This window comes from Enhydra lutris, unplaced genomic scaffold, assembly GCF_002288905.1.
Source record: "Enhydra lutris kenyoni isolate GAN:26980312 unplaced genomic scaffold, ASM228890v2 scaffoldscaffold119, whole genome shotgun sequence".
Lineage (NCBI taxonomy): Eukaryota > Metazoa > Chordata > Mammalia > Carnivora > Mustelidae > Enhydra > Enhydra lutris.
In genome coordinates this window covers 536,727-679,829 of record NW_019154203.1, presented here as the reverse complement: position 1 = coordinate 679,829, position 143,103 = coordinate 536,727, and the positions used below count along the sequence as shown (strand labels likewise).

General features: G+C 47.1%; 2 protein-coding genes and 1 pseudogene across 6 annotated transcripts in view; 2 read left to right on the top strand and 1 right to left on the bottom strand.

The window, feature by feature from the left end:
* The window catches only part of LOC111139815 (structural maintenance of chromosomes 1A), a 39,039-nt gene extending 30,185 nt beyond the window's left edge, over positions 1-8,854 (top strand). Inside the window, exons 21-25 of the mRNA XM_022492234.1 lie at positions 410-564; positions 685-836; positions 1,965-2,034; positions 2,320-2,430; positions 2,866-8,854. Coding sequence (XP_022347942.1) covers positions 410-564; positions 685-836; positions 1,965-2,034; positions 2,320-2,430; positions 2,866-2,949 — 572 coding nt within the window. The 3' untranslated portion in view covers positions 2,950-8,854. The remainder of the gene's footprint in view (positions 1-409; positions 565-684; positions 837-1,964; positions 2,035-2,319; positions 2,431-2,865) is intronic.
* Positions 8,855-57,249: 48,395 nt separating this feature from the next.
* On the bottom strand, positions 57,250-58,241 carry LOC111139807 (annotated as a pseudogene).
* A 1,695-nt stretch (positions 58,242-59,936) lies between these two features.
* On the top strand, positions 59,937-136,737 carry LOC111139804 (IQ motif and Sec7 domain 2). 5 transcript variants are annotated; one of them, XM_022492205.1, is made up of 16 exons: positions 59,937-60,704; positions 84,320-84,349; positions 96,722-96,817; positions 116,726-116,987; positions 117,925-118,326; positions 120,857-121,752; positions 123,156-123,317; positions 123,793-123,915; positions 124,916-125,082; positions 127,642-127,781; positions 128,720-128,845; positions 130,763-130,862; positions 131,351-131,512; positions 133,085-133,258; positions 133,750-133,799; positions 134,399-136,737. In XM_022492205.1, the coding sequence occupies exons 1-16, from the start codon at positions 59,998-60,000 to the stop codon at positions 135,380-135,382; spliced, it is 4,581 nt and encodes a 1,526-aa protein (XP_022347913.1). In that variant the 5' UTR covers positions 59,937-59,997; the 3' UTR covers positions 135,383-136,737. The 5 variants fall into 5 exon arrangements, with proteins under 5 accessions (XP_022347913.1, XP_022347914.1, XP_022347915.1 ...); XM_022492206.1 differs by lacking the exon at positions 96,722-96,817; XM_022492208.1 differs by lacking the exons at positions 59,937-60,704; positions 84,320-84,349 and adding an exon at positions 94,893-94,918.
* Positions 136,738-143,103: the final 6,366 nt, after the last annotated feature.

Sequence of the window (143,103 nt, the reverse complement as noted above, 5' to 3'; positions counted from 1 at the left end):
GTTACACATCACAGCAGCTCCCATTTTTATCTGCTTTCTGGAAACTCCCAAGAGCCCTAAACCGTAGGGGTTAGTTACCACACCTGTCTTATAGAGCAGAAAACTGCTGAAGTTCAGAGAGGGTCATGGCCTATCCAAGGTCACACAGCTGGTTGCTGGTTGAGCCCAGGGTAGAATTCATGTTTGTGTGGCTCCAGGCCCATGTTTCTTCCTTTGTGCTGTGTGGCTGGCCTGATGGTTACAAGTGGTTGTGGGGCCATTTTCCTGGGGTCCTTCCCAAACATTCCTCTCCCTTTGGGATGTCCCTGCTCTGTGAATTGTCATTTACAGGTCATTCTTGCCAGGGCGTGGTCCTCAGCCTTGGCAGAGCCTGGGCACTGAGGAGTCACCTGTCTTTCCCTTGTGGCAGAGTTTGAGGCAGCCCGAAAGCGAGCCAAGAAAGCCAAGCAGGCATTCGAACAGATCAAGAAGGAGCGCTTTGACCGCTTCAATGCTTGTTTTGAATCTGTGGCCACCAACATCGATGAGATCTACAAGGCCCTGTCCCGCAACAGCAGTGCCCAGGTAGGCTGGAGTCCCTTACCCAGCTAGCCCCCACCATCACGTTGCCCTGCCCTTTAGGCCTCCTGTCCCTGTCCTCATCTAGACCAGACCCAGATTCCAACCCATCTACCTTCTCCCTAGGCATTCCTGGGCCCTGAGAACCCCGAGGAGCCCTACCTGGATGGCATCAACTATAACTGTGTGGCTCCTGGCAAACGCTTCCGGCCTATGGACAACTTGTCAGGGGGGGAGAAAACAGTCGCGGCTCTGGCTTTGCTCTTTGCCATCCACAGGTAAGGCTGCTCTTCCCAGGGCAGTTGACGGAGAGACTGAACTGAGGCCACCAGAGGCTCTGGGGCCTAAGGACATGCAGAGATCTGCAGAGGTGAACATGTTCTGGTGGAATCTGGATTGCGTCCCTGTTTCCCTACCTACTACAGCACATCTGGCCTTGGTTTCCTGGACCTGTCTTTCCCATCCACCCTCATCTACTCAGCATGCCCTCACTGGCCCCCGCATGTATTCAGTCCCACCACCAGGCTTTTGCTTACATGGTTGCTGGCTAATTAGCCCTTTCTATGCAAATCTAGCTTGATCATCACCACGCCTTCACATCTCATTTTCCTCCTCCTGTTCCTCTAGGAAGCCTGCTTTGACCAACTGTGGCATACCCTGACCTCCCCCTCCTGAATGCCAGTAATACTTGAATCTGACCCCCACAACTTAATACTTGATTGTATAGCATCATTCAGTGAGCATTTCTTGAGGGCTGCTCTGTGCCAGACTCTTGGGGGATTAGGGACACAGATGTGTCAGACATGGTCTCTGTCCTTGAGGAGCTCATGGTCTAATGAAAGCCAGATGTGTAAACAGTGAGCTAAGTGTTGTAACCGGGTGAGTGTGTATGTTGTGGATGCACAGAGGAGGGACACCAGCCCAGTGTGGGGGAGGGTGTGGGTGGCCAAGAAAGGCTTTCGAGGGCAGGTAACACTTGAGCAGGAAATGCAAAGGATGAGTAGAAGTTAGCCGAAGACACCCGGAGGTGTTCTAGGCAGCTGGGTGCCTCATGTGCCGAGAGGCAGGAAGCCACAACAGCGTGGTGCAGGTGGGTGGGGTAGACCTCCAGGTAGCTTGGACAGAGTGGTCAGAGCCTAGGACAGCTCTATCTCCTCAGCCGGTCTGGAAGCTCTGGAGAGAACCATGTCTTCTCCTGGTTCTGTAGAATCCTGGAGCACAAGGTTGGTTGCACAAGAGGGTTCAGTTGGTAAACTGGCCTTCTGGGGCTCAGGCAACATTAAGACCTGGGTTTTTTAGTCTTTTAAGAAGTGGAGGGTGATGCTGGCCTGTGAGATGGGCCCTGGGGCTATCCTGCCTCACCCCTGCCCCCATCAGTGTCAGCTCACCTACTGGTTCCCTCCCAGCTACAAGCCAGCCCCCTTCTTCGTCCTGGATGAGATCGATGCTGCCCTGGATAACACCAACATTGGCAAGGTGGGTGCAAGGAAAGTGGGGCCCGGGAGGGAGGCCCCTAGGTTGGCGCTGGGTTTCAGGGAGCAACTCCTGAGTGTGCTCTAGCCGTTCCTGCTGCCTGCTCTCTGTGCCCGGGAGGCTGGGCGCAGGGCCATCCATCCACGCCGTGCTATTCAGTGGCCTCTCAGGCTCTCTTCCCCCTACCCTCCTCCCCTTACCCCACCCTCTGCCTCTGGTTCTGACTGGAAAACACAAGGGAGTGTTAGGGTTTCAGCCCTGCTAAGTGCCTGGCGGCCCCTCCCACAGGTGGCAAATTACATCAAGGAGCAGTCGACTTGCAACTTCCAGGCCATCGTCATCTCTCTCAAGGAGGAGTTCTACACCAAGGCTGAGAGCCTCATTGGAGTCTACCCCGAGGTAGGGCGGGCCTGGCTCAGGAGCCAGCCCCACTCCCTGCCTGACTCCCCAGGGCAGGAAGGGAAGGCTGCAGTGGAGGGCCATGGGGGTGGGGGAGCATAGGGACTCAGGACCTGAACAGCCATCTGGGCTTGTTGGAGCCCTGCCCTAGAGGCTTAGCCGGCCCAGCTGGGCAGGGCTATTGCGTCTGGGGACAGGTGGAAAGGCCAGGCAGAAGAGCCAGACAGCAAAGAAAAGGAGGAGAATGCAGAGGTAGGCAGGGAGAAAAGGCACATGGGACCGAGCACATCCTCACACCCAGAGAGAACCATTGCCTGGGCTTTGGGCAGGTATGTAGGGAGGAGGGTTTGAGGCCCCCGGTCCTGGGGCGCCAGACCCCCCCCCCTTAATTCTCTCCTTACAATTTCATTTTTCTTTTTCTCCCTCCTCCTTCAGCAAGGGGACTGTGTGATCAGCAAAGTCCTGACCTTCGACCTCACCAAGTACCCAGATGCCAACCCCAACCCCAATGAGCAGTAGCAGTAGTTCTGCCTTCCTGCCCTGTCTGGATCCCTAAGCTGCCCCTTTCCCAATCTCTGGATATTTGGCTCCCAACCTTCCCCTACCTCCCGTCCCTGTTTGGTATAGTCATGGGATTTAGGCATTGCTGTCAAGCACGAAGAGGAACAGAGGTGATATTAGGTCTGGAGCAAAAATTCCTGAGCTTCAGGGAGCATCCTGGCCTTTGGAAGGAGGTGCTGAGCTGAACTGAGCTGAACAGGGCCATCTGTCCATCCCCTATCTTCCCCTCTCCCAGACCTCCCCCCTCCTCCCTCCTCCCATCACCCATAATCATGGGTTGGGCCCCTTGCATCTTGCTTGTGTGTGGGTATGTATGTGTGTATATATGTGTCCGCATGTGTGCATATGGGCGTGCTTGCAAAATAATAAAAGATATTGGAGATCCATTTTAGAAGGAGCCTAGGCTGAATTTGATTCCAAGAGAGCTTAGTATGACAGCACCCCAGAGCTGGGCAAAGGTATTCAGGACCTCATAGGAATCAGTCACATGAAATTGCTCTCATTCACTCATTTGTGTTTTTGTTCATTTGTGTATTCATCAGACATATATTGAACACCTTCTGTTTGTCAGGCTCTAATTCTAGAAATACGAGCTAAATCAGATATGGTCTCTACCCTCCTACCAAGGAGATGCAGTGGGTTCATGGTTTCTTGTGGTCAGCTGAATCATATTTATAGGTACTTTGAGTTTGAGAAGAGGATGATCACCTCCAGGCTTCCTGGAGAAGGTCACATTTGAGCTGAACCTTGACAAATTGGTAGGATTTGGTTGGGCACTAGGAGTGGAACCTGGGCTCTGGGGACAGACATTTGTGGGTTCTAGTCCTTTTTTTTAAATCACTAGTTTGATGTTGGGCAAGTCATTTGACCTTTCTGTGCCTCAGTTTCCTCATCTGTAAAATGGGGCTAACAATATTACCTACCTCATAGGATTTAATGATGTCAAGCTCCTCACTGGGGGCCTTATCCCTGCTTGGAGCCCACTAGGTGCCAACCCCTCAGAATATAAGCCTTCTCATACCTGGACCCCTGAGGGCTCTGATCCCAGTTGTTGGGGACGGAAAGAACCTCCAGATCTGGGAGATGCTAAATGCCTTGGTTACTGAGAAAGTTCCAGGGCACTGATGGGGTTTACCCGGTAAGTGAAGGGCTTAAGGAAGCCTATAGCTTCAATCATGTATGGTAACCAGGTGCCTGGGCCCCAACCCGGGTCATGAGGAAGTCGGGGAGAGGTAGCCTGGGCCACATCCCGGCCGAATGTGTGTGAAGTTCCTTCTGGGAACTAACCTGTGTCAGCTGCAGGGACCGTGCAGAGGCAGCAGAGCCTGCTGCCATGAGGTCAGCCTATGCTCGTTCTCATACACTGTCAGACCATCACCTTGTCCTGATTGTATACCACATTCTTGTTTCTTCAAAGTTAAATTTGTTCTGATTACTCAAGTGACTCATGAATCCATTCTCTAAGACGTCAGATTTATAAGTAGAGCTAGCCTTGTTTGACTACCATTGCCCGTCCCCTTCTAAACTGCTGTTATGTTTGTTGTACATCCATCTAGACAGTTTTAAGACTTTGACATATATGAGCTCATTGAAAATATTGTGTATTTAATACAAATGGTATATTGAGTCGTTCTGCAATTTGCTTTCCTTGTTTAACAGTTTTTGAGATCTATGCATGTTTTTGCTAAATGTAGATTCAATTCATCCTTTGTAATTGCCGTATGGAGTGCCATCATATGACTCTATCACATCGTACTCATTTCTTTTGTGATAGCTACTTAAGACTGTTTTCTCTTTTTGCTATTACAAAATACAACACAGGAACATTTATGTGTGTGTGTGTGTGTGTGTGTGTGTGTGTGTGTGTGTGTATGAGTTTATCTAGGGTTGCTTCCTAGAAGTTGAATTGCAGAGTCATAGACTATATTTTTGTTTTAAATAGAGGCTTCCAAATTGCCCTCCTGTACTATTTACTCAATCTTTTTCTTGAAGTTGTCTTAGGTGTAACATTGTTATCTACTTCAGTTTCATCCTAAGTAGTGATATCCATGAAACCATGGGTTTGATATGCTAATTATGTATTTTTCTAATACATATTGAAAGGCATAACTCAAAATAAATTTGTCTTTGTTCAACCAAAGAAGTTACATACCACCAGTGGTACATACGCTGTAGTTTGGGAAATGCTGGCATATCTGAAAGCACAATTTGGGAGTCGCCCTGGTTCAAATCCTAGCTGTAGAAACTTGAGCTCATTACTTTACCTCCCTGGATCTCAGTTTCCTCACATAGAAAAGGACTTAATCTGTGCCCTATTTTGCAGCAACGTAGGGAAGATGAAGTGTGCTGGAAGGAGTTTGGCTGATACCTAGATCATCCCAGGCCTTTCAGGGTAGCAATTGCTATTTGCCCCACTTTACAGATGAGGAAACTGAGGCCCAGGAAGTTTAAGTGACCCAGCTACCAGGTAACAGTAAGAATTTGAACCCAGGCCCCCCCCCCCCAATTCAGTCTTGTGCTTTCTCCACTAAAAGGGTGGTTTTCAACCTTGGCTGTGCACCAGAATCACTTGTGAAGGTTTTTCTTTTTTCTTTTTTAAAAATCAAAGCAATATATACACCAGTTAGGAAGTAAAATAGTACAGAAGGGCTTACAATGCAAAGCAGCTGTTCCCTGCTGCACCCCCACATCCAAAGGATGTGGAGCTCCTTGCTCTGTTCCCACCCCTGGAAATCTAATTCAGTAGGTGTGGATAATAATCTGGATACCTAATTCTTACCTCACACGGTGGAAAGGATTAGATGAGATGCCTTGGACTAAAGCCCTGGCCCACAGGGACATAAGTGCTGCAGAGCACTTAGGTCCTAAGGATCAGAGAGGTGAAAGGCTTTGTCCTAGAATCCAGTGGGTCATTGGTAGAATCTAGACTTCAACTAGGAGGGATCTCTGCTTGCCCAGTGCTTTCCCGCTGTGCCATCTGCTTTCTATCATCACAAAGGAGCATGTGCTCAGTGAAGGCTGCTCAGGTGAGAGCTTATGGCACAGTGTTTCCAGGAGTAAGCTGGATCCAAATAGAATCCCTAGGACTTGTTGGAGGATGCTAGGTTGACTCCCTTATACCCTGGACCCAGTAGCCTTGGTCTAGGGAGTTGAAGAGTGCTCCATGACCATGTTTACCTTTAACTGGGCACTTCACTCTGGGAATCACTGTGTTGCCCACCAGGGACATAAACATGAGTCAAATCTTTACCCCGCCTTTGAGGAGCTCACTAGTTAGGGGAGACGATTCCTAGAACAGCTGTTAACCATGCAGTCTGATAGCCCTCTGATAGGAGTGTGGAAAAGGAAGGGCCTGTAGCTTATACAGAGGTTCAGGGAAGGCATCCTCTAGTCTAGGAGGTGACACCTGACCTGAGTCTTGAGAGCCTGGTAGGAATTACCTAGTTGAAGTGGAAGGAATTTTCAGGGAGTGGGGACAGTATGCACAAAAACATGAAGACAAGAAACAGCAAAAACAGTTCAGAAGTACTGAAACAAGGTTTAACAGAGTTCAGATTTCTCTCATGAGACAGTGTGGTTCCCAAACTGGCTATGCACCAGAACCACGTGGAGCATTCTGGGCCCCATCCTCAAAAAGTTTGATTTCTGTAACTGGGGTGAGGCCTCAGGATCTTGAGTGCTTAGAAAAATGAGCACATGACTGTAGGGTATAGCCAGCTTTGGGAACTATAGCCAGAAGGCAGTGTGGGAGCCATGGAATGGCTTTAAGCAGGGGAGATGCTGGGTCTGATGCGAATTTAATAAACCTCTTTCTGGTCAGCCACTGGAAATGGATTAGGTTAAATGTGCATACTATATGCTCCCACGCCTGTAGTTTCCCCGTTGGCTCAATTTCTCACTGTGTGTTTGCTTGTTTTGTCTCTGAGTAAACAGAAAGCACCACAGGGATGGGTCTGGGGTTATCTTGCTACTGGCGTATCCCCAGCAAAAAGCACAGTGCCTGACCCAAAACAGGCACCCAATAAATAGTTTTTGAGTGAATGAATATGTGAATGAATGCATTTGTGTTGGAGAATGGAGACAGGGAGATCAGCTAGGAAGCTGTTGAAAAGCCCAGGAGGCCTACTCAAGGGCAAGGGCAGTGGGAATGGATTGGAGGCAATAAAAGTGTGAGCCAGACTTGATGACTGAGGATCACTGGATGTGGAGGGTGACTGAGAGGATAGAATGAGTGCCCATCAGTAGCCCAGATTCCTACCCTATTCCAGTCATTCTCTTTCCTCATCCATCTAAGTCAGAATATCCTTCCAGCCTCAGCCACTGGAATTTTTCCCTCAAGTTAGTTAAAAGTTTCTGTGTGTTGTGTGGTCCCCTCCCTCCCCCTCTCCCCCAAGCCATTGATTCATTCATCCAGTTCAATAAATCTTGGCTAAGCACCTCCTGTATGCAGTGAGGCTCTTCCAAGCCAGGACTCTGACTCCCTCTTTCCTACCTCAAGAGATGTTTTTGAGGGCTTCCCCAGGTAAGACTCCCATTCCTTAGACAGTAACCTAAAGTGAGATGCCCAGATGTCAGACCTGTAAGGAAACTTACAGACTTTGTCCAACCCCCTCCTGAGGCCCTGGGAGGGGAAGGAACTTGCTCAAGGTCCCATTACTAGAAAGTTTCAGAGCCAGAAGTGGAACCTAAGTTCCCTTTCCACATCACCACTAGAGCCTTGATCTCTCCCTTCACAGATAGGACAGGCAGAGGTGGCCAGGGAGAAGGTGGGACTTAGGTTGGCCTTGAAGGTTGGAGTACTGGACAGGCCAAACAAGAAGCTTGCCAATTACACTGCCCCCTTCTGGAAACCGTCAGCTAACCTGCCATGCCCACAGTCCCTTCTAAGGGGTTTCTTAAGCATGAGTTGCCATGCTCTGTACCATGTGACCTCACAGTCCTGGCCACAAATGGTTTGGGATAGTATCTGACTCAAAGACAGCCAATCTCTAGGCCATAGCCTATTAGGTGGACGGGTGTAAGAACTCCACCTCATAGGGATGGCCTGTATCAAATGGCCTCCAGGGAGGCTAAATGTGAGGCATTCAGAAGTGAACTATTAATTAGCATTTAGCAAGACAGATGGATGAGGGGTGCCAGAAGCTGAACAGCAAAAGCAAGGAGAAAGCTGCAGGGACCATGAAACATTTATATCATGAGAACATGGGGCCACAAGGTAGCAGAAGCCATGAAGCAGCAAGACAACATTGGGCCAAAAGGACACAGAAGCCATGAAGCAATAGGAGCCACAATGTAGCAGGAGCCATGAGGAACAGAAACCATGAGACAAAACCCTGAATGTGAGATCCATGAAGCAGCAGAAGGCTTGAATGACAAGATCCAGGAGGCAGCAGAAGCAATGAGACTCTCAGAGCCACAAGGTAGCAAGGCAACAGGAATCAAAGAGGCTGCAGGAATGACCAGGCAAACAGAAGCTACAACACAAGAGAAGCCCTGGATGAACTAGAACTGAAGCCCTGGAAGCCAGGAAGCTGGAGCCAGGAGGCCAAGAAGCAATGAGGCCCCCGAAGGCCAAGCACTAGCAAGGAGGGTAGCAGGAAAAAAAAAGAAAGAAAGGTAGTCTAAGTAGCAGTAGGAGGAGTATAAATACAGCCAGAAAGAAGTTGAGTCACCATTTTGGGAAGCACCAGAGAAGGGAGCAACAGATGCCTGCAGCTGAGGGGGTGACAAGATAAGCCAGGCTCTAGAGCTGCTTTGGATCGTGAACCATTTTCGAGTTTCTGTTCCTCCATGAGGCTGCCTGTGTAGCTGTTTTTGTCTTCCTTATTTCCCTATGAATGCTTCAATAAATCTCCATCACTAACCTGAGTGTGTCTGTTCTTGTAATCTAAAAGAAGTTAACACTGGTGTGCACTGTAGATGGGTGGAAAGCAGGGCAGAAGGTCTTCCACGTGGGTTTGAAACCAGACACAGGTGGGAAGTCATTCTTTCTTTCACATCCTCACTGGCACAGGCACTTCTCATTCATTTATGTACTGGCTTCTTTTTCTCATTCGTTCAGCCACTCGTTCATCTGTTTACCTATTAGTGGAGAACTCATTCATTTTCACATATTCTGCACTCAGGCATTGATGTAAGTACTCACTCATTTGTTGGCTCCTTTGTTCTTTCTCAGATCCACTTTGTCATCACTTTTGCACCCATTTGGTCATCAAGCACACATTGAGTTCCTGCATTATGTCAGGCCTTGTGCTAGGTTCTGGGGATGAGATAAACTCTCCAGAGTCTAGGAATTCACAGTTTAATTGGGGGCGCAGGTGAGTGTACCAAAGGTGAGAGATTATAGAGCAGAAGTCTAGATGAGGCAGGGTGAGAATATAGGACCATTCCTCTGTGGGATGGGGTAGGATGGAGGGAGTACTCAGGCAAGCCTTTATAGAGAAGAGGGTGCTTGAACTGAATCTTGAAGGAAGAGTTGGTATTTACCATGTAGAAAGGGTAGCTATAGAATATTCCAAGCAGAAGAGCTGCCTAAGTAAAGTTCTCTGAAGAGTGTGGAAGTGCATGGATTTTGGGGGGGAATTGATATTGGAAAAAGTGGTAAAAACCAGGCAGTCGAGCTTAGCTTTGATCCTGTGGGCTATGGGAAGCTGTAGAAGGGTTTGACGGAGTCAGATTGGTATTTTAGGAAGATCACTCTGGTAGCCAGTGTGAAAGATGGTTGCAAGCATGAGATACTGACCCAAGTAATATACTTGGGAGAGAGAACATCTAAGTGTCATAATTAGGGGCACAAATGAAGACTTGGGAGTCCCTGAAGAGCGAGGAAAAAGTTCTACCAGGGGACCAAGGAAGACTTTGGAGGTAGAATTTGAGCTGAGCCTTGAAAAATAAGTAGAGAGAATCCCAACTGGTAGACATGAGGAGTAAGCGCTCTCCAGGCCTGGGAGATGAAAACAAGCCAGGAGGTGGGTGTAAATGGGATGACTGCAGGCTAACAAAGCTTGCAGTTTGACTGCAGAAGAGCTGCACAGAAGGGAGAGGCAGGAAGGGAGACTGCCAGTTTGCTAAAGTTTTTTTCTATTCTGCTGCCATTAGGTCTGCAGGAACAAGGGAATTTGGAGGAAGTAGTGGGCAGGAGTGTCCTTTTTCTGTGTTTTTAAAAATTAAATACGTGTTCATTTTAAAATAGAGGTAATGCAGGCATGTTATTTAGAAGACATCAATAAACTTAAATCAGTTACAAAAAGATATGAAAAGTGAGTTCCACAGCCCCACTCCCACTCTACCACCTTTCGTTATTAGCAACCACTTTTAGTTATTTCTTCTGATTGTGACCTCCATTTCTAAGTATTGTGTTATGTGAGCATTTGTCTTTTATCAGTTTCAGACATTAATCCATTGGTGTCCTGCTATGACAAATGATTTAGATTACACTAAGTTCAATTCTTGTCTTACCCGCTTCTCATATAATTTAGTTTCTGTACTACTTTTCTGAATTTAAATAACACCTTTATTTCATTTTCCATGACTTAGAGACAATAATTCTTAACAACCAGAACTTTGTTAGATGAGAATGTCTTTTCTTTTTTACACCTTCCACTGTCAACCTCCCTAACTTCTGTCATCTGGTCTTTTATATTGTCAAAATTGATAACGTTGAATTCTGTCATCATGATTAAGATTTTTGGTATGCATGTTGTCTGTAGCTTGATAGTTTGATTTGGAAAGTTGAAAAGTGGTAAGTGATTATATTAATATAACTGTAAATATTGTTCACTGAAGAAGCCATTTAATGTACTTTTTATAATTTTTCCTTGAAGTTTTTCATTTTTCCCTCAAGTTTCTAATTCTCTTTTTATCTTTCACTGTTTTTACTTTATCATATATTCTAATTTTTTTCTTCTCAAAAATCTCTATTACATTAAATATTCCATCAAGCCTACTTTTTCCCCCCACTCCAGGACATCTTCCTGGAGCCCTCTTATACTCTTCCTCTAATCTGAACTAGTTGCTCTCTAGGCCTGATGCATGGGCTGTCATTTTGGAACCTTCCTTCTCTGCTTTGCTTGTTCATATCCACTATTTGTTAGTTCTCAGGGTTTGTTTGTTTTTCTCATTATTTTGATGGAACACATCCTCAAGTAACTTTCTCAGAAAAGTTTGTAGGAGTTAGACTTCCTCTCTTAGCATGTCTGAAAAGATCTTTATTCCATCCTTATATTCGGCTATAAAGCTTGAGGTTCAACATCATTTTCCCACAGAACTTTGAAGGCATTGCTCAACTTTCTTCTAGCATCAAATATTGATGATAAACAGTCTGATAACAGTCTGAGTCTCATGGCTTTATAGGTAACTTTTCCTGCACCTTTTTTTTTTTTTTTCTCCTTCCAGGATCTCAATGACACAAATGTTAGATTTTTTGTTATAGTTTCATGGGTCCCTAAGGTTCTGTTGACTATTTTTTTTCAGTCTTTTTGTTTTTCAGTTTGGGTGATTTCTGTCATTCTCCAAGTTCACGGTCTCCAAGTTCACTGATTCTTTACTCTGTTTTCTCCATTTTGCTGTTAGCCCAATCCTTTGAGGTTTTTGTTTTGGTTATTGTAGTTTGCACTTTAAAATTTCCATTTGATTCTTCTTTTTATCTTTTTTCTTTACTGATAGTTTCTATTTTTTAATTTGCTTTAAGCATGTTCCTAATTGTACATTGAGGCATTTTTATGATGCCTCCCTTGTCAGATAATTTTTAACACCTCATATCAGTGTTGGAGTCTATTGAGTGTCTTCTCATTTCAGGTTGAGATTTTCTTGGTTCTTGGTATGATGAGTAATTTTCTGTTGAAACCTGGGCATTTTGTTTCAGCTTGCCTCCTCAGACACTGTTCCAGCAGTGAAAGAGGGGACACTGCCTCATTACTGCCAGGCGGGCATGGAAGTCTAGCTTCTGTTGACAACCGAGAAGGAGGGTTTCCTCATTCTTGGGTGGGGAAATGGGAGTTGCAGCTCCCTACTCAAACTTCTCTGAGAACCACCCCAGTAGGAAGGGAGAGGGGTGATTTTTTACAGCCAGTGAGGGTAGAAGTCTAAGCTCCACACTTGGCATTTCCTGGTGGGACCACAGCGTTTTCTGTTGTGTTGTGCTGGAGTGGAGTTATCTCATTGCCACTTTCTCTAGCACCAGGTCTGGGGTGTGTTGAGTCAAAAAGCAAACCAAGGGAATTCACCACCATGTCACTTCTCTGCTGCCAGGGTCTCTAGCATGTTTGTCCTCTCTTCACTTCTCAGAACCTTCTTAGGTTTATATACAATGCCCCAGGATTTTAGCTGTAGTTGGGGAGAGAAACAGGGAAAAGTACTTCTCTGCCCACCTACCCACCACCACTTTAGTTATTTTTTAAAAATTATATTCTTGGTGTTCTGAGATTTTATAATTATGTGTTTAGGTTTGGGGATTTGTCATTTGTAGTGTTGGGTCACTGGTTAGGTCCCTTCATTTTGAAGTTCTTTAACTCTGGGGAATTCTCTTTTTTATTGAATACATTCCTCCCTTCCAGTTTCTTTGTTCTCTCTGGGAACTCCTTCTGAATTGATCTTTTGTAGTTATCTGTTCTCTCCCTCAATCTCGTTTTCCCTCTCTCCCTCCCTTCCCTCTCTTCGTTTTGGGAATAGATTGAACTTTTATCTTTCAACTATTCTATCACATTTCTTTTCTTTTTGACAATCTCATTTTAAAATTTCCAAATATCCATTCATGTTCCTTTTCCTTTCTTACAGCATCCAGTTCTTGTTTAGTGGATGCAGTAGTATCTTGACTCTCTGGGTACAATAGAGGTATTTTTATATATTTTTTTTTCTTTTTTAAAAAAATGTGTTTCCTTTGTGGTTCATTTTACCCTGTTTGCTTATTTTGGTCTCTCTTAATTTGTGGCCGTTTCTCAAATGCCTGGTAATCCATGGTTGTATACTCATACTTAGGAATTTAGCAACAAATACCCGATTGGAAGCTCTGTGTATGGGGGACAGTGCTAGGTGACTGGTGGCTTCCCTTTAGGATGATTGGAGGAGAACTGACTGCTATGCTGCAGAGTCCCCAAATGCCAGAATGCAAAGATCTTTTCTCTGAGGTTCAGTTTTGTTAGTTAAGAACCCTCTGGGTTTTGTCTAATGGGTAGACACCTGGCTGCTGTGAATTGTACACAAGGGGTGGGTTAATGATTTGATATACACCCTTCCAATTAATCTCCCTGTTTTCAGCCAATATCTCACTCCCACTTTATATCATACCTGGCATTGTTAAGACCCAAGACATTCCAGGCTTCTGCAGAGAAAGATCAACTCCTTCCTCGGTGGCATCATCTCCATGCATACTCCAGGCTATGGCTTCCTCCACCATGCTCCATCAGTTACCATTCCTCCATTACTTTCTATCTTCCAGAAATGTGTTGAAATCTCTCTTTTGCTGATGGACCTGCTTTCATTCTCTTCATCATTGTGTTTTTATACCTTTTTTTTAAATTCCTTTACTATCATTTTAACAAGGTCTCAGGTGGGAGTGGAGATAAACACATGGTAAGTCTGCCATCTTGACCTGGGAATCTGCTGGTCGATAACGGTTTGTTTTTAATTTTTCTGGTAATTATCTTAATATCTCTAAATAATATGCAGATTTTTCTATTTGTCAACTTATTTATCACTTTTAGACATTATTTGTTGACTTCCTGCTATTTAAATCACCCAACTACCCTCCTCCCATGCACCCAGTATAGCTCTATTATTAATTATATAGCCTCTATTCCTTACCTTGGTACCTTTAAATAATGGACTTATACTCCTTTCAGCCTCTCAACTTCTGTCATTTATACTTTTATGTTAATAAGATTAATAGCATTTACATTCTGGTCTATAACCATAATTAAGTCATCCATACTTAGATGACAGATCACTCTAAAAGTTTAAAGTCAATAAAGTGTTGATGTTATTATAATTATGTAAATGTTGTTTCCTGCCGCTCCAATTAGTGTACTAGGATTACATTTCTTTTCTTATGCATTTTTTTCCGGTAGTTTCTAATTGCCTTTCTTTTTTCCTTGCATTGTCTGACTTTATCTCCTTAAGTTGTTCCAAATTCTCAAGGAAAGTATAAAATCATTTGAATCCCCTTTTTTCCCAGATACCTTCCTCCTGGAGCCCTCCGTCTTCCTGCTCCAATTTGGACTGATTGCTCTGTAGGCCTGCAGCACAACTGTCATCCTGGGACGTCCCTTCATTACTCTTCTGGGCTGGACCCAATCTTTCCTGGACCCCATATCTTCCTCTTTCTTAGTTTACTCCTTTGTAGTGGACTTTGTGGTTATTTTCCAACATCCATTCCTCTCCTCCCCCACTGTGTGACAACTATACAATTTGAGTGGGGTCGACCCCACTGCCAGCTCTAGGTATAGTCCTTTATTGGTATAAACCAATCTGAGTATCACGCCCCCTTGCCACAGTGATGATTGGTTCAGGGATGATCCAGTCACATTGAAATTTAGGACTTTTGTTCAGTTTTTGAGGGAAGAGGTGGCCTATCTTCCCTTGGATATGAACAAAGAAGCATGTAGCAAAGAAGCATGCAGAAGGCCTACCTGAGGATGGAGCTGACAAATGAAGAAGGCAAAAGAATCACGGAGAAATGGAACCATATTCCTGATCATACCATGCCTGAAGTCTGCCCTGCCTACGAACTTCTCAGTTAAGTGAGCTAATAAATTACATTTGTTACTTAAGCCGGCTTGAGTTGAGTTTTATATTGTTTGCACCTGAAAGCGTTCTTACACTTTTTGCTGTCTCCTTTTGGAGAGGAAATGAGTGTGTTTTTGGTTATATGAGGCACTAAGTTAGGTGGAAGCATTTTTGTAGAGTAACTTTGGGAAGAAGGGTGTATGTGGATGTTCGGCAAACAAAAGAGTGAACTCTAGTGGCTGCCTGGCATCTAAATCCTCATCCTATTTCGGAGAGCCCCACTCCCATGAGTCTTGGTGAGAGGCAGGGTTCCACTTCCTACTGTGGAAACCGAAGGAGGTCAGAAACTTCCTTTCTCTGCCCACCGGGCACAAGGGTTGAATATACTCTGTTCATGGCCTTGAATCTAGAGTCAGCAGTACAAGGGAGACAGGAATATACGAAATTAACATATGGGTGATAGATTAGGAGGATATATTTGCAATGTGCAAAAGTGGCAAAAGATTAATAACTAGAAAAGAAGATAGTAAACCTAATAGGAAAATGGGCAAATGATACGAAGAGTAACTAACAGAAGGAGAATCTTGAATTTACACAAGGGGAAAATTGAATATATGAAGACATTTTCAACTCTGCTAATAATTAGAAAAATGAAAATTAAAATAACAAATCACTACAAGAATACCAACATGCAGAAAGATATTATCAATTACTGGTGAAGATGTGAAGAAAAGGAAAATCGTGGGTGGGAGCATGAACTGATAAAGGTATTCCAGAGATTAATTTGGCAGTACTTCCTGAGGTTCAGTCTGTGTAGATCCTACAACATTGCAACCGCACTCCTGAATATATATTCCAGAGAAATATATTCCTGGGGAATTTTCACACAGTTCCTTAAGGCAATATATTTGAGGTTTGTTCTAGCGTCGTTTGTGTTTAGTGAGGAATTGGAAGCAATCTAGGTGTCCATCACCAAGGGACCAGATAAGTGAACTGTGGTATATTTATAGGATGGAAAATATAAATAAAAAGAAAGGAGCTAAATTTACTGTAGCCACACAGATAGGTCTCCAAAGCCCAGTGTTGAGTGAAAAGGTAAAAACAGCATGAGATTGACAGCATAACACCATTTAGGTAATTGTCAAACAACATTGTCTATTTTAATGGGTGTGCACATATCTAAATATGTGGAAGATGGATTGGAAGTGTATATACGTGAAATACACTCAAGTCGCTCACTCTGGTGGGCAGTAGAATGGGAGCAGAGATGGGAACTGAAAGCGGAAAATAATAATTCAATGAAATAAAGCAAAAGAGGGGCCTTGAATGGACTGAGGAAAATAATATGCCATGGATTGAAGAGCATGAGTAAGACAATGCTGAAGTTGACCACAAATAAATGGGACGAGACAGGAGGATAGCTAGAGTTCATCTGTAGTGGTGTGTGGTGGTAGGATGACCTCCGGGGGTTGTAGCAGTGGGGGTGGCAGCATTCTAACCTGGCTGTTCACACAGTGTGCCTTAGCTATGGCTTCCATGTCTCCATGCTTCTGTGAACTACATGATAACCTTGTAATAAGTCCCTTTTCTGCTTAAGTTAACTAGAGTCAGTTTCTGTTACTGGCCTCCAAGAATCCTGACAGATGTCATGCATTTCGTTGGAGAACATCTTCAAGTAACTTCCTAAGAAAGGTAAAATTTGGGGTCTTTGCATGTCTGAAAATGTAGCATTACTTTATCTTCATATGTGGGTGACAGTTTGGCTTTAGAATTCTATGTTCAAAATATTTTGTCTTCTGCATTTTGGAGGTACTGCATTTAGCATGTAGTGCTGCTGATTAGAAGTTGTGTGCTAATATTCTCATTCCTTTCTTGGTGACCTGTTTTCCTCACCTCTGGAAGCTTACTGTTTTTTCCCATCATGTGTTTTGAAATATCATAGTGATGAACACAGGAGTGTGTTTTTCCCCCATCTGTTTTGCTGGGCACCTGGTCGTTGGGCTTTTCCAATCTGAAGACTCACGTTCCTCTCCTCTGAGAAATCACACTGTTTGCTTTCTTTCTTAATTTTCTTTCCTTTATTTTCTCTGTTCTGTCATTCTGGGCCTCTTAGTAGTTGAGTGTTGAATCTCCTGAATGATGGTCTTTGTCTTTTTATTTTCTCTCATAGTTTCCATGTCTTTGTTTTTGTTTTTTTGTTTTTTTATTCTGCAACCTGGGACATTTTCTTGAAGTTATCTTCTATTGTACTTTTTTTCTTTTGGAAGTCATTTTAAATTTCTAAGCTCTCTTTCTTATTCTCCAAAGGTGCCTTTTTCATAGCATCCTTTTCTTTAATGGATGCAGTATCTTCTGTGTATGTGTGCTTAATAGAGCTTAACTGGAGTCTTGGAGATTACATGATCATTACCAAGCCAGGAAGGACAATTGTAAATGGATATCAAATATTAACCTCTCCAAGAGAATGGCACCCATGCCCCTCTGAATGGGGCTGCCTACTGGCTCTCTCTCTTCTTAGCCCCCAGCACTGATACCATGTGTGGGCAAGATGATCATCCAACAACTGTATGGTTTTGGCCATGGGCTCAGATCTCCAGCTCTCACCTTGTCACCAGAAAAAGGAAGTCATTGTTCTGTTCCCTACTCCCAGGCCTACATGAGGCAATCACAGTAGTCAGCAGCACATCTCAAAGAGTGGATTGTTTTTAACATTAAAGAATATGTATGGCGGAAGAGACAATCCTGTCTAGTTCCTTTTTTACAGTCTTTCCTTCAACAGGAGCCAAAAGCACTCCAAGCCGGCATCTCTCTTGATGTGGTCCCTACTGAGTTATCTTCTGTGAGCAAAGGCCTGGGCAAAAATATGCACACACACCTCTCAGGAACAAATAATTTTCAGGGACAGTCCAGTCCAAACCCATGTTTGGGATAAAAAACGAACTCAGTGGAAGCATAATGCTGTTAAAGGACACCCAAACCACGTCACTGCTCAGAACATTTAACGTTTGAATCAGAGTGGATAACGTGCTGAAAGCTTACTCTGTACCTGGCACTTGAATTACCTTCATTTCATGAAGAAGGAAAGTGAGGTTCCCAGGTGTCGCTCACCCGGGATCACAGAACTAATAAATGGCAGACTAGAAATTGCACCAGGACTGTCTAACCACAGTCACCCCATGTAAGTGCTACATGGTGCTGTACTGGTTTCCACCAGTCATGTTACGGTTAATGGTGATAGCACAATTCTTTCTAAGATCAGGGCACGGATACCTGAGATACCTTAGTCTAAGTAACAAACTCATTCTGGTAAGTTTGCTTCCAGGGCGAATTGATGTCCTTTCCTCTGGAGACAGAAAACTGCTACGAGCTTTTGTTTTTTTCTGTTTTCTTTCTTTCTTTTTTTAAATATGTTTCTTTCAGAGAAACCCTAACACTTTATTTCTAAATTTTATTTTTTCATCAAAGTAATGCTTGCATATGTTTAAAAAAATACGGTAGTGCTGAAGAGCTTACAAGAAAACCCAGCAATACCCTGTCCCCTCCCACTGCAAGCCCCTGCTTCCTAGAGGCAACTACATAAAATGATCTTACCAATCTTTGACTGTTTCTTCTGGCATTTACCACTCCCAGCCCCCTTCCCCTTTGTCATCTCCTTGTCAGGGTGAAGAGCCAGATACTTTCTTAAGCTTCCTTGCAGCTAGAGATGGTTGTGTCCCAGTTATGGCCATGAGAGGTTTGCTGGGAAGGGGGGGGGGCACTTGTGAAAAGGCTTTTGCTTTCTGAGACACGCAGAGCTGACACTGTCCCTTTCCTCCTCTCTCTCTTGATTAGAGTCGTGCTGCCTAGAGCTGTGACAGCAATCTTGTGACAGTGAGGGGATGAATATGAGGGTGAAGATGCAACATATGAAGGAGGAAAAAGTTAGAACCTGGTTCCCTGATGGCATCATTGAGCAGCTGAACCCATGCCACACTGATGTTAATAATAAATTAACTTACTGAAAAATAAATAAATGAATGAATAAATAAAGCCATATGTGTTCAAGGCACTGTTGTTTTGGTTTTGTGTTGCTTATAGCTGGAAGGATTTTTACTGAAGGACCACCATGTTTCTATATAATATATCTATACTATTTCTTTTTTTTATTGAAGTATAGTTGACATGCAATATTATATGACTACTGTTTCTTAACTTAGCAATCTGAGACATTATCTCAACATCTCCTTATAGTAGAAGAGGATTTTATGTCCCTCCACTCACATACCCCTGTATCCCCACCCCCTTCACTCTTCCAATATGTTTATATCCCAGTTTCTAGTAAATCAGTAGTTGCCACAGAGCCAAGAAATGTACTTTAATGACCTGGCTTTATTTTGCCTTTTTTTGTGTTCCTGAGCTTAATAATTGCTTGTTATTTTTTTTTTCACTTGAGATGGGCACACCCTTAGTTTTTCGCCTTTGCTTGATCAGTTTGTTCATAACGCTATTAGCATATTTTTCAGATGTTCCAACCTGCCAGCCTATTGAATTAAGAAGAAACCAATAGAAAGTTGGTTGGTTGGGAGACTGTATAAGACATAGAGGTTGGTCAAGGCCACTACTAGGCTTTCCTTTAAGGTGATTGGGTAAGGACCTGCATATTCTGCTGGAGGGCCCCTAAGTCCAGAAAGTGGAGGCTTTGCTCTGGAACTGTTTGATTTCTTTAAGAAACCCTCTGTATTTTGTTTAAGTGCAGATGCTTGGCTCTTCTGATTTTTGCGAACAAACACGGGAAAGGGCAGAGGGAGAGTGGGGGAGTCAACTGTTCCAACACATACGTTCAATTCTCCCCCTGTCAGGGGCTCTACATTTCCTGCCTACCATCAGGATAGCTCTCCTGTGCCAGAGTCTCACCAGGGTTTTGCAGGGTAGACCAGGGCTCTCCGCAGGTCCCCCTTTTACATGTGGACTGTGCCTCTACCCTTCCTGGCCCTGCTTTCTCAGTTACCACTGCTCCATCCCCTTTCTGCTTGCCAGAAAATTGAAATCTCACCCCCATCAATGGAACCTTCTCCAGGTTTTTTTTTTTTTTTTTTTTGAAGATGTGGGTTTGTACACGATTCCTTTACTCTTATTTTATAGGGCCTCAAGAATTAGAGGAGACAGATGTGTTCCACCTTCTTTTTTTTTTTTTTTTTTTAAAAGATTTTATTTATTTATTTGACAGGCAGAGATCACAAGCAGGCAGAGAAGCAGTCAGAGAGAGAGAGGGAGGAAGCAGGCTCCCTGCTGAGCAGAGAGCCCGATGTGGGGCTCGATCCCAGGACCCTGAGATCATGACCTGAGCTGAAGGCAGAGGCTTTAACCCACTGAGCCACCCAGGCGCCCCAATGTTCCACCTTCTTGAATGGAAGTTAGGATCTGAATTTTTAGCTGCCCCAGATTATCTGGATATACCCCAAGTGTGTAAACCAACATTTGTGAACCACTGGCAGTGGAAAAAGCCTGGGTTTGGGAATCTGATGTATTTGAGTTTGAATTCTCACTCTCTGACCTCCTTACTCAAGTCACATTCATGGGCCTCAATTTGCTCCTCTACAAAAATGGGAATAATAATGCCTATCTGATAGAATTCTGGGAAGATTTCTTAGCTACCATGTGTAAAGCATCCAATACAGGCCTTGGCAGACTGTAGGTGTTCAAAATAGGAGTGATGTCTCTTTAAAGTGGGAAATGTGATTGGAAAGATTTGAATTAGGTTTTAGGAGAGCCTCAGACACCAGGACTTATTTTTGTGACGCTGAGGAGCCCTAGCAGGCTTGTGATCAGGGAAGTCACTTGAACCCAAAAAATATGTCAGATTGTTCTCTCAGCCTGGTGTGGGGAGGGAGCTAGAAGACCTTGGACCAGCAGCTCTTGGGTTAAAATCTTCGTCTGCATCTGAGTTATTTGTAACCCGTTGTCATGGCAACAAGTTTGGCAAGAGAGCCAGTGCTGCGAGCTCCTGACAGTAAGGAGGGGAGGGCAGTGGAAGAAGTCGGAAGATTTGGAAGGAGGGTCGTCTGTGACCAGCACCTCACTTTCCTCTGATCTGTCTGAGGCATTCTGCTGAAGATGAGGGTGAGCGTCCTCCAGGGAGAATCACTGGACATTGGAGGGTCTCCTGCTCAATCTCCTGATATTCCAGATGTGAAAAAAGACCCAGAGAGTTCCTTCCAGCAGCTGGCTCAATGCCACACAGTAAGTCAGGGATGGAAACAGGATTCAACCTTTTTAAAAAAAGGACTCAGGGTCATGGAACTAAAGCATAACACACCTGGAGAGGACCTTTGGAAACATTTCATCCACCCTTCCACCAACACACACATGCTTTCACTGTCATTCATATGGGAAACCTGGGACCCAGAGTGGGTTAGAAATGACTCAGGGTCGCACAGCAACTTGGGCGCTGACTTGATATCAGAATCCAGAGGCCTCAGGCCTCCCAGGCCTGGATACTTCCTGAGGAAGTGGCTCTCTCGGGTTCATGATTCAGAGAGGCTCTTCAGTGCTGACTGTCAAGATACAGCCTCCCAGGGTAAGATTCATTTGACTGCCTTGGCCTTTGACCCTCTCAAAGCCAACATGCATGTGTTCAGATCACACTTACCCTTCCTGCACACCTTCTTCTTCTGCAGGTATGCAGTGTGGCCACGGCCAATGGCAATGCTGTTGCACAAATGGCAACCCAGCCTCACCTCTCCCTGGACGAAACCCAGCTGCCACACACCTCCCGCTCCAAATCTCCCACAGGGCTAGGCACTTCCTGAACATTCTTTTATGTGATTCATTCCTCACAATTATCATTCTCTGTCTCCTGAGTTAGCAGGTGGACATCTAGCCATATTTCTTTTCTTCTCTTTTCTTTCTCTCTCTTTCTCTTTCTCTTTCTCTTTATCTCTCTCTTTCTCTTTCTCTTTCTCTTTCTTTCACTCTCTCTTTCTCTCTTTCTTTCCTCCATGCCCAAAGTGGGGCTTGAACTCACGACCCTGAGATTAAGCATCCCATGCTCTACTGACTGAGCCAGATAGGCAGCCCCAGCAGATGGAAATTGAAAGAACCAGAGGAAGATAAAACGACTGGCCCAAGGTCACATGGTGAGTCTTAGCCCAAATCCCTCCTTGTCCAAAAAGGTGTTTCTGCCTTTCTATCCCATACTAATTTCTCAGCCCTCAGACTTCCTCTTGCTATTATCTTTGCCTTAATCATCCCCTTGGCACTTGCACAATTCATTTCCCCTGTGTCCTCTGCCTATGTGCATCCCAAACCCCCTTCTCTCATCACAGCCAATTCCTCACCAAGTCTAGCTGATTCTCCTTTCTGTCTCTCAAACCCACCTTTTCTCATCTTCAGCCACTGCCTTGCTTCAGCCTCAACATCCCTCATATGAGTGACCCCAAGTCTATTCCCTGGCTTCCTGCTTCCAGACTGGCCATCTTCAACCTACTATTTTGCACACCAGCAGTGAGAGAGCAGTGACGCAGAAACCAACACATTGCTTTCTTCCTTTACATCCTCCAGTCCAAGCAGCATTAAATTTCTAGCTCCTTGTTTGGCACTTAAGGCCGTCCAGAGTTCTGACCCCCACCAAACCTCTCCAATCTCCTCTTCTGCCACACTTAGCCTCACATGCTCTGCTCTGACCACTGAACTAATGACAAGTGGTTACTACAAGGTACCGGGCTTTCTCTTGTCTAGGTGTCTTTCCATGGAAGGCCTTTATACTGAATTCCCAAACCGGATGAACTCCCAAATGTCACTTCTTCCAAGAACCCTACCTTGATTCCCAAGTGGGATTGGATCCCGTCCTCTGGGCTCTCACAGTCCCCAGAACCTTCCCCTCTCCACCCCGTCTGCCCCCATGTGTTCTCCTAGCAGTTCAGAAGTTCCCTGAAGGCAGGAATTCTGTCTCCAGCAAAGCCCAGCACCTGGCCCCCTAGGGAGTGTCAGTGACTAGTCATTGCATGCATTCAGGTGAATGAATGGTCGGATGAGGAATGGAAATTGGGTTCAGCCCTGTGGTTGCACACTCTTGCCTCAAAGGGCCTGCGAGATGTCACTAGTTCCTGGCAGGTTCCTCTGGGTTCCAGGGCATGGTTTCTCTGGGAGAGGGCTTGGAGTGGGTCAGATGTTTCAGAGTGAGGCCAACCCAGCCAAGTCCTGAGCCTGAAGGTGAGGCATGTTGGAAGAGAAGAGGTGCGATCTGAGATAGAAAGTGAGGGTGGCCATTGAGGTAGGTGTTTTATTTTCCCTCTTCCTTGCAGGTAAGGAAACTGAGACACACGGAGTCTCAGGTGACTGGCCAAAGCCACACAGGTAAATATGGTCATGCTGGGACTCCAGCTTTGCTCAGCTCCAAGTCACTTTTCACCTTGTCCCCATTCTCCCATGATTCACTTTGGAAAACAGGTTTGTACTAGTTAACGGTGGAGTTGTGCCTCCAACCTGGGTCTTAGAGAAACAATTGGCAAGGCAGAAAAGAAGGAAGAAGTCATATCCTAAACACCTACTGTGACCTTAAGCTATGGGGACATCAAGAGGAGTGAGGGGATAGGGTGAAAAATGGAGCTCGAACATTTCTTGAACTTGTTATCTGCTCGGGTCTCTCTGTACATCATAACCTCTTAACACTTGAAGTAGCTCCTTTATGTGGAAATTATTAAGATCATGATTCACCTCTGGAAAACTGAGGATCCTGGAGAGGAAGTGACTTACATAAGTTTAGCCGCCTAATGAGCAGCAAGGGCAGGACTTGCATGGGTATGTCAGGCTCCACAATGAAAGGGGACGAGCAAGGCTCCAACACAAATTAGATCATGGTTTTGCAAGGGACTGGGACAAGAGTGGCCAGGTTGAGAGCAGCCTGAAGACAGGAGGGACTGGTGGGGACGGTACTTTGAAAAGGAAGGGTAGAGTTTGGCTCTGGAAGGTCCAGAGCTAGAATTCAAAGCCCGGACTGGGCACTTTCTGTTAAAAAGTAATAACAAATATATAGTATATGAATGTCACACATAAATATTATATTCTCTCTATATTATATATTATGTAATTAATGTAATAATATATAATTATATAGAGAGAATATCTATATATTATGTATAAATACACATATTCTGTTTATAGAGCGAGAACACTATAATATATATCTATATATTATTTATGTATATACTAAAACATGTTTCTATTTCATATATATTAAAGAGAAAGTTTTCTGATGCTAGAAGTAAAGTTCACTAAATACACTGGGGGGGGGAATGGGAGTGAGTGTGGGGCGTAGGACTTCTAGAGAATAAATAAATAAAGTGAACAAAGAAAGGAATCAAGGGGAGACAGGAAGGAGCCAATGATGATAATGAGCCTGGTCTGAGGCCATGAGGAACCTCAGCCACTACCAAGAAGTCCCCAAACAGCAAAGTAATTGCCCCTCCTTCCAAAAGTAATACATGTTCATTGATGAAAATTTTGAGGAGAAAAAAAACACCCTACTGCCCAAACACAATCAATATTAGCATCTCAGTGTATTTGGGCTTTATTCTTGTCCTTAAAAACCTATTTGAGATCATGCTCTAGGTTCAGATATATACTGCCCTTTTCACATAAACATTTTCCCATTAAAATTGTTCCTAAACATTATTTAAATAGAGCAAAATATCCTATTGAGTGGAGATACTCATGGAATTCCTTTCTGCATGGGTTTGGCATTCCTTTTGTTACTTTGCTTTCTTTCTTTTGAATTGTACAAGGCTGGGTTTTAGGTTTGATTTCCTCTGTGTCTTATTTTGGGAGGTAGCAGAAAGATCATTGTTTGAGAGAAGTTGGGAAAAGCAGGGTAGGCTTGTTGGAAGCAGTAGTATTTGAGGAAAACTTTGGAGTATGTTAGACATGCACAGGATAAAACTTTGAAATGATACAAGAAGATATTTGGTGAAAAATATGTCTCTTTCTCACAGCTCACCTTCGTTCTCCCGTCTTCTACTGGGGATAAACTGGTAGCACTTTTTTGAATGTCCTTTGTGTGTGGATATTCTAAGCCTATACAAGTGTGTGTATAGCTGTATTTTTATTTTTCTAACAGCTATATTGAAATCTAATTCACCCACTTAGAGTGTGTAATTCAATGACTTATAGTGTATTCACAGAGTTATGCAATCATCACTGCAGTAAATTTTAGAACATTTTTATTAACCCCCAAAGAAATCCTGTGCTCCTTTGCTATCACTCCAAAGCCCCCATCTCCCCATTCTGTCTCTATAGATCTGCCTATTCTGAATGTTTCATATAAATGGAATCATGATATGCAGCCTTCTACAAATGACTTCTTTCACTTCTTAGCATGTTTTAAGGTTGTAGTGTGTATCAATACTTCATTGTGTTTTTATATATAAACTTTATTTTAAAAATTGTTTATTTAAAAAAAAATTTTTTTAAATAACCTCTATCCCCGACGTGGGGCTCGAACTCAAAACCCTGAGATCAAGAGTAGCATGCTATACTGACTGAGCCAGCCAGGGGCCCCTAAACTTTATTTTATTTATTTATTTTTTTGAGCAGCTTTAGGTTTAAATGAAAATTGGGTGGTAAGTACAGAGTTTTTCCATATACCCCCTGACCAAACCCAGTTCCCCTATTATTAACACTGTGCATTAGTATGGTGCCTTTATTACAATTGATAATCCAATAATGATAAAGAATTATTTTTCTTCTTTTCAGCTTTATTGAGATATGATTGACTTCTACATTAACTAAAGTCCATAGTTTACATTGGGTTTCACTCTGTGTTGTATGTTCTATGGGTTTTGACAAGTGTATAATGGCATGTATCCGCCATAACAATATCATATAGAACAGTTTCACTACGCTAAAAATCCTCTGTGCTCTGCTTATTCAGCCTTCCCTCCCTTGACCCCTGGTAACCACTAATCTTTTTACTATTTCCATAGTTTTGCCTTTTCCAGAATGTCATATAGTTGGAATCATACAATGTATATAGTCTTTTCCCATTAGCTTCCTTCACTTAAGTAAGATGCATTTAAGGTTCTTCTGTGTCTTTTCATGGCTTGACAGCTCACTTCTTTTTATCACCAAGTAGTATTTCATTATCTGGATGTACCACAGTTTATTCACTCATATACCAAAGGACATTTTGGTTGCTTAAAAGTTTTGGCAAATGTGAATAAAGCTGCTATAAACATTCATGTGCAGGTTTATGCGCGGACATAAGTTTTCAACTCATTTGGGTAAATACCAAGAAGCATGATTTTTGGACTGTATTGTAAGAGTATACAAGTAAGAGACTGCCAAACTGTTTTCCAAAATGGCTGTACCATTTTGCTTTCCCACCAGCAATGAATGAGAATTCCTGCTGCTCCACCTCTTTGTTAGCATTTGGTGTTGTCGGTGTTTTGGATTTTAGCCCTTCTCATAAGCATGTGATGGTATCTCAATGTTGTTTTAAGCTGCATTTTTCTAATGACGTAGACTTGGAACATCTTTTCATAGGTTTATTTGCCATCTGCATCTCTTCTTTGGTGAGGTATCTTCTGGAGTCTTTTGCCCTTTTTTAAATTGGACTGCTTGTTTTCTTATTTTGGGGTTTTAAGAGTTCTTTATATATTCTGGATACCAATCTTTTATCAGATATGTGTTTTGCAAATACTTTTAACCATTCTGTGGCTTTTCTTTTTGTCTTCTTAATAGTGTCTTCTGCCAATAACAAAGTCCAATCTATTGATTTGTTGATTATTTTTTCTTTTCTTTTTTTTTTTAAAGATTTTATTTATTTGACAGACAGAGATCACAGGTAGGCAGAGAGTCAGGCAGAGAGAGGAGGAAGCAGGCTCCCTGCTGAGCAGAGAACCCAATGCGGGACTCGATCCCAGAACCCTGGGATCATGACCTGAGCCGAAGGCACAGGCTTTAACCCACTGAGCCACCCAGGCACCCCAATTGTTGATTATTTTTTCTCTCATGGATTGTGTTTTGGTGTTATATTTAGTCATTGCCAAACTCAGGGTCACCTAGATTTTCCCCAAGTTGTCTTCTGGGAATTTTGTAGTTTTGTGTTTTACACTTAGGTCTGTGCTCCATTTTGAGCTAGTTTTGGTGAATAGTGTAAGATCTGTGTCTAGATTAATGTATTTTATATGTCAATGTCCAGTTATTTCAGCACTATTTGTTGAAAAGACTATCTTTTCTCCATTGAATTGTCTTTGTTCCTTTGTGAAAAGATCAGTTGACTATTTGTGTGGGTAAATTTCTGGGCTCTCTGTTCTGTTCCATTGATCTATTTGTCCATTCTTTTGCCAATAGTACACCACCTTGATTACCATAACTAGGAGTAAGTCTTGCAATTAGGTAGTGTCAGTCTTGAGACTTTATTTTTCTCCTCCAATATCATGTTTGCTATTCTGCGCACTTTTGCATTTACAGAGAAACTTTACAATCAGTTTGTTGACAGTCACAAAATAACTTGGCGGGATTTTTCTTTTAAATTGAGATTGCATTGAATCTAGAGATCAGGTTGGTCTTTGAGTGCTTTTAACCAGAATCCAAGTTAATGCTGGTTTCCAATCACAGGGCACTCTCATATTTGGGTATTACTTTCCAATGGGTTGCTTCTGGTGGCTCCCTCCCCCTTTTGTTTATCTTCCGATATCAGTGCTATGTTCCCACTCCGCTTTACCTGTCCACTCGTGTCTTCTGCCCCCATAGAGATCCAGAAGTGTATAATCCTATATCTCAGGCTGATTTCATGTGTGTTCAGAGTGATCTGGTAGATAATCAGCTCACTTTAGGAGACCAGCTGAAACAGCGTCTCCTACTTCTCCGCCATCTTGCCCCCTTCCTTCTAGAGATCAAGTTGGGAAGAACTGACATCTTGACGATATTGAGTTTTCCATCCATGTATATGCTCCATTTATCTTCTCTGATTTATCAGTTTTATAGTTTATATAGATCCTATACATATTTTGATAGATTTATATGTACATATTTCATTTTTTTGGTGCTAATACAAGTAGTATTGTGGTTTGGGGGGCATCCATTTATTTATTTTAAAGATTTTTATGTATTTAAAAAATTTGTTCATTTTTTTTTATTATGTTGTGTTAGTCACCATACAGTATTGTGTTTTTTATTTAAAATCCCAATTGCTCATTGCTGTATATAGGCAAGCAATTGACTTTTATATGTTAACCTTGTATCCTACAACCTTGTGATAATTGTTTATTAGTTCCAGCAGGTTTTTGGTGGATTATTTGGGATTTTCTATGTAAACAATTATGCCATCTGTGAACAAAGACAGTTTTATTTCTTCCTTCCCAATCTGTATACCTTTAATTTCCTTCTCTTGTGTTATTTCATTAATAAGAATAAGAAAAGAGTGATAAGACCAGACATCCTTGCCCTGTTCCCGATCTTAGTGGGAAAGCATTTCTTCTTACCATTAGGTATGAGGCTAGCTCTAGTTTTTTTGTAGATGTTCTTTAACTGTGTTTTTTTAATTGGGAATTTTTCTCTTATATTTTTATTTAGGCAATTTAAGATTAACAGAAAAGTTCCTAAAATAGCACAAAGAACTGCTGTATACTTTTCACCCAGATTCCTCAAATGTTAACGTTTTACCACATTTGTTTATCCTACTCTATTTCTCTGTCTCATACATCTATTTCTATATTTCATATATATAATTTCCATATTTTGTATATATATATATTTCTTTTTTCTCTTGAACTAATTAAGAGTCAGTTGCAGACATGATGTCATTTTACCCATAAATAATTCAATGTGTATTTCTTTTTTTAGGATTTTATTTATTTATTTGAAAGAGAGAGAGTGAGAGAGCATGAGCAGGGGGAGGGGCAGAGGGAGAGGGAGAAGCAGATTCCCACTGAGCAGGGAGACCAACGCGGGGCTCAGTCTGGGACCCTGGGATCATGACTTGAGCCGAAGGCAGATGCTTAACTGACTGAGCCACCCAGTTGCCCCTCAATGCGTATTTCTTAAAACAAAGAATTATCTTACACGATCACAAAGTAATTATCAGTCAGGAAATTCACAGTGATACAATACTATTATAAATATAATTTACAGAACTTACTTAGAACTGACCAGTATCCTCAAAAATGTCCTTTATAGCAAAAGAAAACTCTTAATCATGTGCATTCAGTCATCATACCTCTTTAGTCCCCTTTGATAGGCAAGAGTTCTTTGGTCTTTTTTTGTGTCTTCTGACACTGACATTTTTAAGATTTTTTTTCTTTCAAGATTTTATTGATTTATTCAACAGAGAAAGAGAGAGATCACAAGTAGGCAGAGAAGCAGGCAGAGAGAGAGGGGGAAGCAGGCTCCCTGCTGTGCAGAGAGCCCGATGTGGGGCTCCATCCCAAGACCCTGAGATCACGACCTGAGCAGAAGGTAGAGGCTTAACCCACTGAGCCACCAGGTGCCCCAAGATTTTTTTATTTTTTAAAAGATTTTTAAATTATTTATTTGACAGAGAGAGAGAGAGAGAGATCACAAGTACGCAGAGAGGTAGGCAGAAAGGCGGGGGGTGGGGGAAGCAGGCTCCCTGCTGAGCAGACAGCCTGATGTGGGCTTGATCCCAGGACCCTTGGATCATGACCTGAGCCAAAGACAGAGGCTTTAACCCACTGAGCCACCCAGGCGCCCCCATTTTTAAAAAGATTTTATTTACTTATCAGACAGAAAGAAAGCACAAGCAGGGGAAGCAGCAGGCAGAGGGAGAGGGAGAAGCAGGCAACCTGTGGAACAAGGAACAGGATGTGGGGCTCCATCCCAGGACCCTGGAATCATGACCTGAGCCTAAGGCAGATGCTTAACAGTCTGAGCCACCCAGACACCCCACTGACATTTTTGAAGAGTGCAGGCTATTTTTAGACTGTATCTTAATTTGGGTTTGTCTGATATATTTCCTTATGATGAAATTCATGCTATGCATTTTGGTAGGAATATCACAGAAGTAATGCTGTGCATCATATCAGAAGGCACATAATGACTATTTGTGTTTCTCCACTATAAAGTTATTATTTTCCCCTTTGTAATTAATGAGTATTTTGTGGAGAGCTATACTGAGATTATGTAAATATCCTGTTTTCCTCAAACTTTCACCCACAGGTTTTAATATTCACTGATGATTCTTAAGGTTGTTGAATGGTGATTTTCTTTTTCTTTCTTTTTTAAAAAATATTTTGTTTATTTATTTGATGGAGAGAGAAAGAGAATACAAGCAGGGGGAATGGGAGAGGGAGAAGCAGACTCCCTGCTAAGCTGGGAGCCCAATGCGGGACCTGAGCTGAAGGCCGAGGCTTAACCAGGTGCCCCTGAATGGTGATTTTCAAATGCCTTCATTCTTTTGACATGGATTAGTTGACTTTCCCCTATATGGGAGAGCTTTCCCTTCTTCTACATGTATTTGTTTATATCTCCATGAACTCATTGTTGTCTATTGTATTCAATGGGTTATAACATATTAATATCATACTAGTATCATTCTTTATTATGATATTCAAAATGCCCCAGATTTGGCCAGCAGGAGGCCCTCCAAGCTGGCTTCTGTGTCCTTTGGGCAGGTCTCCATCTTTGAGAACTTCTTTGTTTTCTGACACTACAAGATGCCGAAGGGCCATCTTGTGCTTTCCCTTCCCCAGCCCTGGAATCAGCAATTTTTCAAGAGTCCTAGTTCTTTTTAGTTGAGAATGGCATTTAGGAACCAAATTTGGGCACTAGGTATTATAGCTACACTTTTGGAATTTTGGTTTTCTATTTTGGGGGAAAAGAAAGCAGAAAGTTGTCACCACTGACAACCAAATGCTCTTTGTTGGAAGTGTTGGGAGGTGGACACTGACTGCCTATAGAAGTTGTTGGGTATTGGTGTTTTTTTTTTTAAGATTTTATTTATTTATTTGACACACAGAAAGAAATCACAAGTAGACAGAGAGGCAGGCGGGGGCGGGGTGGGAAGCAGGCTCCCCACCGAGCAGAGAGCCCGACATGGGGCCCAATCCCAGGACCCTGAAATCATGACCTGAACCGAAGGCAGAGGCTTAACCCACTGAACCACCCAGGCGCCCTGGTATTGGTGTTTTTTGAAAGAATGTTGTACCTTGGGTTGTAGTACCACAGAGATTCATGGGAAGAAGCAAAACCAAAGATGAGTAGCAATGAGACTGGCCTGGAAGAGTTGAAAGAATAACAGCCAATAACTTCTATTTGGTGAGATCTTGCTGTGTACCAGAAAGTGGGTTAGGAACTTTACAAACATTATCTCTGCTCCCCCGCAGTAATTCTGGAAGATGTGGTGAAGTTGACTGACTGGCTAGTAATAACTGAGCCATGCATGATAAGAACACAGAGAGGGAGGAAGAAGGGGGGAGATGCTATTAAAGAGAAAAAAAACAGCATATCTCTGTGCTTTGGAGAAGGCAGTCTGCTGTAATAGGCTAAGAATTTGAAGACTGAGACTCTAATCTCAGCTCTGCCACTCCTTGTAAGAGCTGAGGTGGCCCTGTAGCCTCTTTGAACCTTAGTTTCATTGTTTGGCCACCTCACAGGATTGTTATGAGAATCAAATGAAATGATGGCTCCAAAGCAGATTTGTAAACCCTGAAGCATTACACACATGGAAATGGTTGTTATTTACCTGGACTAATGAGCCTGGAGTCTCTTCTTCCACCAGAGACCACAATTCTCTTGGAAATGCAGTTGATCTAAGTTATAGGAGAACCTTGAAGACCCATATTCCTTCTTATCCCCGTGCTCCAGGGGACTTCTAGGACATTCCCTTGGCAAATTGTGACTCTTGGTATTCACATCCTTGTGCAATCCCTTCCTTGAGTGTGGGCTGACATAGGGACTTACTTCTAACTGATAGAATGTGGCCAAGGTGATGGAATGTCACTTAGGGATTTGGCCACATAGGACTGTGACTACCATCTTGCTATTGGACTCTCTTTCTTATTGGTTTTGATGAAGCAAGTTGCTGTGTTGGGGGGGTCCATGTGCCAAGGAAGTGAAGGCCAACATCCAGCCAGGAACTGAGTCTCTCAGTCTAGCAGTCCTTGAGGAACTGAAAATCTGCCAACAATCAGGTGATCTTAGAGGAGCATTCTTCCACTGTCAGGCTTTCAGATGAGACCCCGCCCATGGCAGACATCTTAACTGTAGCCTTGTGAAAGACCCCAAAACAGAGAACTCAGCAGAGAACCTGGGCCCAACTAAGTCCACAGAAACTATGAGATGAATAAATGTTTTTTTAAGCCACCAAGTTTATAGTTCTGTTACTTAGTAATAGATAACTAATTATAGTAACCATCATTTATATAAGCTGCTCTAATCATCTATTCTCTCCCATATTTCAAAGAACTCTGTGTTTTCTTTCTCTTTAGCCAAACTTGAAATGCCTCTCTTCTTCCAAAACCTTTCTACTGTACCCTCTGGGAACTTGTAGGTTAAGAATTATGTGAATAAACAGAGAGACATATTTAGTTCCTGCATGGGCATACTCAGTATTATAAAGATGTGAATTTCCTTCAAGTTAACTTATAAATCTAATGCAACCAAAATCATTTTTCATTCACATTACAGTCCTAAATTATATACAGTTCTAAATTATATAGTAAACATCCAGAAATAACCAGGGAAATTCTGAAAAAGAAGAGTAATGACTACCAATCAGTGTTACCACTTATTGAAACACATTGTAAGGCTACAGCAATTAAAACACACTGGTACTGATTCAAAACCAACAATTCAATCAATGGGACACAATAGAAAGCTCAGGAAAAAGTCATTTGGTCTACGGAGAATTTAGTATATTAAAAGATAATATTTTAATTCATTGGTGAAAAGATAGATTATGCAATAGATGGTTTTGGGATAACTGGCTTGTGATTTGACAAAAATGAAGTAGATTTCTATTTCATTGCTTACACCAAAATAAGTTTCAGATGTATTAAAAATATAAATGTTCAGCCCTCCTCCCTGGCAATACATTATTCATAATCACACAAAAAGACTAAAAACAACCCAAATGCCCATTAACAGGTAAATGGATAAACAAAATTGTGGTATAGCCATACAATGGAATATTAGCCAACACTAAAAATTAATGAACTAAAACGCACCTTGACTTGGAGAGATTATCCTGGATTATATGGGGGGATCAATGTAATCACAAGGGAGGGAGGAGAGCCAGGGTCAGAGAAGATGCGACATAAGATACAGAGATCACAAAGAGAGATTTGAAGGTGCCTCAGTGCTGGCTTTGAAGATGAAGAAGGGGCCATGAGCCAAGGAATCCAAGAATAAAAGTGTAAAAGCTGGAAAAAAAACAAGGAAATAATTCTTTCTTAGTCTCCAGAAAAACAAACAAACAAACCACAGTTTTTGATTTTAGTCCCAAAAGGATCATTTCAGACTTCTGGTCTCCTGAACTGCAAGATAATAAATTTGCACTGTTTTAAGCCAATAAGTTTGTGGTAATTTGTTACAGCAGCAATAGGAAGTCTGATGTATATAGTTAAAAAAAATCAAAACTATATAAATAGGTGTACACTGATATGCAGTGTTCGCACCCTGTCCTGTCTACTTGTTTACCCTTGAAAACTTTAGATAACTAGTTTTATTAATTTCTTGTTCATTCATCCAATGTTCCTTTATGCCAGTATGAGCAAATGTGAATATTTATCCCTATTTCATCCTTTCTTACACAAAAGGTATACTTACACAAAAGTATACTATATATATACTTTTATGTCTTTCACTTTTTTCCCCCAAGTAACAACATAAGGCTAGGTAAATATAACTGTATACTAATGTACTCTTCAATTTAGTGAGTGACACTGTACATAAAGTCAAACAACACCCTTGGGAAAACATTTGCATGTACTCCACAGTAAAAATAAAAAGCTGATTGTCCACTGATAGGGAATTACTCAAGTAAATTATATTGCATTCATACAATGGAATACTATGCAATCATTCAAATACATGTAAAGTCAAGGAAGAAATTAGAATTGGGTGATGGTCAAAAATAACTTTAGCCTTACATTAATACTTTAAAATTTTTTAAAGGATCATTTACTCCTATATTACTGCATAATTAAAAATTCCATGAGAGACTATGGACTCTGAAAAACAATCTGAGGGGTCTGAAGGGGCGGGGATGGGAGGTTGGGGGAACCAGGTGGTGGGTATTGGAGAGGGCACGTATTGCATGGAGCACTGGGTGTGTTGCAAAAACAATGAATACTGTTACGCTGAAAATAAATTTAAAAAAAATTTAAAAAATTATTAAAACTAAAAATGGGGGGAACTAACAAGAAAGTATAGGTCTATATAAGTTAGAAAAATGTCAAATATATAGTGTTAATCAAAGAAGGCACTTGCAAAATATAACTATAGTATTATCTTATTTTTGATAGAACATTACTATTAGAATGGAAAAATATATAAAGACCATATAACAAACTTAAGTTATCTCAGGGGTGTGAGATTATGAGGGACTTTAGGCTTTCTACATTAAATGTTTATGTAATGTTCAAATTCTAAAACATGTATCACTTTCATAACCAGAAAAAAGATCTATCTCTATATATTTAAATGTTCTAAACACCTATATCCTTTATAAGTCATGGTTCTTGATCATAAATAATATATTGCATCACTGGTGACTTTGGTTGACTATAGCAGAAAATGAAATTACTGGCCTGTGTGTCCAAGTCATTAACTGTTTCTTGGATAATCATGTGCCTCCCCACATTTCCCAGCCATCTCAGAGTTAGATGAGGCCATGTGAAGAGTTCTGGCCAATAGTGCATTGAAGAACTGATGCTCAATCCTTCTGTTCTCTGTTCTGCTATGGCAACCACGGAGGCCTCAAGTTCTAGATGAGACAGCCACAAGATGTCAGGTGTATCCCTGAGTTCTCATTTGAAAAGGAGCTATCTTGAAAAGCCACTGAACTTGCTATAGATTTTGCATGAGCAAAAAATAAACTTGTATGTGTTGTTATTGAGATTTGGGATTCATTTATTATCAAAACATAAACCATCCCATCCTGACAGAAAATGGTGTCACATATTTCATGGGGTCCATAAAAGGCCTGGAGAACCAGATGAGGTCAGGAACCAAATGTGGTATGACATGACACGGCAAAGATTTTATTGTAGGAATGGTCTGATAGCATGATGCTTTTGTCTCCATTGCCAACTAATACTTGCCACTACAGCTGGACCCTGTTGTCCCTTGATACCGTTGCTGTACTATTAGATTTTTGACTTTGCAGTAGCTGGTTGAAAAATCATTAAATGACTGCACACCTTTGCATCACTCCTTCAACATTCAAGGTTCCAGGCAGGATCATGTGATTTGCCATCCTGAGGTCACAGGCCCATGCACTAGCCATGAGGGGATGGGGAGAAGAAATACGTGCGCCCCTCCCTGGTTTCAGTAGTGCATGGTAGCACCCTGCTTCCAAACCTATCATGTGATTCCTCCCAAATAGTATGAGTGTTTGAATGCTGAGCACCCAAAATACTTATGTTCACTCCAATCTTCATATCCTTCACTAACACATATTTCACCTCCTGACTTAAATGAATCTTGCCTCTCTCCCCTGAAAAGTGGAAATCTGCCCAATCTGCTATAATAGCCAATAATATCCTAAGTCATATGCCTTATTGTCCTTCTATCACAGCCCCAAATCCAGATAAATACAACTCTCCACCCTCTCTATATTAATCCTATGCTCATATAATTGCTTAAATGGAAGCCAATAAAAAGTCATGGTCCCCAACCTCTTCTGCACCCTGGGAATCCTGTTTCCCTGCTCTTGTCTCCAAGGCTCCATAGCAGCTTTGCCAAATCTCCATTTCCTTAGCCCTCCTAAAATTTCCTCTTCCCCCTCACTTCACTTCCTACTGAACTTAAAATAGAATATCCCAGGCAGCAATGCTCTCAACTTTTTGCCACAAACTACCTGCAAACTCATGAGCATCCACATCTGACCAGTCCTTGCTCTTTCCTTTCTGTCATAGGGAAGAGATGCCCTTTTTCAGGCTGACTAATCCTTCTGCTGATGTTCTATGCCCCATGCCCCACTATTTCCTCAGGAACCTTGATCTATCAATTTTTTCTCTCCCTCCTGTATCTTCAGTCCCTCCCTCTCCACTGAGTCAGCCGTTAAACAGGTTCAAGTTTCCTGCATCTTAAAGAAAGGTTGTCTTATTTACAATAACATAAAAAGTAATAATGTTCTTAGGAATAAATTTAACCAAGGATATACAAGAGTTGTACACTAAAAACTAAAAAAATTACAGAATGAAATTAAATAGGAACTAAATAAATGGAATGATCCCAAATTCGTGGATTGTAAGATTTAACCTTGTTAAGATGGAGATACCATCCAAGCCATCTACCAAAAAATGCAATCCCTATCAACATTCTAATGAGCCTAATATAGCATATAATGCGAACTATGCTTAAAAAATAATCCTAATGATCTTTTTTGCAGTAAAGGAAAAGTTAAACCTATCATTGATACGGAATTGCAAGGGACCCCACATAGACAATTTTGAAAAAAGAAAAGAAAGTTGGAAGTCTCACACTTCCCAGCTTCAAAACTTACTACAAAGCCACAGTAATCAAACAATGTGGTACTGGCATAATGATAGACATATAGATCTGTGGAATAAAACTTGGTGTCCAAAATAAGCTGAAACATCTATGGTCAATTGATTTTCAATAAAGATACCAAGATCATTTAATGGGGGAAAGAATAGCTTTTTCAGTGATGGTGCTGGGATGAGTAGATAGCCACATGCAAAAAGAATGAAGTTGAACACTTTTCTTTACATGATATACAAAAATAAACTCAAATGGATCAGAGACTTAAATATAAGAGTTAAGATAATACAGTAAAGCTTTTAGAAGAAAACTAGGGATAAATCTTCATGACCTTGGATTTGGCAATGGATTCTTATATATGACACCAAAAGCACAGGCAATGAAAGAAAACAATACATTGGACTCCATCAAAATTAAAAGGAAAAGCTTTTTTTTTGTCTTTTAAAATTTTTTTATTTTTTATTTATTAACATATAATGTATTATTAGCCCCAGGGGTACAGGTCTGTGAATCGTCAGGTTTACACACTTCACAACACTCACCATAGCACATACCCTCCCCAATGTTCATAACCCCACCACCCTCTCCCTACCCCCCTACCCCCTGGCAACCCTCAGTTTGTTTTGTGAGATTGAGAGTCCCTTATGGTTTGTCTCCCTCCTGATCCCATCTTGTTTCATTTATTCTTTTCCTACCCCCCAACCCCCCAATGTTGAATCTCCACTTCTTCATAACAGGGAGATCATATGATAGTTGTCTTTCTCCAATTGACTTATTTCACTAAGCATAATAACCTCTAGTTCCATCCAGGTCGTCGCAAATGGCAAGATTTCATTTCTTTTGATGGCTGCATAGTATTCCATTGTATATATATACCACATCTTCTTTATCCATTCATCTGTTGATGGACATTTAGGTTCATTCCATAGTTTCCATAATGCCCCTTCAGATCACTACATTTGTATCTTTAGGGTAAACACCCAGTAGTGCAATTGCTGGCTCATAGGGTAGCTCTATTTTCAACTTTTTGAGGAACCTCCGTGCTGTTTTCCAGAGTGGTTGCACCAGCTTGCCTTCCCACCAACATTGTAGGAGGGTTCCCTTAAAGGAAAAACTTTTTGTGTATAAAAGGACACCATCAAGATAATGAAAAGATAGCCTATAGAATAAAGAAAAAACATTTGTCAGTCATACCTCTGATAAGGGACTTGTTATCTAGAATATACCAAGAATTCCTATAACTCAGTAACAAAAAGGAAATCAACGAAATTGAAAATGGGCAAAGTGGGGTACATAGGTGGCACAGTTGGTTAAGCAACCAACTCTTGGTTTTGGTTCAGGTTGTGATCTTAGGGTCCTGAGATTGAACCCTTCATGAGGCTCTGTGTTCAGTGTGGAGTCTGCTTGAGATTCTCTCTCCCTCTGCCCCTCCTGCTCATGCTCTCTCTCTCTCTCAAATAAATAAATAAATCTTAAAAGAAAAGAAAATAGACAAAGAAGTTGAATAGAAATTTCTCCAAAGAAAATATATAAATAGCCATGAAGCACATGAAAAAAATGCTCAATATTATTCACCATCAGGGAAATGCAAACAAGTGAGATAATACTTCACATCCACTAGAATGGCTGTAACTTAAAAAAAGGAAAATAAGTATTGGCAAGGATATGAAAAAGTTGGAACCTTTGTATATTGCTCATGGGAATGTAATGTGGTATAACCACTGTGGAAATAAGTTTGGGATTTTCCCAAAAGATAAGTATAGATTTGCCATATGACCCAGTAATTCCACTCTTAGGTATATACTCAGAAGAACTGAAAATGAGTATTCAAACAAATGCTTGTACATGAATGTTTATAATAACACTATTCACAATAGGCAAAAGGTATAAACAAGCCAAGTGTTCATTACCTGATGAATGGATAAGCAAAATGGTGGTGTGTCCATATTATGGAATATTATTTAGCCATTAAAAGAAGCAAAGTACTGATACATGCTACAACATGGATGAATCTTGAAGAAATGATGCTAAGTGAAAGAAGCCACACATAATAGACCACATATTGTATAATCCCACTTACATGAAATGTCCAGAAAAGGTAAATTCATACAGGCAGAAAGCACATTGTTTGTTTCCCGGGGCTGGGAAGAGAGGAAGAATGGGAAATGACTGGTTAATGGGTACAGGATTTCATTTGGGGGTGTTGAAATGTTTTGTAAAGGTAAAAGTGATGGTTGCACAACACTATATATTTACTAAATGCCACAGATTGTATACTTTAAAATAGCTACTTTTATGTTTTGTGAACTTTACCTCAAAAAAGTCACTGCCTCCATTTCTTCAAATGTTAAACATAAATTTACCATGTGACCCAGCAGTTCCACTGTTAGGTATCTACCTAAGAGAAATGAAAATGTGTCTGCGTAGAAAATTGTACTTGAATGTTCATAGCAGCATTATTTATAATAGCTAAAAGGTAGAAACAGTTCAAAATGTTCACCAAGTGGTAAATGTGTAAACAAAATGTGATATATCCATATATGTTTGTCAATAAAAAGCAACAGAGTGTTGATACATGCCATACCATCTAAGAACCTCAAAAGCATTTTGCTCAATGAAAGAAGCCAGACACACACACACACACACACACACACACACACACCCCACATATTATAAGCCCAATTATAGGAAATTTCCAAAAATTACAAGTCTCTAGAAACAGAAACTAGATTATTGGTTGCCCAGGGCAAGGGCTGAGAATGGGGAGTGACTACAAATGGGCATGAGGGATCTTTCTGGGGAGGTGGAAATGTTCTAAAAGTGGATTGTTATGATACCTGTACAATACTGTAAATATGCTACAACTAATTAAACTGTATATGTAAAGCAGGGAAATTTTATGCTATTTAATTATATCTCAATAAAACTGTTTTTTTTTTCAAAAGAACAATAACACAGAACATGCAATCCATCAACAGCAGAATACACATTCTTCTCAAGTGCACATGGAATATTTTCCTGGATGCATCATGTGTTAGGTCACAAAAAAAGTCTTAATAAATTTCAGAAGACTGAAATTATATCAAGCATCTATTCCAAACACAAAGATATGAAACTAAAAATCAATTATAAGAAGGAAACTGGAAAATTCACAGTTATGTGGAGATTAAACAACATGCTACTGAATATCCAACAGGTCAAAGAAGAAATCAAAAGAGAAAAAATATTTTTGAGATAATGAAAATGGAAATACAACATACCAAAATTTATGGGATACAGCAAAATCAGTTTTAACAAGCAAGTTCATAGCAATAAACACCTACATTAAGAAAAAAGAAAGATCTCTGGGATGCCTGGGTGGCTCAGTCAGCTAAGCCACTGCCTTCGGCTCAGGCCATGATCCCAGGATCCTGGGATCGAGTCCCACATCAGGCTCCTTGCTCCACAGGGAACCTGCTTCTCTCTGCTTCTGCCTGCCACTCTGCTTGCTTGTGCATGCTCTCTCCCTCCCCCTCTTTCTCTCTCTGACAAATAAATAAATAAATAAAATCTTTAAAAAAAAAAGGAAAAAAGAAAGATCTCAAATAAACAACCTAACTTTACACCTAAAGGAACCAGAAAAAGAAAAACAAGCCAAGCCCAAAGTTAGTAGAAGGAAGGAAATAACAAAGATCAGAGTGAAATAAATGAAATAGAGATGAAAAAGACAATAGAAAAGATTTTTTTAAAAGCTTTGAAAATGTAGACAAATCTTTAGCTAGACTTAACAGAGAGAATGAGAGGGAGAGAGAGAACTCAAATAAATGAAATTAGAAATGAAGGAGTCATTACAACTGAAACCAAACAAATACAAAGGATCATAACAGACTGTGAATAATTTTATGCCAACAAATTGGACAACCTACAAAGAATGGATAAATTCCTAGAAACATACAACCTATCAAGACTGAATCATGAAGAGATAGAAAATCTGAACACACCAATTACCAGTAATGAGATTAACTTAGCAATCACGAACCTCCAATAGGGGCGCCTGGGTGGCTCAGTGGGTTAAGGTCTCTGCCTTCAGCTCAGGTCATGATCCCGGGGTCCTGGGATCAAGCCCCGCATCGGGCTCTCTGCTCAGCGGGAGCCTGCTTCCTCCTCTCTCACTTTGCCTGCCTCTCTGCCCACTTGTGATCTGTCTGTCAAATAAATAAATAAAATCTTAAAAAAAAAAAAAAGAACCTCCAGTAAAGAAAAGCCCAGGATCAGATGGCTTCCCAGGTGAATTCTATCAAACATTTATAGAAAAATAAATACCAATTCTTCTCAAATTTTCTAAAAAGTAGAAGAGAAGGAAACACTTTCAATCTCATTTTATGAGGCCGGCATTACCCCAATAACAAAACCAGATAAAAAGACTACAGGAAAAAAATTACAGGCCAATGTCTTATCCTGAATTCGAAAATACATTAAAAGAATCATGCCCATGATCGAGTGGAATATATTCCGGGGATGCAAGGATGGTTCAACATCCACTGAACAAACAATGTGATACACCACATTAACAAAATGAAGTATAAAAATCATACGATTTTCCTAATGGATGCAGAAAAAAACATTGGACAAAATTAAACAAACTGGGTATAGAGGGAAGATACTTCAACATAATAAAGGCCATATATGACAAGCTTACAGCCAATACCCCACTCAGTGGTGAGAACCTGAAAATATTTCCTCTAAGATCAGGAATAAGACAAGGATGCCTACTCTTGCCGCTCTTGTTCAACATAGTACTGCAAGTCCTAGCCAGGGAAATTAGGCAAGAAAGAGAAATAAAAGACAGCCATATCAGAAAGGAAAAAGTAAAACTGTTTCTATTTGTAGATGATATAATATTATATATATAAAACCCTAAGGACTCACAATAAAACTGTTGGAAAGAATCAATGAATTCAGCATATTTGCAGAGTACAAAATCAATCTTAAAAAATAAGTTGCAAAAATATATAAGATGTTTTTCTTTATGCTGACAGTGAACTATTAGAAAGAGAAATTAAGAAAACAATCCTGGGGGTGCCTGGGTGGCTCAGCGGTTAAGCATCTGCCTTGGACCCACGTCATGATCCTGGGGTGCTGGGATTGAGCCCTGTATCGGGCTCCCTTCTCGGTGGGAAGCCTGCTTCTCCTTCTTCCACTCCCCCTGTTTGTGTTCCCTCTCCTGCTGTCTCTCTCTGTCAAATAAGTGGGTAAAATCTTAAAAAGAAAAGAAAAAACAATCCCATTTACAATGGCATTGAAAGGAGTAAGATACTTAGGAATAAATTTAACCAAGGTGGTGAAAGATCTGTACACTGAAAACTATAATACATTGATGAAAGAAGACACAGATAATTGGAAAGATATTCTATGCTTATGGATTGAAAGAATTACTGTTATTAAACTGTTTGTACTACCCAAAACAATCCACAGATTCAGTGAAATCCTTATCAAAATTCCAATGGCATTTTTTCATAGAAATAGAACAAACAATCCTAAAATTTGTTGGAACCATGAAAGATCCTGAAAAGCCAAAGCAATCTTGAGAAAGAACAAAGCTGGAAGCATCATATTTCCTGATTTTGATCTATATTACAAAACTATAGTCATCTAAGCCGTATGCTCTCAAATCCTAAAAGTTCTCATCACGAGGAAAAAAAAAACTGTAACTATATGAGGGATAGATGTTAGCTAAACTTATGTTAACTAAACTTAATCATTTTGCAATATATGTATGTCAAGCCACTATTCTATACATCTTAAACTTATGCAGTGTTGCATATCAATTATATCTCAATAAAACTGGAAAAAAACCAGTATGACATTGGCATGAAAAGAGACACATTGATCAGTGGAAAGAATAGAAAGCCCAGAAGTAAACCCATGCATATACAGTCAATTAACTTACAACAAAGGAGCCAGGCATACACTTGGGGAAAGGATAATCTCCTCAATAAATGGTATTGGGAAAACTGGACAGACACATGCGAAATAATGAACTGGACCTCCATCTTACAACATACCCCCAAATCAGCTCAAAATAGATTAAAACCATGGATATAAGACCTGAAATTGTAGTAGAAAACATACAGGGTAAGCTCCTTGACAGTAGTCTTAGCAATGATTTTTCGGATTTGACACCAAAAACAAAGGCAGCAAAAGCAAAAATGAATAAGTGTAACTACATCAAACTAATATCTTCTGCACAGCAAAGGGAAGTCTTTATTCTGCATACCTTTTTGAAATGGAAAGGCAACCTATGGAATGGGTGAAGATATTTGCAAATCATATATCTGATAAGGGTTAATATTCATAATATATAAAGAACTCATACAATTCAATAGCAAAAAACCCCAACAAGATTAAAAATGGGCAGAGGAACTGAATAGACATTTTTCCAAAGAAGATACACAAATGACCGACAGGTAAATGAAAGGTGCTCAACATCACTAATCATCAGGGAAATGCACCTCAAAATCACAATATCACTTCACGCTTGTTAGAATGGCTATTATTAAAAAGACAAAAGATAAGTTTTGGCAAAGACATGGAGAAAAGGGAACTCTTGTGCACTGTTGGTGGGAATGCAAATTGGTGCAGCCACCATGGAAAACAGCATGCAGGTTCCTCAAAAAATAAAAACTTGAACTACCATATGATCCAGCAATCCCACTTCTGGTTATATATCCAGAGGAAATAAAAACAGAGCCTCAAAGAGATATCTGCAGTCACATGTTCATTACAGCATTATTCACAATAGCTAAGATATGGAAAGAACCTAACAGTATATGTGATATATGTGATATGCATCCATTATATATTATTATATTATATTATATTATATTATATTATATTATATTATATATTCAGATATATACTCAGGCTATTATTCAGCTGCACCAAAGAAGGAAATCCTGCCATTTGCAACAACATGAATGGGCCTTGAGGGCATTATGCTAAATGAAATAAGTCAGACAGAGAAAAATAAATATTACATTGTACCATGCAATGTGTGGAATCTAAAAGGAAAAAAAAAATCAAACCTAGAGAAACAGACAGGGGAAAAGTGGTTGCCAAGGGCAGGGGAGTGGAGAAGATGGGGAGAGGTTGGTAAAAGGGTAAGAACTTCCAGCTATAAGAAGAATAAGTCTGGGGCGCCTGGGTGGCTCAGTGGGTTAAGCCGCTGCCTTCGGCTCAGGTCATGATCTCAGGGTCCTGGGATCGAGCCCCGCATCGGGCTCTCTGCTCAGCAGGGAGCCTGCTTCCTCCTCTCTGTCTGCCTGCCTCTCTGCCTGCTTGTGAACTCTCTCTGTCAAATAAATAAATAAATAAATCTTTAAAAAAAAAAAGAATAAGTTTGAGGATCTAATGTATAACATGGTGATTAGAGTTGACAACACTGTACTGTATAATTGGAATTAGTTAAGAAAGTAGAACTTAAGTGTTCTCACCAAAAGTAATAAATAAATTAAATTAAATAAACAACAACAACACAGTTTCTCTAGCTCCTGCCGTACTTCTCTGCATGGGCAAACAGCTTGAAAATGTTTGTACTCGTGTACATATTTCCTCACCTCCTGTTCACTTTTTTTCCTCTTTTAATCTTTTATTCCTCCAATCTCCCCTTAACCCATTGCATTTTGCCTTCCACTCCTTCCTCTTAACCCATTGTAATTTGCCATCCACCACCATCACTCCCTGTTCTCTGCAAGACAACCAGTGACCTTGTTGGTAAATCTAGTGGATGGTTTTCAGACTTTGTTTCATGTATTATTTGTAATGTTGACCTGTTCCCTTCATTTGGAAGATAATTTGCCCTTGGTTTCTGTGACACCCTATTCTTGGTTCTATTCTTTACTCTTTGGCCACTACTTCTTATTCCCTTTTGTGGGCCCCTTTACATCTTCCTTTCCTCAAATGTTGGTGTCTCATAGGGTTATGTCCAAGACCCTTTTCTCTCCTCAGTCTGTACAACCATGGTGGGTGATCTCATTCATTCCTATGGCCCTAATAACCATCTACATGCTGATGGCTCCCAATTCTCCAGCTCCTGACTACATTTCTTTCCTGAACTCCAGATCCATAAATCAAACTGCCTCCTGAATATCTCTCCTTGGATATCCCCCAGACACCAAAATCGAATTCAGTATTTTCCCTCTGAAACCTGTCCTTATTTGGGTGTTCTCTGTCTCAGTGATTCGTTCCACTATCCTCCCAGTCATGTCAGCCATAAATCCAGGCTTCTTCTTTGACTCACTATGTTAACTATCACATGCAATCCACTCACTAATAGTGCTGATTTTCACCTCCTAAATATTCTCTTTTATTTATAGAGTTTATTTATTTATTTGACAGACAGAGATCACAAGTAGGCAGAGAAGCAGGCAGAGAGAGAGAGGGAAGCAGGCTCCCTGCCCAGCAGAGAGCCCAATGCGGGGCTCCATCCCAGGACCCTGGGACCATGACCTGAGCCGAAGGCAGAGGCTTTAACCCACTGAGCCACCCAGGCATCCCCTGAATATTCTCTTATTCAAAGATTCTACACGGAGGTTCATAGGCCCTGGAAGGTTTTAGAAAATACATGAACATGCTGAGTTGTAAGCAAAATTTGGTACTTTTATGTATATTAACATTTTCCTGGGAGAGTGTGCAGACCATAGCTTTCATCACACTCTCATACAGGTCTGTGACTTGACAGAAAGTGAAGCATTGGAGCCCCTGGATGGCTCAGTTGGTTGAGCGTCTCCCTTGTGCTCAGATCATGATCCCAGGGTCCTGGAATGTAGCCCCGCATCAGGCTCCCTGCTCAGCAAGGAGTCTGCTTCTTCCTCTCCCTCTGTCCCTGCTCATGTGCTCTCTCTCTTTCTCTCTCTCTTTCTCTTTCCCTCAATAAATAAATAAAATCTTTATTTAAAAAAAAAAGAAAGTTAAGTATATTGCTCTAACTCCATCCACTTCTCTTCATCCACCCCTCCACTCTGACTAGATGCAGTCACTACAGAGGGTTATTTCTCTATATAATAGTCTCTTTGTTCTCTAAGGGCTGCAAATAAGGAGGGACTCTTGCTGAGGAAATGGGCTGAGGCTAGTAGGGCTGGAGGCATCTATTCCTAGAGGCTCCCATGTGCTACTGTGGCCTGCTCCTCTCCCCACTTTCTGCCAACAGATCATTTATTCTTTCCCTTTTTCTTCCCTCCCCATCTCTCTTTCTTCATCTTTTCCCAAAACTCTATTCCCTATTCTCTTTCCCTTCTCCAGCTCCTCCCTCATGCCTCATTAACACATAATTATAGGGTAATCAGATCTTTGATACACATAGCTTGAAGCCTCTTAAAACCAAGACTAGAGGCAGCTTCACCCTATTCATTGGTTCCCACTTGCAGAGAACCCCCAGCAACCCCTCCAAAGAAGAGGAAAGGAGACTGAGCTTGAGGTATGATGTCTGTAAGTAGTGAGACACCAGCCCCAAGTATAGCTGTAGTAGCTTAGGAGAAATATGTGGGCAGGCCAAGGAATCATAGACCTTATAATTTTTTATTAAAACTTAAAGTTTGGGGGCACCTGGGTGGCTCAGTGGGTTGGGACTCTGTCTTTGGCTCAGGTCATGATCCCAGGGTCCTGGGATCGAGTCCCGCATTGGGCTCTCTGCTCGGCGGGGAGCCTGCTTCCTCCTCTCTCTCTCTCTCTCTCTCTGCTTGTCTCTCTGCCTACTTGTGATCTCTCTCTCTGTCAGATAAATAAATAAAATCTTAAAAAAAATTAAACTCAAAGTTTGGAAGATAATTTTAAAAGGATCTAACCTGATCTTCCTCTCATCTCATACAGATGGTCCTTCTTGATTCCCTACTTTTCTTCATCCTGTACCTCCATCAACAAGTTTTTGGGCTCCATTTTTATATATATTTCATTTTTTCCATTGACCTAAGTGTCTATTCTTTCTTTTAATACCACTGCCTTATGTACTGTAGTTTTATTGTATTGCAGCTATCTTGAAATCAGTAGTGTGAATCGTCCAACTTTGTTCTTCAGTATCATTTTGGTTATGATAGGTCTTTGGCTTTTCCATATAAACTTGAGAATCACTTTGTTTATATCTACAAAATAGTTTGGTTGCATTTTAGCTGAAATTATTCTATAGATCAAGTTGGGAAGACCTGACATATTTGACAACATTGAGTCTTCCTATCCATGAACATGGAATATCTCTCCATTTATTTAGATCTTCTTTGTTGTTGTTGTTGTTGTTGTTTTATTTGTGTTTTGTAGCTTTTCACATTCAGATCCTGTACATATTTTGGTATTTTGTTACATTTATACCTAAGTACTTCATTGTTTTGCAGCTGCTATAAGTAGTACCATTTTCTTAAAAATTCCTATTCTAGGGCACCTGGGTGGCTCAGTCATTAAGCGTCTGCCTTCAGCTCAGGTCATGATCCCAGGGTCCTGGGATTGAGGCCCACATCGGGCTCCCTGCTCAGCGGGAGGCCTGCTTCTCCCTCTCGCACTCCCCCTGCTTGTGTTCCCTCTCTCTCTGTGTCTCTGTCAAATAAATAAAATCTTTTAAAAATAAATAAATAAATAAATAAATAAATAAAAATTCCTATTCTAATTTTTCATTGCTGGAATATAAGAAAGCAATTGATTTTTGCGTATTGAAGTTGTGTCTGCAACCTTGCTATATATGTTCTCATTACTTCAGAAGGTTGTGTGTGTGTGTGTGTGTAGATTGGGGTTTTCTACAATGCTACAAATTTTGATAATCTGTATTTTCATTTTCATTTAATTCAAAATATTTTAGAATTTCTCTTGAGACTTCTTTGACACATGCATTGTTTTTTTCTCTTTTTTTCCATTTTATTTTATTTCTTTTCTTTTCAGTGTTCCAGCATTCATTGTTTATGCACCACACCCAGTGCTCCATGTAATACGTGCCCTCCATAATACCCACCACTGGGGTCACCCAACCCCCCACTCCCCTCCCCTCCAAAACCCTCAGTTTGTTTTTCAAAGTCCACAGTCTCATGCATTATTTAGAAATGTGTTGTCTGATTTCTAAACATTTGGGGATTTTCCAGCTATTTTCTATTACAGATTTCTAATTTAGTTCCATTGTGGTCTGAGAGCATACTTCGTGTGATTTCTATTCTTTTCAATTTGTTAATATATGTTTTATGGCCCAGAATATGGTCTATCTTGTTGAGTGTTCACTGCAGACTTGAGAAGAATGTGCACTCTGCTGTTGGATGGAGTAATCTATAAATGTCAATGAGATCAAGTTGATTGATAATGATGTTCAGGTAAAAATATATCCCAAATCTGTCCACTTAACTTTCTCTACCATCACTATCCTAGCGTAAGCTATTATGGGACCTGTACCTCCTAATTTGTTTCATAACTAGCCTACTAACTTGTCGGTTTCCAATTTTGCCCTCCTTATAATCCATTCTCCTCACATCACACAGAATGATTATAGATCATATCACTCCCAGCTCAAAGTCTCCATTGGCTTTTCATTGTACCTACAATAAAATCTAAACACTTTCCCATGGTTGGCATGGCCATGCACAGTCTTTTTAAATTTATTTCTAAATTTAGGTATAATTAACATATAGTGTTATATTAGTTTCAGGTGTACAATATAGTGATCCAACAATTCTATACAAGACTCATGTATAGGGCTCATCATGATAAGTGTACTCTTAATCTCTACCATTTCACTGTGTTCCTACCCACCTCCCCTCTGGCAACCTCCGGTTTATTCTCTATATTTTAGAGTCTATTTTTTTGTTTGTGTCTTTTTTCCTTTGTTTGTTTCTTAAATTCTGCATATGAGTGAAATCACATGGTTTATTTATCTTTCTCTGACTGACTTGTTTCACTTAGCATTTTACCCTCTAGCTCTATCCATCTTGTTACAAATGGCAAGATTTCATTCTTTTTTAGGACTGAGTAATATGCCTTACACAGTCTTGCTCCAGAACTTCTTTCCTGCTTCATTTAATATCAGTCTCCCCTCTTGCTCTCCCTAGTCAGACTTCTTCCTGAAACCCTTTGAATATACCAAACTCATTCTTATCTTAGGGCCTTTGACCTTGTGTTTCACCTTGTCTTGGATGCCATGGCTCTGGATCTTCATGAAATGACTACTTCCTTGTCATTCAGTCTTGCCTTAGCTGTCACGTCCCTGGAGAGACCGTCCTTGCCTACTCTATTTAAACTTGTTCCCCACCCCTACCCAGTCACACTGCCTTTGTACATTTTTTTTCCATTTGTTTTCAAAGAACTTTTAACTTTTGGAAATGATCTTCTTGTATGTGTTGGTTGTTTGTGTCTATTATCTTTTCTCTAAAATGTGAGCACCAAGAGAGCTGGGACCCTCTTAACCACTGAGTTGTCTATACCTAGAACAGAGCCTGGGACCAAAATATATATTGAATGGCTGCACTTCCACTTGGACATCTCCAGTGACTTGGAGCTGACTCCATTGGTCTATGAGGCAGCCAATGCCTCTGTGGGTAGTTTTGTAATTTAGAGATTTCATTTTTCTCTTGAGCTAAATACTGCATCCTTGGCCATAAAAACAGATCAGAAAAGAAAAAAACATGACCATTACAAAAGATGCTGAGGAAGGCTTTGATAAAATTTGACACCTGTTAGTGACCAAAAACAAAACAAAACAAAACAAAAAAACAAACAAGCAAAAAACCTTGCATACTAGGAGTAAGAGGGAACTTCCTTAACCCAATGAAAGCAACCTCCGAAATCCTACAGCAAACATATATAATGGTGAAACATTCAAATTTTTCCTTTTAAAATGAATAACAAAACAGGGATGCCCATTATGGCCCCTTTTGTTCACTATTGAACTGGAGATCCCACACAGTAAGACAAGGACATAACATAACAGGAGTAAGGTTTTGGAAGGAAGAAACAAAACTGTCATCTAAATCTACTTTTTCAAATCTTTCACCCACTCGTCCTCCTTCTGTTTCCTGGAGGCCCACAGACCAAAGCTGTCCCCTCTTCTGCATGACAGCCCAGGTCTTCTTCCCTCTCTGGGCCTCAGTAACCTCAGCTGGAAAATGAAGGGTTGGACAAAGTAATCCAAAAAGCTTTTTGTGGTTTCATCTTGCCATGATTTATGAGTCTGTATCCTCTCTACTACTAAACACCTCTATTTTCTTTAAGTTTCTAATAGTGATGACTTCCAGAGCCTTCCTTTCTTACTGACATGCTGAATCTTGTTTTTGTTTTTTTTTTAAAGGTATGATGCCCAGAACCGGGCAGAAGGTGAAAAAAGGATAAAGCATGAAAAAGCATGAAAAGATTGGAGTAGAGGGATTTAGCCTGAAAATAGAGCCTAAAAATGAAATGGTAGAGAGAGGTAGCAGAGGGAATGGTCAAGGGAAGGCATTTAAGGAAGAAATTGCCTGGTGGGAGAGAACTCCTTGACTTCTCTCCCTGGGATGGAAGAATGGTCCCCCTCATGGTTTAGGGGACAGTGATGGGAACTGAGTTGTAGTTGGTCACAAGCATTTGGTGGCTCTGTCAGTCTTTCCTTCCAGCTTTCCTATCAGTAGGCTGTAGGACCCTCCTTTCCATAGCTGAGATTGGGGGAGAATATTGACTAAAGCCAGCTCAGGGTGGCAAGGGAGGCTTCACTGAGCCAGGTCCCTGCCCAGGAGGCAGGAGCAGCCATCACAGTGGGAGGGAGCAGCAAGCCAACAGCTGAGTGAGACAAGGCCTGGGTTATTTTTTTTCCAGTTTGTTGGCATGTGGGTGGATTTTTCTCCTTTTTTCTTCTCTCCTGCTCTCTGCCGTTTCCACAGAGATGTGGGAGTTTGCAAATTTGTCTCAGTGGAGGGGAGAGGCAAGAGCTGATTTGGGGGGTCCTTGACAGGGACCAGGGGAACACCAAAGGACACTGCAATTCTGGTAGCAAGAAACTAGGACCTATTCCCTGATGGTATCACTGGGGCAAAGAAGGCTCTCACTCTCTCTCCTTTCCTCTTAAGGTCACAGATATGCCTTCTCACCTCTGCTCATCTCTTGGCTCTCAAATCCATCCCACCTGGTAATTGCAAAAAATCTCTCTCTTCTTCTTTCCTTGCTCTGCAGTGCCAAATGCCTTTTCCTCAGGGCCCTGAACAAACTATGGGAACACCTGACACTCATGCCCAGAGGCTGCTCTCCTCCCCAGTACCTGTGGGGGTTTGGGGGTGGGAGGCCAAGGAGCCTTACTTTTTTTTCCCAGTTATTTATTTAAAGCATTAAAAAACCCCAGTACCTATAGCACATGCTAAGTGTTAGATGAGTATTTCAGGGGAAAGCTTTCTGAAAGGATTGAGAGGTGGGTAGTTTAGGAAAGGCTTCCTTGAGGGCGTGGGACCTACACACATTAACAAAGCACACAAGGGCATGCCAGGCAGGGACAGAGAGCATGGCACTGTGGGTCTGGATACCTACATGCTGATCCCAGTTCTGCTATAAATTTGTAATGTGATGTTGAACAAGGAATTTGCTTCTCTTGGGCTTTCTTTTCTCATTTGGGAATCAGGCTGGGTAGCTAAAGCTCTACAGGTCTCTGGAGCCTGAATCCTCATTCGTGGCCCTGGGGGCTATGAGCCATCGAATGACATCATGTGTATGCATCGTGCACTAAACATCATCAAGGGGTAGGATGACCAAATTTCACTATTTGCCTGGGACCCAGAGGTTCCCCAGAAAGTGGAACTTGAGTGCTGAAATGATCCCGGGCAAACCGGAGTGGATGGTCACCCTAATAAGGGCCACATCCATTACTTGATATTATAGTGATCATGATCATTATTACCACTAGAGGGCAACACTCTCTTATGCCTGGGAGAAGGTCTTACCAGACCCCCTCCCCCCGCCACCGCCCGGCCACCACCACCAAAGATGCAGAACTGCCCCCTCATTCCAGGACCAGTTAATCCTCTGGGTCTTTCTCCTGTAGAGGACATCACTGAGGAACAGAGAGATCTGTGGATTTCAAATACCAGCAGCGTCCTTTTGGTCTTGCCAGCCCAATGTCTGGTTCTGCCCTTCGTGCCTGGTACTCAGGTGCCCAGTCTGTGCCACTGTGGCAGAACTACTGTGAGTCTCCAGGTACTCACAGCTTTGGTTTGTGTAAACACAGCAGACACTTTCTTTTCTTTCTTCCTTCCTTTCTTTCCTCCTTCCTTCCTTCCTTCCTTTCTTCTTTTAGGTAATCTACACCCAACGTGGGGCTTGAACTCATGACCCCAAGATCAAGAGTCCCATGCTCTAATGACTGACACAGCCGGGTGCCCCCAACTGGCACTTTCTCAAGGCTATGCTGTCAGTTCCCTGCTTTGATTGTCTGGCAGTGTAATTATTCTACAAGGCCAGATCCATTGATACAAGAGCTGGCTTTCTCCCTCCTACGGAATTGATTTCTGTATTACCATATATCCCTTATCACAGTGAACTGTAGTTATGATTTATCTATCTATATACCCCATTAGGTTGTTGATTCATGCATTCAACAAACATAGATTGCTTATTGCTTACCTACCATGTTCCAGGCCTTTTGCCAGACTCGTGGTACAGTGGGGAGCGTAACAGACGGAGTATCTGCCCTTGTAGAGCTAATAGTCTAGTGAAGGAGGCAGGAGGAAAGCAAACAAAGAACCGCACAAATCAATATGTAATTACATACTTGCTAAGCTCAAGGAAGGAGAAAGACTCACTGAGAGCGTTTATCAGAGGGATCTGCCTCATCTGGGAGTGAGAGACGGTGCCGCTGAAGAATTGACATTTGAACTGAGATCTGAAGGATGAATAGGCAGTAAGTAGGCAAAGGCAGCGAAAAGAGCTTTCTACGCCAAAAGAACAGCAGGTGTGCAGGGCCCAAGAAAGGAAGAGCCCAGCTCCCAGGAGGAGCCGGTTGCTCCTTGAGGGCACAGCCTGCCTCTTGTTCCTCTCTTGCTATAGCTCCAGGCCTGGCACACAGATATGCCAAATCAGTGTCTGTTGAATTGAAGTGGATGAAATTTTGTCATGGAAAGTATTGTGGGCTGCGGGTGGGGGTGCCAAAAGACCCAGCTTCTACTTCCAGCTCTTCTGGGCGATTCAGTTCCATTTTCCATCTGTCTACTGGGCATTCACCATGTCCAAGGACCTGCAGCCCCGTCTAGGTGGGGGACTGAAGGGCAAACAAAATTGTCTCTGCCCCTTAGTACCACATGGTCAGTGAAGGGGCTGACAGGTAGACAGGGAGCCCCCTTCCACTCTCTGGGCCTCTTTCTCTCCAGTTCTAAAGTGTGGGGTTGGGATAATAGGATCTCTAAGGCTCCTTCCAGCTCTAAAGGTCTTGATGTGCTCTTTCTTGAATAACAGCAGCAGGAGCAATGGAGCTGATTTTTTTGTTTCTCCTGCCCTGTAGGAGTCAGATGGAATAAGACTGGGGAAATTGCGGCCAGGAATTCTGTTTGTGGACCATTTTTCCATGTACAAGGATCTTGGAAGCAATTAGGGTTTGCTGCTTCTGACTAGAATGTTCTAGCATTTGATGAACTTTTGTATTTTTCCTGTCTCTTTCCCCACCTGTCCCCCCGCCCCAGTCTTCTTTTCTACACATAGAGCTGTATTTTGCATCTATTAGGGCTGGAAAGGGCCTTTTAAATAATCTCATCCAACCCTTCCATCCAGTGCTTACATTCCCTATGCAATAAGCCCTCCAAATGAGGCCATCCAGCCACTATATGAAGACATCCCATGATAGTGAACTCACCGTCATTGCTAAGCTTTGCCTCTGAGAAGTTTCTGCCCTCTGGGAATTTGTCTTCCTGTACTTTTTATCCATTGCTTCTGATTGTGCCCGTCAGAGCTAAGCACAATAATTCCACTGCATTGCCCCTCTGACAGCCTATTGGATATTTGAAGCCAGTAATCATGTCTTCACAAGCCTGCTCTCTTCTAGGCCAAATATCATCTGTTCCTGCAAATGTTCTTCACTAGTTCAAATCCCCTTAGCATCTGTAAATATAGTTTAGTTTATGTAAGATTTATATCCCGCCTACCTTAAAGAGGATATTAGGAGGCTCATCAGTTATAACATGAAAGAAAGACAATTAGGGATAAAAATGTGGAAGAAAACAGACCAGAGACCATGTAAAGGAAGCACGAATAGATGTTGCCAGGTACCCAAAATGAACTGGATTATAATTGGACTCTGAATTTGGCTCAAAATTTTATGGCAGCTAGGACAAATTTGGAAACACATTGGGTTATGTGGTTTTATGTTCTGACAGGATCAAGCTTACAAATCCTCTTCGGAGAGAAAATTTTTCCTGAAACAAAACTCCCGACTAGCCTATTAAGATTGCTTTCTGTGAGACTGTTCCAAGACTGACAGGCACTTTGGATATATCTTGTCCCTTCCCCCACTAGGGGAAAGAGGACTGGAAAGTTGATTAATTAATTAGCTAAATGCTGTCTCAGTTTTAAGCACTGCTATCTCTTTAGGGATCCCCACAGAGATGAGAGACTTCCTTTTCCCTTCCTTCTTCGTTCTCCTATGTTCCTCACAGATAGGCACTTCCTTAGCATTCTGCTCTTTATAGTCTGCAATCTTAAGACTCTTTGGAACACTGGACCTCAGGAAATAGCCCAAGTAAGGAACTGTAGCCTACTGATCACACAGCAAGTATGTGCAAATCATTTCTCTGGGTCCTCAGCGTCCTCATCTGAAAAGTGAGCTAATCTTTAACGTCACTTCTGCTCTGACATTCTGGACCTGTAAACTCTTTGATGGAAAGAACAATGACTTTTAAAAATTTTTTGATTTTCCCATCTCGTGTCTGGCAGCTAACCAGTATAAGAGAAGATCTGTTTATGGACAGAGCTGTGAGAACCCAACAGGAAAAACCAATTTGAACAGGTGCCACCTTTGCATCTGAGGAAAATATTTCCTGGCTCTCGTTATTGTGATGAGTTCTTGTTGACTGGATACTGGTAATGGTGAGATGTGCTTTTCAGGGCTCTTTCCTGCTCTGGCTCCATATTCCTTGGCAAAGCCGGCCCTAGGATAAGGAGAATTAGAGCAATCATGCCAGAGGCTGAGGCTTCTGGGAAATGACCCTGGGAGCCAGCAGGCAGGAAAAAACAAAAAGGTAGTACCACAGTTTCAACCAAATAACAATGAACCAAGACAAAACTCACCTTGTGGTGTGTAATGTTTGGTACATATGATATCCATGTGGAGCCCCCGTCGCCGCCTACCATGTTACTCTCTTGCTCAAAAATGTTCCTGACTTTTCATTGCCTGTAAGAGAAAGTCCAGATGCTCCAGCTTGGCAATGGAGTCTTCTCTAAGCTAAATCAAGCCATGTCTTCCCACTACCTCCTATCCGTTACAACACACACACACACACACACACACACACACACACACACACACCTGCTCACGCACTTATATCTTGTGCTCTCTTCAACCAAACTGTGTGTGGCTCCTCAAACACACACTGTTTTACTGACCGTTCCTTTCCTCCCACCACACGTGGCTCCATGCAACAGGTATTTTTCTCAGCTCTTCCACTTCCACCTGTTAAAATTTTAAGCTCAGCTCAAATACCTTCACAGCCATAAAGACATCCCAGCACCCCAGTCCTGCTGTGCCTCCGCTCTGGTCCTTTACACCTTGTATTGTTAGTCCTGTCTGTGACTTATGGTTGGAGCTCTCTGACTAGACCGGGAGCTCCCTGAGGGCACAGGCTATGTCTGATTCACCCAGGGCTCTCTATCATCCTTCCCTGTTTGGTCTTTCTCCAGAGCACCAGTGTTAGTCTCCTAGGGCTGCTATAACAAAGTACCCCAAACTGGGTTACCTCAAACAATGGAAATTTATTTATTCTCTCAGGGCTCTGAGGGCTGGAAGTCTGAAATCAAGGTGGTGGTGGGACCATGCTTCTCTCTGAAGTCTCTAGGGAAGAATCTTTCCTTGTCTCTTCCTACCTTCTGGTGGTTACTGGCAATGCTTAGCATTCCTTGGCTTGTAGATTGCAATCTCTGCCTCTGTCTTCACATGTCATTCCCTTTTGTGCATGCACGCGTGCGTGCATGTGTGTGTGTGTGTGTCTATGTCCAAGTTCCTGTCTTCTTATAAGGACACCAGTCATTGGATTAGGACCCACACTAATGGAGTATGGCCTCACCTTAACTTGATGACATCTGCAAAGACATCTAGTATACCATCCAACATGCTCTGTATTTTCTATTTGTTTATTGTCTCTCTGTTCTACTAGAATGTTAGCTTCATGAGGTTAGAGGTTGTTGTCTATTTTATTCATTATTCTATCCTCAGCATCTAGAACAGTGTTTGACACATAGTAGAGACTCAACAAGTATTTTGTGAATGAATCTCCCTACCCATTCACCCCATGCCCCACAGGGAATCTGAATGAAAGAAGCAAGGATAAGGATGAGAATGCAGGTATTGCCTAGAACATAATAAATACTCTGTAAGTGTTCACTGGATGAATAGAAGTGTTTGATGGATGTGTTAACTTAACACAAAGATGGTGCATCTTTTTTGTATAAAGTACTGAGAAAAGGTATGAAGAAGCGAGAAGGAAAACTCTGAGCATCCTGGCTATGCCTCCTTGTGACCCTGGGCAAGTCATTCAACCTCTGGGTTTCACTCTCCTTACCTGTAACATGGGGGTAATAACACTACCTACCTCATAGGATTGTCATAAGGATTAAGTGATGTAATGTAAAATGCTTAGCACAGTGCCTGGCACATGGTAAGCTCCATAGAAGTGTTAGTTATTACTACTGTAATTGCTGTTATGTGCTACACTCTGTGCAAGGTATTTGTTTTTTTCTTAAACTAGCCTTATCGAAATAAAATTCACATATCATAAAATTCTCCCTTTAAAAATGTACAGTTCAGTGGTTTTTAATTAACAGAGTTGTGCAACCATCACCACAATTGAATTTTATTTTTTTTATTTATGGTATTTTTAGAGAGGGAGAGAGAAAGAGGTAGGGACAGAGGGAAAGGGATAGAGAGAGTCTTAAAACAAACTACCCGCCCAACAAGGAGCCCACCTCGGATCTCCATCTCACAACCCTGAAAACACAAACTGAAGTCAAGAGTCGGTGGCTTACCCAAGGGAGCCACCCAGGAGTCCCACCAATCTAATTTTAGAACATTCATTCTCTCTCAAAAAACCTCATACCTGTTAGTAGTCACTCCCCTTTCCCCAACACATGCCCCAGCTCCTGGCAAGCACTACTCTGCTTTTTGTCTCTATGAATTTGCCTATTCTGGAATTTTATATAAGTAAAATCACGATATGTGACCCTTTTTTCTTCTTAATAGAGAGAGAGAGAGAACGAGAGAGTGAGCGCATGCTGGGAGCAAGAGGCAGAAGAAGAGGGAGAGTGAGAAACTTAAGCAGGCTCCATACCCAGCATGGAGTTCAAGAGGGGGCTGCATCTCACGACCCTGAGATCATGACCTGAGCCAAAATAAAAAGTGAGCCGCTAAAGCAACTAAGCCGCCTAGGCATCCCACAATATGTGGCCTTTCGTGTCTCATTTAGCATAACGTAACATAATGTTTTTAAGGTTTATCCATGTTTTAGCATGGATCATTATTTCAGTCCTTTTTACGGCTGAAAAGTACTCCATTGTGTGGATATGGCACATTTTGTTTGCCCATTCATCAACAGATGAACATTTGATTGTTTCTGCTTTTTGGTTATTGCAAATAATGCTGCTATGAACATTCACGTACACGTTTCTTGGTGGACATATGTTTTCATTTCTCTTGGCTATGTACCTAGGAGTGGAATTCCCGGGTCATATGGTAACTCTATGGTTAACATTCTGAGAAAATTTCAAACTGCTCTCCCAAGTGACCACACCATTTTGCATCCCAAAGGACCACCCAACGGTTGTTCCTACCCATTCAGTGGCTGAAGCAGTGGGAGTTGCAGACCAGTCTTCTGTAGTGGGCTGAGCGCTCCAGTCTTCAGCAGGGAACTTCTAGGAAAGGCACCGAAGGCACGTACACACCTTCAGACCAGTTTGGGACCTTGGGTTGAGTAACAGTAAACTCAGGAACTGGAGCAGTACATTCACCTTGAAATTCCTCCTTGGACACAACCTTTTCAACAGTGGCCTGCTCTTCCTCTTCAATCTCTTCAGGATCTCTGTAGAAGTAGAGATCAGGCATGACCTCCCATGAGTGCTCATGGGAGATGATGCCATGCATGCACAGAAAGAACTTCCTGGTCCAGACCCACCGAGGGTTCTGCCTTGTTGTTGCACGGGATGGCAATGCCCACATGGCACAGAGGAGTGTCTGTGTAATACAGAGCATTGGTAGGCAGATTAACATAAGACACTTAGGTGACAGGCTGGTGATCAGCCCTGGGACCAGACATCACCAGAAGTCATGGCTCCGGGGAGGCTGCCTGGAGCTGGCTAGTGAAGTTTCGGGGAGTGAAGTGGCCAGCGGTAGGAGTGGATCCAGGAACAACAGCAAACTTGAACAGAGCTCACTGGCCACTATTACTGGAGTATATGACACTGGCAGCAACCAAGTTTTCAATGGTAACAACGGTACAAGCCACCAGCAGAAGCTTCTCCCAGATTTTCTTCAGATTTAAGCTGTAGATGCCTTCATTTTTCTCTTTAGAGATGTACAGTTCTGCTTGGAAGTCAAGCTTGGTGCCACCTAAGAGGGTTCTTGCTGCAAAGACTTTAAGGACAGCCTCCTCCTTCATGTGGAGGACACTAAAGGCTCTGGAAATTGTGAAAGTTATGACAGGAACCCAAAACAACACCATATGGGTAGCACATAAGTCTCATTGTGTGTGTGTGTGTGTGTGTGTGTGTGTGTGTGTGTGTCTCATTGTGGTTTTTGATCTACATTTACCTGGTGGCTAATGATGGTGAGTGTCTTTTCATGAGCTTATTGGCCCTTTGTATCTTCCTCAGAGCGATGTCTCTTCTAATTCTTCGCCCATTCAAAAACATTGGGTTGTCTTCTTGTTGTTGGGCTCTAAGAGTTCTTTGTGTATTCTGAATACAAAACACTTATCAGATATACCATCGGCAAATATTTTCTCCTATTCTGTGGATTGTGCTTTCTGTGCCAAATGTTTTTACCTGCTTTTTTCTAATACCACTCCTACCAGACAGGCGTTATTGATTGAAGAAATGGAAGTTCAGACAGAAGATAGAATTTAAATCCATTTTGTCTCACTATTTCTGGCTTTAAGGAGCTTGACCTGGCAGAGGACATAAAATAAGAACACAAACGAATGCATTTTAAAGCAGAGATCCACTTGTCCCATAGTACCACAAGAGAAGTGTAAAGAAGTGAAATGGGAGGTTGAGAGAAGAGAGAAAGCGAGCACTTCTGGCCAGGGAAATCAAGGTTGGCTTCAATAAGGTGGCATTTAAGTCTTGAAAGATGGGTACAGTTCCACTGGATGAAGACGATGGACACAATGGAGAGCATTTCCAAAGGAGGGCAGAAAGTGAGAGTTGAAGGAATGAATGGAGCTTTGATCCTAAGCTGCGATGGGGAGTCCCAGAACTTGTTGGGATGGGATCCTGGGACCTCCTTGGTTGGAGGACCCAGGGACTGGGTAACCTTCGTGATCCTGGGGTTGAAGGGGTGGGGGATCTGGATGTTGCATTGGATGGAGAGTTTAGGAACTGGCTGCAGTGGGGGGTGAATGGCTGTGATGACTGTGGGGAAAGGGAGGTGATGTTCTGGGGGCTGCCTGGGAAGTGGGAGCTGTGGCCTCCCTGGGCTGGAGGGACATGGGGCTGGCTGAGATGGAAGAATGGTCCAGGGACTGGCTAGGATGAGAGATCCCGGGACTACCCGGGATGTGGGCGGGAGGGAGGTCGCCTGAGATAGGACGTCCCGGGGTTGGATGGGATGTGGAATCTGACACTTGGGATTGGCAGGCCCAGGGAATGCGGAGTCCTCAGGAGGCCCGGATCCGGAGGCTGCCTGCAATGGGGGTTCCAGGGATGTCTTAGATGAGGATCTTGGGCTGAGACGACCCCAGGGACATTGGAACGGACCGAGATGGAGGCCTCCGTTGGGCTGCATTGGGTGAAGCCCCTGGGAGCGGTGGCACAGAGAGATTCCCCGCAGCCTATGCTGCGGCCGGCACGAGTGTCTCAGGGCGGGTCTGCCTTCGGGATCGGGTGGCGGCGGCAGGGGGGGCGCGCGGGGGCGGGCCGGGCGCGCGGGGGGGGGGCAGGGGCGGGGGGCGGGCCGGCGGCCGGGGCGGTCCCGCGCGGCCGCGCTGCGCAGTGACTCCGCAGCGGGCGGAGCGCCGTGGGCCGCGTCCTCCTGAGCCGTGGCGGTGGCGGCGGCAGCGGTAGCCTCAGCTCCTGCTCCCGGTGCCGCCGGCCCCAGAGCTGTCTCCCGGGCCCCCCCGGGCCCCCGGGCCCTCGAGCCCGGTGCGCGCCCTCGCGTCCCGCCGGCCCCCTCCCCCGGCTGGGCCCGGGGGAGGGTGGCGCCGCGAGCGAGCGGGGACCGGGCTCTCTTGCCCCTTCCCCTGCCCCTGGGCCGCCAGAATGGAGGCGGGGTCGGGGCCCCCGGGCGGTCCGGGATCCGAGAGCCCCAACCGGGCGGTGGAGTACCTGCTGGAGCTGAACAACATCATCGAGAGCCAGCAGCAGCTGCTGGAGACCCAGCGGCGGCGCATTGAAGAGCTGGAGGGCCAGCTGGACCAGCTCACCCAGGAGAACCGCGACCTGAGGGAGGAGAGCCAGCTGCACCGCGGGGAGCTGCACCGGGACCCCCACGGCGCGCGGGATAGCCCCGGCCGCGAGAGCCAGTACCAGAACCTGCGCGAGACCCAGTTTCACCACCGAGAGCTGCGGGAGAGCCAGTTCCACCAGGCGGCTCGGGACGTGGGCTACCCGAACCGGGACGGCGCCTACCAGAACCGGGAGGCGGTGTATCGGGACAAGGAGCGGGACGCCGCCTACCCGCTCCAGGACACTACTGGCTACCCAGCCCGCGAGCGCGACGTGGCCCAGTGCCACCTGCACCACGAGAACCCAGCCCTGGGTCGCGAGCGTGGCGGGCGGGAGACCGGGCCAGCTCACCCGGGCCGCGAGAAGGAAGCCGGCTATTCGGCGGCGGTGGGCGTGGGGCCCCGGCCACCGCGGGAGCGGGGCCAGATGAGCCGTGGCGCATCCAGGAGCTCCAGCCCCGGGGCCGGCGGCGGCCACAGCACCAGTACCAGCACCAGCCCGGCCACAACCCTCCAGAGAAAGTAAGGAACGTGTGTTCGTACCACCATCCACCCCTCCGTTCACCCCAGCTCTTCCCCTCTAGTTCCCTCTCCAACTTGTATGGCTGATAAAGTAAGAAGTCTGTGCCTGATTCCATGTCCTCCTCTCCCGTCCCAGCCTGTCAGGAGGAGCTGGGTCCTCCTCAAGCAGCCGCCTCCCATTCTCTAGCCACCCCAGCCTGGGTTGGCCAGATGAGTGCAGGTGTCTCTTCTTTCTCAAAACCACGAAGTGAGGGCCTACAGCAGTCATCACCCCTCCACTTCTTCACCGCCTAGCTGTACCCTTCCCAGAGGATGGCTATTTATTTATTTATTTATTTATTTATTTATTTTGGAGGTGCTGCTTGGGATTTTTATTATCTGATGGTGTCACCTCAGAGCCCCGAGGGAAAGAAAGCCCCCATTCTCCCCCCGCCCCCCCAACCAACCTTTGGGTCTCCTCTGCAGGTGCTGAGTGCAGGCCTGATCTTGTCTCTGACGGTCTCAGACCCATCCTTTCCCAGATAGGCAGGTGGGGACCGGAATGGCTGCTGGAGGCTGAGACGCCCCTCTGAGGGGAACTGCAGCACATTCTGGCGGGGGGAGCAGAGATGGGGGAGCAAAGATGGAGGCCAGGCCCTTGGCTAGTTCCTCAAAGACCACCCCTCTCCACCCTGGAGAAAAACACCACCCAATGAAAGAGCTACCAGGAAGGGAAGTCTACGGATCTTCCCTCTTGTTGGATCAGTGCCAGTTTCTCTTCTGGGGCCTGTGTCAGCCTATTTGGGACATGTTGGCAGTATCTCTTGGGTTGGTGGGACATAGGCTGGGTCCACTTCTTCCTTGCAGACAGTACCATGAGCTGGTCGAGATAAATGTCAGGCTAAGAGAGTCAAGGGCATGCAGGCTCACAGGGCTTCCCTGAAGGCTCCCTGCTTTCCCTTCTGCTGTATTGGAAAGAACACTGAACCGGGAGTTAGGAGACCTGGGTCCCCCTTCCAGCTGTGCTGCAGATTGGCTTCGTGACCTTGACTGAGTCCCTTCCTCTCTCGGGCCATCAGTTCCCCCCCATATCTTGTCTGCCTCGAATGCTCTTTAAGGTCCCCCAGCTTAGATTTGATGGTTCTGTGACTAATACAGCCACACTACAGAGCAAGTCTGAAGTCCTCTAGCGAATGGACAGCCTTCCCCCTCCTCTCACTGCTCAGCTGGTCCTACCATGTGCCACAACCAGTGGAGTGTCTCTTGGAGGCTGGGCTGGGGGTGGGGAAGCCTTCTGCCTCAGGAAATCTGCCGGGAGACAGCTCTCTGCAACTCCCCCGTGGTGAGGCAGCAGGCTGGGGTGCTGGGTTGAGATGGCTGGGCCCCAGGAGCAGCAGCTGCAGCTCGAGGGCTCAGCTGGGCTCCGCTGCAGTGCACCCTCAGCTGAGTTTTGGTGTGCGCTGCCCCAGAGTAGTCCGGGGGCGAGGGAGATGGGTTCTCCTGTCCAGGCATGACTGCTGGGAGCCCATTCCCCGTAGACTGACTGCTTGTGTGGGTCCCACGCTGGAGGAAGGAAGGGGTCAGACCCACTGAACGAGGCTGTTTCAGGAGAGGCCCCTGGTGGGAGTGGGAGTAAGAGACTGGACGGATGGTGGTCCTTGAGCCTGGCTGTGGAATACTTTTCCAGAGTGGTCAGGTCTGTGATAGTCTCATTATGTGTGGCTCGAGGGAGCAGAACCAGGAGCAGGCAGAAATTGGGGGATAATTCAGGGAGAACTTTCCAACCTGGCTGGATGGTGATGCAGTGGACTGACTCAAGAGATGGTTGGCCGGGGTGGGGGGTGGTGCTGGACATGTCCAGTAGAGGCCCAGTGGGTGTCGGGAAGAGCCAGAGAAAGCACCATTCCTGAATCCGGTGTAGAGCCCAGTGAAGTGATCTGGGTCTTCCCAGTTCCAGGATTCCATTACCCTCAGATTCTCCATCCTGCAGCCATGGATCTGAATCTCTTGGCTGGCTGGAAGCCCATTTGCTCTTGAGCTCTGTGCTTCTGCCATCCGCACAGGCCTGCCTCTCTGTCTGTCCCTCTTTTGTAAACCCTCCAGGCTGTTTGTTGGATTTCTTTTCCTCAACTGGATTAATAGGAGGGTTTAGATAGTACTTTAAATCTCTCCTAACCATATATTAAATATTTGCACATCCACCTTTGCCTCTTTGGGGCCTCACAACAGGCCCTGTGCAGTGAACAGTAGCAACTCCATCTTAGAGATGGGGAAACCGAGGCTCCAAGATGAAAGGGTTCTGCTCAAGGTTATGCTGCTGGCTCCTAACAGAGCTGGGACTCGAACCCAAGTCCACCTGCTCCAAGGCCTGTCATTTTTCCACCAGAGCTTGGCGACCCACAGGAGTCTGTTGGCTTCGGGACCTGGCCAGGTCACAAGCTGGGAGAGGCCAGGAGAGCCTTAGATATCTAGAGGATTTGAGCAGGAGGAGCTGACGCTGGGATGAGTGGGGGCGCCAACGGGGGAGGGAAGAGGGTCTTGTGTCTCCCTCCTTTCCACTCTCCCTCGCAGCCAGGCATCAGGAAGGGGCCTGTTGCTGCGGTAGCCATTGCTGCCACCACAGCTGCCGAGGAGACTCCCCTGCCGGGCCGTTCTGGGTTTGTAAGGAGTGGGTGAGAAGGCTGCCTCGGGAAGCCAGGGCAGGCAGGGTGGGAGTTTTCGCAGCAGAGGCTGCCGCACTGGGGGAGGATAGGTAAAGCTGGTACAGGCTATAGACGTTTCTGGTCCCCAGGCTCCCTCTGGCGGAGAAAGAGGGGAGAGAGGCCAGCTGCCGCTTGCTGAGGGCCCCGTGTGCCTGGGGATTTAATTCAGTCCTCCCCGCGACCCTGTGGGTCTGTCACCACAATGCACATTTTATAGCTGAAGAAACTGAGGGGGCTCAGAGGAGTGAAGCGACCCACCCGAGGTGACACTACCCCGAAGACAGACTTTTGGTCCTGGGAACTTTAGCTCTGCTGCAGCTGAAAGTGGCTGTCTTGTCCACCCCCACCCATGTCCTACTCCACTCCCCCCGCCCCCCCGCCGGAGTCCCACATCCTCCTGCACTGTCTCTTCTGGACAGGTTCCCGGATGCCAGTCTGCCTTCTGCTGTGCTCTGGGTGTGGCCTTTTTAGTGCAGCATAGAGTGAGAGGAGGCTCAACCTCCTTCCGGCCACTGGTCTTCTGGATGTGAGGGCTTTGCTTGGTTGTTTGCTTCTTTGTTTGTTAGTCATTGCTGGGCTCCATCAACATTCAGGTCTTTTATCCTTGGCATGGCCGCCCCTCTCCAGATGATCAGAGAAGAGCTCTGCGTTCCTGGTTGATCTTGGCCTGGCCCCCCTTGGAGTTCTGGCGCCTGGAATGATTTATGGGTGTGCTGGGGGGCACTGCTGAGACACTCTACACTGAAGAGAGCTGTATTTCCCACGCTTTGTGCATGGGGCCCAGCTCTGGCTCCGCTGTAGGCGGTGGTGGGCTGTAGCTGGTTGGGTGGTAACTCTCCATCCTCTGCCCACCCCCCTCCAGGCATACCTCCTCCCCCGCCCACCCACCCTGCAAGCTAGCTCACACTGGGGGACAGCAACCAGAGGGCCTGGCCTGGTGTTCCTGACAGCCAGGGCAATGCATGGTCTACTGCGTGGCTGCTGGGCTGTGTCAGTGTGCTTCCTGCAGGGGCCGAGGGCACTGGGGGAAGTGGGGGTGATGAGAGTGAGCCCAGGGAGGGGCCCCAGGGAAGTGTGTCTCCTCTGGGGTCTTGGTTGCTTTTCCCGGGGTGGGGGGGTTCTCCTTCTTCCCAGGAGGGTAAGCCATTTATTTTCCCCCCACTGTGTTGGGAGCATTATACTTGTGTGGGAGGAAATGATAATGTTGAGTTGAATGAGAATTAGAGGAGTCTTGCTTCTCCGTCTAGATCTGGGGCAGGAATGGGGTTGTTGTCATCCACAAAATTTCTTGGCTGCGTGCACAGATCAGGAGGGGCCCCCAGGCTGAGCAAACACCGTGCTCTCAGCACTTATAGAGCCCCTTCCTACTGGCCAGAGACACAGGGTGCCAGGCTTAGCCCATGGCAGCGACAGTGCTCAGCACAAAACAGGCAGTAAGGGTGGTGGGGGTGTGCAGGATCTGGGAGGAAGGAAGGATCAGGGCAGGGCAGGCCTCTGGCTGAGTACCTGGCTGGAGGGCTTTGAGGGGAGTAGGTGTCTCCTGGTGTCAGACGGGGGCCTATGTGGGAGAAAGACTGGACTCAGGCTTGCCCTCTGCTACTGTTTCATCTCATCCCCCACCACCTCTTGCCTTGCCTACTGGGGCCTCTGAATTTGTTGAGAGCATAGTAAAGGCCTGGAGCATGGAGAAGAGGCCACACACATGCTGAGTGAGTCTCAGCCTTCTGTGTGCCAGGTGCCACCCTATGTGGCTTTATGTAAGAATAGCTAGCTCTTCTTCTTCTTCTTCCTCTTCTTCTCTCCTCCTTCTTTTTACTGAATTTACTGAGTGCCAAGCACTATTTGTTCTAAGCGCTTTCCATGTATTAATTCATTCGGTTGTCACATGAATCCTTTGATGTGGATGTTGTTATTAAATCCATTTCACAGATGAGGAAACCAAGGCCCAGAAAGGGTTGGTTAACTTGCCCAATGTCACTCAGTGAATAAGCAGCAGTACCGAGAAGGAGCTCGAAGGAGCCCAGGTGGCAGGCTCTAGGGTCCATCTGCAGTGCTCTCACCCACCATGCAGTCTGGCCGCTTATCTCATTTGCAGAGTCCCTTGCCAGGTTAGTGAAGGGGTAGTATTAACCTCATTGTTCAGACAGGGCAACGAGGATCAGAGAGGTACAGCGACCTGCCTGAGGTTACACAAGCTCATGGGGCCCAGAAGTGTCTGGCTTGAGTCTGTGAGACACCATGGCCTCCCGCAGGCAAGGTAGAAAGACTTTAAAGACACTCCAGGCACAGCTCTGGCCTCCCCTCCACCCCCCGGCAGAGCTCCAGATGCCACTAGTCGAGTCAGGGTCCGGCTCCTGATTGCCGCCTAGATTTTTGCCACAGTTTCCTCTCATAGATGCCTCCCCTGCTCTTGCTCCATCAAGCTTCTGGTAACACACAGCTAGGCCGAGCTTTCTGCAGGACTCCTCCACCTGCCACCCAGAGCCCTCTTAGGATCGGCACCCAACTCACCGTTCTCCTCTCGCCTCTTCTCCAGGCCCCTTCCCATACACTGTGCTCCAGCCAGAAGGGCTGGCGTACCCCCTCATTAGCCAGCGCAGTCTGCTCATGGTCTTGCGGTCTTCACTCATGCTGCCTCCTTCCCCTGGGCTGCTGCTCCATCTGCTTCCCAAGGCCAAGCTGCCCTGTCCCCTCTCCCATGTTGGTTTGTTGGTTTCCCTCTCCCATGTTGGTTACCTCTGGCCCTTGAAACGAGCACTTTGCCCTGGTTCTTTGTTTGCATCTTGTGTCCTCCCTACTGGATCGAGAGCTCCTTCAGCTTGAGATTGAACTGACACGTATCGAGAGCATGTTGCCTATGGCAGGTGCTCTGGGCATGAGTGAGAGAGCAAGCAGCTTGGAAACATGCAGCACAGCACACATTAGCTGCCCAGGAAACAGTGAATAGACAAATGAATGTCAGATTAAGCCTTGGTGCACTAATGGCCAGAGGTGCCTCTGTCTTTCCTCATTCCAGGGCTCTGGTGGTGTGAAATAACTCCACTTCAGAATCCTCTTGGCTCCTGTGTGGCCTTGTCCTCATGCTCCCAGGAGTGGTTTGGCCTCCACTCTTTGGTGCTTTTTGCACTCACTCATTTTTCCAGTTGGTAGGATGTCAGGGTGGCAGAGTCAGACAAAACTTTGGGGACGCCGTGGCCAGTCCACTCATCGTTACCTCTCCCTCCCACACTGTGGCCATGTCATACCATGGTCCTGCCCCTTGGTGCAGGATCTTCTGCTCTGAAAGGAGCAAAGAGACATGCATAGGACCCATGCACAGTCTGCCCAGTCTAGTGGAAAGTGACTTATTTTTCATCAAGTCTTTATTGGGTTCAGACCCTGGGCCAGGCATGGGGTCTTAGAGTCAAAATAAGACTCAGCCCCTTTGACTCTTTTCCTGCTGTGTTCCCTGGAAGAAGGATAAACCCTGGTCTTGGAGAAGGATGATGAGTAAATGACTGGTTTCCACTTTTGATGTAACTCACGTAGGGCCAGGTAGTTTGCTAGTTACTCCGACTTTCTCCTGGAAGTTATTTGATCTCTCTCCAAGCATCCACATTGAAAGCATTTATGTGGGGAAGCCTGTTCTCAAACACTTAAGAGCCAAATCTCTCTAGGGGCCTTAGCAGTCAGGGAAAATGCAGCACCATGGAAGGAGGACTTTTCTCCAATTCTGGGCAAGTCACCTAACTCTGAGAGCCTCGGTTTTCTCAAGTAGCAAATGAGAAAACTATGTTTTCTGATAGAAAAGATTCATGTTGCACCTCTCCCCACCCCCACCCCGCCGCCAAATATATCAGAAAATTGCCTCTCTGCCTAATATACCCATCAAGGCTCTGATCAGGATGGAAAGCTGAGAGATAAGGATGGCAAATAATCTGTGGGGCTACCCTGCCCCCTAGAGGTGTAATGTAGCAAACAAAACAACTCGGCCGGGATCCTCACTGCACATCTTCAAAACAAAGGTAACAAGCCAGAGCCCCATGGGCTCATCAGGATGAGTCCTCTAATATTTTGGAAGGAAATTTATCCCAAATAGCACCTGATATGTACCATTTCCCTAATACCGATCCATTTCTTTGTAGCTATGTGATTTTTATACCCTTTTAAAGGGATAATATGACCGCAGATCTGGGCCTTGTGATTTCCTGCTGGATTCTAGGATGCTGCCCTCACCTGAACAAAGCCAGTATTTTCCTCTCTATAGCCACGTTAGAATCACTGTCATCATATCTGTGATGAAAAGTACCTAAATCGTTTTCCCTCCCCAAATTTCCCTTAGAACAGTGGGAGGGAGGCAGTTGTCCATCTGATGGGCTGGCCAGTTCCTAAATGGTTATGAATCTTCTCATGATTATTGTGCAAATTAAATAAGATGACATAGGTGAAGTGTTCAGCACACGGTGTCTGCTTCCTTAGCCAGAAGCATTATTATTATTATTAATAACTTGGCCAAACTCTGCTGCAGAGGAGCTGGGGGGAGAGGCCATATGGGAGCTTACTGCATTTCTGAAAGAGAGGCCAGTCCAGTGAATGTTACGAGCCTAGTACGTGCCATGTCTTGTACTACTGCCAGCAGGAAGTTCTGTGGTTAATATTACTCAGTTCCCGGATTCCCGGCATTCACAGTTGGGTAGGGAAGATGAATGTACTGAGGTTTCCTGTGGGCTAGAGGGGAACACAGGGGGGCTGTGGGTACCCAAAAGAGGGACATCTACCTAGACCATCAGGGAGAGCTTCCTGGAAGAGGTGATGCCTGAGCTGAGACTTGGAGGATGAGTAGGAGTGAGTTAGATGAAGAAGGACAGTATGTGGGTTGGTGGAAATGGAGAGCAAAAGGGAAGCTAAGGCAGAGGGGACCGCATCAGTGAATGTGCGGAGACATGGAACCAGCTGGGTGTGTGGGGGAGGGGAGCACTTACTTTTATGAGGTCAGTACAAACTGAAGCACAAACAGCGAGGCAGGAAGGGTCTGGAGGAGGGTCTGCAGGGCCAGCCAGCCCAGATCAGGAGGACACTTGAATAGCAGGATGAGGAGCTTTATTCTATTGGGAATTGGGAGCCAGGAGAGGGTTTTAGATTGAGGAAAGAGGTGCTCATTTTAGAGTGTGGGATGATGTGTTGAGAGCTAGGTTCTGGAGAGATCCCACGAGTGGACAGATTGGAGGGCATCCAGTGAGGAGGCTAGTGGGACAGTCTGCATGAGAGATGATAAGGCCTGATCTCAGGCTTAGAGATAATCTACTGGAGGAGAAAGACAGTGACAACATGGGGGCAAGAGCCGTGACAGGGGTGTGTAGACAGCTGCTGGGCCTTGTTCGTGACTAGCACGATTTCAGTGATCCCAGCATAAAAGCCAAGAAACTTGAGCCAGAGGGACCCTGAAAAAGCATCCAGCTCAAGCTGTTCATTTCACAGATGAGAAGGGTGAGGCCCAGAGAGAAAGGACTCGTCTGAGGCAACGTGTGAGTTGAAGAGCTCTGACCAGAAGAGTGACGCTAATGTTAGTGCCCATGTTCAAAGGATCATCCCTCAAAAGTGCAGTTTTATGCCTTGAAATCCTGGGAAGGTTGCAGGGCCCATTCTCTCTGTGTCCTACAGATGAGAAAACCTGGGCTTGAGGAGGCTTGATGACTTGCTGGGGAGGAAGCCATGAAGAGGAGGCATCCCTCAGAGAAAGGGTCTCTTGCTTTGATGGCAGACAGACCCTCCACCCTGTCTGGCTCAGCCCCTCGGAAATCAGATCTCCTAGATTCACAGTGAGGGAGAACGCCCAGATTTCCCTTTCTCCACCCAGGCCCGCCTTTCTCCCTGCTGCTCTTTGCCTTTGAGGTCCTCATTAAATGTAATTGAGATAGCTCAGAGGCAACTTTCGGCCTGAGAGCCAGGCCAGTCACCCCCCTTTTTTCTGTTTTCATGGGAGAGGGCAGGCTTGTGTCTGTCATCACTTGGGTGCCTATTGCCTTGGGCAGAGCATCTCCAGCCCGGATGCCTTGGTTTTGAGGCCCCACTGTATGATACACAAAGAATGAGCTTTGGAGATGGAGAGATCTAAGTTTGTCTCTGTTTTGTTTTGTTTTGTTTTGTTTTGTTTTGAGTGTAGTGGACACACAATATCACACTTGTTTTCAGGTGTAGGACACAGACTCCACAAGTTTACATGTTGTGCTGTGCTCCCCACAAGGGTGGCTACCAGCACACAGACCCAAGTTTGATTCTCGGCTGCGCCCCAGCCCACTGGAGGACCTCAGCTATGTCATCTTGCCTTCTCTGAGGTTTAGTTTCCTTGTCTGGAAAATGGCATGATAATGCCCATCTCTCAGGATTAACTGAGATCATTTCAATGGCATTCCCTGATACCCCTAGGTGCTTAATAGTCATTTTCAGGGGAAGAAAACACATGAAATCATTCAAGATTGTGCCAAAGTACATGCTCTTATACATTTTGTCCCTCTTTTTTTTTTTGTATTTTTAAAAAGATTTTATTTAATCATTTGAGAGAGAGAGAGAGAACAAGTGGGGTGGGGGAGGCAGAGGGAGAGGGAGAAGCAGACTCCCCATTGAGCAGGAAGCCCCAACCAGGGCTCAATCTAGGACCCCGGGATCATGACTCGAGCTGAAGGCAGATGCTTAACTGACTGAGCCACTCAGGTGCACCTCTTATACCTCATTTCTATAATCATGATATTACCTGAGATTCTTTAGTTTTTAATAGGCTTTAACTCATCCAAATATTTGGATAGCACATCATTAAAGTAGGACAACTTTAAGTTTAAAAAACAAAACCAAACCAGTCCTTTCCTTTTCCTTCATGAAATCTCCCACAGACAGTGATTTGCAAAATTTCTTGCCCGGCAAAGATTTGTGTCCCTGGAGAACAGCTGTATTTCCTCCTTCCTAATATGAGGCTATCATGGCTCATTGTATCTCGCTCTTGTTCCCCGGCTACCGGCCAATTTGAAATACAGTTTGAGCATCTTTGTTGATCTCTTTTTCTGAGTCCTATTTTCTAGTTCAATTTTTTAATTCTTTCTTTATCTGTGTTATTGGAGTAAGCCACCTCAAATCCTTTGTGACTCAGGCAGGTATAAATAACTAATTGGTGTAAATAGTCAAATGAATGGAAGGCTGGAGAGGCTGGACAGACGACCGTGGGGCTAGAAGGGGACTGGAGGGCCATACAGGCTGGAGCAGCTGAGAAGGTACCCTCACCGACTACTGTGACTCCAGAAGGAGTTGAGGTGTTCGTTGGGGGCATCCTTCACTAGCCTGTCTCATATCTGCTCTAAAAAGAAGGCTGCACTGGAGAAGAGGCCCTCACATCATGTGGAATCATCACCGTCCCTCTTCTGTCCATTCCGTAAGGGAGACTGAGGTCCAAAGAAAGAGGAGGGGCTTGTTTTTTTTTTTAAATTAAGTTAAAGCTGTACATATGCATAATTTTAAAAAGGCAAATACTGGGCAGGAGGCTGGCTGGTTCAGGCAGTAGAGCATGCGACTCTTGATCTCTGGGCTTGGTGGGTTCTAGCCCCATGTTGGGCAGAGAGATTACTTAAAAATAAAACATTAAAAAAAAAAGGCAAAGATGTATATAGTAAAAAGCCTATGTTTCCCTATTCCCCCCTTCCAGCCCTCAGAGGTGACTGCTTTTACCATTTAGGTTTTCTGGTGGTGATTTCACATCTCTAAATAACATGCTTCAGTGGTTATTTCTTCATTTATCAACTTTATATTTTTTAAACATTTTATTTATTTATTTGAGAGAGAGCGCACTGTGAGAGAAAGAGATCACAAAAAGCAGGGAGGAGGTAGAGGGAGAAACAGACTCCCGCTGAGCGGGAAGCCTAGTGCAGGGACCCTGGGATCATGACTGAGCCACCCAGGCGCCCTTCATTTATCAACTTAAACGTTATTTACTGACTTCTTTCTACTAGGACAAATGAGGATCTAGCTTCTTTACAACACCTGACTCTTTATCTCCCTTTCATAGATTGCGATAGTTATACTACTACTTTGGTTCCTCTGTTAGTTACCTTTGTAACTTTAGCAAGTAGTGTTTTAAACTACGGTTTCCTATTCCATCCATTTTCCACACTATCTCTTCACCACTTGGTCTCTAAGACATAGTTATTAGGGCCCCATCCTTCCTTCCCTCTCTCCTCCACCCTTGCACCTCCCACGTTCTGTGCTCAGTACTTTTGCATTCCACAGGGTTGACTGCATTTGCATTCTGTAATAATTAGGTCTTTGGTGGTTTATCCAGACAAACCGACCACCAATAATGCACTGTGTTCATGTGCTTAGGACTATAATTGCACCTCAGTTTCCATGGTCTGTTGTCACAATTTCTGTACTCCCAGGAAGATGTTCCTAGCGTCAAAATCAAATGCACCTGGGTGGCTCAGTCGTTAAACGTCTGCCTTCAGCTCAGGTCATGATCTCAGGGTCCTGGGATCAAGCCCCACATCGAGCCCCACATTGGGCTGAGTCGGAAGCCTGCTTCTCTCTCTCCCACTCCCCCTGCTTGTGTTTCCTCTCTCGCTGTGTCTCTATCAAATAAATAAATAAAATCTTAAAAAAAAAGCTCAAATGTATTTTCCTTTCTTATGCTCTATGACATGGCTCAAAATCATGCCACTGTTTACTTTGCTTTGTATTTGGGACCAGAACTTTCTTTCTCCCTTATTTGTTCGCTCACTTGCTCATTTATTTCATTACTGTCCCATGGAGTTCCTTGAAACTGCAGGATAATCATAGCACACCTTCTGGAGAGAGTTTGCTGGGAGATTTCGAGAAGGTTTTTTTTTCTTTTTTTTTTTAGATATCACATGGAAATATGATATGCATACAGAAAAGTGCTCATGTCACAAATGAATTGCTCAGTCAATTTTTACAAGCCAAATACACCTATGTAACCAGCTATGTAACCTATGTAATCAGTTCAAGGTCTGTTTTCCATTCACTCAATGTGGTACTCAGTGAGTCCGTTCAGTCAGATTCTTTTGATCTCTCCTTACATAATTTCTTTGGTAGTTTCTTCCCTTTCATTTTCTCTGTTTTCTCTTTCTGGAATGTCTGCCAGTTAGATGTGCAACTTCCTGGATTGATCCCCGAAGCTGCCTATCTTTTCTCTCATACTTTCTATCTTATAGTCTATGAATGAGTTAGGAGAAAGTCTGGTTGAGATGCCCTTACACCCCGACTGGCTTGTCCATTTGCTGGTTTTATTTTAGGTGAGACTCCAGGGGGCTGGCTATTATAATGGGTGCCCCCTGAATGCCAGAATGAAAAGCACTTCATCCTGGGGACACCAGCAGGCCCCTGGGGGCCCTAATTGACTGCAGATAGGTTCATTCCCTTAGCCAGGAGCTCTCTGATATCTTGCCGTGCCAGGTAGCTTGGATTCTGGATTTGGGACTTAGGGGAGCAGGGCAGGATTTCATGTACTTACCTTCAGCATATCCCCCCATTTTCAGATCCTGACCATTCCTGCCCTTCCTCATACCTACCATCTCCATGTCTGGAGTCTTTCTGGACCTCTGCTGGCCGGATTGGCTCCCACCCTGGCTGCAACCCCCTGAGTGGTGTCCCTGGCTCTCCTTCAACTATGAACACTCTCCTCTTTGGTTGTTTTTGTTTTTGTTTTGCTTCCAGAAATTTGTTGAAATTTCTCATCGATACCACTTTCTTCCATCCTCTTCACTGTTAGGACTTCATACCTTGTTTTATTTTTCACATTCATTTTAGTGGGCTCCCAGGAGCTCAACCCAGCCTCCTTTGCTTAGGCAGTAGGAGCAGGTAGGCCAGAGATGGGCCCCTAGTGCGCAGGAGGGGGCTTTGAGTTTGAGCTGAGGTTTCTGCAACAGTGAGCTGCTCTAAGCTGCTCCCCTTTCCACCCACTCTCCTCCCCATCATCACTGAACCTCCATCCCTCTGCCTCTAGCAGAGGGAGGCAGGAAGGGAGGGCTGGAGAGAGAACCAGTTCCATTTTCCTTTTCTCTCTCTCACTCCCACTTCTTCTTCTTTCTTTTCTTTTCCTTTTTTTTTTTTTTTTTTTTTGTTGTTGTAATGTCGAGCTGATCTGGGCTGCAATACCTGTACCTAACACCACCTTCCTGTTTTGGCGCTCCCCCTCTGACCTTGAATGATTGCTTCTTTCAGAAGCATTTCCCCCCCAATGCTCATGGGTGGGGGGAGGCGGAGGCAGTGGCGGGGGGGGGGGGGGCACGGGCTTGGGCGGCTTGGTGTGTAGGGGAGATTGGAGCCAGGTGAGGGAGAGAGGCCAAGCTCACAGGCTGGTATGGGAGATGAAGTGCCACTTAGCTCTGACATGACAGAAGGAAACCACAGCTGTAGCAGTTAAAAGCATTGGTTTTAGAGTCAGACCAACCCAGACTTGAATCTCAGCTCCACTGCTCATTAACTGCGTAACTCTAGGCAAATCACATCGCTACCCTGAGCCTGAGTATTCATATCTATACAATGGCAAGAAGAATAACCATCTCGCCCAGCTGTCAAGAACATAACACAAGCCTGAACCTTCGTAGGTGCTTAATAAATAGTCACTTTATTCTTTCTGCATTACTAGAAGGCAGAATAAGCGAAAGACCAAATAAAGCCTGCTTGACAGGAAGGAGCATGAATTGGGGGAAGGCAGCTTTTGACCTTATCACGCCCAGGGCTGAGCTCCCCAAGGACTCCCCAGAAATTACAGAACAATATACCCTTGCCTGGTATTCAAGGCTCTTTGTTGTAGCCTCTGCCTGTCTTCTTTTTAAAATAAAAAATGTGAAGTGGCACTTGCTTCATTATTTTCTGAGGAAGAAATTTAAAAAACAATAGCCAAACATTTCTTTGAAGTATGCAGCCATCTTCGTCATCATCCTCAGCATCCCAGAACTTGTTCAATGAATAGTGGTAATCAAGGACCCCTTAGGAAGAGTCATCACCAGCAAAAGGATAAACGGCAGCTGAAATTGCCACAGCCTTCATTTTGCTTCCCTGCCACCATTTTGGCCTTGGATGTCGGGTGGATCCATTACTGAAAGTGGCTTCATTATCCCCCAAGCTTTCTGATTTGTCCGGTGATTCATCTGGTTGTTCTCTCTTATTAACCCTTATGAGATTTTCTTGCGTGTCACCATTCTCTTACCCTCCTGACCTCTCTACCTCCCTCTGTGTCATTTCTAGGTCTGATTCTGGGCTCAGATTGGTCCCTTAGGCAGGAGTCTTCTTCTCCAGCTGAATTATCTTTCAAGAGGTTATTTACAGTCACTTCTCACATTGTCATGATTTAGGTGGCTCTTGAACTTGGGAGGTATCTTTGCCTCTCCCCGAGGGCTTTTCCATTCCCTGGCCATCATCACAAGTAAGTCTTTACACCATTTATGGTCTAGGAAAGCTCTTGTGTTCTCCTTTTGATCAGACCATGGCTCCACTCATCTCTCTAGCCATGGTCTTCCCTTCCTGACCAGTATTCAAGTTGTATTGAACTCTCTAGGGTTCCTAAGCTTAACAGACTTCTGTATGCCCCCATGCCATTCGCCAAGAATTCCTTTTTGCCCCTAAGGAGCAGATATCCACTTAACTGTAGAAGAACATCTTCTCTGTTCGCATTGTTCTAGGTGCTTGGACACAGTGAACAAAAGAGATAAAATCTCTGCCCTGCGGAGCTGATATTCTATTGTGTGTATGTTGGGGGGCGGGCTGTGGAGCAGGGGCAGAAAAGAAACAAGATGACACAGAATATGTCCTATAGTGGTCAGAGCTATGGCAAAAAAAAAAAAAAAAAAGCTGGGCAGAGGGGATGTGGAGTACAGAAGGCCCCGTCAACTCTACCATAACCAATATTTGCACAACGATTATTAAGCAGCCTTTCCTCATTTAAGCCTTTTCCAATGTTATTACATATTCTTTACAACCACAATCCTTCCAGCAACTCTGTTGGGTTAACCCTGTTGTTATCTCCATTATACTAAGGAGCAAACGGGGCCTTACAGATGTAAATCACATAGTTAATGAGGCCAGAGCTGCCACTGAGGCCTAGGCCCCTCTGACCCAAAGCCTGTGCTCATAACCAGTACGCCTATCTGTCCCTAGCAAACCTCACTGCAACCCTCTGAAGTTGGAATTACTATATCTATTTTACAGTTGGGGAAATTGAGGTTCGGAGAAAGGAATGGATTCATTCATGGTTTCACAGCAAATAAGTGGATTTGAACACAGATCTGTCCACCTCTAAGTGTTAGGCCTTTCTGTAAACCCTGAAGGCGCAAGGACCTATGGACTTACCTGCCCCTACTTCTGCAGGGCCCGTCAAGGTACCAGCTGAGGCCCTTGGCCCTCCCCCCGCTTCTCTTCCCACCTGTGGTTCATATAGAACCTTGAGACATATATGGACACTCCAGGCCACATCAAAGCCCCACCTCCCTCCAACTTCCCCTTGGCCACCTATTGGCCCTAGCAGATGGACCTGGATAATAAGACCACACAATTCTTGCAAATAAGCTCAAGAGATAGGAGCAGGGAATTCTGGGGTTCTGGGTACCTGGAGTGAAGTCTGGAAGACAGAGAGCCAAAGATCCTGATGGTCATATTCCCTTGGCCCCACAGACTCTTCACCTCATGGAGAGGGGCATCTGAAGTTTGGAGCCCAGTGTAGAGGTCTCTGTTTCCAGTATGGCCTATGGTGGTGTGATTTTTAAGAAGCTAGACTCCCAAGATCCTCCTCCTTTGGCTTCCAGAGCAACGTCCTTCTTTTGCAGTGAGAGGGGGTGGTGTTCCATGGGTCTGAGTCTTCAAGGCCTCTGGACAGTGGAGAACAGAGCCTTCCCAGCAAGCACTGCTGGACCTGCACTCAGACTCTCAGGTACCCTTCACAGTATTTTCTCCATGGCGTCTCAGTACATTTACCTTCGTTTCTTAGGAGCTTTTTAAAAAATTAGACATTTAATGCACTTGCATTAGAAAATGTAGAAGAACTCGGAAAAGTAAAGGAGAGGGGCACCTGGGTGGCTCAGTGGGTTAAAGCCTCTGCGTTTGGTTCGGGTCATGATCCCAGGGTCCTGGGATAGAGCCCCAAATCGGGCTCTCTGCTCAGCAGGGGGCCTGCTCCCCCCCCCCCGCCCGCCTGCCTCTCTGCCTACTTGTGATCTCTGTCAAATAAATAAATAAAATCTTTTTTTTAAAAGATTTTATTTATTTAATTGACAGAGACAAATATTTTTAAAACATTTTTAGTGAGTGCGTGTGTATGGCCTGTGAAAATAACTTTATACTGTTGATTCTGTCTCCTCACATTTTTTTTAAAGATTTTATTTATTTATTTGACAGAGATCAAAAGTAGGCAGAGGCAGGCGGGGCGGGGGAGGGGGGAAGCAGGCCCCCTGCTGAGCAGAGAGCTTGATGTGGGGCTCCATCCCAGGACCCTGGGATCATGACCCGAGCTGAAGGCAGAGGCTTTAACCCACTGAGCCACCCAGGCACCCCAAATAAATAAAATCTTAAAAAAAAAAAAGTAGAGGAGAAAAACATTACCCGTAATTAGAGCGCACAAAGACAGCCACTGCGAGCATTTGGTGTATTTCCCTTGTTCTTTTTATTCTTTTCATATAGCTGAAATGATATAGCACATACAATTTTTTCTTGCTTCTTTTCACTTGAGCATTTCCCGCATGTAATTGCATATTCTTCGCAAGCATTATTTTTAACGGCAGCTGATATACCATAATGTACTTAACCATCCACCAAATGTAGGGCATAGAAGCTGGGCCCATTTTTCCATTGCTTTAAGTCATGCTGCAGTGGGCAAGCATGCACATATAGCTTTTAGGGAACTTACAGCTTTTAGGGAACTGGCCTTGGAGAGGAACAATCATTTTCAGCTTATTTCCCTTTCTGGATGGTCCCTCCAACTGGGTCTGATTCATTCGGGTAGTCATTCATTTATTCATTCATTCCATCACCACATAGTAGCTCTGTATTTCTGTGGGCCAGACCGTGAGATCTGGGGGTACAGGCATGACTAAGTCACAGCCCTAGACTGCTTCTAATCTACAGGGGCTCCTAATCTACAGGGAGAGTCGGGCATGGAAATGGACACTTTCAGAACAAGTTTGATCGGGGCTGTGATGGAAGCAAGAAAAGGACACTGCGGGAGAACAGAGGAGGGCCTTCTCATCCAGCCTAGAGACATTCAGATAAGCTTTCTGGAGGAGGCCTTGCCTAAATGAGTCACTGAAGATGAATAGGAGTTGGCCGCAGTAAGAAGAGGAACTTCCTGTTAAACATAATGAGTTGAATAAACTTATTTATCTCTGCTGCTTCCCCAAACCCAACTGAAATATGAGTAAAGAAATAAAAAAGGTAGAAACACACAGGGTCTGGGATGCTGACCAGAAGTAAGCTATTCTGCCCAGAGAGCCCCAGAAATGCTTAGGATTCAGAGATGCTAGGAACCACAGAAGGCTGGGTGAGGTGTGGAATTAAAAACAGGGAGAATATTGAAAGTCTGTGAACAGACCTTCTTGTCCCTTCCTGGCCCCATCAAGTGAGGGACCTCACCCCCCCCCACCACCACCAAGCCCCATCTCTGCAGGTGGGGGTTGATTCTTTGGAGAAATTGAAGTTAAGGGGCCCTGGGCTTGGGGATATCAGGCACAATGAAGTGTGGGATGAAACAGGGATGTAAGCAAAGGGATCTGCATACCAAAACAGTGCGACCCCAACCTCCTCCCACTCCCCTACTTCTAGGACACCAAAGTCGGGAGCATACAAGAGAGCAAAGTAGTCTTCTCTGAGGAAACTAAAAGGCTCTAGAAAAAGGCCTCCAAAAGATGACACGTGGGAGTCTTTCAACAAAAGAACAGGCTTCAGCCCAGCAACTGTAGTGAAGCCCACCACTTGGCAAGCTTCAGCTATGCACAGAGCTTCCCATCTGCTTGTTAGTGTCATGGGAACCAATTGCCAAGGATCACCAGCCAAGGACCCTTAAGACAGGTATATTTGATTTTATGTTACATTAAACCTCAGTGCAACTGACATTTCACACACACACACACACACACACACACACACACACACACAAATGCGTGCGCACGCACACGGGCAAGTCTTAGGTAGCTAGAGATGATCAGATAGTACAAAGCTATTTGAACCAATAAGAGTGACCAAAAAAGCAAGCAAACAAGCAAACAGAAAACAAAGGAACTTGGAAGGAACTGAGGTCAGGAGGGAGGAGAAGAAACCTGGGAAATTAAAGATAGTGAGAGTCAAAATAAAGATTTCAGTGGGAAGGATTAGAAAATAAAAGGAGATAAAATATCCTAGGAGGCAGAATAACAAGATGAAGGAATAGACAACAGAAGAGAAAAGATGAGAAAATTGGAGGATCAGTTGAGGAACTCCAACATCCAACAACAGGAGTTCCAGAAATAGAATGGAGGAAACAGCAGGAAGGAAGGGATCAAAGCCAAAATACAAGAACATGTCCCAGAACTGAAGGAATGCAAATCCCACTGAGTAACCAGCAAGATAAAATGATAAAAAGACCCATACCAAGGTATGTCTGTGGAATTGCAGAATGCCAGGGATAAAGAGAGGATCCTGAAAATTTCCTGGGGTGGGGGGGGAGAAAAACATACCATGCACAAAGTTTCAAGAAAGAGAATGGCATTGGATTTCTCAACAGCAACACTGGAAGCTAGGAGACAGTGGAGCAGTGTTCTCAAAATTCTGAGTGAACATAATTTCCAACCTAGAAGTCTATACTCAGTCAAATTATCAATCAAGGCAGAGAGCATAAGGAAGACATTTTCAGACAGATGAGGTCTAAAGATTTTATGTCCCTGGCCTCTTTTCTTAGGGGAACACTGGAGAATGTGCTCCAGCAAAATGTGGACCTAAAGTCAGAAAAAAAGGCCAAGGGATCTAGGAAATAGGAAATCCAACACAGAAGACAGGTGAAAGGAATCCCAGAGTGCTGGGCAGGGACAAGACCCTCCGTGCACCCTTATGCGGTCTAGAGAGCACCCAGCCTGAATTGCAGTTGGGACAAATTCTCGAAAGGAAGAAAGAAGAAAAGAAAAAATCTGATGGGTTATCTGAGGTGTCAAAACACATTGAGAGGAGAAATGTATTCCCAACAGAGTTCGGGGAAAACCAATCATAGATATGAAGAAAACTAAGCAAGCAAAGTCATCACCATCAATACCAGGAAAAAAGAAAAGTTGTATGGGAAATGAAATACAGTTACCGCACATACTATGGTAAGCTTGTTAGTATGTTAGTACGTTAGGAGTGAGCAGGGGAGGGGAAGAGTGGGGCAGTGGGAGAAGCAGGATCCCTGCTGAGCAAGGATCGGTCCTCCATCCCAGGACCCTGAGATCATAACCTGAGCCAAAGGCAGCTGCTTAACTGACTGAGCTGCCCAGGTGCCCTGCCTGGGTTCTTTAGAAATGAGAAGGCAAATACCTGAGCAAGCAGTTAAAAGAGATGAAGAGGGTTTGTCTCTGACAGTGGGGGTCAAGGGTGGGAAGGGAGTAGAGTGAGGAATTTGTGTTTTCTATTATAATCCTCACAGTCCTTGTGACTTGAAAATCTGCATACATTTATTACACAAAAAAATGTAAAAGGACACACAAGAAAATAAATTTCACAAGCAGATTAGCAATATAATATGAACATATATTTTAGAAATCTGAAAGTGAACTCAGAAAAAAAATAACATTGAAAAGGAGTCTCATTCTGTTGAGATCCTTTCACAATTTGACTTTTAAAACTATTTCACATATCGTTGTAACACAGTTAAAAGACCTAGAGAGGGGCAGGAGTGTTCCAGGTAGCAAGTACCAGATGTGCTAGAAAAGTCGATGGGAGGGCAGAGTGAGATGGAGAGCTTTGGAGTGCTTGGGCTGAACAGGCAGGGAAGTCAATGGGGGGAGTTACTGAATACTTGAAGCAGGAGAACCATGTCAGCTGATTTGCATTTTAGAGATGTTCTTTCAGCAGTGAGGAGAGAGTGCTCCACTAAGGAGACTTGCAGTTAGACTAGGTGATGGCTAAGAGAGAAGGTCCATGGCTACCCCAGGATTGGTTCTGTGCTTTGCAAGAGACCTGTGAGATCCGTGGGCTAGTGTACCCACCTCTTTCTCCTCAGGGCACTGCTGAAAGCCCTGTTCACAGTTGTCCTTCAAGCCTCCTTTAAAAAAAAAAAGATTTTATTTATTTATTTGAGAGAGAACAGAGAATGAGAGAGAAAGAGCATGAGCAGGGGGAGGAGCAGACTCTTCAATGAGCAGGGAGCCCAGTGCGGGCTGGATCCCAGGACCCCAGAATCATGACCTGAGCCAAAGGCAGATGCTTAACCTACTGAGCCCCTCCTTCAAGCCTCCTTAAAAAAATCTACCTCCATGGGTGTCCAGTCTCCTTTCTTTTGACACCCAATTTTTTAGACGTGTTACTCAACTCAAATCCTGACTTGAGGACCAGTCTTTCTCTTTCAGGTAACTTTGCATGTCTCATTTTTGATGTATTTTTGTTTATTAATTTAGCTCTCAGAGGATCATCTTGTTTATCTAATTCCAGGATCTTAGGGCAAAGCACCTTATTATTTCCCCACACACTGTTTACAGGAGGCTCAGAGTACCAAAACCAGAGGCAGGAAACCAGTCAGGAGGCTAAGGTAGGAACCCCAATGTGGCAACTCAAGGGCTTACATTCTTTTCAAGTATTCCGGCCTATTGTCCCCGTAAGTCCCTCAAAGTTTCAGAAACTTTCAATATTTTGCTATTTATTGTCCCATCTGCCAAACTGCTTCTTGTACCTGGAAGCACAGTGTCAAAGTCCTTGGTCAGGGGCTCTTGGCTGGCTCGGTCAGAAGAGTATGAGACTCTTGATCTCGGGGTCATGAGTTTGAGCCTCACATTGGGTGTAGAGATCACTTAAAATCCTTGGTCTGATTTCATGGCCAAGTTTTAGGTTCAGAAAATGTGGTCACTGTACTCACAGCTTTTAGTAAGTTACTGTTTATTGAGGACCACTCCTAAGGATAAGAATTGGCCCAACTAAACCTTTTGAGACTGGAGTCCTAAGGGGCCTTTCATTAGGAGAAGACTGTGGGAGTAGCAGGAGAGATGGATCTCTTCTCCTGACATGGATTGATAAAGAGAGGCCTGGTACCCCAAGTCTTTGGGTCTCTATGTAGGCAGCTGAACCCAGCTGATGCAAAAGAGAAACTCTGGCATTCTGAATAAATGAAATATTTTAGGGTTAAGGTTAGGGCCTAAGATTGTCTGGAACTCAACTAACATAGCCCCATTATTTATAGATGAGGAACCAAGGTCCAGGGGCAGTGACTTATCCAGGTCTGCACTGTCTCCCAAAGAATGGTCCTGGGATCGAGCCCCGCTCAGTGGGGAGTCTGCTTCTCCCTCTCCCTCTGCCCCTCCCCACACCTGCTTGTGCTCTCCCTCTCTCAAATAAATAAGTAAAATCTTTTAAAAAAGAGAGAAAAAAATGCTTTTGGAACAGAGGTGCATATGTGATAATCTCTCTGAACAAAGAGCCCTGGAGAAGAAGATTCTGTCTTGACATTAGGGAGGTAGGATAAGGGAACTCATCTTAACAGTGTGTATGTGCCCAGGACTGAGCCCCTGGTACAGTGGAGGGTGGTGGTAAGAGCATGAGTTTTGGGGTTTATGCCAAGATCCCCTACCTGTATGATGTGTGGCAAATCATTTTGACCTCTCTGAGTCTCGGTTTCATCATCTTAAAATTGGATGAGCAGTTCCCATATTGCAGGATCAAAGAGTCTGACCCTGTGCCTGGTGCCTAGCAGGGGCTCAGTGATTATTCACATGCTGATGGCAGTGATTATGTAGGTTGCTTATGCTCTAAAGAAGATTCGGGCAAGGGGGTCCACCTGTGAGCTCCTGGAAGGTTCCTATTCATTCCCAGGTCTGGGTCTGATTAAGTGTGTGCTGGGGGTTAGGGGTGGGGTGGGGTATCCGAGAAGACAGAGCCTGCTTGGAGCAGAGTATTAGTGTTAAGGAGGGTGGCTGAAGGGTTTGGCCTCAATTCTGTTGACAGTTGGGGAGCCAGCGAAGTCAGACCCCTCCAGCCTGGTCCCTATGAAGAATTGGGCTAGGCCTCAGAAGCAATCTTGCTGCTGCAGAGTGAGACGGAAAGTTTTAATAAATGCAAAAAGGTGCTTTGTGGCCCTGGTCCTCTGTCCCTTTAGGGAGCTCTGAAGGCTAAAGGTTAGTGCTACTGTCCGTGGCTGAACATGCACCACGGCCACGCAGACACTGTGCTAGGCGGAGCCTCACAGCCTCCTGATGGAGGGGAGGGGTTCTCTCCCCCACCCCATTTTCCAAGTGAAAAAGCCAAGGCAGGGCATAGGGGAGTGCCTTCCCCAGGATTATGTGGCTAGCAAGTAGCAGAACTGGGCACTTCGGTGGCTCAGATGGTTAGGCTTCTGCCTTTGGCTCTGGTCATGATCTGGGTCTTGGGATCAAGCCCCACTTCTGGCTCCAGGCTCGAGGGGAGTCTGCTTCTCCCTCTGCCTCTCCTCCTGCTCATGCGCTCGCTCTCTCTCTCTCTCTCTCCCTCCGTAGCTCTCTGTCTTAAAAGAATAAATAAAATCTTAAAAAAAAAAAAGCTGGGCATGCTGTACTCACCCAGTTAGAGCTCCAGCACCCTGAGGCCTGCCTGCCCACCAGCCCCGTGAGGGCTCCATTCACTCTTCTAACACATACTCCCTTCTGAGGTCCACCTCCTCTCCCTGTGCATCCGTCTCTCACTTTGCACCCAGCATAGATGATGCTCCTCTCACTGAGGTTGAGTCTTGGCTCTCTCACCTGAGGACAGAGCCCGTGATGTGTTTTCTCTTCTCCCCAGGGGAAAAGGTGGGGCAGGGAGTGGGGAGGGGTGTAAAGGAGGAGGAAGAATACATAGGGGATGAGAAAGGCTGCTTCCCACACTTTCCCACTTCTTCCAAGTTCCTTGGTCTCTCTTCCTCCCCTTCCCCACCCCCAAGGCACCAGCTCCACTGTCTAAGTGCCCCCCCAACCCCACCACACACCCCGCTCTGAGGAAGAGCAGCCAGAAGGGCGTGTCTCAGATTTCGCTCATTCCCTCAGTTCCTTCAAAGCTGTCCTCCACTCCATTCTCTTCTCTCGCCCTTCCTTCACCTCTGAGGGGGCCTCACAATGAAGAAGGCAGACCAATGTAGTAGAAAGGAGCCCAGTGGCTGACTCACTTACCCCCTCAGCCTCTTTCTCTTCATCTAGAAAATAAGCAGTTTGGACCAGGCAATTGGCAAAGCCTTTTCTATGTTGTTAATAATACCTGGCATTTGTCTGCTGGGTTACAAAGGGCTTAATCATCCCAACAACCCTGCCAGGATTGGCCTTGTATTCCAAGTGGGGAGGACTGAGGCTCAGGTCCTGAGAAGGGAGGTGGCTTGCCTGGGTCACTGGGCTGGTATGTGGCAGAATGAATATCCAAGGGTAGGTCCCTCTGTGTTTAAAGCTTGGGCTGTACTCTGGCCCACAGCTGCAGGCTGTCTCTCAGCCACTTGGATTTGGGCCTCACTTCCCCCTCTGACCCACAAAGCCCCAGGTGGTTGGTTCCAGACTCCTCTCTGACCTCACCACCTACCACTCCTCCCCTTGCTCCGTCCACCCCAGGCACACTGTACCCCTTCCTGTCCCAACAAGCCAGGCAGGCCCGTCACCATCTCCCAACCTTCGTGCTGGCTCTTCTCTGCATGAAATACCCCATCCCTCATATTCGTGATATGTGTTGGGCCATGAGGCCGTTGTTTAGGGCACAGGGAGAAGCAGTATCGAGAGCATATTGCTGATTGTTGATTTTTTTTTTCTGTTTCCCTTTCAGATCTGATGGTGAGAATTCCAGGACAGTCAGGTCAGTACCCCCTTTCTCTAGTAGCAGTTGGGAGATGGGACAGGGATTGGGGTGGGGCCCTCTGGTTTGTTACTTGGGGAATCCATGGGCAGGGGCAGGGGTCGACCCCAGGGGTTTTGCCCCATTGGTATTAGGAGTGGGTATGGAGCCGAGTGGGAGGGCTAGGGTGAGTGTGGCAGGCATGGGCAGAGGGGTGAAAACTGTTCCTCAGCCTTTCTGACCCTAGCTCCTCTGGGCTGGTCTGAACTCTAGAGGGACTCATGGCTGCTGCCCCGGTGGGAACGCCAGCCTACAGAGAGGTTGGCTCTGGACCTGGGACCTTCTCCATCTTCTCCTTTTAGGAGAAGTGGGCATGAGAGAAGGGGGGCTTCCCTGGTCTAGCACTGGTGCTGCGCCCCAAACTGCACTAGCGCTTAGTGGTGGGATCCAGGTGGACTTCCGCTGGGACACACTCTACACATTATAAACATACCTTATGGTGACGAGGGCACATTTTTTACTTACGTGCTGGCTAAAAAGGGCTTACAGGCTTCAGTAAGTTGTCACGGTGTGATCAGTCTGCCACTTGGGGAGGTAGGAATACAACTGGGGTAAAGACAAGGGCTGTTTGTGCCTTTCTGGGGCCTTAACCCATTAGAGGCTTTGTGAGGTCACAAGTATCAAGGATAGGGTCTATATGGGAATGATGGGGGCCCCAGGCTAAGGCCCACTCACTCTCAGCATCTAGGCCAGGGGCAATGCGGTGGGCCTCTGAGATGAGAGGGACCCAGGCAACTGAGGCATGGGATGGGTACACTGAGTCCCAGCCAGGGCTACATGGTGCCTAAGTAGCATACACAGTGCCTTTGTGAAGGGTGGAATCCACTGAGTGGATCGGTGGAAGAATGTTTCCTTCCTGCTACCACGGGGTTACCACGGGGTACCAGGGGCTACCACAGCCTCTCACCAGGGTTCCCAGCTCAGTGAGCAGAGCACAGGTTGCATGTCAGCCCCCATTTGTTCACAGCCCCCATCTTGGCTATGAACCCTTGCACAGGGCACAGCTTGCCCAACCGTATGCAGTGGCCCAGGTCTGGCCATTCAGGCAGTGTGGGAGGGGGACTGAGGACCCCAGCATCCAGCTGGGAGTGCATAATGAGACACTCCGCTTCCAGGCAGGGGCCCCGGGATGAACACACTGATAACTAGGCCCAGGGTAGGGGCTGTGGCCAGCAGGAAAGCGGGGGACCGTGACGGAGGCAGTCAGGCCTAGCATCCCGGCAAAGAGTACATGACAAGATGCGATTAGTCCCAGCATGCAGCCAAGGAGTACAGCATGGGCACAGCCTGTCCTAGCTTTTAGGAAGGTACTAGTCTGACAAAGGACACAGATCCCACTGTCCCACTGCAGGTTTGGAGAAAGACAACGGGGCAACACCACTGAGAGCCCTGCTACTTACTCGTCAAGGAACTTGATCAAAGCCATCTCTAGCTCCCAGCTCTCTGCAGCAGAGAAGTCCCTGGGACCTAGAGCTCGGGGTGTTTACTAATGATGCTAATCATAAGCCACGATGACATGCATTGGGCCTTTACAACTTACAAATGTTGTCAGGGCCTTCCTTTTGTTTGATCCTCCCGGTGACACTGTAGGAGGGACCTGGGCCGGCTTTATCATCACTGTTTTACAGTTGAAGAAACTGAAGCTGGGGCTGGGTGTGGGTTTTGCCTACAGCCACGCAACAAGGAGATGGCTGGGCCAGGATTCAAACCTAGGTCTGCCTGGCACCAAGCCCGGAGCCCTGCCCACGCCACCACTGCGGGAGCTCTTGACAGCCTTGCAGATAATAATAATCCTTCTCATCATCATCCTAATATTAGTAATAATAGCGGTGATCATTTGCTTCTTACATATTAAGAACTCTGAACATGATCTTATTTAGTGCTCACAACAGCCCTGTTAGATGTGTTTTGGGATCCCTGATTTACAGATGAGGAAAAGGAGGTGCCCCAGAGGGTCAGCGCCTTGCCCAAGGACAGAAGAGCAAGAGGTCAGGGTGGAATCCCTCTGGCTCATACCCTGTGCTGTCTGCTTCCAAAGCCAGCATTTGTTTTATTAAGGCATACTTCCCGAATCCGTCCTGGGCCCACCATCCAGGAGACTACAGGGGCCTTGAGGACTCAGCATTTGGGAAGCAAGGGTCACATTCAGGCTGTGGAAGGGTCCTCAAGCATAGCCCCTGTGGGGCAAGATCTGGCAAACATGGTGGGAAGAGCCTGGAACTTGGAACTGAGGGCTATGAGCAGGGGCGGCAGGGGAGGGGGCGGCGGCATGTGAGGATGCTACCAGGACCTCACCTAGATTCTTGAGCTCACTTCAGTTAGGAGTCTGGGAGAGCTTCCTGGAGAAGGCAGAATCCGATCTGGGCTGTGGCAGACTGATAGGCTGACTCTGCATGGAGGCTGGGTGGGGGTGGGGTGGGGTGGGGTTCACATCCCTGGAAGTGGAACCAGTGTGCATCAGAAGTAAGGACAAGATCAGAATGGGTACGGTGGGTTGGGCTGAAATAGATCTGGGCAGGAAAAGAGCTAAAGTTCAGAACACGGACGAGAAGGGAGCGGGGGTTAGGTCAGATACCGTCTGTCATCAGTGGGAGCCAGGGAAGGCTGGCAGGGAGAGACTGGACTCTGCAGGGTAGCAAGGGCAGTGACTGGATCCGGGCAAAGGGCTCTATTTATGGCCAGGTCACTTTCTAGCTATGTGACTTTAGAAAAATCTGTTCATCCCTTGGAGCCCCCAGTGTCCTCATCTAATAAAGGTCGTGTGTCTGTGTGTGTAAAAGGGAAAGGTTTAGATGGGGAGAAGACACGCCAAGGAGAGGGGCTAGGCCTTGGCTATTTTGACAGCAGAACAGCAAGGAAGGAGCAGGGTCAGTAAATCGAAAAGCCACTGAGGCCTGAGGGCTTCTAAGTATGGGGTGCCAGAGGAAGTGTGGAGTCTAATTAGAGCTGAACAGCTGGTGTTGCGTGAGGGCTGTGGGCAGAGGAAGGTGCCCGGACTTCCTGTGGATTTGTGAAAAGTTGTCAAGCATACAGGCACTCAAAACCACGGTCTGCAGAGGGTGATGGCTCAAGTTCACAAAGCTAGTTCTCAGTGGAGCCTGCTTCCTAGCTGTGCGCTCTCTGCAAAGTCTCTGAACTTCTCTGATCCTGGGCTTCCTCATGGTGAAATGGGGACAGTTCTGACTTCTCTGGGTGAGGTGAGAGAAATGAAAGTAAAACAGGGTTCAGCATCTAATAGTGCACAGTACAAAGTAGTGCTCTCTGCCCTCCTCTACCCCAGTCCATTGTCTTTAATGGATAGTCAAGCTTGAGGAATGTGGAGATGTGCCCCGAGAGGTAGGAGGGGCCGATACCTCTGCTGCCAGAAGCCAGAAGCCCAGGTATCCCAGGTTTGGAGGCACTGCCACGGTAGGGAGGCTCTGGCTGAGACTTAGGGGGCCTTAGGGACCAGGCTGGGGTTGCCAGGCACGCAAGGATGAGAACCGAAGGGGTGGCCCGTTGCTAGGGAAGGAGGGAGGAGAAGGGGGAGTCACTGACACCCGCAGAGTCAGGGATGTCCCCATGGCAACGGGAGCCGCTGCATTGGGGAGGAGAAGTGGGAGGAGGAGCCACTGCTGGCTCAGTTCCCAGAGGAGGCCTCCCACTCTGGGCCTCCGTGCCCCCATCTGTCCAACGGCGATGGTAGTTTGAATTAGATAATCTGTAAGATTCTTCCTTGTTTTGACCTCTTGGCAATCTGGGGTAGCTGAGACCTCACGAACCTTCCGAGGCTCCCCCAGCCACATATCGGAGAGGCCACCAGTCCCCGGAGGCAATCCAGCTGTGTTCAAGTCTTCCCTCACATGCGGCCTCTTGTTTGGTGGTGTAGCCTTGTTGCCCTCCCTGTCCAACTCTCTGTTCCCACCATGTTCTGTGCCTGGAACCCTGTCACTTGAGTGTCTGCTGAATGCTTTCTGGCTCTGGGGGCCCAACTCCATCTTGCTCACTCTGGGAAACATTCCCTGGCTGCTCTGGTCCATCCAGCCTGCTTCTTCCCTCCTGGGATGCTCTGGCCCCAAAGGTCTGAACTCCTCCCTGCTGCCCTGAGTATTCACTGCTGCCATTTCTCGGGCAACTTCTAAGGGCTGGGCTCCACATGGAATGCCTGACAGGCTCAAATCTTTACAGTATATCTCTGGCATCACGTCACGAATCTCCATTTTTTGGGTGAGGCAGGCTCTGTGAGCTTATGTGACTCTGTTTGCCATTCCCCGGGGTACTGCGGGGTGGAACTGGGCTTGAAACTCGGCTCTGCCTAATTGCTGCTACCCCAGGCTTGAGGTGGGGTGTTCACAGCGGCAGCACTCAGTGAGCCCCGCTGAAGCTGGTGTATGCCAGGCCCCCCGCTGACCACTTTACCTGTACTCTCTCATTTAAGCTCCATGATAATGCTATCGGGTGTATATTCTTGTAATTTTACCAGTGAGGAGACCAATCTTAGCTGAAGTTATTTAGCCCACAGGAGACCTAGGATAGGAATTCAGACCATCAGAGCTGCAGTCACCACTGTATACTGGAGTCAACCCAACTGCATTCCAGAAGTCCGCAGAGCATTCCTTGGGTACTGGACCTGTGTTGGGTGGTCTGTTGGGGCTGGGGCTGGGGAGACAAAAGCGGAGTACACACACAGACAAGCCGGCTCTGGCAAGCCCATATGGGAGCGTGCTGAAGAGGAGAAGCCAGTTGTGAGGACAAGAGTTGGGAGTGGGTAGAGCTGGAACAGCAGTAGGATAGAGGAGGATGGGGGTGGGGGTTGGGTAATTTTCCCAAAGGAGGTGCCATTCCATGAAGCTCGTGAGGGACAAGAAAGGGTAAGAGGGTCTTCCCTCCCCTTCCTGTTTTGCCTTCCCCTGCCTATGCCTGGCCCAGCCCCAGGAAGTGGGTGACCCCTAAGCTGGCTGTGTGCCTAGTTGGCACCAAAATAAACTTGCCTTCTCTCTCTTCCCCTCCCCTTGCCTCTGTCCCCTCTGTCCTGGCTTTAATTAGCAGCCCTGGGGATGAGTCACTTGGCAGCTGGGGAGGGAGGCTGCGCAGAGCCCAGTCAAGGCGCGACTCTTGCCCTGAGCCTTGTGGGCAGCGCCACTGAGTTCATGTGTGTCGGCACACTCCTGTGTGCCACCGGTTCCATGTCTCTGCGGGTGTGGAGAGCACAGGGGCACTGGAACTTGTCTGTGTGCATCTGGGTGTCTGCATGAAAGCATCTCGAGTCATCCCTGCCTTTGTTTCTGCATGCCACTGAATGTCAGCGTGTGTGAGTGCACGGCTGTAGCGTGTGTCTGGGGTAGCAAGGGTCAGGAAATGAGGGAGCATTTGAGTGAGCAAACACAAACACTTTATAATTGCCTTCCTCCCTCCCTGCATCATATTCCCTATGTGGTCTTGCTTATGCAAGCCCTGCACTTATATCCCCAATTTTCCCTTGTCTTAGTCTGGGTACATTTTGTTGCAGGGAACAGAAGCCCACTCAAACTCGCTCCAGAATAAAGAGTTGAGGGGGGGGTTACTGCTGTGAGGCTATATCTCACAGAATCTGAGAAATGAAGTATGCAGAGCCAGGCCTCACACCAACTGGAAGCAGGCCCAAGAAGTCAAGAACCCATATTTCTTTCTCTCTCTCTCTCTTTCTCTGCATCTCCCAGGCCCATGTCTCATCTCTCTATGTATCTCATGGCTTGCTTGGTCCCTGTCATCTCTCTGTCACTGACTCGTCTCTCTGGACTAGCCTGCTCTGCTTTCACAAGACCTGCTGTGGCTGCCAACCCGCAAGCTACGTGACCTTCCAGCTTAAGGGTCCATTTCACGTGCCTGCAGTGTTTCTGTCCAGCCTGGGGTAACACAAGACGGCAAGGGGCTGTTGGTGGGAGTCCGTTCCCTTAGAAGTGGGTGAGGGGAGAGAGGTGAGATACTTCCACGGTAAGCAGTTTTTCTTAGTGCGCAAGCAAGGTCAGTGCCTGGAGCAGGGAAGGTCTGCTCAGAGCCCAAGGAGGTCAGATTGCCCATCCATCAAGACTTCCGTTCCCACTCTAATGCAAGTTGACCTTTGCTGACTATGCTTTCAAGTTCCATGGTCTTCCGTCAAAACACCCCATTTTATCAAAATAATTCCCCCTTTAAATGCCAGAGCAGTTTTTAAGGGCACAGTAAATATTACCATTGCTACAAGTGTGTGGTGATTTTCATAGCCTTGGAACAACTGGCATAAATGCTACTCATAGTACCAGCTGCTACCAAGTTGTTGGTGGCTTTGGGAATTTTCACATTTTATTAGCGCATGACTGAATTTATAGTTATCTGCAGTATATAATTACAAGCACACATTATCAATATTATCAGCTTGACGCTTGAGCTTACTTTTCCATTAATACAAACCCCTGCAGTTTTTACATTAATTACAGAGAGAATTAATGACCTCTTAGACAAGTTTTCACCTATGAGTAAAGAGTTTGGAACCAGCTGTGCCCATTATGACTGCTCTCCAGATGCAGGGGCAATACCCACGGCTCTGACTTTGGCCTTGGCCTCACATGCTCTGGTTGAGACTTAGAGGCTGCCCACCGCCTCCCCAGGGGCCTCCTGTTTCTGGCCGGTGGTGCTGTTGTTATTTTTAACAAGATTGATAGTTTTCTCATTATCATTAAAGCCATCCTCCACGTGTAAATCCTAAATGTGAGTGGGAGAGATAATCCCAGGTTCAGGGCAGAGTCTCCTTCAACTTCCCCCTCCCTGCCTTTTTAAAAAAACTATTCCAAATATTAATAATTGCTTTTGATCCACAAAATGTCTGCTGTGTATTAGGTACTGTTAGGGAGAATTTGGCACACATTCTCTTTAAACCTCCTGGCCACCCTGCCGAGTAGGGGCAATTGTGTGCACATCCCAGCTGTGGGGAAACTGAAGCCTGTGGTGGTAAAGTGAATTGCCAGAGTCCTCCATCCATCCATCCACCCACCCACCTGTCCACCCACCCTTCCATCCATTCATCCACCAATCCATTCACTCACTCCAGGATGATTTATTGAGTACCTCCAGTGTGCCAGGCATTGCGCTAAATTAGAGGCAGTTGATACAATGGTGAAGACTACAGTCCTGCCTGGAACAAACTCACTGTCCATTAGGGAAACAGATGAGAAAACAGACAATTACTGGGGAAGTGCAGGGCGGGATCATCTCAGTACCCAAGCAAGCCTGAGGGCCAGGGAGGCGTCTCTAAGCTGACATCCAAGCTGAGACTTGGAGGGCGAGTAGGAGTTGGCCAGGTGAGGAGTGGGGGTGGGGTGAGGTGAAGGGGAGAGTGTCTCAGGCAGAGCAGAAAATGTATGCCATGACTGTGGGAGGCGTGTTTGTCACCTGCGTTTGTGAAGAACTAAAGCTGTATCTGCAGAGGAACGGGGCTGTCTTGAGAAATGGTCCAGAACGGGAGCAGAAGGTAAATAGGGAGGCTGTAACTGGGACCCTGATCAATTAGGCCCAGAGCTGAGGAGCTGCATGCCCCAAGAACAGAGTTTTTCCCTGCTTCCCTGTGCACCTGGTCCTGGGGCCCCACCTCGGTTCTCCTGGGCAGCATCAGGCCACGATTCCAGTGGCCGCAGTGCCCTCTAGTGTCCACCAGCCCATCTTGCAGCCCCCGCCTCAGGCTGGCTTGTCTACCACCACACCAACCACTTACTGACCTGTGTGACTAGGTGCCCTGTGCTGGGTGCTGGGGACACGGGGATAAATAAGCCCCAGCCCCTGTCCCCACCGGGCCCCGGCCCAGAAGGAGAATCAGCATGTGAATAGACGATGCAGAGACAAGCTCAGGATGGGAAGGAAACTGGGGAGGGGGGGGTGGTCAGGGTGGTTTCCCAGAGGGCACAACCTCTAAGCTGACTTGTGAAAAACAAAGGGGAGCTAGGAAGGTGGAGATGGGGCAGTGGGGGGGGGAGGGGGGGGAATGGCTTTTGAGTGGAAGCCAAGGGAAGGCTTGGACAGCCTTGTAGGCAAGAATGTGAGCACTTCTGTCTGGGTGGAGCACTAGTTGAAGTTGAGGGTGGGGTGGGGGAAGGCTGAGACTAGCAGCCAGCTCAGAGAAGGTTCTAGGGTGCCTGCCCCTAGCTTAGGGTTGGCGCTAAGTGAATGGAATCGTATAAGGAGCTTCCCTGCCCTTTGGGGATCATAAACCCATCTGCTCTCCCCTCAGACATGCTGTTACTCATTAATATTTTCCATACAATTTCAAGGGCTTCAGAGATACTCCCCCTCCCCACAATAGGGGCACCCACGAACCACAGGCTGCCAAACTGCTCTTAGTATCAATACTGAAACTTTATCATGGCCTCAGAGGCTCTGCAGGATTGGGTCCCCGCCTACATCTCCAGTCTCCCCTCTGTCCCCCTCGCTTTTTCCACTCCGTTGTGTTGGCCTCCTCGCAGTTCCTGGAAATACTGCCTTGGGTCCTTTGTCCAAGTTGTTTCCTCAGCCTGGAATACTCTCCCCTGCCATCTCGCCTTTTTGTCCAGCTTCATTCCATTCGTTGGTGAATGTCTGTCTCCTCTCAGATACAAGCTCCATGAGATAAGGCCCTGTGCCTGGTCCACAGGACCTGTTGAATAAGTGAGTGAAGGCCCCACCAGTGCCCTGCGGCTGGGGTCAAGCTCCTCACCCTTAATTCCTCTTCCTTTTGGCTCACTGGGTCATCACATGAGTCTACCCAACATGCTTAGATACGTCTGAGTTCCAGGAGTGGCTCAGAGATATTTTCCGAGAATTCTCCTCTTCCCTGAAACAAAGAGGCTTCCCCGTGGGTCTCCCCAGTCTTCCTGGAAGAGAGGTCAGACTCTTTCAGGCTCAAGCTGACTCTTCATCATATATGCACATTTGTTTCACTGAATCCTCACAAGAACCCGTGAAGTAGAAATTTGCCACTTGTCTCTTAGAGATAAAGAAACTGAGCCTTGGAGGGGTTATCCAGCTAGAAAGTGGTAGAGCTGGGACTTGCACTGGCTCTACCTGGCCCCCAGGTATAGGCTCTTTGCCTCACCACAGAGGGGAAGGAGTTTTCCCTGGGTCACACAACCCTCAGGCTGGGACTAGAACTTCTGTCTCTCAGCTTCTACCAGGCCAAGAGGAAGGTCTGGCCAGGGGTGTGTGGGCACAAGGCACAGCAACTGCAGGAGCGAGAAGGGCTGCTGAAGGAGAGAGAAAAAAGCAGCAGTTGGGGCTGGAGCCGAGCCCTGAGGACCAGGGGCTTTAGAGAGTGGGAGGAGGGAGAGGAGGCCACAACTGGCCCACAGATGCCAACTTTGCAGTGGTCCGGAGGGCCTATCTCTCAGCGGCTTTGGCTTTCTTGAGAGGAACCAGCTGCCCCGGCAGGGAGGCAGGAAGGCAGGAAGGCTGGCGTGTTGCCTGTCAGTTCCTATTCCTTCTAGATCACTGCCCCCCTGGCTCCTCCCAGGGCCGCCTTCTGCTTAGAACAGCCAGGGGCCTGGGCTCTGGGGCCGTGAAAGGACAGGAGCACTCTGAGCTGGAGCTGTGGGACTCTTCAGGATCACCACCCCGCCCCCCCCCCCCACACAATCCTTCACATCATCCAAATTCTCTCCTTTCTCCAGCCCCACCCATATGTGACAGGTAGGTGGGAGTCAGGGCATCTGGATTCTAGTCTGACTGACTGTGTGAACATTAGCAAGACTCTTCCCCTCTACAGGCCTCAATTTCCCCATCTATCAAGTCAGGCAGGGCATTTTCCCTGGGAGAAGAGCCTCTTGATCCAGAATGGCGTTTCTTCTGATTTTTGCTTTTCTCTTCAGGGAGCGTTTCTCTTAGCCAGTCCAGGAAACCACACAGAAGAGAATGTGAGATTATTGCAGTGGTCAGGCATATTGGCCAGGGCCTCATCTTGATTTCCCCAAATGGTTGATTTGAATATTACTTGATCTGGAGCATCAGGGCACAGCAACAAAACAGAGTCTCTTTAATTGCGTGGAAGATGAGAATGTTTGTTGAAGAGCTTCTGTGGAAAGTTTTCAGCAGTATGGCCAAGGGGGGCAGAATCCTGATCTGGGGAATGGCCAAATCAGGTCTTGAACTTGAGGTTCTGCCACTTTGTAGCTGCAGTACCTGTGCCCAATTACTTAGTCTCCCTGCCTCAGTTTTCCCCTCAGGAGACTAGGGCTAGTGACACATAATTGAGAGGGTGCTTGGGGAGATTCCAGCAAAGATGCATATAGGGAGCTTAGCCTGGCTTTGGCCTGGAGGAGTCAACTGTGAGTTCTCAAAACTGCTTCCTCTTACTTGGCGTTCCCAGGCCTCCTGGGGAAGCAGGGGAAGGAGCAAAGTTTCCAGTTGCAGTCTGGCCTACCGCCCAGCTGGCCCAGCCCCGCCTCCTCGGTTCCTCCTTCTAGGGAAGGGCAGGGGAGGAGGGGGTGGTGACAAAGTGGAGGCACCGCCTGGCCAGGGGGCCTGCCCTCAGGACAGGTCCAGACCCATGGAGACCCCCGAGAGGAGTAGCAGGTAGGAACCTAGCCCCCCACCTCCCACCCTGCAGCCTGACCCCCTCCTTCCCTGCCCAGGCCTGGACACGGGCCTTGGGCTGCTGATTCAGCAGCCTCCTGTCTTCCTGGTTCCTGGCTCCCCTCATGGACTCTTGGAGGCCTTTGGCTTTCGGAGGGAGTTTGTGAGAGCCGGTGAGCGCATGGACCTCTGGGTGCCCAGCACTGGGAGGACCCTGGAGCCCTGAGCAGCACAGTCCATGGGCCCTTGAGGGCTATAACTAGTGGCCCCCTTGGCTTGTTAGTCTGGCTCAGCACTGTAGGGCTCCCCACAGCCGCTGAGCTTCTCTGATGCGAACATTTCAGCAGCTGGAGGGGCTCTGTGTCTCAGGTTTAATGAGATAAGGAGTCAAGAACTGGGGCTGCTGACTGGCACATAGATGGCACTTAAGAAACACTCTTTCTGATGATGACAAGTACTTCAGAGTCTCTGACAAGAACAGACTCTAAGATGTCTATAAGGATCTAAGATTTGGGCATCCTCCAAATCACAAATGAGATACTGGGTAGCTGGAATGGCCTGCAGCCACATTTCCCAGCCTTTACTTGGGCTCTGGAATGGCTGGGCCCTGACCACAACCTGCCTTCAGGGGCTTGTGGGGGGACAGGGGCTGGCTGACCTGGAAGGGCCAGCTCCACTCCCAGGGTCCGCCCTGCACTGGATAAACCAGGCCCTCAGCCTCACTCCCCTTACTGTCCCTCCGGCCCCCCCACCCCTGCCCCCGCCAGTCTCTGGACTTTAATTATGGGAAGCAGGAGGCACGGGGCCTTTGGACCCTGCACTAGGGGTGGGGGCACAGCCCTGGGGGGTGGAGTGTGGGCTGTGCCCTGGGCTGGGGGCACAACACTGACCTTGGAAGCCAAGACTCCTGCTGGGAACCACCCGGTCCTCTGGCTCACTGGGCCCCACCCACCCACTCAGCCCCAGTCCCCATCCTGTCACCTAGACCACTGAGACCTTGTCAGCTCTCCTCCGCCCTCGCTGCTCCTCTCCTTTGCTCTGGTGCTCTCTGCCTCTCCCTGTCTTCTCTCCGTGTCTTTTGTCTCACCCTTTCTCTGTCTTCCTCTTTCTCTGTCTTTTCTCCTTTTCTGTCTCACCCTTTCCTTGTCTCTTTCGGTTTCTTTCCGTCCCTCTCCCTCTCCTCCTACAGTGTTTCCTCCACCCACTTGGCCTGCGTTCTTCCCCCTCTTTGGATCCAGAGCCTCTTCTCTCTCCATCTCTTCCTCCCTTTCTATAAGGGGGAGCCCCCCTATACAGCTTTCCCCTTTCTCTTTCATCTCCCCTCCCCTGCCCTCTTTCCTACCCGTGTGGCGTCTGGTGTGAGGAGGGCTCCCTTCCCCCTTCCCTGCTGTGGTGTCCCAGTGTCTCCGTGGCTCAGGTCCCCACGGAGTCACCTGGAACACAGGAGGCCCAGACCGGCTCTTTTGTCTTTGCTGCCCCCTGTTGTCATTGTGTTCTGTTTGTGGTTCGAGTGCCGTCCTCTCTTTCTTGACTTTGTGGTTTTTTTCTTTTTTCTTCCTTCCTTCCTTCCTTCCTTCCTTCTCTGCTTCCTCTCCCTCCTCTCCCTCCTGACCTGCCTCCCCACCTCCCACCCCTCCTCTTCCATTCCCAATCCTCCTCCACCCATTCCTCCCAGTCTTCCCTCCCCTCTCACTTCCCCACTCACTCTCACTTCCTTGTCCCTACTCCCCACCCTGCCTCTCCCCTCCCTCCCTGTCTCTCTCTCTGTCTCTCTTTCTCTCTCTGTCTCTTGCTGTCTCTCAGGTCCACAGCGTCTCATACTCTACACCAGTATTGCTGTCCTACTCAGGTCCTTGACTCCATGAAGCTTACCCCCTCAGGCAGGCTGGCAGAGAGCAGGTAAGAGCTAGACCCATCCCTCCCCTCCATCCTTCACCCTTCCGGACAGATCTGCCATAGGATTGCCAGACCCCCTTTCCCACCTCCCTCTAGCCTCTGGAATGAATGTGGAATGGATGTCTGAGCATGTGAGGAGAGTGACTGGGAGACCAGGTAGGAGACCAAGGAGGACATTCAGATTCTGTTTGTAGTTTGTCCTTCCTTAAAAATCCTTCCCTAGATATCTGCCCCCAAAAGTGGGAGTGGTTGGTTCAAGAATATGTAATATTTGAGCTGTTTTGAAGGAAGAGTAAGAGTTTGCCAGTTGGCTAGGATGGGGAAGGGTGTTTAGGCAGAGGGGAAAATTGCCCACACCTCTGAGAACAACATTATTTCCAAAGTAATTGAAAATCACATTTTACAGTTTTCTAATTATAATACAATAACATGAAATATTCATAGCAATGACAAAAAGGTTAGGCCTATTTGAAAGCTGAAAAAATACTTGGGTGAAAGAGGAAATAAGAACGGAATTTATAGACTATTTAGGGTAAGTATCAATTATAGACTCTTTAGAATAAATGTCAGCGGGAATACTATATATCAAAACCCACGGGATGTGACCATGGGGGATTCCTGGAGGAAAATTTATCATCTTAAATGCTTTTATTAGAGAACCAGACAGTTTAAATTTAATGAACTAATTATTCCACTCAAGAATTTAGAAAAAGAACAACTGAAAGAAAGCAGAATAAAGTAATTACTATAGATAAAACCAGAAACTCATGGAATAGAAAATAAAAGATTTGATAAACTAAGAGGTGATTTTTGAAAAGACCGGTAAACTAGACAGACTGTCCTCTGACAGATATGACACAGAAAAAGGCAAGAAAGACACAAATAAAATAAGGTATGATGAAGGGGATTTAACCACAGATTTTGAAGAGATGAAAAAGTCATAAAAGATGCTTTGTATAATTTTATACCAATAAATATAAAACTGTAGATGAAATGGGTGGTTTTCTAGGAAAATATAAATTACCAAAATGATATAAGGAGTGACAGAAAAGCTGACTAGAATAGAATAATACAGAAGAAGTTAAAAAGATGGTCAAAGTTTTCTCCTTAGAAATGGTACCAGGGCCCAGTTGGTATCATGGATGTTCTGGTATGATGGAAGTTCTGTCAAATCTGGAAAGATCAGGTAATAGAAAAAAATGGACTCTCTCTCTGGGTAGTTGGTTCATTCCAGAAAGCTAGTATGACTGGATAGGTTTAGACAAAAAAATATGAAAACTATAGCCTAATCTCATATATTAATACAGTCACAAATATTTTAAATAAAAGTATCAAACTGAATCCATCAGTGTATTGAAAGAAGAATGCATCGTGACAAATGAAGGTTTGTCCCAGGAATGCAGGGATTGTTCAACATTAGGATAGCTGTTATTGTAATGGATTACATTAATAGATTAAATTAAATGGAATGTATAACTATCTCCATAAATGCTGAAAAATAATCTGATACAATTACACATCCATTCTTGATTTTAGAACTCTTAGTAACTGTCCTAGTTATTTCTTGCTGTATTGGGTAATTTGTTACACAGCAATAGATAACTACTATAGTAAGCTATCAGTAAAAATGTTCTTAAATTGGTAATTTTTTATCAGAAACCAAAGACAATCATCAGATGTAATTGTGAACTACTAGATAAATTGCCATTAAGTTTGGGAACAAAATAAGTATGACTGCCTCGCTGTCACTAACCAACATTTTTTTTCTAGAAGTTTTAACCAGTGGGCTTAAAAAAAGAAAAAAAGTGGTATAAATATTAGAAAGAAAGACTCAGAATTAGCACTCTTTGAAGATTGTGTGGTTGGCTACTTAGACAATCAACAAGAATAAGAGGAAAATTTATTAGAACTAATGTAAAAATTATGTGAGATGGCCAGACACAAGATAAATATGCACCCAAACCATTAGCTTCTCTGAATACTAGCAATAACTAATTAGAAGACATAATAGAAGTAGTAGGGAAAAATGATAAAATTCCTAGGAATTGACAAGAAACATGAAATATATCTCTGTAGAAAATTATAAAATTTCATTAAAGGCTGTGAGAAGAATTGAATAGTCAAGCGTCGTATCCTGTTCCTGGATGGGATGATTGAATATAGTAAAAATGGTATTTTTCCTCTCAATTTGGTCAAAAGGTTCAATGCATTTCTCATTAAAATTTCATTGGTATTTTCTTTGGGAATTGGGCAATTGGATTTTAAAGTTCATTTGGAAGAGTGAATGCCCATGGATTACTAAGAAAATTTTGGAAAAGAAGAACAATGAGGGGAACCTTGTCCTATTAAATGCAAAACTTAACATAAAGCTGCAGAAATTACATATAATAACACAGAAATGGAGGATGGCATACATGGAACAAGACAGAGTTTAGAAACAAACCCATATATTCATATGGGAATTTAATTTATGATAAAAAAAAAACAAATGTCAAATCAGTAGGGAGTCAGTAAGTGGGATGGGACCATTGGCTACCATTTGGGGAAAAATGAAGTCAAACCTCTGTCTCATATAAAATTGAAAACAAAGGATAGAACTATAAATGTACCAGAAGAAAATATGGAATATTTTTATAATACTAAGGTGGAGGAGCCTTTCTGAGCATGACTGAAGAACCCAGAAGCCATAAAGTAAAAAGCAGTAATTCTGGCTACATCAAAGTTAAGAACTTCTGTTTGGACAAAGATACCATACACAAAGTTAAAACATAACAACAGGCTAGGAAAACAACAACAACAACAACAACATAGATATCAGGCAAAGGTTAATATCTATGTCTGTATATCAACACCTGGAAACTAATAAGAAAAAGTTGTATACCACATTTAAAATAGAGAAATAACACGATTTGGCAATTCAGTGAAGAAATCGACATCCATTAGCTGATGAATGAGAAAGATTACTCAAGCTTGCCAATAGCTAAAGAAATGTAACTAAAACATCAACGAAGTACCAATTTTAAAGTGCCAAATGAGAAGACTGAGAGTTGTGAGGAAATGGAAGCTCTCACATTCCTTGACAGGAGTGCAAATTGGTGCAATTTTTTTAATGGCACCTATTTGTCAGTTGTCCCCAGACTCTTAAATGTGCGCATACTTCTAACCTGAGAACCATGTCTTGGAGGGAGGTAGACTTCTCTAAGGCTTTACTGCTAGGCGGTCCCCCAACCAGAGGTCTTTTCTAAAACATTCAATCCCAACTACAAGCTTAAACTGTACTGTGCAACTCTTTTATCACATGCCCTTGTAGGATAGCGTTCTCAGCCAACTCTTAATGAAAAGGTTGCATGATGTATGCTACTCAAAGACAAGATTATGTGAGGAGGAATAATCTTTTAGCCAGTCTATAAAAATGTTAAAGCAACAAAAATAACTTTTAGCCACATTTCACACAAAATATGCATTCCTTTGGCCCTACAGTTCAACTTTTAGGAGCCTATCCTTCAAAACTACTTCCAGACAAATGCAAAGATGTTCATTGCAGCATTGTTTATAATAGCGAAAATTAAAACAATCTTCCTGTCCATCAATGGAGAGCAGCTTTTCCTTCATGATTCACCCCTACTATGTGATACTCTTACAGATCAAAAGAAAAAGATCTATCTCTGTACTGGCATGGAAGAATCTCCAAGACTTATTGTTATATGAAAAAAAGCAAGTGGCAGAACAAGGCTTGTAGTGTTATCCCATTGTCGTAAGGAAAAGAAAATCCACATAACAATGATGAAAACATGTTATACGTATCCTGTCATGATATCAAAATCACTGGCCTTTTCCCTTGGTCTCATTTCCTCCCTTTTACTAATTGATTTCCTTCTTCCTCTACACCATTTCCCTGTGTCCCGTTGTTCAGATCTTGCTTTTCCTTTTAATAACTAGCTCAAATGCCACCTGATTCATTTAGCAAGATTGTCTGGCCTACCCTTGGTTAAGCCTTGTGCTGAGCCTCTGTGGGATACAGGACTGAATTGTATCTGGTCCTACCATCTGGTGCTACCATCTAGAGCTGAAGTCTAAAAGGGAGAGACAGGTAGACCATGACAGCATAGTGTGGTTTGGTATGGGACAAAAATAGGTTCAGAGGGCCTCCTGAAGAAGGGCACCTAATTGCATCTGCTCCTACAGGAGGGGACATGGGTACTGAGTCTTGAAAGAGCAATAGCTTTCCTTCATTCCCCAACCCTGACTGAACTGGTCTTGTCTACTTTTTGGCTATTCCAAGCAGGATGATGTAATGGGGGGAAATATTTGAGTCAGTACCTTTCTTTATTCAAATCTAAGTTTGACCACTTACCAAATCTATGACTGTGGGCAGGCCATTTAACCTCTGAGCCTCTGTTTCCTCATCTGCATAATGAAGATAATGCCTACTTAACTCTCAGGGCTGATTTAGGATTGGACATGGTACATGTAAAATTCCTGGGTGACTATCAACTCTTGAAGGACAGGGACCACCCATGTCTTCTATTCCTCATAGGCAAGTGTGTTGCATTGGATTGGATTGGATTGGATTAGATTGGATTGGATTGGATCTGGGAATGGTTCTGGAGCAAAGAATGGGCCTAACCATAGTGGGACTTTGAGAAGAGAAGGCTGAGAGTTGTACACAGGACGGAGGGGACTGCACTATAAGAAGAGAGAGCCACGTCTCTGGTCTTGCCATGAAGGTGACACAGGAGGGAAAAAATGGGCAGGTGGCCCTGGGAAATGGAGCCCACACAGGGCATTCTGCCCCTGGTTCTTGGCCCTGTTCTACTGATGCCATCTTCCAGTCTCACAGTCCAAGGCAGGGAAGCATGGTGGACCAATATTTGCACTGGGGCCAGCACATCTCAATTTCATTCCCAGTTCTTTCACTCCCTAGCTGGGTGATTGTAAACAACTCCCTTCACATCTCTGAGCCTAGTTCCTTATCTGTTAAAAGAAACACAATACCACTAACATCGTGAGGTTTATAGAGGAGATCAATTGCTGAGTGCCTGGCACATAATGGGTACTCAAAAAAAAAAAAAAAGGCATAGCTGTTCTTAGTGTTTGTTTTAGGAGACACTTACAGAGTTCTGTTGTAGCCAGGGCCTATGCTGAGTAATGGTTCTTGCCTTCCACAAGTCCCCAGTTAGTTAGGGAGACCGAGGAGTGCTATGATAGAGGAGCTCCTGGTTGGGGGGGGGGGGGCTGTGGAAGCCGCAAAGAGGGGATCTGGCCTAGTCCAGGACTGCTGCAGGTCAACTTAACCTAAGAGCTGAGTCTTAGAGGATGAGTAAGAGGTAGTCAGGGATAGAAGGGTGAAGTGTGGAAGAACATTTCAGGAAGAAGGAATGGCATATGCAGAAGAACCTAGATGTTATTGGGTAGGGCCAGAGGTTCTTAACCTGGGGTGACATGGGCTACAAGTGGTCCATGGAAGTCCTGAAATTGAGTGCAAAATGTTTTGTGTGTGCACTTGGGTTTTTTTGTGCATTTTTTTGGGGGGGGATGGTCCATGGCTTTTGTTATATGCATAAAGTGTTTGTGCTCCTACAAAAAGGTCAAGAACCAGTGTTGCCAGTGACAAAGTGTCATGGGAATGGATCCTAAACAGGAGAGAAATTTGGTGAAATTTGTGTTTTAGAAACATCCCATTAGCAGTCAGTATGAGAAGTGGATTATATGCCTGGGGGCCAGCTGGAGGGCCTAAACTGGGGTATTGGCACAGAAGGGAATGGATTTGAGCAGAACTACCCTGTTGCACTACTCCAGTGGGCACTGGTCATATAGAAGCATTTTAATTTCAAATTACAGAATCAAAAGTCTTTGAGAGTTATTAATGAGATAGACTCGATGGAAGATGAAGGGAAGGGAGGAGACAAGGATGAGCTGGCCACAGGGACATGAATCCAGGGTAACTGCAAGAGGAAAAGGGAACCTCTATTAATGCTTACCCAGCACTCAGTGTCCTTGGTGGTTACTAGCTTCCAGCCTGCTTGGTTCTTAGAGATCCCAGAGAGACACTGAAGACACTTCTCTCTCTATGGACTTTGGAGAGGATTTACGTCTGGGTTGTGAGTCACGTTGTTTCCTAAAGAAAGTGATGTTTGAGTCAGTCATTCAAGGTCCCCAAAGATCTGGAGAGCTAGGGATGGGGGAGGATGCTCTGGGAGGACACACAAAGGCCCAGGGGTGAGGGATGGTGAAGTCAAATGTGGGAGGGGGTGGAGTTTAGACCTGCCTCAAACAGCTCTCTGGGGACAGTCAGTCTTCCTTCTTCATGGTAGGCAGCTAGGGAGCCAGGAGCAGACCTTGAGTAGACAAAGTGACACGTCAAAGAGGCTTTTTAGAGGAAGGGAAACTAGGGAGGAGGCTGCTGTGGTAATTCAGGAGAGAGAGAAGCTAAGGTAGCAGCCATGAGGATAGAGCAGAGGAGATGCATTCGAGAGGTGATTGGGAGGAAGAGAGAACTGGAGTAGTAGGCTGAATAAATAGTGGGGATGGGAAGGAGTGGAGATGACAGAGGTTGGAATTCACAGTGAGTTTCAGTGTTCGGGTCTGGCAATGGAGTTATGCATTCAATGAATATTTCTTGAGTGCCAGACGCTGTGCTGGGCATTGGGAATACAGCACTTAACAGAACAGATGCTGGTCCTGATGGATCTTATGGTGGGTGAGATGGATAATAGATAAATAAACAACAAAATATATAGAATGTGTCTGGTGCCACGCCTCTCTGGGGGACGATGTTCCAGACAGAAGGAACGTGGAGCGCAAAGGCCCTGAGATAAGCATGTGCAGGTCATGTCTGAGGGACAGCAAGGAGACTAGTATGATTGGAGAAAGAACCAACAAGGGGCGAGAGGAGTAGAAGATGAGGAGGTGGAATCGGCAGAATTTGGTGACTGACTTGTTAAGGGAGCAGGAAGAATCTAGCATGGCTCCCAGGTGTGTTCTGCGCTTGGGCCACTGGGTGGAAAGTGGTGCTTTTCATTAAGGTGCAAAATGCAGAGGACAGGTTTGCAGTGGTAAGATGCTGAGTTTGAGGTCACGGTGAGCTCTGAAGGCCATAAGGCCATCCTGGCGGAGCTTTCTGCAAGCATTAGACTTGATGGGTCTGAGACCCAAGAGAGAGATCCATGAGACAGAGACAGAGACAGAGATGGGGGAGGGGGCCTAAGCCATCCCTGACGTTAGGCCATGGAGTGGGACTGCTGACAAAGGGTATGGAATGAAAGAGAAGAGGGCCAGAGCAGAACTTGGGAAGAGGAACCAACGCATAAGAGATGGGGAGAGGAAGAAGAGATGGGGGTGGTCAGAGAAGTAGGAGGAGAACCAGCAGGGAGTGGGCTCACAGAAGCAGAGGAAGGCAGGAGCCATCCGTGCACAAAGGAGGGGCTTGTTAAGAGTGGCAAATGTTACAGCTGGGGGAAGGAAGATGAGGGTGGGAGAGAGTCTATTGGCTTTAACCACTAGGAGGTCCTCGGCGACCTGGCTAAGAACAGTTTTGGTGGCAGGGTGGGCGCACGAGGCAGATTGCAGTGGGTTGGAGAGCTCGTGGGAGGTACTGAAGTGGAGATGGCCAGTGGAGATGAATTTCTCAAGAAGCTTAGCTGTGAAGAGGAGAGAGGGACAGTGATTGCTAGAGGGAGATGTGGGGGCAGATAGAGGGTTTTTATTCCCAGATGGGAGAGACTTGAGCTTCTATAAATGTTGGTAAGAAGGAGGCAACAGAAAGAGAGAAAGAGAGAGAAGTTGAAACACGGGAGAGAGAAGGGATGGTAGTTGTGGAGGAGGTAGCAGGGGTGGGCCCAGAGCCCGAGTGGAGGGGCTGGCCTTAAATAGTATAGGGGCCCTCTCTTTCTCACAGAGAGGCAGAGCAGGGGTAGTGGGGGCGAAGACAAGGGCGTTGAAGGGGCTGGTGAAAGAAATGCTTCAGTGGAGTTTGGAGCAACCACCAAGAGCAGGGATGGGGAAGCTAAGAGGAAGCAAGGAATACTTCTCCTTGTGAGTCAGGGAGGACTTCCTGCAAGAAGCAGCATTTAAACGGGGCCATCATGTTCAGATGGGATCTCAGTAGCAGAAGATATGTGCAGAGGGAAGAAACAGAGTCAGCAAAGGCACGGAGGTATGAAGAAGCTGGCCATCCTAATGGAGTAATGAACGAGCTGGTTTGATGAAGGCTAAGCATGAAGTGAGTCACTAATAATGACAGTAATAATAAGAGTTACTGTGTATGAAGCCCCAAATATACCCTGTGGCAGGTGCTCGACATACTTGACTCCATTTAATTCCACCACACCCTGCAGAATGGGCATTTTCTCACTTTGTAGATGAGGAACATAAGTCTTAGAGAAGTATAGAAGTGGACCCGAGGTCACCCAGCTAGTAGGAGGTGGGGCTGATATTCGTACCCAGGTCTGGGGAACTCTAAAGCCCATGTTTTCTCTACCAGACAAGACCAGGTGAAGCCATATGGTGGTGGAGCCTTGAATGCCAACTTGGAGAGTCTGACCTTTTATCCAGGAAGTGATGGAGAGCCAAGGTGGGCGTCTAAGCAGAGACATGCAAGAGATTTGCACTTGCAGACTCTATTAGGAAGGCTAATGGGTCCAAAAGGTAGAGAGAAGAAATCGGGAGGGGATGGCAGGATCAGGGTGAGCGGTGGCAGAGGCCTGACCTGAATGCGAGGGAAGTGAGCGGTGGGACTGGAAGATCACTTGTCCTTCCTGGTAGCCTTGAGGGGTGTGGTATTTGCTCCTTTTCTAGATGAGGAATGGGAGACTCAGGAAGCGCGAGTGTCTTGCCCCAGACTTGAGTTCTGCTTCACGTGGTTCTGCTGACTCACTGACTGTGGGACAATGTGTTAGAGGGAACTTTGAGTATGAAGAGGGGGTGCATGTGTGCTCGGGTGCCTGCGTGCGAGTATGTATGTTACCTGTGTGTGTGGGGGCTCGTCTGCCTGTCTGGTGGACAGCAGTGCCTTCCCTTGCCTGTCCCTGTCCTCTTTCCTTCTCATCTCTTCCCAATCCTCCAGTTTCCTGGCTTCCATACTTCCTGCCTCCCTTGAGCCAAGGGGTCTGGGAGCGGGGCGATACTGTTTCATTAGCTATCTCTAGAAAATCAGCCTTTCCATTCCCAAAGCAGCTGGACCCCCTGAGCCCTAGTGTCTGTCCATCCATGCCACGAAATTGTAGCCCAGCTCCAAGGACTGCCACGCACAGACTGGCCCCTGGTTCCTGTGTGCAATACCCTGGGGCCAGGAGCTTGTTCCTGCACCGTCTCCCCCCGCCCCCCGCCACCTTGGCTCTTCTGCGTGGGTGCCAATGGCCACCTTGGGAAATAGATTCCGTTCACAAGCAGCTAACAGTAACCACCACCATGTTCCTGTTACTCTTATTTGCCAGGCACTTGATGTATGTTCCAGTCCTTGCAACAGTCCTGTGGGGTTGGCATCATGAGCCCCATTTTTACAGATGAGAACACTGAGGCTTCAAGAGGGGCAATAGCATGCTGGGGCACATAGCCTAGAAGCACTTACAGAGCTGGCGTTGGAACCCAGGTCTGTTTGCTTCCAAAGCTGTGGGCTTTCCACACTCCATTTCTGACATCGCCAATTTCCCTGACCCTGAGCCTCCAGGAAATACAAATCTTTGTCTTTCAAGGGCAGGGTGGATTTCTAGCAGTTGTGCCAAGTTCACCTAAAGGACCCGGTGGGATGAGTCTGAGACTTGGAGCTCTGAGAACTCCGGGCTGAAATCCTGACTCTACCACTCAGCCAGCTATGTGACCTTGGGAAGGTTATCTCAACCTCTCTGAGCTTCAATTCCCTCATCTCTAAAATGTTGCCGTGTTGTTGCAGTGGTTAAATGAGATGATGTCTGCAAAGAGCCAGCACCAAGCAGGTTGCTGCTATTTCTGTTCAAATGAAGGTTGGGCACCTGTCAGGTCTGAAATGGAATTGGTATACTCTGGGCGTGACCTTGAGCGAGCCCAGCCTGGGTGTGGGGGAGGGCTGTTGCAGGCTCCTTGGAGACTGAGTTGGGCCTGGCCCTAGGTAAGCTGTCACGCTGGCCTCCCCATTCAGACCCCACTCCTAGCCCACCACCCTGGTTCCAAAGCCGTTCATGTATCTCCCCTGCTCTGCAAACTAATGCCTCTGCCTCTCTCTGTCACCCGCCCGCCTGTGGCCTCTACCCTGCCCTTCCTGGCCCCAGGGAAGAGGAGGAGGAGGAGGAGACTGAGGAAGAGGAAGAGGAAGACGCTCATCAGTTCTGCTGTCCGGCCTCCGAGTGCAGTAGTCCCTCCTCTCGGTAACTGAGAGGACAAGGGTCATTTTCTATGCAGAAGCAAAAGCCTTAACCAGCCCCCTCACCCCCCGCCCGCTATCCCCTATGGGACCCTGTCCCTGCTTCAGGATGGGCAAGCATCGTGCCCCTTCCTCCCCCACCTCCTTGGAATTCCCACACACCCCTACTGCTGTTTCCCCTGGACTCCAGCCCCCGAATTATAAAGGCTGGAGCCCTAGGTCTGACTAAAATATGGGAGCAGCAGAGCTTGGAGCTTGGAACCTGGACCCTCCCGCACCCGCACCCCATTTCCCAGGCACCCTGGAGCCTGCCACTCCTGGAGAGGTCTCCAAATGACATCCCAAGGACCTACCTCTGTCCTCTGTGAGCACAAACAGAGATGCAGGGTGCCTAGGGCTCAGAGGACCAGACGGGGGCGGGACCCAGCCTGCCTAGTTCCCCGTTGCTCGTTCCCTCGCTGCGGCCATTGTTGCCATCTCCTCCACCGCTTGGAGGCCTCGTCCCATGCCCTCTGCCACTCCCATAGTGCTCTGTAAATATGATCAGGAGAAAAAGGCCTTTCAGAGTGCGTGTGTCGCTGTGTACAAAGGAATTTCCATCAATAAAAGCTGATCTCTTCTCTCTGTCTGATGTATGTTCCACCCTAACCCCGACTTCCCTCTCCTCATCCCCACCAGGGCTTTACCTTCTTTCCTATCCAGGGCTGGGGACTGGGCCTGGGAGAGAGAATAGGGTTTGATTGTTGGTATTGTCAACACCCTAGAGGCAGGCACTCAATCAATGAATGAATGGTGTGGTGCTCTCACTCTCACCCCCGGCAAGCCTGCTGCCTTCTCCAGCCTGTCAAACTGAGGCCAGCTCTGACATGCTGCTTGGCCCCTCTGCTACCTAGTTCCCCACCTCTGCCATGTGTGAAAGGAGGAGGCGGGGTTGGGTCAGAGGCTCTCCAAGGGCTCCTCCAGCTCCAACATTCTGTCGATCTCAGGTGCAACAATTTTAAGGAAGTATAATTACACGCATTTAAAATATGACGATTCAATGACACATTCCATGCAATTCTGTGGTTTCTATTTCTACAACAACACTGATTTGGGGAGTCTCCAGTCCTGTGGATTTCATGATTCTATTATTTTAAAAAGCTTCTGATGGTATGATTTTAATACTCTGTGATGGTTTAAGAGTCCTTGATTCTGTACTTTCAAGGTTCTGATTCTACAACTTTAGGGATCTCTGAATCTAAGCCATTTCCTCCAGATGCAATGACGCTAAATATTTCCTGCACCTTCCAGAAGCTGGTTCTAAGACTCCCTGGAGGCTGTTGGCAGGAGGGTGGAAGGTATCCTTTAGGGACTATAGGACCCACACCTTCCATAATGTGTCTTCACATTATGGAGCAAAGTCAGGAGACCCCCAAGTGGGTTCATACCCCCAGCTTTCCCTTTCTAAGCCTTTGGCATTGAACAAATCTGAGCTTACCTTCCAGTTCTCTCACTTACTGCCTGTGTAATCTTGAGCAAGTATTTTCTTCTCCTTGAGCTTCATCTTCCTCCTGAGCACAATGAGAATATATCTACCTCTGCGGGTTATTGTGAAGATTAGCAAGGAAACACAAGGAGCCCAGCACAGGGTCTGGTGCACAGTGGGGCAAGTGTGATTTGGGTCCACGTGAGAGTGCCTCCTCTCCTTTCTTTCAGCCCTCCCTTCAGCATCCCTATCACATTGGTCCCGTCCTTTTCACAGAGGCTCACCTTATTCCCTCACTCAGCAACTCAACTCATCTACTCACTTATTCATTCAAATTCTAATTTATTTCTCAGCTCCCTCTGACCTTTCCTCTGTCCCTTCCTCTGTCTCTTCCTCTTTTCCCTCCTTTACTCTTCCAGAAGGCATTGCTTGAACACCTAACTGTGGGCAAGGCTTTATTTTATTTTATTTTTTTAACGGTTTTATTTATTTATTTGTCAGAGAGAGGGAGAGCTGTAGGCAGAAGGAGAAGCAGGCTCCCCCCTGAGCAAGGAGTCCAATGCAGTACTTGATCCCAGGACCCTGGGATCATGACCTGAGCCGAAGGCAGATGCTTAACCGGCTGAGCTACCCCAGGCGTCCCGATGAGACTTTAATCTAAATACTGTGAGGGCTCCAAAAGAAGACAGTGGCTCTGTTCTCCCTGAGTTCTCCATCTCCCAGGGGAGGTGAGAATTCCTTTGGAAAAAGAGGCAGGGCATGAGGGGCAGAAATGGTAGAGTAGATACAGCTTCACTGTTGAGCAAAATTGGTTCCTAGCCCAAAGAGGAGGGAGTGTGTCAGGATGGGCTGAGGAGGGTGGTAGTGTCAGGGAGGGCTTGCTGGAGGAGGAGGGGCAAAGAGTGGAAGGCTGAGAAGGGTTCGAACGGGTGGCAGACATGACGAGGCATCACAGGAGACAGGCACAGCCTGGAGGAAACCCTGGCGGGGAGCTCCAAGGTTATGCTGGGGAATGGTGTGTAGGTTGCTCTGCTCAGCTGGTCTCCAGGGGTGTGGGAGGCTAGATGACCTGTGGATGGAGAGACCATTCTACCCTTTATCTGACTGGAAGTAGGGTGGGGGTGGGGGTTCAATGAAATGGAGGCAGAGGCCAAATAAAGGTCAGGCGATCACTGTGGAAGCCAAGGAGGTGTGGACACCTGTGTAGGCAATGGAATTGGCCAAGGGCCTGTGCCGCAGGAAGGGGGAAGGTTTCCGTCAGCTGTGAGGGAAATGTGTATGCCTGCACGTACGTGTGCGTGTCCCTATGTGTGGTGGGTGGGTGGGTCAGTAGTAAGAGACCATGCGTTGTTATGTATCTAAGGATATGTGATTGTGTGAGGCTGGGTGTGAGGAATTCTGAGTATGTGTGTGAGGTTGATGATGCGAGGGGCCGACCTTCTGTGCCCGGCAGGCTCTCTGTGTCTGCCTGGTAGAGATAATCATGAGACTGTGTGTGGGTGGCTTTTGAGCATGTGGGGCCATGGCTTTTAGGGTGACAGTCTTTGGGCAGGATGATCACACACACTCAGACATGCACTACAGTCACTTGTCGTAGGGGACTGAAGTGGCCACTGAGCATGTGCCGTGTGCTGTGCCCTGGCCTGGGCTTGCAGGGCCCACAGAGGTGACTCGTATCAGCCACTGCCATTGGGAGACAGGAGCAGGGAAGGGGAGGGACACATCACAAGTTAGCTGCCGGTAAGGACCACCCGTGACGTGAGCGTGCACAAGACGCAGAGTGGGGAGTAGCTGACCCTGTCGGGTTCTGTGTGTGTTGGGAGCGGGGCAGAATGAGTCAGAATTGACTCTCCAGGAGGGCTCACATGCTCAGAGTGCTGCAAGATGCAGATGAGGTCTGGGGCCAAGGGGAGAGGGAGGCCATCCTGGGCAGAAGAAACCAAGGAAGAGTATGAGCAACGGCACTGGGCTCACTAGCCTAGCAGGTGCAAGTTACCTGCTGTTGCCCAGCTGTTGTCTGTGAGCTCAAAGGGGTTGGGGGGAAGCTGGACAGATTCAAGGGGCTATTCAAACTAAAAGCAGGGACACTGGTCTGGAAGGTAGGAGATTTAGGTTCTCATTCTTCATGACTCTGGACACGTCATTTTGACTATGTGGGCCTCAGTTTGGATCTCAGGGATTGGATGGTTCATAAAGCCCTTCCCTGTTCTGTGGCTTCTTCTCCCTGTGGCCAGTTAAACCCATGACTCACTCTTCTCGAAGTCAGGCCCTTCTTCCATTTAACCTCAGTATTTCCTGCTTCCTCCTGGGTTGCTGCTTCTCCCACTCCACAGATATTTACCCAGCCTCTGCCCTCCGCATGTCACTGTGGGAAGGCCCAGGGAGCTGGAGAATACAGATCAGACCTGGGAGGGGGGTGGGGGGGTTCAGTGTCAAGGGGTAGGGGCACAGGGGTAAGAGTGGGAGCGTTGATTTGACTCCTGGCTCTACCACTGCTGAGCTTTGAGACTTTGGGCAAGTTACTCATCCCTCTGCATTTCATTTTCCTCATCTGTTATCTCCTTCAGGGAGAACAACCTGGACCTAGCAGAGTTGCTAGGCTTAGCCAAAAGTAGGTACTCAGTAAATGACAGCAATTCTTTTTAGAGCTGCAAAGCAGTAGAGCTGGGATTCAAGCCCAGGTCTGTGCGCCCCCAAGCCCACATTTGCCTGCTGTCTCCCTAGTCAGCCCCTTTGGTGGCCCCCTCCTCTGTCAGCCCCTATGCCAAGCGGGGCTGGCCTCAGGTTTGGAATCTCCAGGGCACTGGGATTGGGTAGGAGAAACAGCTTGCAGAAGAGCCATCAGAGGAGATGGAGGTGATTGGGGTCCCTCCGCTCCTCTGCCCCACCCACCCCTGTGTCCCATTTCCCCGACTGGTTCTTCCTCCAAAGCCCCAAGCCTCTGCTCTCATCTAGGTGCACCGACCTCCTCCTCTTGTTTTTTTGTCTCTCACTTCCGGTCCCGCCCCTTCCAGCCTAAGTTGTCATGGGGATAGTCCTCAGCATCCCTAGCTTCCTCTTGCCCTCATCTTATGGTATCCATAGCGACAGCCCCCGTTCATTTCCATGGCAACTGCATCCTGATCCTGTCCCCTGCTGGCTGCCTGGCTCCGGGCAGCACCAATAAAGGGAAGGAGGGAGAGAGACCTCCCATTAGGAGCAGCATCTGGGAGAGTCAATGCCCATGCTACCCTAAATCCTTACAGAATGTCCTGCCTCTCCCCATCTTAGTGCCTTGGCTCACAAGGTCACTCACTCACTTCTACCAGCTCCTCCGAGGCAAGGTCCTGGTCAATGCTTCCTCCCCAGGGAAGCCTTTAAAGCTGCAGGGGAACTAGTCCAGACACTGGGCTTTGGATTCCTGTTCTGCCACTTGCTCTCTCTGAGACCTCTGGCAGTTAACTTTCCCCCTCGGAGTCTTTTTCCTCACTTGCAAAATAGGAATCCTAATTCTTCCTTCACATTTGTCATGCAGATTAAATAACGTGAGGAAAATGCCTGACACAGGGAAGGTGCGCTGCAAGTGTGAGTTTATTTTTATTCTACTCAGCCACCCCCAAGCAGAAGGAATCTCTCTCCTGAGCTCCCCCAACACTTCCTCTGTTCCCCAGCCTTGAGAACTTTCAGTTTTGTACTGTGGTTATTTGTGTAACGTGGTTTATTACCCCCCCACCCCGCCCCCCGCCCTGCTGCAGAGGATGCTCTTCAGTTTCTCCCACAGAATGGCCCAGAAGATAGTGCACACAGGCACGTGTGTGTGTGTTCTTGTGTTCTTTGCTCCAGTCTGGGAGAAGTCCAGAGCAGAGTGGTGGTGGGGGGCCCTCCCAGGCCCTTTCTGAAGTCCAAGAATCCAAACAGGGAATTGCATTTCCCTCTAGCCCTGCACAGATGAGAAACAAGTGCAGGGAGGTAAAGTGACATGGCCAGGCTCACAAAGCTGCTAAATGGCAGTCAACACCTGAAGCTGGGCTTCCCAGCTTTTTACTGCACATATCGTGTGTGTGTGTGTGTGTGTGTGTGTGTCCATGTGTGTGCATGTGTGCATATGAGAGAGAGAGAGAGAGATTTTCCATGTGATCAGCATACCTCTCAGTGTTTTGGGGGCTCTGAGTAAAGGGATTTCACATCCCCAGGTCCGGTTTTTTTTCAGCAATATGTATGATATCAGGAAGGACACCCTCAAACACTGTCCTTTTTGCCAGGCCCTCTTGGGGGAGACTGTACTGACAGCCTGACCTCCCTGCCCCTCTTCCCTTTGCAATCAAAGTTAGGGGCCAGCTCCGAAGGGAAGAATTACCAAAGAGCAGAGAGTCAGGGGCAGCGCGGAGCCAGAAGTGGTGAGAGGCAACAAGATGTCGTGCGAAGACAGCCTGGGCCCTGTGTCTGCTTTCTGACTTTCTTACTTAATAGGCCATGTGACCTTAAGCAAGTTTCTATTACCTCTCTGAGCCTCCGTGTCCTCATCTATAACACGGGGCTAATGGGGTCTGCCATAAGTTTCAAGAATTCAGTCAGCTCATTGATGCTCTTGCCCTAGGGATGGGGTGACTCTAGGGCCCTGTGGCAGCAGAGGAAGGACCTGTAAGCCAAGCCGTGTAGAGGGGGCAGATAGGCATGAAAGGGTGCACCTGAGCTAACTGTTGAAGGGTGAGCAGGATGTAGTCAGATTGAAGTCATGGGGCAGAAGGTATATGAGGCAGGGGTCAGATCAGGAGAGCCATCCACAGCTCTGCTGAGGTAGTTAGAGGTTATCCCCCCGAAAGTTGATCCCTGTAAAGCCTAAGGTAGATCACGTCCCTCTTCTGCTCATCTCAATCAAAGCAGAAGTCGAAGTCTTTATCATGGGCTCATTGCCCTTCACGATTTGGCTCCCATTCCTCCTCTAACTTTACCTCTTCTCACTCTCCCCTCATTCACTCTGCTCCAGCTACACTGGCTTTCTTGCTGTTTCTGAAACGTGCCAGGCATTGCTCTACCTCAACATCTTTGCGCTGGCTCTGCCTTCTGTCTGGACTCCTTTGGCCTCAGGTGACCACACTACTCACTCCCTCAGTTCCATCCGGGCTCCACTTCTACACCATTTCTTCAAAAAGATCTTCCCCGACCGCCATGTTGAAAACAGTGCATTTGACCACTCTGCCATATTTTCCTTCCTAGCACTTATCTCTACCTGCAATGATAGTATGTATTTATAGTCTGTTTCTCCCGCTAGAATGTCACCTCCCCTAGGGAACACATCTTATGTGTCTTGTTCACTATTATATATTATATTCTATAATTATATTATATTCAGTATATTCCGAGCACCCAGCACTGGGCCTGGCATACCAAAAATGCTCAACTGTTGTTCATTGAATGAGTTTGGATGAGTCCTGGGAAGGTTTTAGTGGGAGAGCAAAATGGTCAGATCTGTACATTGGAGGGCTCTCTCTGGCCACAGGATGGAGAATGGATTGGAAGAGGACACTGGCGGGCGGAGGTCAAGGCTCAGGGGGGAGGATCAGCACAGCCACCGGAGCTTATTCATTGACTCCTTCACTCCAGAGGTTTTATCGAGCTCTTCTGTTCCGGGCCTTGTGCTCGGGGCTGGCTAGCTTACCAAATTCTCTTCCTGTGCTGGGATTCTGGGAGTCAGGAACACAAATAGCTGTCACGCTTTGCCAAAGCTAACCTGCGCCATAAAAAGAAGGACAGACATGTGCTGTGAGTGGGAGCTCTGAACAGGATCAGCAATACTTTCTGGCTGGAGGCGGGCTTCAGGAGGGCTTCTTAGTGGTGGCATATGACCTGAATCTTGATAGAAGTAGGGTGTGAGGGGATTTCTCGGATTGCAGATGGCAGAGGTGATAGGGACTGCATTCCAGGTGGAAGGTACTATATGAGCAGTTTGGGAGGTGGAAAGCAGAGGAGTATTTGGGAGAAACAGGATCTGGGCCAGGCTGAAGGGAAGGGTGGAGAGGATGGGAGGCTGGCAGCTCACCCTGCAGTCTGGCTGAATGTTTAAGGGCATGAGCTCTGGAGTCAGACTGCCTGGATTTGAATCCTGACTCTAGTATTAGGAGCTGTGTGACCATTGATAAGTTACTTAACCTCTCTGGGCCTCAGTTTCTTGATGTATAAAATGAAGATAAATCACAATACCTGTGTCATAGGATTGTTTTGAAGAATAAACAGATTATTAAATGTGAAGTGGTAAGAACAGTGCCTGATGTGCTAAGTTCTTCATAAGCATTAGCTATTGTGTCTTTGAGAAGCCTCAGGTGCCAGAATAAGAAACTTGGGCTATCTCTTGTGGGCAGCGGGAGCTACATATGGTTCACGAACAGAGGAGACAGTTGGCTCAAAACTGGGTTTAAGCTGTATGCTGAGAGGGAGAGGTTTGAAAGGTTGATGAGCAGGATCCTTCAGTCCTGAGGAGCATCTTAGATGCCTGGGTTGGCGGGGGCGGGAAGGGGAGGGCTAGACTAGGTCTGACACCTGAAGTGGGAGTTCACAACCCCTGAGGCCCAGGAGGAGAGAGGATTTGGGGTAGAGGGCAGCTCCCCAGTCTGCTTCTGCCTTGTTCCTGGCAGTGTTATAGCATGACGTTGGGAGGGTGGAGGATGAATGGTGGGTGGGGAGGGGATCCTCTAAGGTGGAGCTGAGCTCTACCCCTGCAGCCCGGGACCCAGCCGGGTGGGTGGGTGCTGCCTCCCCACTGCACCCAGCCCCCAGCCCAAAGTGCTCTCCCACAAGGCTGGCAGGTCTGATCCAGCTGAAGTTCTTACACTGGTAGGGAGTCCCCCTACATCCACCCCAGCTTGACCTGCCCTGCGCCCTGGCCTCTGCCAAGTAGGGCTTGAGGAGTGGCCCCTTAAGCCTTTCCAGCTAAGAGCCCCCTCAACCGTGTGCCTGCCCAAACCAGACCATTCTCTGGGCTCCACCCCCCCCCCCCCCCCCCCCCCCCCCCCATGCCTCACCCACCTGTCCCTCCCCTCCCGGCCCCCCTCCTCCATTCCCCTCACCTCTGTGACTCCTCACCTTGCCTACTAGGCTCAGGGCGCCTGGGCGCTGTCGCCACCTGGGTTCCCTGGCAGCCTGGTTGCCATGGCACCATGGGAGCAAGTCTGGCGGAACAACAGCTCTGGGTAACCAGGGCGGGCAAGGCCCCGTGCCCAGCTCCTGCCAGTCTTCGACCTCAAGACTTTTGCCTCCCCCTCCCCCAGCTGAACAGAGGAGGCCATGAGGAGGAAAAAGAAGTTGCCCCGCAGGGCAGCTCTTTATCTGTGAGGATGCTGAATGGGAGGCGCCTCTCTCTGTCTCCGAGCCTGAGCCCTTGCAGCCAAGGAACCCTGGGAACTGGCCAGGCCAGTGTCCAGGCAGCAGAGGGCAGGGGCAGGGCTGTAACGGGCAGGGCTGGGCAGGGGAGGGCTAAGTCTGGAGGCACAGGATTCAGGAGTGGGCCCCAGGCTTGGCGTCAGAGCTGATCTGGGGTGGTGCTGGGGGATCAGGCTGGGAAGGAAAGTGCAGCAAACGGTGTTGGGGACAGAGCCATAAGGGGGCTGGAGCTGAGAGGGGAAGGGGCCTGCGGTGGGGAGGAGGCTCTGTGAAGGAACTGGTCTGTCAGGGGAAGGAAGGTTTGGGGATGGAGTTGTTAGGGGCCAGGACTATAAGAAAAAGGGACTTGAGTGGACAAGACTGGGAGGAAATTGGTCTGTGGATAAGGCTGTGAGGGGACGTGGCCATGGTGGACCAGGTGTGAGGGGTGAGAAGGAACCGGGACAAGCCTGTGAGAAGACCCAGCTTTGAGGTAAAGGAGTCTAAGCAGCTGGAGCTGTGAGCGGTGGGGCAGAAGGGCAATGATGGTAAGGCTGTGAAGTCAAGAGGGCCTGCAGGGAAGGGACTGCCAAGGGCAGCTTGGGGTGGGGGGTATACCTCCCCTCTGGCCTTTAAATGTTGGGGTTCCTATGTCTGTGAGGAAGCTGGGGAGGATGGGGTTGTGGGAAGGGATCTGGTCCACCCACGTTCAGTCTGGCTGAGCAGGCCCATCTCCTGGTCCCACATCCTGGTTCATCTTATCTCATCCCCACAGTATGGAGGGTGAAGCCCCAGGCAGTGACCTGAGCACAGCGGTTGATAGTCCTGGGAGCCAACCCCCCTACCGGCTGAGCCAGCTGGCCCCCACCAGCAGCCACATGGGGGGCCCCCCAGCTGGGGTGGGCCTTCCCTGGGCTCAGCGAGCTCGCCTCCAGCCAGCCAGTGTCGCCCTGAGGAAGCAGGAGGAGGAGGAGATAAAGCGCTCCAAGGCCCTGTCGGACAGCTATGAACTCTCCACGGACCTGCAGGACAAGAAGGTGCAGAGGAGATGGCTCTGGCTGGGAATGGGAGCTGGGAGGGGGAATGGGGGTGTGAGAGAACCAAGGGAGGGATCCCCAAAGAGGGATACTTGAGGGTGGTATCCAGGGAGGGATAGGGAGCCCAGAATGGGAGACTAGCTCTAGGATCCTTTGCCCTACTGGGGACTTACCCACTCATTCACCACCCATCCGCTGAGTCTCCTGTTCACTCAACAAACATCGACTGAGCTCCAAGCCCTCACTGGAAATGTAAAGATGAATAAGACCCAGACCCAGTCCTCCAAAAATCTAATATGAGAAGCACACACATCCATTGACACTTTCAGAAGACTGTGCTATGGTATATCACATATATCACACAAGACATCATTTAGTTTAAAAAAAAAAAGGCTGGGGGGGCACAAAATGCCATGTATATAGGGAAAAAAAAAGAAAACCTGGAAGGATGTACACCAAAATGTTAATTGTGGTTATTCCTACATATCGTGACTTTAGCCAAACTGATCTTCCTTCCTCTCTTCTTTCCTTCTTTCTTTCTTTCCCTCTCTCCCCACTTCCCCTCCCTTCCTCCCTCTCTCTCTCCTTTCTCTCTTCCTCTTTCCTTTCCTCCTTCTGGCTCTCAATTTACTTCTTACTTTCTCACCGTTTTTGGCTTCTCTGGGTTTTTTTCTAACTTTTTTGGAATAATGGACCTCTACCTCTTGTAAATAAGAAAGAAAACCACCATCCAGCCTCATGTGCCAAGTGCTATTGGAGATTAAAATGAGGACACCACACAGAGCCCAGCCTGGCGTGTCCAGGCAGCTCTAGGCAGTTAGCTGTGACTTGGGGCCAGGGGTGGGGGGGGAGGGGGTGGTATGTGGTTGAGGCTCAGGGAGATGAATGAGGCTGGCGTGAGTTTCTGACCTTGTTCCCCTCGACCCTCCCCTGCTAGGTGGAAATGCTGGAGAGGAAGTATGGGGGCTCCTTCCTGAGCCGCAGGGCTGCCAGGACCATTCAGACAGCCTTTCGCCAGTACCGCATGAACAAGAACTTTGAGCGGCTCCGCAGCTCAGCTTCAGAGAGCCGCATGTCCCGCCGCATCATCCTTTCCAACATGAGGATGCAGTTCTCCTTTGAGGAGTACGAGAAGGCACAGAACCCCGCGTACTTCGAGGGCAAGCCTGCCTCGCTGGACGAGGGTGCCATGGCTGGTGCCCGGAGCCACCGGCTTGAACGAGGGCTCCCCTATGGAGGCTCCTGTGGAGGGGGCATTGATGGTGGGGGAAGTTCCGTCACCACATCTGGAGAGTTTTCTAATGATATCACAGAGCTCGAGGACTCCTTCTCCAAACAGGTCAGTATCCCTGAAAAGGGCCTTTCCTCCCCATCTGCATGCCCTAGCTACTCCTATGCCTCTTTACCCATGTTCCGTACTAAAAGGAGTTGCCTGGAGAGCATTTGAGGAGGGGCTGTGAGATTGAGGAGAAAGATTTGGCCAGACGGAAAAATCAGGTCGTTAAAACAAGCAAGTTAAAAATCTAGGCATGGAGAACACAAAGAAAATTTATGTTCCCACTCTCTGGAATGTGACCCACTATCGAGTTCAGGCCTAACCAACAGGTGATGAGCTCCTACTCCATGCCAGGGGCTGTGTGTTCGAGACCCCCGCGAGACCAGGGGAGGGGGCAGGGGTGATGGTGGTGGTTTCCCAGTTTTACAAAGAAGGAGACTGAGGCTTCAAATCCCTGAGAGGCGAAGGGACTTCTCCAAACTGGAATGGAACTCGGCTCTGTCTGGTTTCAAATTCTGCACCCTTTCTCTTATACCGCACTTACTAGGGACCAGGCTCTGGGTTGGGCACCTTGACGGAGACAGATGAGAGCTGTCCAGGGTCCTTGTTTTTAAGGCTCTCCTAAGCCAGTAGAAAATAGCAGACATGTGCGCGTGACTGTCCCCTGAAACAGAGTGGCTCCAAGCCATGAGGAAGGACCACCAAGAGTACCATGGGAACCCAGAGGAGGGAAAAGAAACTTTCTTCTGGGACGAACAGAGAAAGCTTCTTTGGGAAAATAGCACTGGAGCTGGGCCTTACCAGACAGATAAGATTTAGCAAGTTAGAGACTGTTGGGAGGGTGTTGCTCGCCCAGGCAATGCATTGGCAAAAACACGGAATGGCGGGAATGTAATAGGCTGTGGTGGTGGAAGAAGATCATTCTCAGCTCAAGGGTATAGTCTGTGGAGCCATTCAGGTGCAAATCCCAGTTCTGCCATCTCCCAGAAATGTGATCTTCAGCAGCTTTCTTAACCTCACTGAAACATGATCAATAAGACAGAGGTAAAACCTTCCTTTTAAAGCTGGTGTGAAGAGTCACTTCAGATAGGAAATATACATGATAGCACTTATGCATGGTGGCTGCTAAGTACATGTTAGTTTCCTTCCTAAAACCGAGGAGGTATTTGGCAGAGATTATTGAATGAAAGAATGAATGAATGAAGCCTTGTAAGAGAAGAAATCATTCTTCTCTAATCTCTGTGATCTGGCCCTGCCATCAGCCAGGATGGGCTTCCCTGGAGCTAGGGGTAACCCCTGGGCTATCCCTGGAGGGGGTATATGTAGGGGGAAGGAAAGAAGTATTAAAGGGAAGATTGAAATCATTCATCCATTCATAACAACAGACATTTAATTGAATACCTCTTCTGTGTCAAGTGTGTTGAGCTGAGCTGAAAAGCGGGAAGCCGGACCTGGACCCAGCCCTTAAGGGGAGAATGGGGGTTACAGGATCACAGTCTGGTGATCCTATGAGGAACTAGGCCTGGGCCCAGCTGTCAGTGCTGTCCACATCCAATGGAGAAGTGTGTTAGTTACGTGTATTAGTTACATTGCTGCATATCAAATGATGCCAAAATTTAGTAGCTTAAAACTGAACTTTAAGACTGAGCTTAAACAAGAAATATTTATTCCTTCATGCAGTTTCTGAGGGCCAGGAGTGGCTTGGCTGGTGACTCTGGCTCAGGGTCTCTTATGAGGCCCTGAGCCAGAGTCACCAGCCAAGCAGACCACAGTCTCTGAAGACTTGACTGGGGATGATGGGTCTGCTTCCAAGCTCACTCGCTTGACTACAGATGCTCACCATGTGGACATCTCCATAGGGCTGCTCATGGTGTGGCTTCCCCCCAGAACAAGGGGTCTGAGAGAGAGAGAGAGAGAGAGAGAGAGGGAAGAGTGAACAGGAGTTCTCAGGAAGGAATCTGTAGTCTTTTGTAACCTAATCCCAGAAGTGACATCCCATCCCTTCTGCCATATACTGTTGGTTCCACAGACCACGCCTGGGTCAGTGTGGTACACAAGGGTGTAGAGACTGGATACCACAGAGAAGCTGAGTTACCAGCCATGGTTTGGATCTCAAATAATAAATATATGGATTTCCTAAGACAGAACCAGACAGAGGGCTCTGGGAGCCTGGAGGAAGCCGAGATTTTGGTTTACCCTGGGGGATGGCAGAGACAAGAAATAGGAATTGAATCAGGGAGGAGATGGCATTTGGCTTGGGTCTATAGGGACATGAAGGAGATACTGAGATTTCTGAGAAGAGAACTTGTCACCATTACCCAGCTCCTGTGAGCTCACAATGGCTCCCTGGGAGTTGTTTTATATACTGCAGAGAACCTGTGGAGGTGGGGGAGGGGACCCACTTCTTCTCGGCTGACCCACTAGGAAGATTTCCCCTTTTTCCCTCCCTCCCTCCTTCCCCTCTACCCTCCTTCCCTCCCTCCCTTTCACTCTTCCTTCCTTCCTCATTACTCCCTTGCACCATCCCATCCTCCTTCCCTTCTTCTTTCCTCCCTTTCTCTCCCTTTCCCCCTTCCCCTTTCCGCCCGCACAGGTAAAGTCTCTGGCTGAATCCATTGATGAGGCCCTGAACTGCCACCCATCAGGGCCCATGTCTGAGGAGCCAGGGTCAGCCCAGCTGGAGAAGCGGGAGTCAAAGGAACAGCAAGAGGACAGCTCGGCCACATCCTTCAGTGATCTTCCCCTCTACTTGGATGACCCAGTTCCCCCACCATCCCCTGAGCGACTGCCCAGCACAGAGCCCCCACCCCAGGGCCGGCCTGAGTTCTGGGCACCAGCCCCTCTCCCACCAGTTCCTCCACCAGTGCCACCAGGGACCCGGGAAGATGGTGCCCGTGAGGAAGGCACTCGCAGGGGTCCTGGGTGCTTGGAGTGCCGGGATTTCCGGCTGCGGGCCGCCCACCTCCCCCTGCTTACCATTGAGCCTCCTAGTGACAGCTCCGTGGACCTGAGTGACCGCTCAGATCGCGGCTCTGTCCACCGCCAGCTGGTGTATGAGGCTGATGGCTGCAGCCCCCATGGGACCCTGAAGCACAAGGGGCCACCAGGCAGGGCCCCAATCCCACACCGCCACTACCCAGCCCCAGAGGGCCCAGCCCCAGCCCCGCCAGGGCCCCTGCCACCAGCCCCCAACAGTGGCACCGGGCCCAGTGGTGTGGCTGGGGGTCGGAGGTTGGGGAAGTGTGAGGCAGCAGGCGAGAACTCTGATGGTGGAGATAATGAGAGCCTTGAGAGCTCCAGCAATTCCAATGAGACCATCAACTGCAGCTCTGGCTCCTCTTCGAGGGACAGCCTGAGGGAGCCTCCAGCCACAGGCCTGTGCAAGCAGACTTACCAGCGGGAGACGAGGCACAGCTGGGACTCACCAGCCTTTAACAATGATGTGGTGCAGAGGCGGCACTACAGAATTGGCCTCAACCTGTTCAATAAGTACGTGCTTCCTGCTCCTGCCTCCTCACCCCCTCCCTATCCTGCCGGGAATGCTTGGACCACGGGGGCTGGACTCCAAGCAGAGCTCCTGTTTCCGCTGTCCTCTCTCATTTTGTGGATGGGCTTTCTCCCTGGCCTGGGCAGCAGAGTGGCAGAATAGAAAGCCCTCCCCACCACACACACACACACACACACACACACACACACACACCCTTTTTCAGAAGCAGCTCTAGTCCTAGTACTGCCTCTGACTGGCTGTGGGACTTGGGGCAGGAAGCTTCCTTCTCTGGGCCCCAGTTTGCTGTCTATAGGGATAGGTTCTGAACCTCAGTTCCCCCACATCCCCTTTTCGGTGAGGAGGTGATACAGTGTATCAAGAGCCCTGATCTGAGTCCCAGGAGCCCTGGACCCCTAACCTGACTTTGGCCAAACTGTGTGTGCAGCCCTGGGCAAGGTGTGTTCCTTCCTTGGGCTTCAGGGCTTCCATCTCTTAGCAGGGTGTATATCTGAGGCACTGGGGGGCAGCGTGGGGTGCTGGAGTAGTCCGTGACCATGTCCGAGCTCTTTCCAGATGCCTGGTTTTGTGCCAGGTGCCTAGGAGCGGAGTGGAAGCGTGACATTTGGTCAGAAAAGGAAGAGAAAATGGATGCCCTATGTCTTTATAGCTTAGTAGATGCCGTCACCTGTATTTACTTCTCGCAATAGCTCGGTAAGGTGGGAAGTAGTGTCCCTGTTTTATAGAGAAGGGATTGAGGCTTGGAGAAGTAAAAAGGAGTTGTCCTGAGTCATACAACAGGTAAGTAATGGACTTGAGACTCTGGTGGCACCAAAGTCCCTTCCAAATTCCAGCCTCGTGGGGACCTAAGGCTCTGGGGTTCTGAATATGGGATAGTTCAGACCCAGATTTGGCCTTGTGGAAAGTGGGGAGTATCTTGTCTGTTGAACCACCCACAGAGGCTGGGTAATACCTTGTCTGGGTGGAATGTGAGATGCAGACAAGGTAACCTCTTTGCTTTCCTATTCAGAGGGTTTGTGACTGGGAGAGAAGGGCGTAGCCTGGAGCTCACACCTTTTCCCAGGACTCCTCTGTGCCTGCTAGGGGTATGGAAGCTCCTGGCATAGAGTGGCCTCTCATTAGATCTTAATTTTCTTTCCATTGTAGTGTGGCTCCCATGGAGGAGGAAGTTGGGTTGAGGATACCTTGGAGTTTGGAAGCTCTGTGAGAGTGGCTTCCTCTCCTTGGGCCTCAGTTTTCACATCTGTGAAGGGACTGGGCCAAATTATGTATTCAACTTCCTTGGTTCTTTGAGGCTGTGGTTGGACCCCAAATTAGTTCAAGTAGTGGGACAGAGGGCCGAGTTCTCGGAGGATAGTCATCTTATCTACCTCCCCTCTTTCTGCAGGAAGCCAGAGAAGGGCATCCAGTATCTGATCGAGCGGGGCTTCCTGTCAGACACACCGGTGGGAGTGGCTCACTTTATCCTGGAACGGAAAGGCCTGAGCCGGCAGATGATAGGGGAATTCCTAGGGAACCGGCAGAAGCAGTTCAACAGAGATGTGTTGGAGTGAGGACCCCAGGATGGGGCAGACTGGGCCAGGGATTCCTGGAAAAGGAGGGCAGGAGGGAGGAAGTGGGCAGCTGGTCCTTTTTGCACGGATAAACTTTACAAAACAGGATGAAGAGACCTTCCTGCTCCCATGCCCCTGTACTTCAAAAAGGTCTGATCTCTCTTGGCCCTATTTCTACAAGTCTTCTGGGTGGCCCTGTTTGTCCTCTGACCTGCTTTGGGCCTCAGTTTTCCTGTCTCTGAAGAGAGTGGGTCAATGGAAAGGACCCTTAGTAACCATGTGTCTGGCCTTGATTTTTCTGGGATGGATTCCATTTCAAACATTCCATCCTTGTGAGTACTTGCTAGGGCCATGGGTCCAGATTTTGAAAGTCTGGCAGTGGGGGTGTTTGTCTATTCGGGCAGGTCAGGATAGGTCAGAGGTTTTCTACAGAGGATTTGAGAGTGCCATACCCACTTCTTTGTTTCACAGCTGTGTGGTGGACGAGATGGACTTCTCCTCCATGGATTTGGATGATGCACTCCGGAAGTTCCAATCCCACATCCGGGTTCAAGGCGAGGCCCAGAAAGTGGAGCGACTCATCGAAGCCTTCAGGTGTGCCTGTCTCCCATTCCCAAAACTGCCCTTAACCTCCTTCCAGGGGGCAGCGGAGTCTGTGTCTCCAAGTCACCTCTCTGAACCTCAGACTTTCCTCACACCAGAAAATGGAAATTATAAGTCCTATCTTGCCAGGCAGTCGTGCAGTTATGAGGATCAGAGGTAGTGTACCTAGAGTATCTAGCTCAGCACCTGAGATGTGGACATCCAATAGTTGACGACAACAGCAGCCCCAGCTAACACTTGTCAAGTCCTCACCAGATAGCAGGTGCTGAGCTAGGCACTTTGCACGATTGTTTGACCAAATACTCATAACAACCCAATGAGGTAGGTGCTTTTATTATTATCCCCATGTTGCAGATAAGAAATCGGAAGTTTAGGGGGTGAAGTAACTTGCTCAGGGTCATACAATGAGTAAGAGGTGGAGCCGGGATTTGAACTCAAGTGTGTTTGCCTCCATGACCCAGTGCCCTTAACTCTTATCCTCTACCATTGAAGCTTTGGGAATTAGGCAGACCTGGATAGAAATCCTGGCCCCAACACTTCGGGGTATGTAGCAGAGAAACAGAAGAATGATGGAGAACTTATTGCTCATAATGGGAGAAGGCTTTGCCTTAAAGTCAGAAAGATCTGGATTTTCATCTTGTCTTCACCCTTTGCCAGCTCTTTCACCTTGGGCAGTTTACCTCTTTGCTTTGGGTCTCATTACTTCCTCTGTAAAATGGGGCTGCCAATCACTACCTTGCAGGCTTGTGGTAGGATTCCATGACACAATATACCTAAGTCCCCTAGCGGAGCTCCGTAAAAGGTAGTGGTAGTGATTTTTACACGCTAGTCATGGGGAAACTGAAGGAAGAAGACATGCCCAAAAGGCTTGGGGATGTTTCTTGGGGGAGAAGGCTGGGGGCACCAGACTGGATTGGTGGGGCGGGGGCGAGGGATGGTGGGTAGGTGAAGCTTACTGGTGACTAACCTTGGCCATGATCCCACCCTGCAGCCAGCGGTACTGTGTGTGTAACCCAGCCCTCGTGCGCCAGTTCCGAAACCCAGACACCATCTTCATCCTCGCTTTTGCTATCATCCTCCTCAATACTGACATGTACAGTCCCAGCGTCAAGGCTGAACGCAAGATGAAACTAGATGACTTCATCAAGAACCTGAGAGGTGACCCTATACCTCCCTATCGGCTTGTCCCATTCTTCACCTGGGAAGGGAGAGTGGGCAGATTGGGGGTGGGCTGGGGAAGGAGGGGGAAGATCACATAGACTCCCTGGAGATGAACCTATGGGGTTCTCTCCTTTTCTGCCAAAGCTGCCACGTTCCCTTATTAATTCGCTCAAATATTGTTTGTCTGCTCATTCCTGCACCGAATACTGAGCAAGTGGGTTCTGGGGTTATTATAGCAGTAAGCATGAGAGCTAAAAGCCCTGGCTCTTACCGAGCTTGTACTGATCCACTCATTGACATATCACTTCCTCTTTCCCTCTCCTCTTTATTTATGCCCATAAAGACTCATTTAATTCTTCTCTGTACCCTTTCCTCCATCCATATGTTCACTTATTCCCTTGACCAGCCAGCTGACCCTGAGTGCCTCCCATGTACCCGGCCCTGTGTTGGGCTCTAAGGACACCCCAGCCCCTGCCCTTAAAGCTCCTGGTTTGTGGGACAAACTGACTTACTAGACCAGAAACCCAACACAAGAGAAAGAGCGAATCGTGATGTTAGACAGGCCACAAGTGCAGTCAGAGCTCAGAGGAGAGAGAGCCCACCTCCAACACACTTTCTGGAAGAAGTACCGTTTTCATTTTAAGGTGGGCCTTGAAGGCATGGATAATGTGACAGAATAGCAATAGAGGAGGCTTAGGTAGCAGTAAGAATACAAAGGCACAGAGGTAGGACAAATTGTTGAGAAAACAATCAAGATGGGGTGGGCGATGCAGTCAGGAAGGTCAGTGGGAATCAATACATGAGGGCCTTGAATGCCAGGTGAGAGGGGTCACCTTGACCTTTTTTCTTTTAAGATTGTATTTATTTATTTGACAGAGAGGGGTACAGCGAGAGAGGGAACACAAGCAGGGGGAGTAGGAGAGGGAGAAGCAGGCTTCCCGCTGAGCAGGGAGCCCATTGCTGGGCTTTATCCCAGTACCCTGGGATCATGACCTGAGCCAAAGGCAGACGCTTAACCACTGAACCACCCAGGCGCCCTGACCTTTTTTTCTTAGTTTATTGTATTGATGTCAAGCCCTGGCATCTCACCAAAGACCAGCCTACTAAAAACAGCACAGACGTTAGGATTATTTAAACAGAAATGAGAGGGGGAAACAGAATTGAGGAAAAACAAACAGATGAGACAAATTGGCTGACCAGCAGGCTGTGCATGGTTGCTGGGCTCAAGCTCTTTGGCAGCTGAGGTAAAAAGGCGGTGTGATGACGGATGTTCTCTTAACACCTGCCCAAGGAGGAGGTGTGGCATTTCCAAAGGAGAAAACATCTTCCCTAGCAGAAGGTTTAGAGGGAAGAGTGAGTGGGTTTCACTCAGCAGACAGTCAGGAGTGGAGAAGGATGGTAGACTTGGGAGGAGAGTTAGATCAGAGGCCATCTGGAGCTGTCTCCCAGAATCCTGCTATTAGTCATTTATTCATTCATTCATTCATTTCACCCATCCTCTCTCCATCCGTCCTCCTCTCTCTGTATGTACACACACATACATGTACATACACACATATACACACTTATATACGTGCATACATATGTATATGTGTGTATATGTATTTGGAGAGGAAGTACCTCTCCAAATATATATACACATATATAAATACATATATATATATGTATATACATGTATATGTGTATATATATTGTATATGCATATATCTTTCCCCTCCAATTATTAAATAAATAAGCAAACAAATGAAATGAATACTTGTTCATACCCAGAAACTTCGGAAATACAGCAAATGAGAAAAAATTGTTTAATCATCCCGAATTCTGACCCCTAGAGGCAACCGTGGTTGATATTTTATTTTGTTGCTTTCTAGTCTTTTTTCCTTCTGCATATGGAACTTTTTATGAAGTTAAGATCGCGCCATGAATGTGATTATCCTGCTCTTTCTACTTACCTTGTTACAGGAATTTTCTCATGCTTTTTGTAAACACCAAGTTTTGAATAGTTGTAAATTATTTTAACTGGATACACTCAGCTTTAATTAATTGGGCCTCTATTGTGAGAACTTAGGTTGTTTCGAAGTTTTCCTGTAAGTAGCACTTGTACATGTATCTTTGCATTTATTTCTGAGTAATTCCTTAGGGCAGATTCCGAGAAAAAGAGTCATGGAATATTCAAGTGTTTGCGAAGTTATCTTCCAAAAACAGTTATGTTCATATACGTGCCCGCTTCCCTGCCCTCTTTTTAACACTGGATATATAATTTAACATTATTTTTGCTAGTTAGAAAAGAAAAAAGTATCTGATGATTTTCATCACAGCGTGCTCTGAGTTGCTTAGAAAAAATCCCCATGCTGGGAAAGAAAGCAGCTGGTCGTCCAATTGCTTGGCAAAGGACGCCTTTTCTGGCCCAGTCCTGACCAAAGGACTGAAGGTGCCCTCTCCTTCCAGTCATAGCCATTGTTTGCACTCCTGCTTCAGTGTGGGATATTGTGGAGAACCCCTGCCACCCACTCCCCACATTTATGCAATATATCCCTGTGTTGCTCCCCTCCGTAGGGGTTGACAATGGTGAAGACATCCCCCGAGACCTCCTGGTGGGCATCTACCAGCGTATCCAGGGCCGTGAACTGCGAACCAATGATGACCATGTGTCCCAGGTGCAGGCCGTGGAGCGCATGATTGTGGGCAAGAAACCGGTAAGTGCCTTGGGGGGCTGCAGAGGGTACAGGATTTGGGCTGGCTTCTGCCACTGAGTGGCGGGTAAGTCAGTTCCCCTCTCTGAGCCCCAGACTCCCCGTCTCCTGCTGAATGGAGTGGGTGATAATGCATTCCTCGGGGGTCGTGGTGCAGAGTGAGATGCTCTTGGGGGAATGCCTCTAGTGTACATCCTTTCCACCTGTAGTTTTGCCTCTCCATCCCAGGTGAGGAGCCAAGGTAATAGTTAGCTGATAACCAAAACCAAGAACACCCTCTAGTCTTATAGTCAACAAACATTTACAGATGTTGGGATGCCTGGGTGGCTCAGTTGGTTGAGTGTCTGCCTTTGGCTTAGGTCATGATCCCAGTGTCCTGGGATCAAGCCCCGAATCAGGCTCCCTGCTCAGTGGAGAGCCTACTTCTCCCTCTCCCTCTCCCACTCCCCCTGCTTGTGTTCCCTCTCTTGCTGTATCTCTCTCCATCAAATAAATAAATAAAATCTTTTTTAAAAAAAACATTACAGATGCCTTTCCACAGAGCCCAGCATTTCACTAGGGAATAGGAACACTGATATGAATCAGATAGTCTCCGTCCTTGGGGACATTCACAGACTGGGAGTGGGGAGTGTCAGCATAATACTTCTTTTTGCCTTATAGTCAGTCTAAGGGAGCAGAAAGGAGGGAAAAGTCATTTTCAGTCATAGAACTGGGATGGGGAGGAAGAGTGGAATATGCAACTGGGCAAAAAAGGCACTCCAGACAGAGAGAGCTCTAAGAACAAAGGCAAGCCGACACCTGCATTGCTCGGACTCCTCGTGTCACAGTGACAGTGATATGTATCAGAGGTAGACTTCCTCCTGAGGTTAAACAGTAAGGTGCCGGAGGCCCGAAGCTGGCATGCTAGCCTTGCTGACACCTATTTCTTCATGCCTGACTAGGTCTTGTCTCTTCCTCACCGTCGACTGGTTTGCTGCTGTCAACTCTATGAGGTGCCAGATCCAAACCGCCCCCAGCGGCTAGGGTTGCATCAGCGGGAAGTATTCCTCTTCAACGATCTCCTTGTGGTATGTGCCTTGGGGTACGGGGGGCAGGGGAAGGAAATGAAGAGGAGGTGGTGAACTTGGACCCTGGGTCTGGGGTGAACCACGTTAACGGTGGCAGGTGGAGGCGTGGTGGGTGAGGTGCTTCGCCATGGGCTCTGTGCCGTCTTGGATAAGGCACAGGCCCCCTCTCCCCCTCTTTCCCCTTTCGGATCCATTTGGTGGTGGTGGACAGCTGCACGGGGGAGAAAATGTGAGGACCAGGGGAGTTGACAGACCTACAACCTGGGAAGCCATAGGAAAAGTCCCCGTCCATCTCTATAGCCCAGAGTGTTGGCTGGAAGGAGAGGAACCTGTGACCCTGAGGTTACTCCGAAACCTTCAGGTGGTCAGGATGATCAAAGTGATTCTGAAAACCAAGCTTGTCACCACTGTAGACATGCATCTTTTAGAGCTGGGACTCTTAAGGACTCTGCCAGTGGGAAGAGAATTTCAGGGTTTCCCTTCCAACCTACGCGGAGCAAGAACCAGTATCCTGCATGGCCCCCTGGTTGCATGACTGCGGAGACAGAAGACTGCCTTCCTCCAAGGCAGCCAGTTTCCTGGTTAGACAGCTCTGATTGGTAGAAACTGTCTCCCAATGGGTTTCTTCTAACCATCTTCCCTGGGCCCCTGCAATCACAGAGAACAAGTCTTTCTTCTGCTCCTCAGGGATTTGAGGACAGTGACCTGTTCCCCCCGACCCTACCCCCGTGGTCTTCTCTAATTCTTTAGAACAGGGTCTCTCAATCTCAACACTACTAACATTTGGGGCAGGATAACTGTTATGGGGGCTATTTTGTGCATTGGAAGACATATAGCAGCATCCTTGGTCTCGACCTCCTAGATACTAGTAGCACTCCTTTAAGCAAAACTGTTTCCAGACATTGCTAGATGTCCCCCAGGGTTCGAAGTCATCCCTAGTTGAGAATTGCTGCTTTAGATGAAGCCCCTCCAATGCCTTCTCTAAGCCTCAATTTCCTCCTCTGTGAAGTGGGGCTAATCCCTATCTCATGGGTTGTCCTGAGGATGGAGTTAACAAGTCAGATGGGGAATAGCCTAACCCAGAGGAGGGCCTGGCTCACACAGGTGCTAAGTAAATGTCTCACCACCTCTCACACACTGACGCCAGTGTGTGTCCAGCCCCGTGCTAAGCACTGGGTTCACAGAGATGAGCAAAACTCAGTCCTTGTTCTTGGGAGCTCACGGTCCGAAGGACTGAAAAAAAAAAAAATGCTTTGCATAACCACACGCTGTAACAGCCCTGAAATGAAGTATTTTGCTTTTAAATGCCACTCGTAGACTGCCTGAGGTGTTCAGAGCCTATGGTGGTCGAATCCAGAGTGCCCAACTACTTAACAAAGACCCTGGGCTATTGAGAGGAAGACCCGTTAGCTCTAGACATGGGTTCATTGGCATTTGCCATTGTTGGCTGGGATCTTCAGGGATGGGCAAGAAACCTGAAAACCAGACTCCTCTTGGTGCTCCCAGTCCAGCAGGGGGCGACCACTCCCGCACAGTGCTCAGCTAAAGCCTCATGGTGAAAGGCACCGAAGCAGCAGCTTACCAGAAGCTCAGAGAAGGGGGTGGGGTAGGGGAGTCGTGTGAGGTGTTAGATACAACAGGCTTTCTGGAGAGGACAGCATTCAGTTACTTCCTGTAAAAATCGTATATGCCTGTTGTGCGTCGTCATTACACATGAGGAACTTGCATTTTCTCCCGTCTCTTCTGTTCTGCTTCTCAAGCTTCAGTTCTTCCCAGCTCATGGGTATGTGTGTTTGTGTGTATATGTCCGCTAGTGGTGGTGGGAGGGGAGAGGGCAGCTATGAGAAATAGGTGTCATGTGGAAATTCCCCACCCCAAACCCTGCCTCTTGTCTTTTTCCCACCCCCCCCGCCAAAGGTCACCAAAATTTTCCAGAAGAAGAAGATCTTGGTGACGTACAGCTTCCGTCAGTCCTTTCCTCTCGTGGAAATGCACATGCAGCTCTTCCAGAATTCATGTGAGTCCCTTCCTGGATTCCTGCATCCCAAAAGTCTATGCCATGGCCCCCATGCTCATCCTTCATCTGTACCAACCTCCGGTTTTTTTGGAGCCGTTTATGATGGGACTAAGATCTCCAAAGCACCTACTTGGTCCTGGGATGCAGGGCAGACCAGGGTGAAGTATAATTTGGGTCCGTGCCCTGGGGAGCTCGTGGTCTGGCAGAGAGAACCTTGGGGTGTGTATGTTTTCTGGTGGGCCAAAGAGATGGTGATCTTGCTGTGCTTTGAAGGACCAAGCCAGAGGAGCTTTGTTGGGTGGCTGCAGAAGCAATGTGAGTAGAAGCAGAGACGTGAAGGAAGGGATTTGAGAGAGCAGCTAGAGTTCAATTTGCCTTCATATCTGGAGTACAGGGAGTAACGGGGCCTTGAGTACCAGAAGTTTGGGGGTTGCGGGGTGGGGCAAAGGGGAGCTGCTGAAGATCCCCGACCTCCCCATTCCCCGCAGATTACCAGTTTGGGATCAAGCTGCTGTCCGCGGTACCTGGCGGGGAACGCAAAGTCCTCATCATCTTCAACGCCCCCAGCCTCCAGGACCGGCTTCGCTTCACATCTGACTTGCGCGAGTCCATTGCCGAGGTGCAGGAGATGGAGAAATACCGCGTGGAGTGTGAGTAGCCCAGCGGCGCCTCTTTCCCCTTTTCCTGACACAGCACCCTGCAGAGACCAAGAATCCTGTCCTTTGAGAAGCTCAGAGTCGAGGGTGAGCTTGTCCAGCCTTCCTACCCTCAATCTAAGGAAACTTTCAGCCTCTGCTTGAATACCTTCAGTGACAAGAGGCTCATTGCCTCTGAACAGCAGATTATTACGCCAAGCCCTAATTGTGAACCAACTCTTCCTTCTATTGAAAGGCGGCAGGGAGAAGAATCAGGGTTCTGGAGGTAGGACTCTAGTTTCAGATCCCAGGTTTGCTACTTATTACTTAGGTAAACCAGGGCAAGTTGCCTGACTCCCTGAGCCCCAGTTTCTTTATACGTGACATTGGGAAGATGAAATCTCCTTCACAGAGTTGTGGAGATTCGATGAGGTAAGGTAGACAAGGTGTCCTCTTCCCACATTCCAGTTCCTGAGCTGAGTCCCTATCACCCATTCTTGTGGCCCCCAGAGGCCGCATCAAGTCACTTTCAGCATATATAATGGGAAATAGTGATTACATCTCATTCCGCTCGATGCCCTCCAAGTTTTCTCTTCTCCAGGCTAAGCAGTCACAGTTAAGTAACATGGTGTTGAGGAGAAAGAGGCAGGCAGACACAGAGAGAGAAACTGAGGCAGTGGACAGCTGCTTGGTGAGCTCTTCATGGTTCCAGGGTCAATGCTACTCCTCAGCAAGGCAGGGTCATACATTTCAGTTTACCAGATCCTTGAGACCCAGGGGCTAATTAGAGAGGGGTGAGCATACCAACATGAGGGGGAAGGCGATAGAGGTCTCCATGACCTCCTCAGGGAGGTGGGGTATAAAGAGGCTGGAGAATGTAGGCTTTGGACTCAGGCAGACCTGCTTCCGGAATATGGGCTCCCCATTTCCAGCTGTATGACTCTGGGCAAGCTCTATGACTTCCCGGATTCTCAGTTTCTTCCTCTGAAAAATGTGGACGATAATGCCTTACCTCTGAACTGTCGTGAGATGGAGCGAAATCAAGTAAACACAGCTCCCAGCATACTGCTGGCATATAATAGAGGCTTCGATTCCTGTTGGTTTTCTGCTCCTGTCCTTCCAGGAGCCCTCTGCTCTGGAGCAAGATATCTGAGAACCGAGCAGACTTTGGAATGATTGCCCTTTGCCATAATCCTTCCTGCCCCTGCTGTGACCAGCAGCTGTGAAGCTGTTTTGAAGGGCAGGGTGGTTTGGAAGACCAGATTGAGAGTGGGCAGGGGAGCTGGGAGCAAGAAAGGTGAGAGGAAGAGGGGAGGAGCAGGAGGAACAGGAGGAGCAGGCACCAGAGAGGAACAGAGGGAAAACCCAGCCAGAGGACATGGCACAAAACGGGGCTGGGCAGTGTGGGCAGCGGGGAGGGGGGCTTCAAAGATGGAGCTGAGGTTTGGGGGTAGCATGCTGCCTGTCCAGTGGGCAAAGCAGGAGCCCTGGGGAGAGAGTGGGCAAGGGTGGGGAAGGCTCATCTGTCAGGTGGCCTTTCACTCCTATCCCTGACCTTCTCTCCCTGTCTCTCCCACTACCACCCAGCGGAGCTAGAGAAGCAGAAAGGTATGATGCGGCCTAACGCCTCACAGCCGGGAGGGGCCAAGGACTCCGTGAATGGCACGCTGGCCCGCAGCAGCCTGGAAGACACGTATGGGGCAGGCGATGGGCTCAAACGGGGCGCACTCAGCAGTTCCCTGCGAGACCTCTCTGACGCAGGCAAGTCTTTGGGGCCCTGCCCTGGCTGGGGAGATGTGGGACAGGGCGTCCTCTCTGCCTCCTATCACACTGACCGCCAGCCTTCCCTGCACCCACCATACACGCATGCACCCTGCCTTTATCCAGAGCCCTAGGCACCATGCCGCAGGGGGCCTGGGAGCCAGGTCAGATCAGGTGGAGCCCAGAGTCTGGGCCAGGGAGTGTGAAGTGGGGCCACAGTCTCAGCCCCTCTCTCTCGCTGCTCCACCTCTCCTCCTCTCTTTCCTCTTCTCTCTCTCCGGTACCACCTCTCCTCCTTCTCCATCTTTTCCTCCTCTCACGCCTCCTCCTCCACCTCTCCTCCTCCCCACCTTCCCCTCTTCAATGGGGGAAAGGGAATAGGGGTGTCTGTCCCCGGGAGGGGCCCAGGCCTGGTGCCCAGCTCTGGAGCCCAGCAGGGTGGGGAGGGGGGGTTGCTGCTCTGACGCTGGGCTCCTTGCTTGTGGGTGCAGGGAAGCGGGGGCGGCGTAACAGCGTGGGATCGCTGGACAGCACCATCGAAGTAAGTGCCAGCTCCTGCCCCACTCGCCCTCTGCATGAGCCCTGCCCTGCCTCAGAGCCCCAGAGGAAGAGGGGACCTGTTGCTTCCCCCTCTTCCCTGATGGGAACCTCGAGGCTGCCTCTCCCAGCCAACCACTCTCTCCATCTGTCCTCAACTCTGTCTGTCCTCACTCTGCCTGTCTCTCAGTCTGTCTTCCACTCTCCCTAGCCCCTCTCAACCCCAGGGCCGACTCTGAGTAGAGATGCCCTTGGAGTTGGACCGTGAGAAGCTCTCACCTCCAAGTCCTGCCCTTTGAGCCGGAGCAAGTCACTCTGTGTCTCTCCGGGCCTAGCATTCTCCCTGCCTGCAAAATGGGGATAAGGAGGAGGTCCTACTGATTCTTCCTCTCCCGGCGGAGGCTCAGATGAGATAGTGGATGTGACAGCAGAGCTCTGCAAGCTGGGGAGCTCCACGTACAAAGTACAGGACTGTTACTGGCTTTCATTATGCCCTGGGTGTTCCTGTCTCCCCAGCTCCAGCCCTCAGGGACCGGGTGGAGTTTAGGGTTGGGGGTTTAGGAAGTCTAGACTGGCCTGACTGTCCCCCCTCCCCGCTTCCAGGGGTCTGTTATTAGCAGTCCACGCCCTCACCAGAGGATGCCACCTCCGCCCCCACCCCCGCCGCCAGAGGAGTACAAGAGCCAGAGGCCCGTCTCCAACTCCTCATCCTTCCTGGGCTCCCTGTTTGGAAGCAAGCGGGGCAAGGGGCCCTTCCAGATGCCACCACCGCCGACAGGCCAGGCTTCTGCCTCCTCTTCATCTGCTTCTTCCACCCACCACCACCACCACCACCACCACCATGGTCACAGCCACGGTGGCCTGGGGGTGCTGCCTGATGGGCAGTCCAAGCTCCAGGCCCTGCATGCCCAATATTGCCAAGGACCAGGCCCTGCCCCACCGCCCCACCCCCCCCCCCCGCCCTCCCTCCCCCCCCCGCCCCCCCCCCTCCCCCCACCTCCTCAGCAGCCCCCGCCCCTGCCCCAGCTGGGCTCTATTCCACCACCACCTGCCTCGGCCCCACCTGTGGGGCCACATCGCCACTTCCACGCCCATGGCCCTGTTCCAGGCCCCCAGCACTACACCTTGGGCCGGCCAGGCAGGGCCCCCAGACGGGGGGCTGGAGGACACCCTCAGTTTGCTCCACACGGCCGCCACCCCCTGCACCAGCCCACATCCCCATTGCCCCTGTACAGTCCTGCCCCCCAGCACCCACCAGCCCACAAACAGGGCCCCAAACACTTCATCTTCAGCCACCACCCACAGATGATGCCAGCAGCAGGGGCCACTGGGGGCCCTGGATCCCGGCCACCAGGGGGCTCCTATTCCCACCCTCACCACCCCCAGTCACCCTTGTCACCACACTCACCCATCCCACCCCACCCTTCCTACCCACCCCTGCCCCCACCTTCACCCCACACCCCACACTCGCCCCTGCCGCCCACCTCCCCCCATGGCCCATTGCACGCCTCTGGGCCCCCTGGCACGGCCAACCCACCCAGTGCGAACCCCAAGGCCAAGCCAAGCCGGATCAGCACCGTGGTCTGATGAACAGAGGGAGTGAGCTGGGGCCCAGGGAGGTCTGGGGAATCCACAAGAGATTCCCCGGTTTTTCCAAAATATATGTACACATAGAGATGCCCTCCTCCCCACTTCCTCCCTGCCTTGGAACCCCTCCTCTAACCCACAACAGCTGCCGTGGGGTTTCCTTCCAGATTCAAGGATCCTTGCCACTTGAAGCCTGGACGCAGGGCTCTCAAGCCCTGGGGAGTGGTGAGGAACTTTTGGAGATCCTCCTCCTTCTTCTTTTTTTTTTTTTTTTTTTCCCCTCTACTCTCTCCATCACCACTCCCCGCCCCCAACCCTCACTCCCTGAGGTGGCCTCAGACCTCTGGGCCAGTGTGGGCTCCCTGTTAGCTCTGGCTGGCAGAGAAGGGCAGACAGGTGTCAGGAGCAGCGAGGGTGAAGTTTTCCCCAGAGCACCTCTAGCCACGCAGGGCTAGGAGGGAGCTCCATAGAGTTGTGGCCAACCTTCAGTTGGCTCCGTCCTCTCTCAGACCTCAGGGCCTGGCTAAATTCCTCCATGTGTCTCTCCACCTGCCCGAGGAACAGGGCTGTAGGTGCCCTCAGTGGGTGGGCCCCCACTAACGCTGGCCCCCATAGGGGCAGTCCCTCCCCTCCAGAGCCAGCCTCTGTCCTCTTTCCAGGGGGCCTCAGCCCAGACCTCTTCAGCTTTGGGACCTTGCCTCTCACAGCAACGTTCTTATCCTAATCAAAGTCCAGACAGGTTTGGGCGGGGGGGGGGTGGTGTGGGGGGGACTCAAGTCTGGGATGAGAAGGGCACTGCCCTCCCTCACCCATATTGCATGCCCCCCATTCCCTTACACCTACCCCACCTACAACTGAAGACAATGCACTTTACAGATCTTGCCCACATACACCTCGCTGGGGCAGGGCAGCCAGCATCAGCCCTGGGGAGACAGGCTCCCAGAGGGCCACCATAAGCCCATGATGTCCTTCCTGAGGCAGATTGAAGCCATCAGAGCGGGGGCTGGGAGCCAGGATGCCTGACTCCTTCTGTACGTCAAAATCTCTGCCGCCTCTCCAACTCCTTTACAGCCCTGTTTATTTATTATAAATATATTTTTTACAAGCCCCAGCTCTTCCTCTCTCCCCACATACCCAGCTCCTTTCTCAGTTCCTGTCTCCTTCTGCCCCCTACCCACCATGGGCTGTAGTACAGACAGACAGACCCTGGCTGTATGAAGGTCCAGGGACCCAGGGGCTTGGGGGTGGGGGAGGGCAGCAGCCAGAGGGGCTGTACGGAGAGGAGCTGGGGTTCAGGCATTGTCTTTTTTCCTCCTTGTATATAAGAATGTATATTTGATGCCTCATAAAAGACCTTGTGCTCACCTCCCGCCTCTGCCTCCTACTTATGCCCCCTCCCCCTGGGGTGGAGCCCATGGAGAGAGAGGCCTTTAGCCCAGGGAGGTGAGGAGTGAAGGGTAGCAGCCCAGGCACCTGGGTGGGTGAGATGCCTTGGGTGGGTGGAAGGTGGGGGAGGAGGGAGGTTTCCCCATCTCAGCTTGTTAACTGCCATGTGACAGCAGCAAGGGTGTATGGGCTTTGGAGTTGAGCCAGTTCAAATCCTGGGGTTTTCCTTCCTGAAGCACACACACTTGGGAAAAGCACCCTCTCAGACTTGGTCTTCTTGATTTAAAACTGGAGGGGATGAGCTGTTGCCACATGGAATTGTGATGATGACAGGTGGTGACGAATGTCAAGCAGACAGCGTGGAGTAGGTGCTCGGGAAGTTAGTTCCCTGCTTACTTTCTCAGGTTGGAGACTTCCTTCTGCTCTCCTGCCATCCATGCTTACCCTTCCTGTGGCTGGCCTGGCTTTGTCCTGGGGCCCTCTCTACACCCCTGGGGCAAGCCGTGTTTCTGCCCTGGAGGGTAGGTGGGCAGGTAGGTGACCTGGGCCAGGAAGCCAGGGGCTAGATCCATTGTAAGAGCTCTCAACATGTATATACTTAGGTTGTCAGGTAACAAATAGCTGGATTCTCTTCAGCTTACACGGGAGTGGACAAGTCCAGAGAAGGGAAGGGTCTTTTCCAAGTCCACACAGCAAGTCGGGACAGGGGTTCCTGCCACTCTCCAGTCCCCCTAACCGCCTCCTTAGGAAATGAACACATTTCCAGCCCCACCAATTATGTCTTTGCAGAGTCCAGGAGGAATGGGGCTGAACATTGGCTCTTGGTTAGAGTCAGCAGCGTTCCCAGAAGCAGCAGTCAGTAAACATTTTTGGTGCCTTCTTAGAGTCTGGAATAGCCAGAGGTGTCTCGGTTTTTCCACTTCGTATGCACATTCTAGTGGAAGAAGAAGCTGGGGCCATCTTGATGCCTCCTCCAGGATCCAACCTGAGCTTTTGAAGAACTTAGATCCAGAGGGGCCAGAATGAAGTCCAATAAGCATTTTGCTTGTTGGCTTCTTCCCTGGTTGCTCCCCCTTCTCCCACTTTCAACCTAATGCTGGTTTTGTCTTCCCAAAGTTTAGCTGTTAGCCCTTGAATCCTTGCTTAGTCACAGACTTGACCAGGTTGCCGTCGGCAGCTCACCTAGCCCCTCAGAGGCTGGTCTTTCACCTGTATAATAAGGATAATAATCTTGCAGGGAAATTGTTCACAGATGCATGTGAAATGCCTGCCTCCTGCACAGTAAGCTGTTCTCTGCCACCTACAGAAACGAACGAAAACTCCTTGTCTTGACATTGGAGGTCCTCCACCGCGTGGCCCCAGTCGATCTCCTCGTCCTCATTCCTCGCCCACACTTCGACCACCCACTCACTGTTCCCCGAGAAGGCCTGTGTGTAATTTTCCGGCTCCGTATTTTACCTGTGCCTGCCCCCACCCCCGCCAAAGGTGCCTCCCCAATTCCCTGATGAAGATTTCCTCCCTCTGGTGAGATTGGGCTTAAAAGACCCAGCCCTCACAAAATGTGCCCTTGATCACATCCTCTGACATCTTTCATGTCCTCTTTCTTCCCCACTAGGCCACAAGTGGCTCAAGAGTGACAATGGTCTGAATCATTGCTGTCCAGAGCGTTGCACGGCACAGATGACACTGAAATTTTGTTGATTTGAGTGAATGTATAGTTCTTTCTGAGCTGAGTCCTAGAGTAAGGTATCTTTGCATTGGTTGGTTTCCTGATTGGTACAACCTGCGTACCGACAGTCCCCCCCCCCCCCCCCCACCGCCCCTGGACCTCTTCATGCCTCCTTCAGCTCTTTCCTATGTTCTCCCCTCCCCTCCTCAGTGCAGCACCAGCACTCGGCTGTCCCTGTCCCCCCTCCCTATCCTCTGCTCCCCAGAGCCTCACCGTCCAGACTGTGGAGGAGGGGTATTTCGGCTCCTCACCTCCCCATTTCTTTGAGGGCCTGAAGACAAGAAGCCCAGTGGCTGTCCAGCCTTCCAAGGTTCTACTGACCATCTCTTTGGGGACATGGATGGGAAGGGACAACACATAACAAAGGACAAAGGTCCTAGACACTCACAGTGTTCTTTGTCCTAGACCAGAGCTGTCCAATAATCCTTTCTGTGATGATGGAAATGTCCTATATTTGTGCTGTCCAGTACAGTAACCCCTAGCACATGTGGCTACTGGGCCCTTGAAATGTGGCCAGTATAACTGAGGAACTGATTTTTATTTTTTAATTTAAATAGAAATAGCCACGTGTGGGTGGTGGCTGCCATATTAGAGCAGGACAAGACCTTCAGGAGGGAACAGCCTGGCAGGGATAATGTCCATGCCATATGATACTAAGTGCAGGCCCAGAAGGGAGCAGAGTATGTGGGGGGGGTACAAAGAAGGGGAAAACCCAACTTTGGGTGGCGGTATGGGTGAGCAAGGAGGGCACTGCCCCTTTAGCTGAGTCTTGAGTGGTAAGTAGGAATCACCCTGGTAAAGAAGGGCATTCGTCAGAGGGAGCAGGGTAGACAAGGGTGTGGAGGGAGTTGTGTGAGTGTGTGATTGTTAGTGGCATAGTGAGAAGGAATGGGAGAGGGAAGCCCAGGTGGCAGGCATGGCCTATTCTCGAAGCCCAGAGGCTGGCAGGCAGTGTGCCCTCTTTCCTCTGTTGCCAACAGGTTTTTTCCCCCTAGCCTCCTGAGGACCTAAAGTATGACGCGGTGACACATTGAGCTACACAGTGTTCCCCACTGTAAAGTTACTGTTTTTCCCCCTTATAATAAATGAGCATCTCGTGGAGAGCAACATTGAGATTGTGTAAATATCCCGTTCTCCTCAAACTTTCACCCACCAGGATTCACTGATGCTTATCCAGATTGCCAAATGATGATTTTCAATTCTTTTTTTAAAATATTTTATTTATTTATTTGACAGAGATCACAAGTAGGCAGAGAGGCAGGCAGAGAGAGAAGGGGAAGCAGGCTTCCCACTGAGCAGAGAGCCTGATGCGGGGCTCGATCCCAGGACCCTGGGACCATGACCTGAGCCGAAGGCAGAGGCTTTAACCCACTGAGTCACCCAGGTGCCCCCAAATGGTGATTTTCAAATGCTATCATACTTTTGACATGGATTAGTTGACTTTCCACTGTAAGGGAGAGCTTTCCCCTCTTCTACAAGTATTTGTTTGTATCCTCATGGACTCTTGATTGTCTATTGTATTCGATGGTTATAACACATTAGCATCATTCTTTTTTTTTTAAGATTTTTTTTTTTTATTGATTTTTGACAGAGAGAGACACAGCGAGATAGGGGACAGAAGCAAGGCGAGTGGGAGAGGGAGAAGCAGGCCTCCCGTTGAGCAAGGAGCCTGATGTGGGGCTCGATCCCAGGACCCTGGGATCATGACCTGAGCCGAAGGCAGACGCTTAACGACTGAGCCACCCAGGTGCCCCAGCATCATTCTTTATTATGATGTTCAAAATGTCCCAGATTTGGCCAGCAGGAGGTTCTCTGGGAGCTGGCTTCTATGGCCTTTGGGCAAGTCTCCATCTTTTTCTTTCTTTCTTTCTTTTTTTTTTTTTTTTTTTTTTTTTTTGAGCACTTCCTTGTTTTCTTTTTCCACAAGATGCTCCAGGCCCATCATGCACTTTCTCTGCCCCAGTCTTGGAACCAGCCACTTTTCCCAAGGACCCCTGGTTCTTTTTAGTAGAGAATAGCATTTAGGAAGCAAGATTTGGGCCAAAATTTCAGTGTTAGAGCTATGTTTTAAGAATTTACTTTTTTGCTTGGAAAAATTCTGAGCATCTGTTGATGATCATCTTACTCCATCCTTCCTTTAAGGACAAGTTTTCCCTTTTCTCTCTTTTTATATATGTATATCAGTGTGGAGTCATGGATTTTTATTTCATTCTTCAATGAGTTAGAAATCCACTATAGTAATTCTTTTGGAATTATCGCTATTTTGAACATATTTTATTGTTCTGCATATAGATACATTCATGAATTCACACAGACACCTTGATACCTTGAAGAGGCTCTTTTAATAATCCAGACTAGAGATAGTAAATGGCTCTCAGGGGAAGAGAAGATTAGAAAATGGCAGGGGGAGGAGGGGATGGATTCCAGAGCTATTCAGGAGTTAGAACTCACAGCTCATACCTACTTCAGAACTAGAGGGGACCCTATTTTGCAAATCAAAAAGTAAGGTACAAAGTCACCCTCATCCTGCCCATTCAGAAGACATGGATGGGGTGAGTGTTGTGGAGAGGCCAGCCGATGTTTCCAGTCACTGTTTTGCCTTGGCTCCATGCCAGACTCACTCTCCCAGGTGGGTGGGTGAGGCCAACCTAGCCCCCAGCCCATGGTGAGCTCCCTGGTGCTTTCCAATTCTTAACTCAGCAGTGCCTGGATCTAGGTTGATCTCCAGCAAGACCCAAGGGTTGGGAAAGGAGCCCGTTTCCTGAGCACCGCACTGGGGTTGGGGGGTGGGGGCGGGAAGCACCATCTGAGACTTTTACAGGCAGAATTGCGTAGCAGTCAGACAGACCTGGGTTTGAACTCCAGCTCTGCCCCTTACTAGCCATATGACATGGTAGGTTCATACTTCTCTGAGCTTCAGTGTGTTCTTGTGTTCTCTGAGCTTCCCTTATGTGTAAAAGAGGGATAACCATACCTATTTCATAGCCCTTGGTCCTTGATGAGTGGCAGTTATGGTTATCTCTAATCTTCATAACTACCCTGTAAGGAAGGGATTACAGAGCCTCTTTGGATAAATGAGAAAATCAAGGCTAAGGAAGAAGAGGTACTTGGCAGATCTCTGTTGGTGAATGTCAGCTTCAGGAAAGTGGGGACCATATCTGTCTTGGTTGCCATCATATTCCCAGGGCTCAGAAAAGTGCCTGGTGCATAAGAGGAGTTTAATAAATATTTGTGAGTGAATGAATTAGATCTGACTGGCTTCAAAGACTCCGTGCAATTTCCATTTGCGCTTCCAAGATGGTGGGGCTGGTGTCTGGGCTAAGGCCATCAGAGAAGGCTATGGGATGTGTGGGCTGACCTGAGCCCCCAAACCTGGTCTTCTGATTCCTGATTCTTTGCTCTTCACTGAGCTGCATTTGATGGAGATGCTGAGCTGCCTTCAGCCTAGTATTTGGCATATCTCCCACTTTCTGCATTCTCCTCACCCTTCTGCCTGGTCCTATTCCTGGTGAGAGCAAATGACAGGAAGAGCATTTGACCAGGAGGTAGCAACTTCCTGTGTAACAGTAGGGAAGTTTAATCTTTCTAGAATGTAGTTCCTTGTCTACAGAATGGGTAAGTTAACCTATATCTTTCCTAAGACAAAGGTTAAGGGAAATTGCAAAGATTAATAAGGATTAAAGTAATTAGGCCTATCTGACACTAAGGTGTGGGCTCCTACTGGTGTGTACTGCTCTATTAGATAAGATGTCTTCAGCTCCTTCCCAAAGTAGGCAGAATGATGGACCTAACTGGGACATGTAGGTACAGTTATCTGTTCCTAATTCAAACGTACTCAAGCTTGTCACAGATACTTAATATACACAGGAAGTATTTGCAAAATCATATAGTATTTTCAGTCACTATATACTAAAGATGCTCAAAAATATACATTCATTTTTTCTTTTGTTTACTCAACATTTACTGCTTATGGTGACAAGTGCAAGGGATGTATAAAGCCACATGGTCCCTGCCCTTAAGGAATTCAGTCTGATGCACACAAAATAAGCATTTAATCAGCATGTACACATGTACTCTAATATGTGCACAGTAGGTGTTCAAATTGTATGCAATGGGCCCACAACCAAGGAATAACAACTTCGTCAAATGCTTCGGATGCCTGATGTGTGTGTGGGCAAAGTACTGGTCTGAAAAGTAGTTGCAATAAAACTATTCAGAAACTGCTCAATGACCATGCATACAATAGGAATAGATGTACACATAGTAGGTACTCAAATGCATATGACAGGGGCTATGCACAATAAATACAGATCATGTACACATTCGTTTCGTAAGCACGCTGTAGGCTCACAAATGGTAGGTGTTTCATACAGTAGGCACTAGTAGGCAATAGGTAAATATGCTGTTGTTAAAACATCCAACAATCAAAATATATATACACTCAGGCCTGTTTTATAGGAGTCCATTCTACAAATGTGCCCACAATAAAAGCTTCATACAGAAGAATTCAAAGTGTTCATTTTTTTTAAATGCTGACAATGACTCTTTGCAAGTATGAATGGAAGCCCCACCTCTGAGAGGCCTCTACACATAACCTTGGATGAAA

Coding starts and splice junctions, on each gene's coding strand:
- LOC111139804 (XM_022492205.1), top strand. CDS start 59,998: ATGGAGGCGGGGTCGGGGCCCCCGGGCGGTCCGGGATCCGAGAGCCCC. Junction 125,083..127,641: donor CTTCATCAAGAACCTGAGAG/GTGACCCTATAC, acceptor TCCCCTCCGTAG/GGGTTGACAATGGTGAAGAC. Junction 130,863..131,350: donor GCAGCTCTTCCAGAATTCAT/GTGAGTCCCTTC, acceptor CATTCCCCGCAG/ATTACCAGTTTGGGATCAAG.